Raw genomic sequence first — 144179 nt, forward strand, 5'->3', positions numbered from 1 at the left:
GTATTTAAAAATGTGATAGCACTACTTGCAGGTTGACTTACCTGCACTAATATATATTGTTGTGGCTACTATGAGTACTTTCAATATAAAAAGGTGGCAGGCCAACATCTTTTCTTTTGTAAATAACTGCTTACCGATAGTATTTTCTACAGACAGTTTTAGTTTCCCTGAAACTGTTCGCTTCTTTTAAATCTTCATAGTAACTGTTGACAATACAAGCAGAGAACATGCACAGAATTTCTATCTACAGCACTGTAGTTTACATAGCCCAATCAGGAAGTGTAGACCTGCCGGTATGTGTCTTATAATTTATTTTTGCTGTAAAGAATAGGCCTATTCTTTTAACTATAAAAATATACCTTAAATTATTTTCAAACGTTAAAAAATATATTTATGGATGGACGAATGGAACAAGCACATACACAGTGTGGCACTCATATTGGCCTATTGTGCCACCTCCAGAATTGAATTTTCACGTAAGGAAAAAGGCCGATCAATTTTGTCTGAAGCCCTATAATTCGGATCATGGTTGCTGGAAATCTAAGACACTGGTCTCCAGTTTTACTTCCCTTTCGAAGGAAACTATGCTAGGATTTTTATTAACTTTATGCTCGACCATGCAGAAATGTAGTAATTATACACCAGGTAGCAGCCCTTTAATGGACCTCATTAAAGTACACCTATTCATTAAAGTGCAGGTGTTCCACCAATCAGAAAATACCATTTTAGCAATATGAAAGCGCAAGTATCGATTATTCTCGGATATGCAATCGAAAGACAACTAGCGAGATATTAGACAATACTAAACTCAGTCGAAAAAAACAACACACAAATTAACATCAATTCACCGTCATCTTCCAGCCTTTCACAAAGCATATTCCCGCAAATTTATTTCACCCATTGCCGGAAAAAAACAATATGGTCGAGCATAAAAAATCGTATGAAACTTGACTATAATGGTAATTAAGACGATCGTATGAAAATTATGAAACTCTCTTGCGCTCCTTTCATAAACATACTCGCGTCTTAATTACTACCATTATAGGCTCGTTGCATAATGTACTATTAAAAATTCAATGGCATTTTTAAAGGTAATTAATTATTATTCACTTATTTATTTATTTACTTACTGATTTATATATATATATATATTTATTTATTTATTTACTGGGTTGTTTATTTTTTGTTATTTATTTATTTACTGATTTATTTATTTACTTTTTATTTATTTATTTACTTATTTATTTATTTATTTATTGATTTATTTATTTATTTACTTACTGATTTATTTATTCACTGATTTGTTTATTTATTTACTGCTCTATTTAATTATCTATTTACTGATTTATTTATTTATTTATTTATTTATTTATTTCAGTGTTTTAATATGCCTAATCATTTTGCCGTTCCCAGTGCCATAATAGTATGCTGATATTTGCTTTTAGGGAAGTAAATGAATTTTATCCGCGCTGGTTTGATAATGGATACTTATCCATCGTCATATCACCATGGTAATGGCATTCATTACCGCACTGAGTGCGGTAATCATTTACATATCGCACTCAGTCAACGATCGTATCATGAACGCATTGTTAAATAAACGTGGATAAAATATTGCATGCAACTAGTGGGATAAGCATAATTACCACTCTCATGTAATTACAGAACTCGGCTTACGCCTCGTTCTTGCAAAACACACTGGAGCGGCAATCATGCACATATCCCACTAGTTGCATAACGCATAAATAACTTGCCATGATATTGTTAGTTGCTATTGACGACGGGACGTAAGCCACATTAAAAATGATGTTGGATTGTCAGATATAAATGAAATGTTTATTTCACAGAATGAAATAATATCTGAAGAGACCATTATTTCACATATGAAATATCGGTAATGAACTATTTCTGACAGTTGCTGACAGTTTAATAAACAGTACAGTTCTACAGTATGTCACAAAGATAAGATAATATATTTATTTATGTAGGTGTATAAAGGGATGTACGTAGTTTTTTGCTTGGTTATTTAACGGCGCTGTATCAACTACAAGGTTATTTAGTGTTGAAGGTGTTGGTGTTAGTGAGATGGTATTTAGGGAGATGAGACCGAGGATTCGCCATACCGTAGATTACCTGACATTCGTCTTACGGTTGGGGTAAACTTCGGAAAAAAAAACTCAGCCAATTAATCATCCCAGGCGGGAATCGGACCCAAGCCCGAGCGCAACTCCGGATCGGCAGGCAATCGCCTCAGACGACTGAGCTACGCCGGTAGCGTAGTCGAAAACGAGAGGGCTACAATTAAGTAGTCCAGACTATCAAATTCTACTTAACTCTCGAATTGCATATAATCTTTTTCCACTCCCATAAAATATATTTCCTTTATTTTACATGATTTAATATCAGAACTGTTGGGAGGGTCGTAGAGTTTTGAGTTCTTCTTTCGTTTGTTGCTATGCGACTTTGAACGAAACATATTTTGTGCGAGATCGTGCGTATTTGCTTGGTTTCCGCACAAAACCAATCCGCGGAAAGTCTAAAATTCCACATTCAGTATTCCCAACCTAACACACATAACAATTTCCCTCTTCTTACCGCTTAAGTGACATATTGATTTTACTGCTTTAGGCTTTTAACATATTATTTTTAGAGACGTTCAATATAGTAGGCTAATAATTATAAATTGGAAACACTGCAATTTCACCTAAATTGCACTGTTAATTATTGTTTTTAAATATTTGCAAAAATTAAGTAAACTCTACAACTCCACTAAAGTTACTGCATTCGTGATGCAAGTAACATTAAGGAAGCCGTGAAAAAATCAACAAGATTCCAGACTCATCATAGACTGGGGGGGGGGAAGACAGACGTATACCACGGCCTGCTGGAGTATAGTAAACACAGAAAACATTTTAAAGCAACAATGTTGAAGATAGATATTTTTGTTTTGCAAATTTGGCGTCATTGAACAGAAACCAAGATGGAGATTTCATTGCAACTAATTAGAAATTCCTCTTTCAGGTATGTAATAAACGATATTCGCACAAAATAATGTACGATACACGAGCGGTATGTTTTCTTTCAATTCTCGGAAATTAAAAAAGCTCAACTACGTTTCGCTTTTTCAAACTTTTCCTCGAACACGAAAACTTCAACATACCGCTCTTGTAACGGATATTACTTTTCACTTACTTTCCTAGGGAAGTAGGCCTAATGTGACTTACGTCCCGTCGTCAATAGCAACTAACAATATTACGGTAAAATCCATTTAGCTTATTTCCCCGAAAAACAAACTAATAACATATTTACGGCAGTGGGATTGGAAAAAATCATTTTATTCACAATCGCTTAATAATGCCTTCTTATCCATAGTTTACTTATTGCCTTGATGCCAAAGTTCGTAGCGTTTTTTCTCTGTGATAAAAGATTTTCTTTGAGATAAATAAAAGACAGAAATCAGTCAGTAATATATTCTTCTACATTATATATGCCGTTGTCAACGCTGAGATAGGTTTCTGATCCCGCGTCTGAAGAAATATGTTGGCTTGGAGTTAAATAATCGTCAAGCCAAGTTTTTGAAACCATCTTCGTTATCAAAGGAGTTCCCTGGAAGAGTGTTGAACAAAGAACGGGAAGGTGAAAATCTAGGTGCGCAAGATAGAAAGAATATGGAGGATGTGGAATCACCTCCCAACCAAGCTCCTGGATAGCTGCTTTCGTCATGATAGCGGAGTGCGGGCGTGCATTATCGTGTTGCAGCAGCACTTGATGCAGTCTTCCCAGTCGTTTTTCTTCCCCGTCTGAGTTGTTGGCAGTAAATATCAGCAGTTATGCTTACATTTCTGGGAAGCAATTCGTAGTACAGGACACCTTCTTCACACGCATAACATCTTCTGTGGATGTATACTAATTTTTCTAACGAGGTGTTGTGTGTTGATAGGGCAGAACCATTTTCTTGCAGTGCTTTCTCCGATGGCATTCTCCCTGTACACGGTACAAATGTTTCGAGCCGCCACCTCTGTCTTTGCTCATCTATTAAACTCAAACAGTAGAATATGTCGAAAGTGTTCGTTTATTTCCGTTGACATTCCTCTTCTTTAGCCCACAAACAGCACAAACTTTCTACGAATCCGCAAAATTCAAGGCGTATTTACAGGCACAACACTCCAAATAACAAATGAAAAATGCCACACGATAAACAATCTCCAAACAATGCAGTGTTGTGATGACGAACAAAAACGCTAGGAACTTATCCCTCAACCTAATAATTCACCGTAACAACACTGGTTATCACACTGAATGCAGAAATCAACTCATTACAACAGTTAGTGCGGCAATCAACTTGCAATGTATTGCTTCTTCAAAATGATATTTGAAGAAATTATTATTATTATTATTATTATTATTATTATTATTATTATTATTATTATTATTATTTATTTTCAGCTAGGCCTATATAAATAATTGAATAGCCGTGCAGAACAAAGTTGTAACCAGTAAATACAAAATTCTTTTAAAAAAAATGGGGAAAAACACATCGTGCTGTAGGCTGGCTACATACTTTTAGATCAAGGGTTACAATCAGACATGTGTGCTGATTTTAATACGAGTACAAGCATTACACATAGCGCATCATTAACAACCATTATTAACGACAAAGTCAACTTATGAGAAATGGATGGGATGGAAATTTCAGCACAAAAATCAAAAGTAATGGCATTTTTAGGACAAGACCCAGTCAGAAGTAAGATAATACACAATAACCAATGCCTCGAACAAGTGCAAAATTTCAATTATCTGGGTTGTGAAATATCTTATCAAAATGAAAAAGATGTGAACAAGAAAATTACCAAATTTACACAAATTCTAGGAATAATAAACAATACATTGAAAGCTAAATTAGTACAAAAATCTACAAGAATAAAAATATATAATACACTAGCATTACCCTCCCTTTTATACGGAAGCGAGATTTGGACATTGAAGAAAAAAGACATGAACAGAATCAAAGCAACAGAAAAGAAATTTTTCAGGAGGACAGCAGGATATACTCTTTTAGACCGAAAAAGGAATGAAGAAATTTTAGAACAATTAGAAGTAGAGTCAGTAGAAGAAAAAAATCAGCAGATACAAATTCAATTGGCTAGATCATATAAGAAGAATGGAAAATTCAAGAATCCCAAAAATTATGATGCAGTATAAACCTAGAGGACATCGTCGACCAGGAAGACCTTTAAGAAGACTGCTAGATGGGGCCGAAACAGGTCTACAGAGGCCTAATTCGCGAAGGATGATGATGATGATGATGATGATGATGATGATGATGATGATGATGAGAAAAGGGGGTTACAACCTTCTTCCGGGCGGCTATTCAATTGTTAAATACCAAGTGTAAAAGATATAAACTGTCAAAATTATATAGGCAGTACATATCGGTCTACTGAACAAAATGTCTAGTGAAATTTAATTATTTCTTATAATTTTAATTTCATTTTATGAAATCCATGGTTTAAAATTAATAGCAATCTAATAATTTGTTTACATTTCGACTGAACGTAAATGCCATTGCCGCTTGCGCCCAACACACACCAATACACAACAGAGTAAAAGTATGAACAGGCGACTGCTTCAGCATACGTATTGCGCAACTTAAATTATGACTGTCTATAACCATTTTCAAAAAAGTCAGACTCACAAAACACATTTTTTCTGGGAAATCCTTGCCAGTTAGGTCTTCAGAAAAACATTATTTAACTCTTTTCTTCAGGTACTTATGTTCTACCACCAGTATTTTTAGGCAGTTTATATCGTTTACACCCTGTATAATAAACCTTATTAGATTGCCATAACAATCAATGACTTACTATGATCTAGGTTCCAAGGTATCATTTATATTAAATTATGGTACTTTATGTAAAAGACAGTAAATCCATGCTCTACAGCCCATGAAGGGCCAAGACCGACCAGCCGGCTGCTGGCTTCACGTCCACATGCCGAAGCAGATGTGGACGTTCATCCAACCAGAATGGAGATATCGTATGGTTAGCACGATGATCCGCCCAGTCGTTATGGCTGGTTTGCGAAACCGGATTTTCGCTACCTATCGTAGCTCCCCAAGTGCATCACGATGCTAGATGGGCACCGGTCCCATAAACTGGCCGAAATTTAATGAGAAAATTTCTTCTCCCATGAGGATTTGAACCAGCGCGCATTCCGTAACGCGAGTCCTAGGCAGGATGCCTTAGACCACGACACCACGGCGCGAGACACTTTTATGTAAAGGTAATAATTATTATAAATGAGTGTTTAAAAAATAACCATTATTGAACGATCGTGGATAAAATATTGTGTGCAAGTAGTGGGATGTGCATCATTATCGCTCTCGTATGTAATAATTAAAGCGCTCGAGTGATAACAATGCACTTATCCCGCTAGATACAGTATTTATACAACTATTATGTTTATTAAACAGTTCTTGATTTGGTTTTTTTTATATATCTTTTGTGTCGTTAATTTCAGGAGCTGTCCTCCCAGATTTACTTCCCTTTCGAAAAACGCGATGCTAAGGACTTTCATCGCCTTTAATTTCCTTTGGTTAACTGCATCTATTAATGACTGAGAACTATGATTTAACTTATTTATATTTGTTTATTCAGGTCTTCGGAACACATTTTTTTTGTTCACTAAAAAAATGATAGTCTGTCATTTCTATATTTTCCTCTATTTTAAGGCCACATTTTTATTGCTTAAATTAAGTATTTATTTTCGAACATAATTCGAATTCGAATAGACGTACTTACTGAACAAAATGAATTCGCTTCTTTACATTTGAGAAGAAACTATAGGAGAAGCTCGCACGTTCGTATGGAAAATGCGTTGCGAACTACAATCCATCACAGGCACTACTAAACGTCCTGGTGCTGGAATGAAAACGCCTGGAGTACTGCGCAGTACAAACTTCGCCCATAAAAAGAAAAATAATCCATAAAAGCCTATGGCGTGGGGAATAACCGTAATATTGATGTTAACGCTAGACAGAATACTCAAGGTTGAAGTGTGCATAAGTGAAAGGCCAAACCACTATTGTCTGTTTCAGTGTCATGTGGAATACGCTATTGCGGGGATATCAAGGTTAGCTACAGGTGGCTGAGACATGCCTCGCGCTAACGTGGCTGCTATTACGCCATCAGCGCTCCCCTTCGTCTGAAACTGAAGTAAATACTCCGCGCTCAATATTATTTTGTACACGTATTCGTACAACAATGGCTTGTGCATAAGGCGCTATTAAATATTTTGATCCTGACTGGGGAAAGCTGTTCTATGTGAGAATTTTATTTATTTCTTTAACCTGGTAGAGATAAGGACATCAGGCCTTCTCTTCCCATCTACTAGGGGATTACAACTACAATATTAAGAATACAATTACAATTATAATTACAATTAATATTAAATTTACAAATGCAATAAAAATCAAAGTACTAGTTAACTCCCTTAATAACAGTAATCTTTCAGTTGTTACCCTTAACAACACGCTAATCCCTTATTCATCTGTCGTAAAAAATCTTGACTTCTTTTTTGATAATAATCTAAGTTGGAATTTTCAAGTTAAAGAAACTATAAAAAAAATCTGTTCCTCCATTCACTATTTGAGTCGCTTGAGAAACTTCTTGCCCCAGCAACTAAAACTTACCCTAGTACATACCCTAGTAATGCCGCACTTCCATTATTGTGACGTTTTATTAAGTGACCTAAGTTCTGAACTGTCATTCAAGTTACAGCGAGCTCAGAATATGTGCGTCAGATACGTGTGCAACATCCGACGATATGATCACATATCACCGTCCTTCGCAAGTCTTTCGTGGCTCCGACTTAAAGAACGCAGAACTTTACACTCTTTGTCTTTACTCTTTCGAATTCTGCACACCTCAACACCAAATTACCTTTCGTCTCGGTTCTCTTATCTATACTCCAATCACGACGTAAATACCAGATCACTTATCTGTGGCACGCTAAGTATACCTCTTCATAGAACATCTTATTATTCATCATCTTTTACAGTATCCACCTCGCGTCAATGGAATTCCTTGTCACAAAGTATTAGGGGCTGCAAGACAATAAACACCTTTAAAAACAGCTTAAAAGATAACCTTATTAGCATTTCACTCCAATCATACTGATTTCAACTATCACTGACTACATTGTTACTTCTTTCTTTAGACATCATCCTGATAGTGCTGTATTTTCAAAATTGTCTCATAATAATCTCTTTCTATTATCTGATATTATTTGAAATATATTAACATTCTATGTATTTTAGCTTAATTCTGCTACACAATTTATCTCAGTGTTTAATTAATAGTTCATAGTATTTTGTTGTTTAATTCGTAAATAACTCTTGTATACATGTAACTCTCACTTAATCAAATTGTTGAATTGTTGAATGATACACTTTTTCCTGGTTGAGTGGAAGAGAAGGCCTTACGGCCTTAACTCTGCCAGCTAAAATAAATTATTATTATTATTATTATTATTATTATTATTATTATTAAAGATTAACTGATTAATACAAGCTAGACAGTTTATTGTAAAAGTTAAGAAGAGAGAAGCATTTCTTTTATTGATTAAGTAAAAATTAAACCTACTCTACGCAGTAAGAAAATGCTTAATAAGTTTGCTTTTGAACGCTACTAAATTCCGACATTCTCTGATGTCACTGGGTAGGGTATTTCACAAGCGCGAGAGCGAGATTGTGTATGATGATGAATACGATGATGTCTTATGTGTTGGTATGGCTAGTATGCGGCTATTTTGCGTGCGTATGAAGAGATTATGATATGATGACAGGTAACTGAAACGGGAAGTGTAGAAATGTGAAGGACTTGGAAAAGGAGAACAGGAGAATGAAAATTTCTACGTTCGTTAAGCCGTAGCCAGTTTAGAGTTTGGAAGGATGGGGTAATGTGGTCAGCGCGACGGACATCGCAGATGAAGCGAACACAAGAATTATGAACACGTTGTAATTTTTGCGACTGGTTGACATTGAGGTCAGTCAGTAGAAAATCACAATAATCGAAGTGGGGCATAACTAGTGTTTCCACTAGTATTTTCTTGAGTGATAGCGGAAGGAATTTTCGAATGCTGTTTAAGTAATGTAGTATGAAAAGCACTTTTTTGGTAATATGGGTTACTTGGTTATTACAGTTTAAATGCGTATCAAAGTAAACTCCAAGGTTTTTAACACAGGAAGCAAAAGGGATTATTGTGTAGTTTAACTTGACTGGAAGAGCAGGAGTAATGTTGCATAATAGACGTTGATGTCCCACTAGGATTGCTTGTGATTTTCTTGCATTGAGAGTCAAACCAAACTTTCTGGCCCATGCAGATATAGATTCAAGGTCCTCGTTAAGATTTTGTATTGCGTCATTGAGTGAGTCAGGGGTTGTATGGATATAGATTTGTAAATAGTCTGCGTAGAGGTGACGCTTACAGTGCTGTAGAGTCGAGGGGATGTCATTTACGTAAATAGTGAATAGTAGTGGTGATAGAACAGATCCCTGTGGGATTCCAGAATCAACGATACGCCATGAATTTTGGCCAATGAATTAAGTTTCTGCTGTGTAATCAAATAGGCCTAGGTACTACAAGTATTTAAATATAATCTATACTACAGTAGTACTAATAATTAAACTGTAACCTAAATGTTTCTGGTAATTTTCGCCTTTACAAACATAATTGGTGTTAGTATGTATAATGAACGGTCCTGAGACCGAAAATCGCATTTTTTACATTTTTTTTGTATATCTGCATGTTTGTTACCTTTTCACGCGATAATGACTAAACAGATTTCTATGAAAATTTGTATGTAAAATAAGTTAGGTCCCACTTAGATTTTAGGCTATATGGCATTCAAAATACTTTCTTTAAAAAAGAGGGCTTATAAGGGGGACCGAAGTAAATAAATCGAAATATCTCGCTTATTATTGATTTTCATAATAAAAGGCTATTACATAACAAAAGTTGCTTTAATGTTTCCAACAAGTTATATCCTTAAGCAAAATTTTTATACGACTGATATTTAACGAAATATATGATTTTTAAAAACAATGCGCTTTATATCCTTGCCGTCTCAATCAGGCTGATATATTAAATGAAAACAAATGACTCTGCGATTATTTAATTAAGGCGGATTTGTACAAGCGAAAGATATTTATTTAACTCTTGTTTTTCAATTTATCGAGTAGGCCTATGCCCGAACGAATAAAACTGATACTTAGGGGCTATACAAGAACAGATATATAATATGTTGTACGCCATAACAACAACAAATCATAACGCAACTGTCTGTGAAAAACAAGGAACATGACAAGAATTAAAGAAAGAAAATAATTAAGAACAGTAAGATATCAATGAAGTTTTAGGAATAAAGAAGAAAAAGTTTTAAACCATCAAATAAATAAAGTAACCGATAATTAAAATAAAAAAAAATCTTCCCAAAAAGTTTTTTCAACATTTCTTAAAACATAAGGGATATGGCAAAACTTTATACTCTAATGGAAGTTCATTTTAATTTATTAAAAATGCTTAATCCCTTTCGTACCATAAGTTACTGTCGACCTGGGTGGCACAGTCTGTAGAGTGCTGGCCTTCTGTGCCCGAGGTTGCGGGTTCGATCATGGCCCAGGTCGATGGAATTTAAGTGTGTTTAAATGCTACAGGCTCATGTCAGTAGATTTACTGGCATGTAAAGGAACTCCTGCGGGACAAAATTCCGGCACACCAGCGACGCCGATATAACCTCAGCAGTTGCGACCGTCGTTAAATAAAACATAATTTATCATAAGTTACTGAGTCATTCTGAGAAAAAAAATTACATTTGTTTGTAGCATGTGCAGCGAAGCGCATGGATATGGCTGGTATAACACAGAGAGTCTTACTGAAAGTCATGAGAAGAGACAGGATTTTCATGCACTATCAAATCGTAAAATAAGCATGCATCCATCACTATCAAATGACCAAATATGCACAATGAAGGAAAAAAGAACACTGAAAATATGCACTATCAAAATTGAAACTTACATTTTATTTTCGAATGGCACAATGTACTACTAACAGTCTTTCCAAAATTTTAACATTTTTTCCTCTTTATCCACTGTGTCACAAGATCTCGTCTCAAACATTTAATCAGGGGCATTACAACACGTCACAGATCACCACAGAACACAAATACAGTCACAAAACACCTGTACATGTAGGCTGCTATAGACCTTCTACCTATCTACCAAATTAAAGGCATGTTAGGGGAAGCATGTTAGTGCTATTGTCGCCAAACTACAAAGTACGGGCTATTCCATATGAAATCGATCAGTAAAAAACCTCGCATTTTTTAATACTCTAATTTTTTCCCTATTTATACAAGGTGCTGAGGACAGCGCATTTGCAAAAATATACTAACGAAAGTCAAACGGTTTTCGTATTATTGAGCGACAAATTTAGCGTATTTTATAAAAACAAGCCTCTTTCAGCGCTCAGAACTCTGGAACCGTTTACTGCAGAACATTGAACGGGAGCTCATTTTGAAGCTGATATTTGGTAGGTTATGTTAAGAAGTAATCCTTATTTTTATTGTATACAGAGAGACAGGTAATCTGATTTTACTTACTTTTAGGCTTTTTTGCCCATTTGTAAAAATGTAAAAAAAAAAAATATATATTGAGAAAAAAATTTGCATTATTAAGAGGGATTCGGCATTTTCTTCTTAGTGGCTCGGCAATAAGTTTCGAGGGTATTAAATAAATTATTTTCACACGCCTAGACTTGAACGACACAGTACCGCATGCACTGGCCGAGAGATGAAGATAAGCGAGCATTGGGCGTCATTTTACTCCTGTGTTTACGAAAACTTGTGATAAAGCTAGCACAGCCATGACTGCTAGACAACACATCACGTGTTTGTCTCCTGGTCTTGGTTGTCTCGGCTAGCTCCTGCCTCACAGTCAGCTGGTTACTTCACGCGCGTACTATTTATTTTCTTTATTTGATATTTTCAATACTTTTTTTATCAACGGTGCACCAGTAAATGTATGTACTTTCAATGCGGAATCTAACCATATATTTTAAAAATATTTTTTCGTGGGCAAAGGCGTCTTAATGAAGAAAAATCTAAATTTCTCCATTTCCATAAAAAGTAAGAAAAACTGTCTACGTGTCAATATAAACTTTAATTTCTCAGCATCAAAATAAACCATGATTTTGATCATTGGGTGAAAGGGTTTCGGAGCCACAACAGTTTAAAGTTGCTAATTTTATGAAAATACGATAAATTTAAATATTTTTAATTTAAACACTATGAAGTTCTGATGCCTCAAACTTTGCACAAAGCATTGTATCACAGTTGTCATCGGACAGAAAAAGTTTCATTGTATTTAAAAATTGCATGGTCAATTTTCTCTATATTTCGGTCGATTTGAGATGGAATAGCCCGTATGGAAGGGAGCAGAAGAGGCATCCGTCTAATAACAATTTTAGCCTCAGGATAAGACTTGTATAGAACAGGAGTGTGAAATTCCAGTGTGACAATACAATAAGAGGATTAGCCGGTAAGGTTCAAAGTCCTCAGGTAGAAACCCTGCAAACCGTTAGCATTTCACTTATATTTTTCAGTACATAGGCCTATACTCAAATATTGTAAGCTCAGAAATACCAAACTCTACGGGGCAACATTTATAAAATGCAGTATCATGCGATATAATATAAAATATGCAATGAAACTATAAAAATGGGCGTAATATGCAACATAAACTTCAAAATATGCATTATTAAACCTAAAATACAAAAAAACATGCATTATGCATGAATTTACCACTAAAAAGACCAAAACATGCAAATATGCACGAAAAAAGTATACATTTTTCGAATCACTAAGCCATGAAACGGATATTTACAAGGTTTGAGGACTGTAGCAAGCTTATATAAAAACATGCATTTGCAAGGAAATCCTCTCTCTAGTCATGAGCAACCATTTGTTACAATTCCATTTCCAACAATGTAACAAAAACGACTGCATGATCGTGTGTTGACATATTGTGACGTCATTAGCTTCTAACACGTGATCACAGGCGATGTTTGCATAATGGTCGACAACGATGATTCGTTTCGACAGCGTGCTGTCATTGAATTCCTTATTAAAGAGAAAAAATCTTCTGCTGAAATTCACCTCAGGCTTCAGCATGCATACGGAGATGTGTGCATGGGCACCAGCAGTGTTAGGAGATGGGTGAAACATTTCAAAGACGGGAACAAGAGCATCCAAGATGAGCCTCGTAGCGGTTGCCCTCGAACTGCCTTCACGGAAAGCAACAAGGAAAGAGTTCATGAGTTCTGGGATGCGTGGTTAGACTTGGTAGAGCAGGTGGCATAGCACTGGCTTACCGTGACTGCTGACCCGGGTTCGAATCATATTGATAACAGAGTCGTATTTGTGGCGGACAAAGCGCCAAGATTCCTGAGGGTTTTTCTTGGGATTCTCTCGTTTCTGTCCATCATCCATAATCACTTTTCATGTCAATATTTATTACCATTTCAGTGCAGCGTTATACAGGGTGTTAAAAAAGTATCCAATATTTTAGAAGGTGATAGTATGCATTAAAACAAGAAAAAATGTCTAATAAACACGGGTCTTACAACACATACTTTCCGACATCTGAACACTTGTTCATAGGAGGTGCTCAATGTGACGTCCATTTATGACAACGCATTTTTCTGTCCTACAATGCAGCAGGCTACCAGATAATCATACCATAGTTGACACCCCTGGCATGGAATACTGATGTGTCGCGAGGAATACCGAAAACAAAAGTTTGTTTGCGGATATGAGCGGGGTTCAGCAGAGATGGTGTTGTGAATTTTCATAATCAGCATGTGTAGGCTGATGAAAATTCCATGCACTTGAAGAAACAAGGCATCAGCACCGATTCTCAATCAACGTATGGGCATTAGTTCTTGGGGATAGATTAAGGGCCATACGTGTTACCAGCAGTGGCGTAGCATGAAATTTTGAGCAGGGGAAGCTAATTCAAGTTGTCTTTCATGCAATATGAAAAAACATTACAAAAATATAGTCTTAAAATAAATAGTAGTCAATGTCAAGTCAGCAGTCGAAGATTGGTTGGAACCTCGTAACACCAATAAGGCATGACCTCAAATGGTACGTAGTAAAATATGATTTCACGGTTTACATATCAAATGGACACGTATAGTATAACACTAGCTCACTCCCTGTCATACTTAAAGAAATAACAATATTAACGGTCAATAGATACAGTATTAGTATCATTACGTAACTATGCGTCTGTCTTTTGGTTGTGTCCTTCTTTGACAGTAAAGCGTCGTAAAGTAACCTAATAAAATAAAATAAAAAATCATTGACAGCAACGGGGTCGGTCATTTGTTTTTTAGATCACATTTTTGTTCGTAAGTCAGTCTTGATAATAGAATTGTCCTAAAAAATTCAAGTAAATTGGTGTCAGGAACTGTTGTTTCACTCATTATTTATTATATCCGCCACAATGCACACTAACACTTCAACTGAACACAACTGACGAAAAGGGATAACTCGGAAACTACTTATTTTCAATGTCAAAGCTAGCTTCTTGAGAGCCTTGCGACCAGGTTAGTTTAGTTGGAAAATCTGAGGGGTGAGTTACACAGAAGAATGAGTGTAAGAAACCAGTCTGCTTGGAAGCTGGTATGTGCAGGCTTCTTGTTTACTGCTGCATCACAAATCATCCTGAGCTGCCGCATCACAATATTTAACGCGTAAATATAAATTCTATTAAAATTAATAAATAATTTTGTCCATAGACTGCAGGTTTATTATGCAATTATTAACTGGGGAAGCTGAGCTTTTTAGCTTACATTGACCTTACGCCACTGGTTACCAGAGATTAACTGGGGCTCGTTATCTGGCCTTTCTTATTAACGTATTGCCTACCTTGCTGAAGTCTGTGCCATGTCAGCAAAGACTACAGATGTGGTTCATGCATGATGGCACACCAGCACATTTTTTCCGCAATGAGCGTGAACACCTAACGATGACATTTCAGGACCGCTGGATTGATTGGGGAGGCCCCATACTTTGGCCTGCTCGTTCCTCAAATCTAAATCCCCCAGACTTTTGGTTATCAAGAACAACCAGGTCAATTTCAAAGAGTGCGTGATTCCTTACGCCGAAGGGCAGAGAAATGCATTGCCATGAATGGATGTCACATTGAGCACCTTCTATGAACAAGTGTTCAGATCTCAGAAAGTATGTGTTGTAGAACCCATGTTTATTAGACATTTTCCCCTTGTTTTGATGCATACTAGCACCTTCTAAAATACTGGATACTTTTTTAACACCCTGTATAGATAGTATTGTGTCTTACTACAGACGGCATCAGTCTGGGGCTGCAAAGTAAGCTTTCGAGAGGGGAGGAGGAAAGGTACTCTAGTAAGACCATTGGAATCAAGCCTAACGGCCGAATCGAAAGACGACACTACATAGGCGAGCTACTCTATCTACAAAAATGCAGCTGTCCGGTAACCCGGACTGAGACAAGTGACCAACAGGCTTGGAGCTCACATACTCAGTTTTTTTCAGCCCCGAAACCTTTGCGAGGACGCGTTTTGCATAGCTTTTAAAGAAAAACTTCAAAAATAATTTCTAATAGAACTAACTATAAGAGAGTAATGCATAACAGAGGATGCAAAGCTAGCCTTCGGACGCCTCTTCTGTACGAAAAGGAGAAAAAAATGAATATGGAAAAGGGAGAGATTAAAGAAGCTGCTAGTCGAGTAAACGACTTAAAGTATGCATTCATATGAATTACAGGGTTAACACACGTTACAACAAAAAAAACTGCCTTAATGAAATAAATATCCATAATGGGATCAGAAAGATAATATCATTTAACTGATTTTTCTCATCAGAAGTAATTGCTAAATTACTATAATTTGGTTTAAGAGACCATTACTTGCTTTCAGACATATGATGATTCATCTGTTTTTAACATGCAATTGATGAAGCTATTTTTGAAATTCTATCAATTATACGATGAACAGGTACACGTGCGAGTAATTTGTCTGGCATGAGAACCTTGACACGCATAGAGCTACCAGACACCGGTATAATATAAAATCAATACCTGTTGCCACAACAACATGAAGCATGTAGTAATGTGAAACGCAAAATGCATTATTAATTTATACCTTTTACTTAGTAGCTGTTGGATAATGAATTTACGGAAAATCTTACAAAAGAAGCTCAATCTTAGCAAGTGCAAGAATGCTCTAAAGGTACTGGTAACCTGCTAGTTCAAATCACTTTGAGTTTTCATTTTGGAAAGAACATGACAAATTGATTTCAGATTGTATGCTGTCAATGCACTAATGAGTCATAAGTAGATACTTACAATAATTTAATGTTAATCAAAATTTGTACTTTTTCTTGCATTTCGTAGAGACTGTTTCCCCCAATTTCCCTACTTATCTTTCTGATACAGTAAAACTCCGTTTATCCGAACTTACAGGGGGCGGAGCTGTTTCGGATAACGTATTTTTTAATGATCAATGAGTACTATTTTCGGTAGATTTTAAATGATCCATGGGTACTATTTTCGGTACATTTTTAATGATCCATGGGTACTATTTTCGGTAGATTTTTAATGATCCATGGATACTATTTTCAGTAGTTATTTAATGTTCCATGGGTACTATTTTCGGTAGTTTTTAAATGATCCATGGGTACTATTTTCGGCAGACTTTTAATGATCCATGGATACTATTTTCAGTAGTTATTTAATGTTCATGGGTACTATTTTCGGTAGTTTTTAAATGATCCATGGGTACTATTTTCGGCAGACTTTTAATGATTCATGGATACTATTTTCGGTAGTTATTTAATTATCCATGCGTACTATTTTCGATAGTTTTTAAATGATCCATGACATTATTTTCGGTAGTATTTTAATGATCTATGGATACTATTTTCGGTATTTTTAATGATCCATTGATATTATTATTTTCTGTAGTTTTTTAATAATCCATGGGTAGGCCTACATACTATTTTCGGTACCGGTAGTTTTTAATGATCCATAGATACTATTTTCGGTAGTTTTTAAAATGATCTATTGGCACTATTTTCGGTAGTTTTTAATGATGCATGAGTACGTATTATTTTCGGTAGTTTTTAAAGATCCATGGGTACTATTTTGAGTAGTTTCCTAATGATCCATGGGTACTATTTTCGGTAGTCTTCAATAATCCATGGGTACGTACTATTTTCGGTAGTTCTTAATGATCCATAGGTACCATTTTCGGTAGTCTTTAAAATAATACATGGGCACTATTTTCGGTAGTTCTTAATGATCCATGGGTACTATTTTCTGTAGTTTTAATGGTAAATGGTACGTACCATTTCGGTAGTTTTTAATAATCCATGGGTACTATTTTCTGTAGTTTTAAAAAAGATACATGGGTACTATATTCGGTAGTTTTTTAATGATCCATGGGTACTATCTTCGGTAGTTTTTTAATGATCCATGGGTACTATCTTCGGTAGTTTTTAATGATCCATGGGTACTATTTTCGGTAGTTTTAAGTGATCTATGGGTACTATTTTCGGTAGTTTTTAAATGATCCATGGCACTATTTTCTGTAGTTTTTAATGATCCATAAATACTATTTTCGGTAGTTTTTAATGATGCATGGGTACTATTTTCTGTAGTTTTAATGATCTATGGTTACTATTTTCGGTAGTTTTTTAATGATCCATGGGTAGGGCCTACTATCTTTGGTATTTCTTTAATCATCCAGGTGTACTATTTCAGTAGTTTTTTAATAATCCATGGGTACTATTTTCGGTAGTTTTTAATGATCCATGGGTATTATTTTCGGCAGTGAAAGATGCTACCGGTACAGTATTAATACCGGTACGTATAACAGCGCAAATCAAAAGCATGCACTTTGTTATACTCGTAATAGGACGTACATATGTTGTACTCTACATAAGTTTTATTGACATCGTAAAAGCGCACACTTGATAAAATTATTTAACACAATAATGCACCAGCGCCACCTTAACACTTACAGCATCACAGAAGCGAATAAAAGGACTCAGTCGTCACCTCTTATTCAGTTGTAACTGGTTCCACAGTTCTTGGAGTAGAGGGGGATGGTACGATGATACACCATTTTGACACGGAAAATGGTCGCTTTCCTGTAGCGTGAATTTTTCCAAGTGTCGTTCGGATTAACGCGAGATTCACACGGGGAAATATTAAGCCTCGAGATTCGAGGATGAAGTCAAGTCGTAGCAGCGACGTAACTCTACGTCACGAAACGACATATTCCCTACGAACTTACAAAGCCTTTATGCCTTAGCGATAGAGCTCTTTTCCCTCGTTACCGAGACAGGGCTCGAATCTCTTTACGTAAAACGCACGCGTGTGAACAGCGTACAAGACAAAAACGCAGTATCACAACATTCTGAAAATGTCATACAATACATATAAATGGTACTGAGAAGGTCAAAATATTTATATTTAAACAAAGAAAATAGCCAAAAAATAGTATTGAAATTATACTTTTATTTATCAAACGAATCACGCATGGATAAAGCAATCATATATATTTTTTTTTACAAATATTACAGAACTCTGAGCAAGGAAACTTCACCAATTCTGAAACTGGTAACTATAACATCTTCGAAACTGCAAGAAAATATTGACGGCATAACATTTCTGTATTTCTTTGCACATATTATGTAATTGGTAACAATGACTGAACATATAAAAGCATGTTTGAACTGTGTAGTACAGCTGTATATAATACAAAGTAACGTTTATGAAGCATCATTAACAAAATCTTTATCTGAAAGTGGTGTAGTTTCATTCGTATTATTTTCATCACTTAGCGAAGAACATCAAATCGTTGCTGGATTGTGCTCAGTTAGCAGGTTTTCTTCCTCTATAACTTGTATGGCATTTGGATGGTTACCGTTTTAACCTCAAGGTATTCTTTCAGAGAAACTTCTCCCCTGAAATCAAAAGAAGTTAGCTTTGAAACCACTTACTGCTGTTCCTAGATTATATTCGGAAACTTTACCGTTACCTTCCCTCTATGTGTTTATAGTCTTGTACAACTTTTGCGATTGTGAGCAACAAGTTTTATCCAATAAGTCGTTAAATATTGATACAAGGATTACAGATGGAGAATGACACAAACTCGACCTTACTGAGGCCACTAATTATGCTACTCACAAATTTTGATTGGTTTGTAAATTTTGCCAGCAGCCCTCTTATTCAGGAACAGTTCTTTTGGATGTCTTACAATCTACGATAGTGGTCTCCCAGATTTAGAGCAAAAAATTTTATAGCCCTTACAAATCACTGTCAATGAATGGATATAAACCTGTTAATTTCTGATATGACATACATGAAAACCATTTTATTAATAGGTATCATATCGGTACTTCAAATACAATGTTAAATCTAATGTATTCATGGTTTAGTGCAAATAAACTAGTATTTAATGCTGATAAATATAGTTTTATCAACAGCAATCTCACTAGAGGTTTTGATTTATCTAGAGAAAATCAAAACTCGAGTGGGATTTAATTGACTATTACACGATTAGAAGAAAGACGAGGAATCTATTTGCCGCACCGTTAAACATTATCATGTCGTAGCTCCTATGTTAATAAATCAAACTCACTGTAATTGAGCAAATAATTCAGTGGCAAATAACGTCTTCGTGTGCTTTCTGCGAACGCCAACGAAAGAACAAAAATGGCGGGCGATTATATTAAATATGTATCGAGCCTTAGGAAATGCATAACGTCATCAAGAGCGAATCACAAGACGCACACGTTTAAATGTAGCTGACCTGCAACGTGATTGGCTGCCGGAAATAAAAGCGACGGGACTTCAGTAGAGTCAGAAAGTACCGGAACTTCGGTTGGAAACGCCATGCTCTATAGGTAACTTCTCTGCCTTGTTCGTGTGGTATGTGACCTACTCTCCAGGCGTATATACTCAGTGCGAACGTGCGTAGATACCTGTGTTGCAGATGGCAATATAACCATTTACACAATACCGCCTTCAAAGTACGCCCCCTGGGCAGACACATTTCTGCCAGCGCCCATACCACTTACCTTTGGAAATAAGTATAAATCTGCTGAACCAAGATCTGGAGAATATGGTGGCTGTTGAAGGACAGGTATTTTGTGTTGTGCGAGGAATTCGCCCACCAAGAGTGACCGATGTGCTGGGGCATTGTCATGATGGAGAACCTAATTCTGTTCTTGTCACAAGTTGGATCTTCGTCGAACTGCATCACGAAGACGCTGAAGAATTGCAACATACGCCTCCTTATTAACAGTTCGACCCTCAGGAATAAACTCGAAATGTACGAGGCCCTGGATATCGAAGAACACTTCAAGCATTACTTTCCCCTTTGATCGGTCGGCACAAAATCTCTTTGCCGTGGTGAGCCGGGAGATTTCCACGTTGAAGACTGCCGCTTTGACAGCGGGTCGTAAAGGAAGCGCCATGTTTCGTCACCTGTGATCACTCTGTGCAAGAGAGTTGGATCCTGGTCCACCCTGTCAATCAGGTCTCCACTAACCAGTTGCCGCTCTTCCCGCTGTTCATCTGTTAGGCTTATTGGAACAACGTGCTTACACACACGTTGCATTTTCAAATCATTGTGGAGAATGGACTGCACAGAACCATGCAAAATGCCTAACAAAGTAGCTACATCATCTATTGACTGTCTGCGCTATCGTCTCATTTCTTGTGCAACTCGAGCTATCATTTCTTCCGTTCTTGACGATCTGGGTCTTCCTGAACGTGGATCATCATCCGTTGAAAGACGGCATTTGTGAAGCGCTTGTGCCACTTATACATTCGGGTCTTAGACATTGCTTCTTCTCCATACGCTTGGCGCATGAGTGCCAAAAACATATGCTTGGCGCATGAGTGCCAAAGTCTCAGTAAAGGTTTTACCGAGTTTAACACAAAATTTAATGTTACCTCTCTCTCTTTCAAGCTAATTTAATACATATACCTACATGTCTTCACTAAACGAAGCAGATAGCTGTACTGTATTTCGATTGGTTTCCGGCTACGTTAGTCTTTCCCATTCTCATGCGTAGCCGTACTGAGTCTATACGCCTGGAGAGTAGGTCATATACCACACGGACAAGGCAGAGAAGTTGCCTATAGAGCATGGCGTTGCCAAGAGGCGTTCCGGGACTTTCTGACTCTAATAGTATGTGGAACATGGAGTAAGACCACAAAGGAAAGAACACTGGAGGAGGAGGATTCGATCCGGTGCTGTGGATTGAACTTTGGAGTAGCTCAGTGGTTAGAGCGCTTGGTACATAGAACCAAGGACGCGGGTTTGATCCCAGGCGCCAGAGTGAATTCTTCTCCTCTAATAACCAATCTATAAATACTTTCTTCCTACATTGTTTCTATACCGATACTTCTTATAATAGAAGAGAAAAGAAATAACGCTACTGCCTTTTTAACCCTTTCCGCTCGAATGAGTCCATTTGGATCACTAACATTTCTATCATTTCTGGCTCATATGAGGATTCTATTCTTGTATCCTCAGAAGTAGTTTCGTTCTTTACCGATAGAGTGCAACACCCGTAGTTCCTTGGCCAGCTGTTATTAGGAAGAGGATTTTTTTGTTTTTGTTTTTCTATGGTCTTAGGTCAAAATGCAAGACAGATGCAAAGAAAAAATTGTTTCATTCACGAAAAACAATTCAAATCAGAAAGGGTTAATTGGTTATTTTATGACGCTGTGTCAACTGCTAAGGTTATCTAGCGTCTCAACGAGGTGAAGATGCTAATGCTAGTGAACTGAGTCCAGAATCCAGCGCCGAAAGTTACCCAGCATTTGCTAGTTGAGGGAAAACCCTGGACAAAACCTCAACCAGGTAACATGTTCCAACTAGAATTTGAATCTGGGCCCACTCGTTTCACGGTAAGGCATGCTAATCGTTACTCCACAGCAGTGGGCTAATGCTACTGTTCTCAACACTAATATTATTCAAGGAATTTAACAATTACATAAAATTAAATCTAAGAAGTTCTTCTTGCAACTGAATGGATGTTACATCCCTCAAGGAAAGTAGCAGACTACAATTTATTGTACCGTATGCAAGGTTAGGAGATGAAGAGATACAGAAAAATAAAATATTATAAACAAAATCTAAAGATTACCCTTGTTCTCATACTCACATTTCTCTGCCAATTCCAGATTCTTTGAAGCCTCCGAATGGAGTCTGGGGGGTTACATGATTATAGCAGTTCACCCTGGAACAATGATAATATTAATAGTATATTACGATACAAGGTTGGGAAGTGCTTTCTACAAAGTCGAGGAAAAGTTTGAAAAACTAGCAGAACGATCATTTTTTGAAATTGCAAATACTGGTAAAATATATTTTCCATTGGGAATTCGGAACAATATTATTTCAAAGCCTTCGCAAAACTGTACTGTAATGGTAACTAAGTAACAATAAGTGCACTGTAATGGGTGTATATCAGTATAGTTTTATGTTATGAAGGATGGTTTCCCTAGCAACAAGTTTCTGTGTGGAAATTCTAATTTTCAAGGCCTAACAACAATAGCTGTACACTTAGCGGCAAAAAGAATGGGCCGGCCGACAATTTCTAAGTTCCAGAGACATATATTGCACATACTCGTCTCGTCAAAGCCGTAGTTCACTAGATAACACATAATTAAACCATTTAAATTTGCTGTATTTTGTTTAAGAGTCTAAAATATGTAATAAAATCGAATGGCGGGTTGATTCTAGATACACCAGGGCCCTTGAAGAGTGAAATAATAATAAAATTGATAAATACAAAATCAACTGGAGCGAATATGAACAGGAAAACCAAGTATTATGCCGAACTGATATTAACAGTCACAGTAGCGTAAGTCGTTACGTCATTGGTCTATTGAACAAGTTGATACTAGTAGCTCAAGGTTCCAATCTCCCCCAATCTTCTTTTTTTAATTACAAATTTGCCATCACATGTCTCGCAAAGCTATAATTATGTGGCGATATCTCTTAGAATATGCCCAAACTCTAATAAATAATATACCCCCTCTCTCTTTCAAGCAATACTGCTATCTGTTAATACAACGTTCTGTCTCGTCATTACACTTGAAGATGGCACAGAAACAATAACTCATTGCCCTGGTTCGCATACATTATTCTGCGTATGCTACTCTCCGACAGGACTTCGATTGGAGAAATGTCATTTCGCTTTGTGAGACGAATTATTAACAAATCGGGTTGCGTGAGGGGCAGGACTTCTGGAACGCATCCACGGGCGATTTACGGCAAAGTCTACGAACACATTTTGGCAAATGTAATGATCCCTTCCGCCCGAAAACGATATCCAGAAGGAACACTTTTCTTCCAGCAGGATAATCATCCGATACACACCACCAACAGGATTCAAAGATGGTTTACAAGGAGGCGTGATGTCGACCCAGTCGACTGGCCTCCAAATTCACCAGATATTAATCCGATTCAAAATTTGTGGGCTGCAGTCAAAAGGATCCTACACTCTAATTGGGCAGAACAACCACCTGTTCGGACACCTGAGGAATTGTGGGACAGAGTTCTAGATGCGTGAGAGGAGATGACCAAGAATTTAGACCTGTTCCATAATCTTGTGGACTCCATGCCGCGCAGAATGAGGGCAGTTGTTGACGCAGGTGGTTTGTGGACGAGATACTAGTCCCCACCACAGACCTTGTTTTGTTAATATATTAAAAAATTATTTGTTTTTGTTAATTTAATTATTTATTTGTTTGATATGCGTCCGGTTTTTTAGGATGTGAAACAAGTATTTTTGTTTATACAGGCCAGGTCTCACCTATTAACAGCCCACAGATGATGAGCAATAATAATTTTACAAGGCAGGCATAACGAAGTTTGTTAACAAATGTCATTTCACATTTAAACTAATAAATTAAGTAAAAGTTAAAATAAAAAAAATAATAATTTTACCATACCGGGAGGCAAACTCACAACCTCTGGTACAGATGTCAGAGTTCTTACCACTGGGCCACACACTGCTCGTAAGGTTTACTACGTTACAGACGGATGACTTTCAATGAAGAGATACCACAGCAATGCCTTGCACTGGGTTACATTTACACGAGTGAACCGTGTGATAGAACTTAGCATTTCTATCGACCAAGAGTCGGCCCATTCTTTTTGCCGCGAAGTGTACATACAACAAAAAACCCTCAGGAACCTTCGCTTTGTCCCACCAGCATTTGAAACTCGGCTCACAATCACCATAAGCCAGTGGCTCTGCATTTTAATTTTCCGTTTTCGAGAATTAAAGAACAAACCAATCGTGGAATTACCTTCAATGTAAAATATTAAATTTTTTTCCAGTACTCATCTACATTTCATGCAATGAAGTCAAATCCAATATCCTCTACAACAGAGAATTGTAGAAATTCTACGAACAACTTACCACACAAAGCCAGCCTCAACTGACTGGGCAAACACCAGTGCCGTGTTGAGGTCATTAGTAACAATTCCAGCTGCTAACCCATAACAAGTATTGTTAGCTCTCTCGATGACCTCTTCCAAGGTCTTGAATTTTATCAGACACTGCACAGGTCCAAAAATCTACAAAAGGAAACAACAAAACCAATATTTATTTATGGTCATCAAACAACTAAAGGCTGGTTCACAATAAACCGGAAACGAGAATCTGAACGAAAACAAAAACTGTAAAATTGTTAAAATGTGTACATTTAAATGTGAGCATTCACAATTAACGAAAAGCTTGCTGGAGCCCGGGATCAGGAACAGAGAGTTGGCCAAGTTTCAACTTTGGTGTTCACATTTCCGATCACAGCCCACTAGATTCATTCTATTGCCATCTAAAAGCTATTTTGTCGTCGTATATTTTGTAGCAAGAAGATCGTGACATAACCTATGCATTATTTTGTTCTGTGCTGTGCATCATGGAGCAACTTTTATTTGATGAGATTCTAATATTGAATGTTGAGGAAAATCCTCACGTGGCTTTCAATAGCTGCATCTTTGAACACCGATCGTAAGTGAATCATATTTTATTACTGTATTGGTTGTATTACACACTTCATATTCATGCTTCAATTCAGTAACTACTGTTATGTTCATTTTTGTTCTATTACAAATGTTTCTTCTCTAATTATTTTACGTTATGGTAGACTTAAAATACGTTGTGATAATAAAGATGCATGGGCATATTTATTGTACCGTACCTAATGAAATGTTTCACAACATGCTCATTGTTAATACAAAAATATTGAGAAGAAAATTCATTAGTTGTTTAGTAAATATCTTTGTAAATGGACCTGCTGAGCATTGCTTGTTTCAAGTAGGCCAATTACTACAGTGGACGTTGAATGTTGTTTTATTGTTCTGAAAACTGTATTATTTCACAAACAAAAAAAAAAAAAAAAAAACACTAAGTTATGTGCAACAAATGATAAACAGCATTAAAATAGCGAGTCTAGTATTTTCGTGATTTTCCTTTTGCAAATAATATTGCTGTTTAAAAATAGAAATGTCTTTTTCTACCTTTCAACTTGGGTACAAGATTGTCAGATATTGTAATAAAATTTCCTTAAGTTGTTATCTTAATACTGTATTTAAATTATACAACTTGAACATTCATTAAAATATTGGCGAGGGGAGAGGGCCCTCACAAATGTTTGCAGGGGAGGGGATACAATTCCTATGTGCGGCCCTGCCCAAAGATCAATTTGTTTCTAACACTTCTAGATGTAGTCGATTATGACATTTCTAAACTCGCATAGTGTAGCAGTATAAATATTCAGTTTGTTAATCAATACCGGTACATCTGAAAGATGATAGTGAGATGACTAGCAGAGTTGAATTCACACATAAGCAAAAAATTGCTCAGTAAATTTTTTTAGTGTCCTCTCATTCTGGGAAGAGTTCTAGACTTGGATCTCCCACTTTTATTTCACTTCCAAATGAAGCAATGTTAAAGATTATTAAAAATCTATCGTCCTCGTCTGGGTTTGAATATGCTAATCAAAAAGAAACTACAGTAACTATTCGACTACAAAAGATAGTATGTTCCTAAGGTACTCACCTCTTCTTTAGCAATTGTCATGTTGTCTGTGACACCTGAGAAAACAGTTGGCTTGATGAAGTAACCCACATCTCCAATGCGATCACCACCACATTCCAGTTTTGCTCCTTCTGATTTGCCTTTATTAATTAGGTTCAAAACTTTTTTGAACATTTCATCATCAACCTGAAATCAATAAGTTTCAATTCAATTATATTTAAGGCTAATCTAATCTACAAACATTCCAAACTCCGCATTTTCTACGTTTATGAGGTATACACGAAAATTCATTCGTTTTGAGATGTATCTCAGAAGAATTAAAATGCGATATTATTTGCATTGAAAATACATTTTAAATAACTGATGTACTTTTTCTCCTAATTAGAAGTTGTAGAATTTATTTAAAAATAGAATATATAGCGCATATTATTTATTTGTGCTGTATCTAAATAATTCTGCTCTGTTAGCCCATCAAAGAGAGAGAGTGTATGATTTGAGGCTTTCCCGGCATTTGATGTAGAACTCTTCTCGGGTTCTCAGCCAGGTGAGTTGGAGATTTGCTTCCAAGCTTTGGACGGCTAACACTGCCATCTTCTTCAGGGAATGAAGATGAAGAAGATGGAAGAGCTAGCCGTCGAAAGCTTGGAAGCAAATCTCCAACTCACCTGACTGAGAACCCGAGAAGAGTTATTCTACAAGAGACAGAGTGTTTATAAAAGAAATCAATCAATCTTCTCAATGTATCCAGCTGTTTGCTGACAACATAAGGTCCACTACAGTCCACTGTAGTCTTTTCAGTTGTTTTTCACGAGAAATAAGGGGTATTTTGATCGGTGTTCATTACAGATGACTGTTGCTAGTAGTCAGAGTTGGGGTGTGGTCAATATATACTGCAGGGCTGTGTCTTCTGCAACTGGTACCGGTACTTATGATTTTAATTTACTTCTTTTGTGGTTTATGGATGGACAGTATAGAAAAATGTGTTTCAGATCTTCATCATGATTATTACACCACATACAAGTAGAGATATCAGAAAGGTGAAATCAGTGTAGGTACAATTGTGTGACAATGTGACTTATTCTGGCTCTTGTTAAAAATGTTTGAACATGTCTGGGCAAATTTTGTACATTTCCAGGTCATTTGGTTTCTTTTGTATGAACTGTAAAATTTTTCCTTTGTCAGAAGAGAGCCAATTGTTGATCCATAGGTTTGTAAAATAAGACTTTACTGAAGCAAAGGCACTGGATAGAGATATCACTTGAAGAGGTGTTGGTTGCAAATATGTTGCCTGTTTTGCAATATTATCGACTTTCTCGTTTCCAGGTATGCCACATTGAAATGTGATTTTCTTTTGGAGTTTTTTTTAGTTCACTTAGTTGTTTCTGAATGGGAATAATTATATGCACATATAGGTTTGGTACATATTTCATTATATTAAATATAACCCCCTTAGAGTCGGTAAGTATGCAAATAGATTTTTCAGAAATTTGAGTAACACACTGAAGAGCAGCATCAATAGCTAGCAATTCAGTGTCAAGACTGGAGGAACTTGGTATGAAATAACTTTCTTGATATTTTGGAATATACAAGGGAGATCCAGGAAATAACGACCGTTTTGTTGTAATAATTAAAAAAAATATTTATTTGAAAAAACAAAGTCTGTTACATAACTGAAGCTTCCTTTACTTCTCTACATAATCACCACCTACATTTAAACATTTGTCGTATCTGTTCACTAGCTTTAGGATTCCCGTGTTATACTCCTTTGCCGCCAGTTCATTAAGCCAGGTGTTCACTGTCTTCTTCAACTCTTCATCACTTCCAAAACGTGTACCACCCAGAAAGTCTTTCAGCTTAGTGAAAAGGTGAAAATCGCTAGGAGCAAGGTCTGGACTATAGGGCGGATGATCAAAGATTTCCCAACCGAACTGATCCAGAAATTCTCTAGTTGAAGCAGCAGTGTGCGGGTGGGCACAGATTTTGTGGTATCCAAGATGTTGCGACACAATTTCACCAAGCAAAGAACGAGAAATGTCAGGAAAGGCAATATGCAATTCATTGAGTGATGTGCGCCTGTCTTGCAAGATTCTGTCGTTCACTTTAGTCTTCAGGTCTTCTGTGATGAGTGATGGGTGTCCGGGTCGAGTTTCATCGTGGACATTTGTTCGCCCATTGTTGAACATTTCGCACCATTTTCTCACATTTCTTTCATTCATTACAGTATCACCATACACTTCTTTCAATTGCCGGTAAATTTCTGCAGGTTTCAAATGTCGGGCATTCAAAAATCGAATCCGGGATTATCAATCACGTCGTTCATTTTGAAGTAACACAAAATGCACAATGGCGACTTGTTGCAACCAGTACTCACAACATTATGAGAACACATGTTAAGGAAGCCAGTTGACCTTCAAACAAGGAAGGGGAGTCAGCTGCGCGGCGGGTATGCGCGAACGGTCGTTATTTCCTGGATTCCCCTCGTAATACCCTGCTCCTGATGTACCATCATCAGGGTTTAGAGATCCATCTGTATAAATTTAAAGGTGATCCTTATATGTGCTGCAGATTAATTGCACGGCATCTAACTTAAGAATGTATGGAGGATCATTTTTGGAATGATTTCCTGAAATTTTTATGCTATGTTCTGGAATTATCCATTTCCATGGAGGAATTTCATTCACAACTGAAGTTTTAGCAATGAGTGTGTCTGTGATATAGATTGCCATCAAGTTAGGGTATGTAACTTTAAACTTGTGTTATTTACAATTTTTGTGTACTCTGAAGAGTGACTATTTTTTTTAAATATACAGTACCTGAGGTCCTTGTTCAGTTGTTTCAGTGAAAGGATCTCCAACTGACCTCTTCTGCGCCCTTTCTGTGGCCTTCTTTACAAACTCATCATAGATAGCTTCATGAACGAAAGTTCTGGATCCTGCGCAGCAGACCTGGCCTTGATTGAAGAACACTGCGCTGTGGGCAAGTTCTACAGCTTTGTCCACTGAAATAAAAAGTAACTCATCACGTCGTCACATACGAATCAACAAAAAGTAATATACATCTTGATTACACAACTTTTAACACTGTATCACTTCGGAATATGCATGATAAGAACTTTCTTGTGTTAAATTTTAACGTACCTTGTTAACATGTTTCGACCTATTTTCGGTCATCTTCGGAACTGGTCGTTGTTGGTCTTGGCACCTCTTGTTTCCTGTGTGGGTGCGTTCGTAGTGTAGAGTCAAAGAGTATGTGTTTTGAAATTGAGTTGTGTGTTGAAAATATCGTTGGGGTGTGTTTTCATGTGTCTGTATATTTTATATTGTTCTAGTGTGTTGAGTTTTTGGCTTTTTGGTTGGATGTGCAGTATTTCCATGTCTGTGTTGATGTTTCTGTAGGTGTGGTTGGTATTTGTGATGTGTTCTGCATATGTGGAGGTGTTTTGTAATTTTGTTATGGCTGTGATGTGTACATAGGACAGACAGGCAGATCATTTCAAACACATTACAAAGAACACATCACAGCCATAACAAAATTACAAAACACCTCCACATATGCAGAACACATCAACACAGACATGGAAATACTGCACATCCAACCAAAAAGCCAGAAACTCAACACACTAGAACAATATGAAATATACAGACACACAAAAACATACCCCAACGATATTCTCAACACGCAACTCAACTTCAAAACACATACACTCTTTGACTCTACACTACGAACGCACCCACACAGGAAACGAGGCGCTAAGACCAACAACGACCAGTTCCGAAGATAACCGAAAATAGGTCGAAACATGTTAACAAAGTACGTTAAAATTTAACACAAGAAAGTTCTTATCATACATATTCCGAAAAAGTAATAATTTTTCACTTCTTTCAACTTCATCTGTGGACATGAAATTATTGAAGTTCTGTCACTGCTTAATGAAAGCGAAAATGTTCTGGTGTTTCGTTTTGAAAGTATCCTTCAGTCACTGTGTAATCAACTGGCAGTTTTCCATTTAAAACACCGAATTTAGATCCCTTATTATGTATGTGATTAAAAGCAATATTTTGTCGTTACTTCATATTCACATTGTAACAGTGCTAATTAACTTCCTACTTCTTTTCACACACTTTGAAAATCATCTCTACTTTAAAAGAGAGAAGAGTTAAAAAAAATCTGCACTGTATCAGGGATACAACAGCACGCAAAACGAGTTCTAGCAACCATTCCTATGTTTCTGTTGGTTGACCAGTGACGATCCCCCAAGCTCTGATCACTTCTTGCATCCGCAAACTCATGACGCTTTGCCAGATTAAGACTTACATACTGGTACAATGGTTGTGAACTGAAATTCCAGGGGCGGCCGGTACTTATGTGCTCATGTGCTACAGCACATAGTAAAAGTAAGAGAGAAAAATATGTTTTGTTTCAAAAATCTCAAAAATATTTGTTTAATTTAAATAGTTACCATATGTTTCCATTCTGTATTCTTAAAGCATTTGAATCGTCCGCCTTGTCACGTTTCATCATTTACCCTCCACTGTAGTGCGAGATGTGCTAAGCACAGGAAAGCTGTCAACATGGAGAAATGCGCGTGCTTCAGTTGCCCTTTTCACTTACCCGCAAGCACCGAAAACCTCTTCAAACTGCTGTCCCTTCTGTGCTCACCAAAGAGTAGCCAGAACAGAATAGCCAACTTATGTATTTAGTAACTAAAACGTCATTTATTAAAAATGTACTTAAATATGAAACATTTATTTTTTGTATTAGAAATGTGGTTTTTAGCCATCGTTTTCTTCTAGTTCATAAACTTAGACATATATCCAGAGTGATGGCATTTAAGTGTGCTTAAATGCGACAGGCTCATGTTAGTAGATTTACTGGCATGTAAAACAACTCCTGCGGGACAAAATTCTGGCATACCGGCGACACTGATATAACCTCGGCAGTTGCGTCTTTAAATAAAACATAACTTTTTCAATACTAAGGTGATAGACAAGTTCGCCAACAGGAAGGAGAATGGACTTTAATTTTAGTTATTAGGATGAGTGCTATTATTATTATTATTATTATTATTATTATTGCAGTAGCACATACGTTTAAAAAGTCACGAGCCGCCACTGTGAAATTCATTCCATATTTTAAATATGGAAGCAAGAATGGTATATTTTGCAAATTTTAAAGGCATAGTTATACAAAAGGTGGAGAAGATTTTAAACTGCTAACTTCCAAACTCTAATTGATATACATTAATGTGATTATGATTATCTGACAATGCATTTTGATGATACATTTTATCAAAAACTTTCCAATGTGAAAAACAAATTCCGTTCATAATAACGTATGGTATGTAGGTAATTAATTACTTCTTCATCTGAAGTAAATAAGAAAATGAACATCTTTGCAAGTCAAGGTCTCTCGTAAACCAAATACCGGTATACAAAGTGAACAATAAGTATGGAATATTGCTAATAACTTCTTAAATTTTAATTTTACAAAAAAAGTTTTATACAAAGCTGTTGGAGATAAACCGTACAACATGATACCAGTGTCCGAAAAAAGTTAGTTATTTAGGCATACTGGATGTGACAGTAACCTTTATTAAAATTTATGTATTCCTAATCTCCATTAAATTTTATGAATATGTAGAGATGTTACCCACTCAACCATTTCACGTTTTTTAATCGTTTATTAAACTTGTTTCGTGGACTTCAAACTTGAGACAAATAATATGTAAAATCATGTTGAGTGGGCCATAAGACTAAACAAAACACTATTACTACCAAAGTTTACCACAGATGCTCAAAATGAGAATCTTTCACAGCCACACAATGTTCCAGTCTATCACGGAAACAGTCCATTGCCTTTCTCAGTTACATGACACATCTGTTCCACCTCATGTTTACAATAGACTGTTTTCGTGATAGACCGAGACATTGTTTGGCTGTGAATGGTTCTCATTTTGAGCATCTGTGGTAAAGTTTGGTTAGTCATCGCAGGGGCGTATTTTGCGGGCTACCGGGGCTACCGGCGGTAGCCCAAGGAAATTACAAAAGAAAAAGTTTATAATATAACATAATGTAATAATTTTGTATTATTAGTTTTACCATAGTAATTAAAATTAAAGTAATTGTTAGATATATTTTGTGTAATAATAGGGTCAGCGATAGCCCAAACCCTTTAACCAGTATACGCCACTGAGTCATCGTGTTTTGTTTACTTTTATGGCCTACTCGACATGGTTTTACATACTTATTCGTATCTGTCTCAAGTATGGAGTCCACAAAACAAGTTTAACAAAATAGTTAAAAGACATGAAACGAGTGAATGGGTAAAATTTCTACAAATTCATACGTAAAATGTAATGGAGATTCGGAATACCGGTATGTAAATTTTAATTAAAAAAAAAATAAAGTTTACTGTTATACCCTTTATGCCTGAATAACTTTTTTCGAACACTGGTATCATAAAGTATGGTTTATCTCCAACAGCTTTTGTATAAAACTTTTTTTGTAAAATTAAAATTTATGAAGTTATTAGCAATATTCCATACTTATTGTTCACTCCGTATTTCTCTAATTTATTAATACAAAATGAAGAAATTTGCTAAAATGGGACGTGTGAAATACCGTAGGCCTATATTAGTTCAAGTTTTGCACTCTAGGAAGAGTGAAACTACAGTTTCGGAAAAATTAATACAGTGAAACCTGTTCAAGACGGAAGTGACACGGTCCTAATTTATTTTCCGTTGTGGACAGGTTTCCGTGTTATTCAGGTGTGAATTTAAAATTAAATATTTCATCCTTTGTATAAATGAAAAACAAAATTGCATGCCGCAAATTATAGGAATTACAAAATATTCCGTTTATTAAATCAGCTTCATGTCGCTTATTTAATTGGTGAATGATCTTGATGAAAATCTCATCTCCTGTATAAATTGTGTCTTAACTCACTCATTAAGCATTATAAAGTTTATTAATTACACTAAATTTAATATCTAACACTATACTATAATACCGTACTGTATTGTATATCACAGCACATTATTTAATTGGATTAGGAGCCTACAAGTCTTGAATTCTGGATTATCTAATTTCTTTGCCAGTTCAAGGATTTGCTTTCCAGAATAGGTCCAGAAATTGGCATGATCTTTGAAAGGGCAAGAAGAATTCACTCCCACAACAGTTCATTTACTTCTATGTAATCAGTTGTTTTCTGTTTCCTTTTTATATCACCATTATTGACCACAAGCCACTCACTCATGATACGACCTTTATTTTTGAAAGTGTTCAGTTACACCTGAGTTTTCCATTCCTAAATTTCAACATTATTTTCCATACGCTTCGTTTCTCATTTTCCTCGATAACTTTTACTTCATCAGTTAATGCTAGTGAAACATTTTTACGCAATCTTTTTTTTTATCACGAAATCACTAATACACTTGCCTTCTACCCAGCTACGACAGTATACAGAAGTGAAGCATTGAACATCTTTGAAGGGACTCGTCTGTTTAGTCAATAGGGTAATAAAATTTATGATCACCAGGCCAACACACCCTCATACCCTCGAAAATTTTGCAAAGAAAACTTGTTTTTATCTTAGTGGCCTACGTATTTCGTACATTCCTTGAAAGCACATAATGTTTCAAAATATAGTTTACATTAAAGTAGTGTGTCCAAAATATTATTTCCGTTTTGAACAGTAGCAGACAGTTTCCGTTTTCGCATTGGACAGTTTCCGTTTTATTCAGAAAAAATTACACATAATACATATGAATTTCGCCGGGACCAATAAATTGTTCCGAAATAGACAGGATTCCGGATTATTCAGGTTCCGATTTGAACAGGTTTCACTGTAGCAACTCTGTTATTTTTTCCTCCGGATTAAGTTATATCATGTTTTAATGTGACAGGTGTTTGGAAAGTAATACAATCTATATATTTTCTGAAAGGTTGTTTTATTTCCTTTCTAGTGGTACGGTATGTAACAACTTCATTTATGGCTGCTCACATGGCAGTCTGTACATCATTTGTTAATTGAAAGCACAAGACCAAAATTTTACATTTTACGGGTTAGTGTGTATTGTGCTGCCAGATTGCAGTAAATGCTTCTGCTCTTTTTAGTCATTGTCCACACATGTCTCTGAAGAGCATACAGTTATTGATTCCTAGTTTCTGTTTCTTCTTGTCTGTTAATAATTCCTGTGGATTTTCATAGGAATTTTTTGTTAGTACCGGTACCTGTGGTGTTTATGTGATTGAAAGAGTTTGATTGACAATTCTATTTAAAAAATGGTAGAAAATGTGATATAACATCAAGAAAGTCTACACAGATTGTGACATTAAGTGAATGTGGAAAAACTAATAGTGAAATAGTTCAAATTGTGGGAGTGCATAAAAGTACAATTGAGAGAAGTTGGCTAAGTTTCGAGGCAGGGGTGCTGTTATGTGTAGTAGAATGGGAAAGTGTAGTAGAAAACTGAAAACTTCATCCAGATCTGACAATTCTTTGCGTCGTTTATGTTTGAAGACAGATTTGCTACCTCGGAAGAGCTTATGGAAAAATGGAAAGTAACTTTTGGGTTTAATGTTTGTTCTAGAACTGTAAAGAACAGATTGCGAAAATTTGTTTGCTAGCCAACAAGCCAGTGAAGAAACCAATGCTCACCAAACAATAAAGTATGAAATATCCCATAAATGAAGTTGTTATATACCATTACAAAGGAAATAAAACAAGCTTTCAGAAAATATATAGATTGTATTACTTTATAAGCATCTGTCACATTAAAACATGATATAACTTAATCCAGTGTTTCTCAAACTTTTTTGAAGTGGAGATCACTTTCTTAAGTCATAACAGTTCCGTGGACCACCTTACTCTTGTTCCCTTCGAAAGTAAATTTATCATTTTTGTAGCATTTTTTAATACCAGTATACTTATATTTTAAATTAGAATTAATTCAAATTAATTTAATTCAATTAACTTTATATTAGTATTAGCTAATTAAGTTAATGTTAATACAAGAAAATTTATTTTCGTTTTTTTTTTTAATAATTCAAAGCTGTTAGAGTTTGGATAATCTTTAACTTATTAACTAAAAAAAAAAAATAAATGTTGGTACCCACATTAGTGAGATGGATGAGCCTGTCGTTTCTTACACAGTTGTTCTAGACCTACATTTGAATGACTAGATATTTCTTTAATGGCACTAGAATCATTGATATTAATATCTTCACACACAGCTTCTGAACTATTAGCAGAGCCTAAATGAAGCATATCATCACGTTCCTTTCTTTTCGAAGATCCTGATTGAAGCCAGTTTTTCAGTATGTATAATGGGCGCTATTTAACAGAGACATAGACAACTACTAGCGTGTACCACATAAGAAAAATTTAAAGTCATAAATGCATGAAAAGGTTCGGTACTTTGGTCCTCTGTAATGAATTCGGGTGGTCCCTGGTTGGGTTACAGGTGCAGCACCAGAAGTGCAGGGAAAAAATGGCGAGAAACACCACGTTCCTAGTGCTTTAAATCCCTCTTTTGTTGCTGAGAGTAGTGTGAGAAGTCTATAGACGGGTAGGGTAATAAATTTCATAAAATGTCAGTGCTGGGAGAAAAAGTGAAAACAATTGCCATGTGTAATTTCTAATCTCAGATTTTCAGCTATAATGTAACACGCAATTCGTTTGAATTATATTTTTTCTTCTGTCTTTTTTGAAGGACCACAAGGGCAGACCTCGAGGACCACAGGTGGTCCGCGGACCATAGTTTGAGAAATGCTGACTTAATCCGAAGGAAAAAATAACCGAGTTGCTATTAATTTTTGAGGCACTGTATGTAAATACTGGTACCTATTCTGCAGCACTTATCGAAACAATGGTAAGAACTTAAAAGATACAAAGTGAAAGCAAACCTACCTGCTCATAACATTACTGAACCAAAATGAAAAATACAAACCATCAGCATCTGCAAATATAATGAGGGGGCTCTTTCCTCCCAGCTCCAAAGACACTTTCTTCAAGTTCGATTTTGCAGCAGCTGCCATAATAATACGCCCAACCTACAAAGAGAAAATCACTGAAGTCCACTAAGAAAATCACTGTGTGTAGTTACGACTTAACTGGATGAAACTTCGTCATTTTTACAAACAGAAGATAATTTTTCACCACAGTAATCATAATAAGAGTTTACTTGAGACTGATCAGAATCCTATATTTGGTGTATATCCAATAATTTCCCTGTTATGTGCTTGCTTTTAACGAAGTTTAATTTGAAGAATAATTAACAAGATTTTATTACATAAATTTTCATAAGTAACAGCCGATGTAAAAGATCATAATATATTCACACACTTTTCACTGTTACATGCATTCACTTATTTCCAATTTCAAGAATCATATCTAGCAGCAGGCCTAGGCCTACTTCAGATACTTGGGTGTTAAGTAGTAACATGAGGTGCTGCCAGGAAGTTAAAAGGAGCAAAAAGATGCGTTTTAATTTAGATAAGTAAATATGTTTTAATTTAAAATTACCTCTGTGGAACCTGTGAAAGCCACTTTGGTGATGTCTGGATGGGCGGTAATGGCTCCCCCTGCAGTTGGTCCATATCCTGGAATTACGTTCACTACACCATCAGGGAAACCAGCCTGTAAAGGGAAAATGCAAACTGAATCAAGACTACAAGACTCTTATGGACGGCCCACCCCTGATAAAAGATCTTTTGTAGGTATGAAAATTTTGATACAATGCAGATATTCTTTACATTATTTTACAGCATTTTTATAAAATTTTAGGACAATTTTACTCCATATTTTGAAAATTTTTAGCCCATATGTATGTAACCATTTTTATTACATATAAATCCTAGTCCTGGTGATAACAAGCACAACATACTGAAGTCGCAGTCCAGATGGACGGTCTGCCTCTTCCGTCAATATTAAAAATTACATAGGTACCTCCTTGGTTAGAGCAGCGATGTGGAGGGCAGTGAGTGGAGTCTGTTCGGCCGGCTTCAGGACCACAGTGCAGCCAGTCGCAAGGGCAGGAGCCAGCTTCCAAATAGCCATCACTGCTGGAAAGTTCCATGGAATGATCTGTCCAACAATGCCCACCGGCTGCAGCAGAGTGAATGAGAATACTTCGCCATCTGCACAAATCATCACCAAGTGCATTCATTAGTCAAAGGACACAAATTCCAAATGACAATAATGCTGCTGTAAACACTGTAACGACACGTCTTACTGTCACACAAATAATATATTCACAGGTTTCCAATTAGAAGACTATCTATCCACGTTTCTTACGATCCACAGACGGGAGTGGAATTGAGCTCATAACAATATTCAGTTACAATGCAAGTTGCAGTACTTTCATAAGACAGTACTTTTTATAAAGTGTTGAGAAATGTACGCTTAAGTGAAAAGTACGAGGCTGTTTTGAAAAATTTTGCCTCCTAATTTTTTACTTGAAAATGGCTATAGTTATCTGAGTAGAACAAAAAGTGGTACCGGTAACTTCCTACAACTTTACTGTTGATGCCATATAATTATTTCTCCACATAGTCGCCCTGGCAACAACACATCTCTTCCAACGAAGACCAGTTTCTTGGCACCAGTCACTTTGACAACAGAATCACAGCCTCACTTTTATCTCACTGCATCGTCAGAATCAAAGGATGGTTCCCTTAGGTGTTCTTTAAGTTTTGGGAACAGATGAAAATCTGATGGCACCAGATCGAGACTGTATGGAGAATGATCAAAGACAGTGAAACCCATCGTGCACAAAGTTTTCGGAATCACAGTTCTGTGACTGTCGCCTGTACACACTCCGTCCTTTGTCACACAAGTTGAAAGTCGCACCAGGTTCATTACAAGCACGAACAGACCAATGTCGCCCAGTACTGATGTCTGTAATTCATCTCCATAAACAGCCTTCATTCTCCCGATGAATGTCAGTAAGGGACACATTTTCTGCTGACAGAAACTTTATTACAGCACGCTGCTTCAGATGCACTGACATAGCGTTGTTATATGTTGCTATCTTTCAGACTATAATTCAGAGCTCTCTAGCGGCACTGATACGAAAATCGTTCAGAGAAATGGGAAAATTAACTGAGTAGAATGTATGACAGCTAGTACTCCTAAATATAACAATCAATCAATCAATATTCCTGTCATTCCTACGTCGAACACAGGGCTCTCAGAAAGCTTCTCCATCTGACTCTATTCCTGGGCTAACTCCTTGATCTCACTCCATGTCTTTCCCATCGTTTTTGCTTCTGTGAGAACAGTTCGTTTCCAGGTTATCTTGGGTCTGCCAATTCCTCTGCTGTCCTGCGGATTCCAATCCAATGCCTTCCTGGCGGGGTCATCTGGAGGTCGGCGAAGTATATTTTTTTTCATTTCATTTATTTATTTTATTCCATAGATCTTACATGAGCAATGAAGCTTTAAGATGTGGAACAAGTCAACATTTTACAATATTACAATTACAATTTTTACAAATTTTTATAATTTTACAATTTAGTAATTTTCTACAATTTTTACAATTTTGTGCAATTTTTTTTTTTGGCGAGATGTAATGAGATGAGATGAGGTCCGAGGATTCGCCAAAATATTACCCGGCATTTGCCTTTTGGTGGGGGAAACCTCGGAAAAACCCAACCAGGTAATCAAATCAAAGGGGGGTAATCAAATCAAAGGGGTTGATGCCAAGGACTCGCCATAGACCATCCGGCTTCAGTCCCACGGCTGGGGAAAACCTCGGAAGAAACCAAAGACCAAAGGGGGATCCAACCCAAGCCCAAACACAGCTCCGGATCAGCAGCCCAGCGAGTCTGCCGACTGAGCTACATCGATGGCTCTACTAAAAGTATACAATACATAGCCAATCAGATTATTAAATTTACAAACGCAAACGATCATTCATAAGTTGAGCTATATGTATAATACAAAACAAGTTAATTAAATTTAAGGCATAAACAATTAAACCAGTTGTGATATACAGAAATTGATAATACATATCATGCAAACTACTTCAAATTACAAACACAAACAATTTATCAGTAGAGCTATATAGATTACTATTCAATTTAAAGCATATACAATTCATCGGCCAAAACTATACAAATATATACAATACAAAGTAGCATACTTTCATTAAGCTATACAAATTTGTGCAATTAATATCAAGTAGATTAATTCAATTTATAATCATGAACAATTCATCAGTTGAGCTATACATATTACCATTCAATTTACAGTAGGTCTATATACAATTCATCAGTAGAGCTACACAGACTAGTAATCATTTTAAGAACATATACAATTCATCAGCCAAACTATACAAACATATACAATCAAATTAGTTCAATTTACAAACTTATTTTCGTTAAGCTATACAATTCATATGAAATAGATTAATTCAATTTATAAGCTTAAACAATTCATCAGTTGATCTATACAGTATACTATTCAATTTACAGTACATGCAATTCATCAGTTATGCTAAACAAAAAAATACAATACATAGTAAACAGATTAAGTCAATATAAAAACATATTTTAGTTGAGCTATATAAAATGGTACATGTCATTTAAGTAGAATAATTCAATTCACAAGCATAAACAATTCATCAATTGTGTAGAAGGTATGAGTATGTAGAAATTTGGTTAATTCTTTTCTGAACCTTTTCTCGTGGTTCTTCAAATCTTTAAGATAATTAGGCAGTGCATTGAAAACTGTTATACATGAATAGCGAACTCCTTTTTTAAAACAGCTTAGACTAACAGAGGGTAGATGAAGATCTGATTCATGTCTTGTATTAAAATGATGAATGTCTTGATTAGTACTGAATTTATCTTGGTTCTTAATATACAGCATCATTAGGGAAAGAATGTATTCACAAGGTAAAGTCAAGATTTCTAAGTTTCGGAAAATATTTTTACATGAGGTCCTTTTATGCACACCGGCCATTATTCTTATAGCTTTCTTTTGTAAAATAAAAACGTGTTTAGTTTCAGACGAGTTACCCCAGAATATTAATCCATATTTCATTACAGAGTGAAAATATGCAAAGTATGACATTTTAAGTAAGTTTATATCACCAATAGTAGATAAGGATCTTAATGCATAACAGGCAGAGCTCAATTTACGAGTAATACATTCTATATGCATTTTCCAGTTCAAGTGATTATCCAATTCTAAACCAAGAAACTTTGTGCTTATAGATTCTTTGAGATGAGTTCCATTTAATCGAATACTGTAGGAAACCTGAGCACTATTGCGTGTACTAAATTTGACTGCACTGGTTTTATCAACATTAAGTGCTAGTTTATTTGCAGGGAACCATTCATTCATTAGATTCAGCACTGTATTATAAGTGTTTATAAAATGATCGTATTGTTTGCTTGAAATAATTACACTTGTATCATCTGCAAATAAAATTACATGGGATGAATTGTTTATGGTCAAGGCTAAATCATTAATATAAACTAGAAACAACAATGGACCTAAAATTGACCCCTGCGGAACACCATGTTTAATATTTCTAAATTCTGAATAAGTAACTTTATGACTATTTGGTACATTTATTTCTACTTTTTGTTTTCTATTTGATAACTACGATGTAAACCAAACCAACATCTCATCTTTAATACCATAAAACTTCAATTTTTTTACTAATATACTATGGTCTACACAATCAAATGCTTTAGCCAAGTCACAAAAAATCCCACCTACATGTAGTTTCGAATTTAATGAATTTAGTATTTCATCCACCAAACTAAAAGCAGCATTCTCTGTCGATTTTTGTTTTCTAAATCCAAACTGTTCTAAAACTAATATATTGTTGGACTCCAGGTAATGATATAATCTATTATACATAACTTTCTCAAACACTTTTGAAAATGTTGTTAATAATGATATGGGTCTATAATTAGCAATAGTACATTTATCTCCCTATTGAATATTTGAGTCTTTCTGGAAAAATACCAAATTGCATAGATAGCTTAACGGAGGGGATAATATTTCAGAACAAGCTTTGAGAACTTTACTTGGAATTTCATCATATCCAGAGGAATATTTTGTTTTTAGTTGTTTTATCACATGCATGATTTCTGCTGCGGTAGTGGGAATAAATTTGAGACCTAAAAACTCAGTGTTAAATGCATCAGTTAGGTAACCAAGTGCAGCATCTTCTGCACAATCTTGAATGTTTAAGTTCTGAATAATATTTATATAGAAGTCGTTAAAATGATTTGCAATTGATTTTGGGTTATCTATTTTACTATCATTGATTTTAATGCAAGTAATATTTTCACTCTTTGAATATAGATTAGTTTCATTTTTAATAATGTCCCAAATAGTTTTAATCTTATTATCTGAATTTTGTATTTTTTCATTCAGATACATTTTCTTTGCATCTTTTATAACTTTTGTCAAAGTTTTACAGTAATTCTTGTAGTAATTAAGAACATGAGGATCATCACTATTCCTACTCATTAAATATAGATTCCTTTTTCTAGCACATGATATTTTAATTCCCTGACTTATCCACATGTTTTTACTTTTAGATTTTTTCACCACCTTGACTGGAAAACATTCATTGAAATAATTCGTAAATGTAGTGAAAAATGCATTAAATTTAGTATTAATATCAATGGTGTCGGTACTATATACATTTTTCCAAGATTCATTTTGTAGACATGTATTTAAATGATGAAGAGATTCAGCATTTATAATCCTTTTTTTTATTTTTAGATTAACACTTTGGAATTTTTCACTCATATTGAAAACACTTAGAATTTATGCATCATGATCAGACAGGCCATTGACTAATGGTACTGTTGAATAGGAATTCAATCTACTTTTATCTATAAATATATTATCAATGGCAGTACTACTTCCAGCTTGTGTTCTGGTTGGAAAACTTACTGTGTGACTAAGATTATAAGTTTCAAGAAGTGAGTTTAATTTTCTTTTACGTGAGCTTTCTGATAGATAATCTATGTTTATGTCACCACAGATTACAAATTCGGTATGTGGTTTATAAAGTCTTTTCAATAATGAATCTAAGTTAGTTGTAAATTTCTTATAATCTCCCATTGGCGCCCTATAAACACATAAGATAATTAAATTTGATATCTCATAACCAATTTGTATGTCCCAGCTATCCCCACTTCCTATGCCGAATTTCAAATTCAACTGGTTTTTGTTTAGTTTTTAACCAAAGGTTTTCATTAGATATCTGGACCGGCCAGAATATTTTTAATATGTTTCTCAAATATCTATTAATAAAAACTTGTAGTTGATTGATAATAGTTTTGGTTATTTTCCAGGTTTCACAGCCATATAAAAGCACGGATTTGACATTTGTGTTAAAAAATTCTCAGTTTAGTATTTGTTGTGTAGGTTTAGCAGAAATATAACAATAACACAAAAAATTAAGAGGCATTATTTTTCGAAACTACCTCGTATTAATTTATAGTTAAATCCGTTTCGAGCATATTTTCACAAAGTGCAATAAAGTATTAAGTTTAATAATATAATAATAAAATTTATCACTCATGATAAAAAGAGATATGTACTTAGAGCTATGTTCCAATACAGAAAGTAATGAAACAATACCAATACAATTATTGATCCACTGATGATTCATTGTGGTGTCAGAAGTCTGAATGTCATGTGTTCCTATTTTTCCTTATAGTAATATGGAAAGCCTAATTTCATATGATCAGTTACTAGAGAGGAACTATTTATAAACCAATCTAAATCTAGATCTGAATATTATGTTTGACAAACATCAGCTAGTCTTATATGGCTATTTTTAATCTAATACATTAACCATGCGAGTAACTACATCTGCGTTGCTAATTAGCGTTCAATATAGTCTACCTGTACGGTAGTTGTCATCATACCTGCAGGTATTGTGTGTCCCTGAACCTTATCGCACCAGCCTGCAAAATAACGCAGCGTCTTCACACTCGACATAATGTCAAAATATGCGAATTTAAATGGCTTGCCATTGTCCAAAGTCTCCAGACTTGCCAGAGTTTTCATGTCACGTTCAACTAAATCTGCAAACTAAAGAGAAAGGAATTAAGAAAGTAAATAAACAAATTAGTAACTTTACACCTATATATCAGTCTTATTACACTTATTTGAATATACAATATCTTGAACCCTATTTTACTCGAAAGTACTTTAGGGTTATAGTCATAGCCTGAGTTTATATTATTATAATGAGAATTCATTTGACGTGGGTAACCCAGTCTTGCCACTTAAAATTAACACATATCTACTACAATAATTTGAATTATTTACAAGTTCTTAAAAATATTACATATAAAATTACATTGACGTGGGTAACCCAGCCTTGCTACTTGAAATTAACACTTATATCGACTACAATAATTTGAATTATTTACAAGTTCTTAAATATATTACATATAAAATTACATTGACGTGGGTAACCCAGTCTTGCTACTTAAAATTAACACTTATATCGACTACAATAATTTGAATTATTTACAAGTTCTTAAAAATATTACATATAAAATTACATTGACGTGGGTAACCCAGCCTTGCTACTTGAAATTAACACTTATATCGACTACAATAATTTGAATTATTTACAAGTTCTTAAATATATTACATATAAAATTACATTGACGTGGGTAACCCAGTCTTGCTACTTAAAATTAACACTTATATCGACTACAATAATTTGAATTATTTACAAGTTCTTAAAAATATTACATATAAAATTACATTGACGTGGGTAACCCAGCCTTGCTACTTGAAATTAACACTTATATCTACTACAATAATTTGAATTATTTACAAGTTCTTAAATATATTACATATAAAATTACAAAACTCTTTATAACAGCACGTTTTTGTGAACAAATTGAATAGTGGTTTGTCATACATTATATTACAAAAATGTAAATGTCCGACCAAAACAAATCTTTTGTTTTCGAACACTGGACAATGAAACAAAAGGTGATGCACAGTTTGCTCTTCCTCACAGATACATAAATAGCCATTGTCCTTATGTAATTTAAATCGTCTTATTACACTTACAAGTCTGTAAAACTTGAAAAAAGATAATTATAACAGTAACATATACTACAGTACCATTACTACAGCTATAATTATAATAACTTTAAAACAATGATACTGTTAACACAACAAATAATAATAATAATAATAATAATAATAATAATAATAATAATAATAATAATAATAATAACAATAACAATAACAATAATAATAATAATAATAATAATAATAATAATAATAATAATAATAATAATAATAATAATAATAATAATAATCCGGTAACTACAGCAGACTACCAGTATGTTTGCCCTCCGGTTCCTAGTTGTCAACTCCTCCTGTCCGTCCAATATCCATCCCAAAGATATGGCACTCAAATTCCTTGTATCCAGTTATCCCACGGAAGTTCTCTCATTCTTCAATCTGATGGGTTCCATTTTATCATTCTCTTAGATAGTCTTCTCCATTCATTCTCTGAGCATTCTCATACCAATTCAGCTGTCTTTTTTTTCTCTATATCTTCCAATACTGTAGTCTCTTTATGTACCGGTACTAGGCGTCTGATTTCTTCATTTCTGACTTTCGCCAATCTTAACTTAATAGCTGACCTTCGGAGGAAGTCCATTTCTGTTGATAATTTATTTATTTTTTTTTTTTTTCCACTAATTTGCCAAACTTCACACCCATAGAGCATGGTACTTTTAACAACTGTATCATACATCCTAATTTTATTTTTCATTCTGATATATATTTTTTTGTCATAAGATGGAATTTAATGTACGCCCTACCTAAAATTTTTCTAGTATTATTTATTCTTGTATTTATCATAATATCAGAAGTGCCTGTGTTACTAAATTTAGCTCCCAAATAAGTAAATTAAGTACAAGCGCTTTTATTCTATTTCTGTCCAAATTTAAATCTTTAATATCACCTCCTATGCATATATATTGTTTTATCTCAATTTATTATCAGGCCCCATTATAAATAATAATAATAATAATAATAATAATAATAATAATAATAATAATAATAATAATAATAATAATAAATAAATAAAAGTTCAATAAGTCATACATTATGAATTATGATATACTATCACAAGTCCAATGCAAACCTCATCCACAGAATCTTTGAAGTGTGGTCGGGCATGATGTCATTTGGGAGTGGGCAAAGCCCGACAGTGCCTGCTCCCTTACTTACAGATGTTTTATTTTATCTCTGCAAATGATTGATCGTTAAATTTCAAGTAGTTTATTCTAGTCGTAGGCGTCAGAGTACTAAAAAGTATTACAACCTTTCGTTATCTCTCTTGCCCCTCACCACAAGCTGTGACATTGCACAGAGACAGAGATATAATAAAAGATGTGTACGTGTTATGTTCACTCTCCCGCGCAATTCCTTTCGCGCCCTGAGTATTCACTGGATCAGCCATCTATGACGCTACATGCGCAGAAGGCTTTTTGACCGTCACTTCACATATTCCACTGACGGGGTTTACCATTTGTAAATGAAAAAAAAAAGGCAAGATTCTTTATCGATGCTCGAGTACAATCTGACTCTCAATATTGAAAAAGAACAATGTAACATGAGAAATTAAACAAACATTCATCTTGTGTAAAGTTATTCCTATTACAAGACAGAGACCCACATGATAGCCGGAGGTTAAGGTTCCCACATTTTCTTGCTGTTTTTATCCCTAGGAAAACTTTCTCGTTGATTAAACTGATCCTAGGGCCATAGTGCAACCGGAATTAAGGCTTTGTATTAATAGGTATCACTAGAGTGCAAAATTTACATGCATGAATTAATAATACACAACAGTTTAAAAATGACTATTAATGAATATTCAGAAATAAGAATGTTCAGGGCTCCAACAAATGACCTTTCCAGCTTCGAACATATAAACATATAGGCCTCACTTATGTTTAATAAAACTCAGATATATAAAACTGGTACCAAGAGAAAGAGAAAAAGAGAAACTCGAAACGTTTTAATACCTTACTTCAAAGTTGTTTAATGTGAGTTCCCCTGGTAACACAGCACACATCAAGCCTGTAGTTGAGTTCCTCATAGCTACGTTCAAGCGTATCATTATCTATGTGATGGCTTCTGCGATGCATGCTCGTAGATCAAGCAGGGTGGTACGTAGGTCTGGAGAACGTGGAGGTCAACGAATAAGTTCACCGTCGTTGCGACCAGCACGCTCAATCCACCTGATGTTCAGCGCAAAATCTTCCACACAGTCGTCTTCGGTATTTGCAGCTCTCTGCTGGACTACGTGAGAAACTTTCACGGACACACTCAACTGTTTTCTTGCTTAATGGCGGGCATCTGGTTGATTTCCTTTTACAAATGCATCCCCTTGTCTTAAAATAGCAGTACCACATGCGAATTGTAGGCCCACAGGATGGTTCTGCACCAAACCTTGTTCGGAAATGTCATTAGACATTAATAACAGACTAGTTAACATGAAAATCAAGTTTACAAACAGCTTCTCTGTCCTCCATAGTCATTTTGCCTCAACAATGAACAAATGTCATTGGTTATTATGCAGTAGTCTTACTAAATGTTTTGATGTACTAAAACAAAACTTCCCGAGTTTCTTTTTCTATTGGTACCAGTTTGATACATCTGAGTTTCATTAAACGTAAGTTACATATGATCGACACTGGAAAAGTCATTTGTGGAAGCTCTGGATATTTAGATCACAAAAATTTTTCTCATGTTTTTCGTTACTCTCTTATTAAATCTATTAATTCTGTTTGAGAATAGGTATATAACGTCAGTCATTAAGAGAACTTAGGATAATTACTTTATTGAGTAGTTTGCCTCTTGCAGAAGCATCTAACTTCCTCCATGGTGATCCAATCTTGAAGGCTGCTTTGGCAGCAGCCACAGCCAGGTCGACATCAGCCTACAGAAACAACAACAATTAACTATTAAGATTTGCAAAGAAAAAATCAAATTTAACAGTATAACCTCCATGTCAGTAATTTCACTTCAAAAACAGCTGTAGATACTAAGAGTCAGCCCTGATCACATGTAACAGGCTAAACAGCCTAATGGAGTTTCAAGGCAACCACTTTTATCAATTTCACCATGCTGTCATCTAGCGACTGCAAATGAAGTCACGCCACAAACCTTATGGAATTGCATGGAGAAACTGTACTTCCATCTTACAAAAAAATGCCTTTTCGACAGTAGAAGCTTTGGTGGTTGTTCTCATTTTATGTTGCATTTCATAACATGGAAATGGCCAATCTGATATATATGTGATCAGGGGTGTCAAGTTGCGGAATTAAAGCTCGAACATTATCGAATAATTGAGCAACTCCTGGCCTTGAGTAGTGGTTCTCAAACTGCTAGTAAAACGTGACTTCATCTCGCATATCACGTTACCAATACAGAATAGGCATTCACGGAAAATGTCAACTCAACCACTCTCTCCAAGTACCTGCCGTTGTTTCTTAATGCAACATTCCAATCAAGTTTACAAGCCAACAATTCATACAGAGTTGTTATTGGTTTGGTTTACAGACCTACGGCATATGGACCTACTGGCACTAGTCTAAGTTTGCTGCCAGATTCCCTTTCACGTTGAACGCGCCTATGCGTGTCGTGCAATTGGGCGATTGTTGTGAGTGCAGTTCTGCGTGCGATACCGTAGAGAATGGCTAGTAGTTATTTGACGCTAGAAGAAAGACTGCAAGACATAACGTACAGTAGGTACGACTCGGCTTGCCAGGCCTGTACGGAATTTATTGCGAAATTTACGAATACTCGACTGCCGAAGAGGTACGCAGTACACAAGTTAGTGAATAAATTTCAGAACACGAAGTCGGTATTTTAAAAAAGCCTTAGAAAAAGGCCAGTTTTAATAGAATCTAGATTAGATGATGTTAAAGCTATTCAGACATCCGTCACAAAATTGCTAAAAAAATATCTCAGCAGACTGGAGTGTTTAAATCATCTGCAAGAAACGCGATACGTTTATTACATCTTAAATCTTATCACTATATCCCAGTACATGCTCCACGTTTGTGAGTGAATTACTGCAATTGATTTCAGGACTGAAAGGTAACATTGAGTTAGTAATTACAAGAATTTTAGTGGAAGAATTGGGGAGAGTAAACGAGAAAATATTTACGCGATATTCCACTTATATGCGACAAGAGGTCGCATCAATTATAACGTAAGTGTACTGTAGTCTAATAGCGCTGTTACGGTATTAATTCTGGCGGCCACAACTGCAGTCCTCACCGAGGACCCACGCGCCGGTACATCGGTAAACCAAACTGGTAACAACTCTGCAAAAGTAGATAATTTTTATACTTTTGTAACTGCTGTGGCGATCTGTATGCGCAGATTGTGAGGGAAGTTTCAACGTGAGATCGTTTACAGTCCCTTATGAGATACAGTTGGCCAATATCAGATTGATAATCAGACAATAGTAACTGCATTTCCTTTATCTGCGTCGCTTCTTCAGTAAGATTCAATTAACAATTATCCCTTCCCCCCCTTAATCTGTATGCAGCTGAAATAGCTTGTCACTTAGAATACCCTTTCTGTATACATATAGTAATAGAAGGATGCAGTGTTGGCTGGCAAGGTCAAGATGTAGCTCTAACGAGATAATTGAGAAGTAGTGGTATGATGACATCAGAAAGGTCAACATTCCAAAGAACCTTCACCAACATGATCTACATCTATCACAGCTTTCAAAAGAATATGATCGGCATTAGGTTCAGAAAGGTATCACTTAATACATTTAGGTCTACCACTTTTTGTCTTTATAATTCTATCTGGATTGCTAACTTTCTTTGCACTTGTCATGCAGACTTCGAAAAACAATTTACAATCGCAAAAAATGCACCGAACCGTTCAGCAACAAATGCTCAACTACTGGACTGAACAGCCGAAATGTGCTAGATAATTTGACAACGTTTTTGCGTCTGCTTTCTGAATACCCGCCTATTATATGAGCTATAATAAAGGTAATTTAACTTTAAGCTACCTATACGATTTCTAAATATATATTTTTAACAAAGAGCACAACGTGAAGTGTTATAAAAACACTAACCATTTAACTGTACTATATTTCTACATTTTTATTTCATTTATTTTACACACGGATTTAGAAAACCTCCAGCAAGATTCAATACATGATGTCACATGATTATTAAAGTCCTTAGAAACAGCGTGCTTCTCAGGCCCTCGTTCGTCAGTTTGGCCGTTGGCAATGGTAACCCCTCTTCCACCATCTTTGCTGGATGGAAGTGTCAATAATTTTCTCTTGTTGCGTATACTACATACGTAGTGGGCTGCAATGGAGGCGACCTTGGACTGGGCGAGAGTTGTCGCACCTGTCAGATACTGTCCACTCTACTTCTAGACGCACTGTATAATGATTAACTTTCCTACATTTTCTAGCAAAAGGTTACATTTTTCGTAAATTAAATTTATTTTTTACAATCAAAAATATTGTAAAAAGAGGAGAGATTAAGCAGACAGCATAATTTTATTGATAGTTTAAACCCGTGTTCTCTTGCTCTTGGGAATCTCGGAATGTTGGTGGAATGTGTGACTTGGGTTTTTGAAAGCATCTCTATTGCCTCTTTATATGTGGAAAGTGTTACAGAAATACGAATGGAAAGGGAAAATAGTGAAATATGTGAAAAAAAAAAGACCTTTTAATTAAATATGAAAATTTTACCAAAACATTGTGAAATATGGAAATTTTTAGCGTGAATTACCTTCTACACATCGGGAATCTTGAAAAATCTTGTTCCTATACCGCAGGAATTTTTTATAATATGAAATTTCATACATTGCCTGTCGCTGCTTATCACACTGCACGATGAATGCAACTACGGAAATGAACTGCAACGTACATGTACATTACGTGGCCTTGAGGTGGCGTGACATCAACCGACTATGATTCAGCCCTCTTTCTCGGCCCAGATCCGAAACAAACGCTCGTATTACAAACATACTGATTTAAACTACATAGTTATAGTGCAAATTCTGGAACATTTTAACTTACTAGAATTTGATTTTCTGCATTTATTATTAATAAATATATTCGAGATCTAGACAGGTTACACTTACTGGACCCTGGCGAATGTCTGTATCAAGTGACAGTATTTTCTTACTCGTGAAAGTAGCATTTATATTTACCAACAGTATATGACTATTTGCCTACCTTATCTCCCTCAGCAATGTCTATGATCTTCTTTCCTGTAGTTGGGTTCACTGTTGGGAAAGTTTTTCCAGATACAGAGTCCACAAATTTATTGTTGATGAACAACTGAAAAGAAACAAAATTGTTCAACATAAATAAACAGCAACAAATGAATTCATGTTTACTATTACCGTACCAACTATAGACACCCATTGCCACAGTCTTTCACTTGAAATTACAAGAGGATACAAAATACACGTCTTTTTGCAAAATATTTGCGCCTTACATTACTGTAGGACATAATACATATATTACACTATTGTACAATATGTACAGTCTTAGAAAAAAGTTATGTAAGTCTCTGAATAGTCCACCGCTGTCGAGTAATGGTTAGCACGTTTGACCGTGAAACGAGCGGCCCCGAGTTCAAATCCTGGTTGGGGTTTTTCTCCGGAACTTTTCTTCAACCAATTGAAACATAATTGCTGGGTAACTTTCGGCGTTGGACCTAGGACTCATTTCGCCATCATTAATTCACCCATCATCATCATCATCATCATCATCATCATCATCATCATCATCATCAGCATCAGCATCATTATCCATACAATAGCCCGGGTTAAGTTCACTGTACGGCGTGCTATATTTGTACAAGAGCGCGGCCGTTCGGCTACCCAATCATTCACAGAATAGGAGTGGTAAGCACAATAAGCCTCAAGCTACAGTTAAAGCCTTCGGGTCCCTCCTCCGTACAAGATAAAAAAGTCTCTGAATTGTTACACGGCAACTCATCTTCTCTGAAAGCAAAACAACACCTACTGTATGCTACCACTGACAATTTAATGATTAAATACCTGAAATTTAAGAATTCCGTTTGGTTAGAAAAATGTAATTACTGGTCTTTATAGTTACGAACTTATTTATGTTCAATATTTTTCTTCTTGCATTGTTGATATCCTATTCTATACTGTACTGTCAAAACTTTTCCATTGTTGGTTGACTTTCTGAACTAACAACAGTTTCCAGCATTTGCATAATTAGGCTATTAGGGCTGAAGAAAAGTATTGGTATCAGGGTACTAAATAATTTCTATATACATTTTTTACAAAATGCGTCCCGATGCCGGGTGTGTCTACTGTCTGTAAGGAGCAGAGAGAGTGAACATCCGACTCTCCTCAACAGTAGACCTGCTTAAGTTAGGTTGTATCAGAATGCCGAAACAAAAATCCAACAAAGAACAGACAATAAGGCGACTGAATTCAGAATATGGGGAAAATGTGTTTGACTTAATTGATGAAAATTATATTTTTTGTAAATGTAATATTTGTTCCGAGCTTATTAATTTGAAACATAAGTAATCCTACTATGAGTTCATTCATACCGAGCGGACTGTACAAACAGCAGCTACCGTAACTATGGTTCGTCCCAGGATCTGTGGAGTATAAAGACGAAATAAGACATCTGAGCAAGTGGTATGTGGGAGGGCTAGGGCCAATGAGACTGCTCTGGGGGAGGACATTGTTTGAACGAAGCGAGCAATCGCTTGCAGGAGGGGATAATTTCTATCTGAACTCTAGTCTGCCTTCTACCATGAGCATCTTACCCCTTAGCGGACTCGAGCTGATGCTGCCCGCAATACACTCCGGCACAGATAGACTTCGCTCTCATATGCGCAAAATTACTCCACAGATTCCTGAGACGGACCATAGCCAAGCGTGCACACAAGTATTTTGTAAACACAGAGTTCTACGTACGATGCAGCTTACTTTTTTCAGCCCTAATAATTCTATTTGGCCCCAGAAGTACTGAGGTGCCCGAACATCAGTCCAATGACGTTCATAACGAAAAATGCGTTATCTACGAACCTACAACTCCATACTTCTTAGACAACCATCTATCGTCAATTGACGTAATTGGTCTAATGACTGGAGCGAAAGGAACAACTAATTACGATAATGGAAATGAAATTAATACCACTATCGATCAGTGTACACTTAATGAAAGTAAGGTTAGCGATGATCCTACATTCTGGTAAATAAACGAAGCAACGAGAGATTATTTCACTAGTTCGAGGGTGAAAAATTGGGAGATTTCAGATCCATAAAAAAAAAGCAGGACGGAGATCGCTGGAGGCACTGTACGACATCATTAGCGACATTTAAAGTTATATCAGGGGGTTAGAAGCAAAGGGGTACAAGTGATATTTCTTTAAAAAAATGCATCCTGGGTAAATTATAGCATGTAACATTCTAATGGCAAAGGGATATACATACATTTTAACCACACATATTAACAATAATTAAAATTAAAACTTCACGAAATTTTATTATTATTATTATTATTATTATTATTATTATTATTATTATTATTACAAACAGGTTTACAATGTAATATCACATCTTCCTGTGATCAATGTCCTACGTTCTTATTTTTTTCTCCAATTCTCTCTATCTTCCCAATCCCGTTCTTCCAATCCTTCCTCTCCCAACGCTTTATTTATGTCTTGCAACCAGGTGTTTTGCGGTCTAACTTAACCTTGCAAGTTCCATAAAATCTCCTACTACCGGTAGTAGTTAATTTGCCATTTTAACTTGGAAATTGTTTTTACGTAATTCTGTGACATAGCAGCTTTCATAAATTGAGCAACCCATTGAATTGAAAAAAATTGTCGCTAGATGGCAGCTCCTAATGGTCAGTGAAGTCACTTGTGAATATAGGCATAATATACTGTATAAGGTCAAGTTACATGTTTTTGATCACTGAATGAGCAGGCAGTATAAGCACCATCGGATGCATGGATACATTCAAGTAGGCGGTGTTAATAGATTTTTCGGTTCTGTAATGAAAAATAGAACAAAAAGGTGCCAGAACGGCACGTTCCGCCAGGAAAAAAAAAACCACTGGTTAAAACTAACAATTTACCTCATATCATCATCATCATCATCATCATCATCATCATCATCATCATCATCATCATCATCATCATCATCATCATCTAATTCAAAGTGGACTGATTCCGGTCCGTAAGGGTAACAGGGCAGGATACTCCGTTAGGAGTGAGCCTGTCCCAGGATGTGGCCACCCTTAACCTTTTGTGAGCCCCAGGTTCCACTGGCCCGGTGAGTAGTACCTGGTAGAGATGAACAAAACTGCCGCTCTCGCTCGCTGTGTTCGCTGCATTTGTCTTTCGAGTCTCGTCTCGTCATTCTCGTGCGCTTCGAGTCTCGCTCATCATTCTCGAAATAGCATTTGGTCGGCGTGGAAAGATTTCGTAACTTTGAATAACATATATCATTGAAATAAATAACATCATAAATGTTTAAATGAGACAACAAGATAAAAAGACAAAACATAACAGTATCTTAGTTATCAAAATGTTCTGGTTCTATTATATGATATCACCTATGGTAATATAAATAGAAAAAAAAAAAAAAACAATTCTCAAATAAATCTGCATTTCTAAGAAACATAAAACATAACGTTAATATCTTTTTACTTGAGATTGCACACTTTATCTCAAACATATGAAAAGAAAAATTCTTAGTCTTTTAATAAGGGCCTAGTAATTAAATAAAGACTGGGGAACGGATTATTATACACTGAAAGCTAGAGGATGTTTCAAGTAGGCTACTTGATTTTTATACATATATAACAGTTGTCAAAGTACAGTAGATAAAAGTACAGTCAGGTAGCCTATAAACAACTGTGGCGATTCAAGGCTGCTTGACATGTTCGGGACTTCGGGAGTGATCAATCTCGACGTCTTGAAACACTCACAAGCAGTCTTTACGTGAACGACGCGATGTACTCAATATTGTCGTGCGGGATTTCGGCTTTGCGGGCGCTGCTTTCTCGATCGTTGTTCATCTCTAGTACCTGGTCAGGACCCCTCCCAGGGTTACGAGGTGGACAGGGTTCATTAGCTGCAGAGAAGGCAACCTGTCTAGGGGAAGGACAACCCCGAAATCAAACTCTGGTCCTCCAAGTTGGGGGTTGTGTGACAGGTTGGTTCCCTCCCACGTAAAAAATTCTTACTCATACGGCAGAAGAGCAGCAATTTACCTTATAAAATATTGAACATAAGCATCATATCACGCGTTACGTTCTCACATCCTACTTTTTTTACTTTTCCAGATAAAATGTCCTGTTTTTATTATTTTTCAAAATCTGGTTAACAGTAACTGTATTTCTTTAATACTGAAGTTTGGACAGACATCTTTTAAGCCTAGCCATGTTACTAAATAACGGATGACGATGCATTTAGAATAGCTGTTATAATAATAGTACATTATGCAACGAGCCTATAATGATAGTAATTAAGAAGCGAGTATGGATGTTTATGAAACGAGCGCAAGAGAGTTTCATAATTTTCATACGAGCTTCTTAATTACCATTATAGGCGAGTTTCATACGACTTTTTATGCTCGACCATATTTCTAACTTGAAATTATTCAGATGTATACATTTTATTTGTATCTGACAAGATCGGAAGTGACCTTGTTCTAGGTCGTGAATTGTGAGATGTGCGCAGACGCGAAAGTATTGATTTTTTCCGAGGAACAATAATGTCATTGACCTTGATGTAATCCCGTTAAACTTGATATCACCTTGATTATTGAATTCGACATTGAAAAACGAGATGACAAATTGAATTTATTTGAATATTATTTACAATTAACGCTAAATATTATAGTAACAGAACATAACCTTCTGCGACAGTATTGGATTTCCAGCCTCTGTGACTTTTCGCTAATTCTCTTTCGATTGCATATCCGAGAATAATCGATACTTGCGGTTTTATAACGGTACAAAGCTGACTTGTCATTGGCTGAACACCTGTAAGCTGAGTTGTCATTGGCTGAACACCTGTACTTTAATGAGTAGGTGTACTTTAATGACATGCATTAAAGGACTGCTACCAGGTGTATAATTACTACATTTCGGCATGGTCGAGAATAAAAATATTATTAATTCTTCTCAAAAAGAAATTCAAATTTCTTCGAGATTTACTATTAGGTACAAAGCTCGGTTAAGTAATGATTATTTTTAATTGATCTTCTGAACTGGCTCTTCGCTCTGATGAGAAGGGTGTGGCCCCCAGACGTTACGCAACATCTTCATAAACAAATTCCTCCCATCGTCATCGTCCCGATAAGCCGTCAAGGTCAGACTGTTGCTGTGCAAGAAATTGTAATGAATGAGAGGGAGTGCAAATTGCTACATCAGCACACAAACTACCGTTGACCGTCTCTCTCTTAGCTCAACAGGGCAATGAACCCCAGTGTTGGTAGCCAATATTATAGGTAATAAAATAAGTCAATTATTATATACTTAGTTGTTTTGCTTTCCTTTTAAAAACTGACTAAGAAGTAGGATTACCATCCGTCCGGAAAAAGGAGGACATGTCCTCTTTTTTAATCATTTTATCCTGTCCGGCAGGCATTTAAAAAAAATTGAAATGTCCGGCATTTAGCATTTCAACTAGAATTAATATTAATATTGAATAATGTGTGATATTATGCATAGAATATCTGAACAAATTATGAAAACCTATGAAAGAATTTAACTGCTTTCAATGGTTGAAGCTGGAGCACATAAAAAAAAACAAAATATGATGACCTATTGACATGCATTGAATTTTTACACTCTAAAAATGTCACTATTCATGATTCTAAGTTATTTCATCAATTTTATTCTGCAATGTACAAAAATATGCCAATCAAGTTAATTTGGACAAAGATTTAACTTTAGATAAAAATGGTGCAAATTCTTCAATTGCAGTAGTTCTGTAAGCATTGAAACTTTCTCAGAACTCTTAAAAATATGTCAATTCTATTTATTTATCCCAAGTCACAATGGAAGTGCTGAGAGAGTATTTTCCCTAATATCTGCTCAATGGACAAAGGAACGAAATCGCATGCTAACGGAGACAGTCAGAGGTATCATCATGATGAAATATAATTTCAAGGACATGTCCTGTGAACAGTTCCATAGTTATATGTTACAAAATATAAGTTTGTCCCTTCAGGCTCTTGTGCACAAAGTGGGCTCCACCGATAAGTAGGGTACAGATGTAATACTGATCCAGCAACTAGTGAGAAAACTAAGGTGAGCCATTGTTTTTATCTTTAATTTTGTTCATACCAATTTTTAAAAAGTCCTCCTTTTTTAGCAGTGTCCTCTTATTTTAGATTCCATGTCCTCCTATAGAATTTCTTCTCATGGTAACCCTACTAAGAAGTAGCTATTAACATTTCTCTTAATGCATGTTCTTATGTAACAATAGTTAAGTGCTTGAGAAAAACTGCTTGGCAGAAAATCGTAAACTGAGCCCTCCAGGGACTAATAATTGAAGGGCTCCCTGCAAAAGGGGAGGACTCCACTTTTAGGTGAAATTAATGTTTTGCTCCTTTCATACGTTACAAAATATGCCCGTCCTTTTAGTGCAGGAACGGTGTGATTTCGAGCATTTGGTAGTAATCTGCAGTGGAATTGAAGCTGAGCTCCCAATTGTTTCGTTACAAAAAGGAGATATCTCCAGGAGCTATAAACAGAATGGACCGTAAGAGTCAGTAATTTCAGGGGGTTATTCTTTGACATATTTCAAACAAGAAAATTCAATAAAATATTGCGGGAGCGTACGCAATGTGGGGGTTACCGGGTTTGAACCTCCCCTCCTTGAACTTTTTTGAAAAAATGACATATTTAGATTTGAATATATATATATATATATATATATATATATATATTCCATAATCGTTTCCCCTTCTCAAAATTTTCACTGTCAGAGTATGTCCTAACAAAATAACATCGACATAAGGCATAGTCGTCCTACTCCTCCTTCAATATAATCCTTATGCTTGGTGCTGCGGTACGTTCGAATAACAATAATAATAATAATAATAATAATAATAATAATAATAATAATAATAATAATTACTTACAAATGGCTTTTAAGGAACCCGAAGGTTCATTGCCGCCCTCACATAAGCCCGCCATCGGTCCCTATCCTGTGCAAGATTAATCCACTCTCTATCATACCCCACCTCCCTCAAATCCATTTTAATATTATCCTCCCATCTACGTCTCGGCCTCCCTAAAGATCTTTTTCCCTCCGGTCTCCCAACTAACACACTATATGCATTTCTGGATTCGCCCATACGTGCTACATGCCCTGCCCATCTCAAACGTCTGGATTTTAAGTTCCTAATTATGTCAGGTGAAGAATACAATGCGTGCAGTTAATAATAATAATAATAATAATAATAATAATAATAATAATAATAATAATAATCATCATCATCCGTGGCCCCACAGCCCTTGAAGGGCTCACACTGACCAGCCTGCTGCTGGCCTCACGTTCACATGCCGAAGCAGACGTGGACGATCATCCGAAGGTATCGTGTGGTTAGCACGATGATCCTCCCAGCCGTTATAGCTAGTTTTCGCAATCGGATTTCGGTACCTATCATAGCTCCCCAAGTGTATCACGATGCTGGGTGGGCACCGGTCCCATACACCAGCCGAAATTTCATGATAAAATTTCTTCCCCCATGAGGACTCGAACCAGCGCGTATTCCGTAACGCGAGTCCTAGGCAGGATGCCTTAGACCACAACGCCTCGGCGCGGGACGAATTATAACAATGCTATCTTTATTTTAGAGAGACCTCCGCCTAGTACAGACCTTGTAATAAAATGAAGCCGACACAATATGAAATTAATTTAATTTGTGAAACATATCGAAAAAGTTGTTTTGACAGTCCTGCAGTGCAGATGTTAAATATTACGCATAGTCGATTTTGAACTCATTTTAAGAGTGGTATTCCCCCGTTCGTTAGTTCGAGTTCTGACTTTGTTATGAAACGCCAGTTTAACGTTTTGTGCATTTGACAGTTCATATTTTAACATAAACGTCACATTATCGTTCCGAGTTCTCTGATATGTCTAACGTTCTTCCCGGAACTAGCTTCACACCCCCCTGTTAAAACTCAGCTGATAATAATAATAATAATAATAATAATAATAATAATAATAATAATAATAATGATGATAATAATGATACACAAAATATTAAATATCGATAATTTATAATGTAAACAGTTTTAATAATTACCTCCCCCTTGACAAAATTCTGCGTAGGCCCACGCCACTGAATCTGTGTAACGGAGACTAAGAGAAACACGGAAAATTGTGAAAATTGGAGAATGGTTTGCAGTGAAAACCCTGCCCTTAGACCGATAACCATGAATAAGTACTGTAAATCAACATAATCAACAACGATAACGACGTTACGAATGGTGTCAATATCATAATACATACTTTCAAGTTTCACCTTCTCTAACAAATAAAGCATCGTGAAAGGTATGTTTTGATTATTTTGCACATTATTTTTACTTGTGTAGCGGAACGTAACGGAATTTTGTCAAGGCCGTGGCGACATTTCAACTTTGTGTCGGCAGCACTGCTCATAGGCCTTTTCTCCCCATTAGTGTTTTTTATTGGTTATTTCACGACGCTTTATCAACTACTATGGTTATCTAGCGTCTGATTGAAATGATAATTCCAGCGAAATAAGTCCAAGGTTCAGCGCCGAATGCTCTTAATGGATTGAGGAAAAACCCCCGGAAGAAAACCTCAACTAGGTAGTCCCAACCAGAATTTGAACCCGGGTCCGTTCGTTTCACGGTCAGGCATGCTACCGTTACTCCACAGCGATGGACCCATCAGTGTTGCCAATTTAGCGACAAAAATCTGGCGATTTTTAACCGTTCTTTGCGACAATTTTTGTTTTAACTTTTCCGTTGCTTAAATAAGAATTTAGCGCCATTTTCACCACTCTATAGCGACAAAAGTAAAACTTTCTCTATTGATATAATACGGAATACAGCGACTTTTGAACTACTTTTTGGCGACTGTGCGTACATTACAGTTGGCAACACTGTTCTCCATATCGTAGTCTGTTCACGAAATGTGGACAGTACATCACCAGTGTTTATAGTGTCGACGCATGAAGTAAAACAGCGGCCTTGAGATGAGCGACAAAATGACGCCCATGTGCGAAATGAGATTCAAGGTCAGGGTTACACTAGGAGGGAACATTGCCAAGTCTAGCTGAAGAAGTGTATATGGATTCTATTCGATGTTTTAATCACTTTCTTTTTCAAAGTAGCTCGTTTTCATGAATTTCCCCTCATCCACGAGATTATGACAAACTAACTTTACCGTTATACAAAAATTATGCAACATGTCACGTCAGTCAAGAGCTTCAATCACATTAATGGTTCTGAAAAAGCCATTCAATGTAGCTGCACTCGTACCTACAGAAGATTAAAAATGGAACAAAATGTGTAGGTACACGGAAAATTGTTAATTCAGTACTTTATCAATTTTAAATAGAGTCTAAAATTTTATTCGTCTTCATTATTTTTCTCTTTAGCTTCTCTTTGTTTCACTTCCTCATATTCTCTTTTCAAAACTTTATCATCACCATCATCAAAATTTCTCTTGTGACACAACTGAAATTCATGATAAACAGGCAATGATAACATAAATAAGATAAACTCATTAGGATTATAAGTGCAACTATTGCTTTTGCTAAACGAATCCTATCAGTGAATTATATGACGAAATTATTTTTAATGTGTAACTCTATTGTGGTGATGTGAGGAGAAACATTTTCCGTAGTTCTCTGAATTGGAACAATTTTCCGCCTGATCAAATTGTTGCTTTCTATGTATTGTTCACTCTACAACCTCATAGTAGACCGCGGATTTTTAGGTCCTAAAAATGTTTTAGGTGCCTAAAATAAGCTTTCTTTCATTATTTCATTTAGGTTTTATAAAACATAAAATAGGCTCTATAAGTATTGGAAAGGAAAAGACTATAGATATTTAAAAAATAAGTACAATGTTAACAAATCAGCAAATGTATTGATAAAGAAGACAAAGAAACCAACATTAGGCCTATACATAAAGTTGTAAACTATAGGAAATAGTACATGAGAGAGAGAGAGATAGAGTGTGTCAAATGCCTACCCACTTCACTTGCGTGATTCGGGTTCGGCATATTGCGGATAGATGTCGGGACTGTTACCCATTTTCAAGTTACACACCACTTCGGTGGGCCACGCTATGCATAATATGTATCTGTGGAGAGTTACGTTGTATATTAAGGTGACTATGTGTAAGTGTGTCCCGCGCCGTGGCGTCGTGGTCTAAGGCATCCTGCCTAGAACTTGCGTTACGGAATGCGCGCTGGTTCGAGTCCTCATGGGGGAAGAAATTTTCTCATGAAATTTCGGCCAGTGTATGGGGCCGGTGCTCACCCAGCATCGTGAATGCACTTGGGGAGCTACGATACGTTTAGGCGATTGAAGAATTTTCTACCCTTTTCCATGAAAAAAAAAAAAATGTTAGTGCAAACACTCGTGATGCCCCACTTCGATTACTGTGATATTCTGCTTACTGACCTAAGCGTTACTTCGGCGCAGAGACTACAACGTGTTCATAATATGTGCGTCCGTTTCGTCTGCAATATTCGCCGGGCTGATCACAACACCATCCCTCGAAATGTTGTCCTGGCTCCGTCTAGAAGATCGTAGGAAAATCCACTGTCTTTCCCTTCTCTTTCACATATTGCATTTCTCCAATCCTGTCGATCTTGCGTCTCGTTTTCAAAATTTATCCACCCTTCATAACCTAGACACACGATCACAACACTCCTCAATATTATCCATTCCCTCCCACCGAACATCCTCATATTCATCTTCTTTCACTGTGGCTGTTCCTCGGCTTTTGAATTCCCTACCAAGTAATGTCAGGGACTGTGAGACATCAAACCAATTTAAGAATAGACTAACGAAATATTTTTCTAACAATTCTTGTTAACAATAATAGCTGTTTCAGGTTTCTCAATCTTTAATGCTTATATATATATATATATTATATATATATATATACATATATATATCACAAAATAAATATTTAAATTATTCATTATTATTATTATTATTATTATTATTATTATTATCATTATTTCTTACCAATGTTTATTATTGTCACACTAACATTACTTATCCAACTTTCATTATTTACTTCCATGTTGTTTTACGGTCTAGATATTAATGAAATAACTATGTAACCAATTGTATTCAATTAGAATTAGAGTCTGGCTGGGCGGAAGAGAAGGCCTACTGGCCTTAGCTCTGCCAGATTAAATAAATAAATAAATAAATAAATAAATAAATAAATATATAAATAAATATATTATTACTTATTATATGTAGCGGAAAATCCGGTTTCGAAAACCAGCTACAACAGCTGGGGGGATCATCGTGCTTACCACACGATACCTCCATTCTGGTTGGATGATCGTCCATCTCTGCTTCGGCATGTGGACGTGAGGTCCTTCATGGGCTATAGCGCCACGGATTTACTTTACTTTTTCATGCGTAAGTGTATTTCAAACATCTTATTATACTTTCCGTGTTTTACATTTTATTATATAATATAGTAGGCCTATATACTATACTTTCATACATACGATCCTCTCTATCACATACTGGTCGTACTGCATCATTGGAAGTGACTCTACAATTAATATTTTCACGATAAAATTAGAAGTGTCTGGATCAACAACAAAATGCAAATCATTGTGCTGATAACCACTATCAGCACTACAGCTGCTGTATCACAGCTAGTAAACAACGTTATTACACACGCTTAATAAGAAGAGTGTTCCTAGGACACTTGAAGATGACTTGTGAGTTACACACGTTTCTTTATCTCCCACGGTTCATCGATAAAAATGATAACATCTTTCCAGCTGTCCCTAATTTTTAAGTGGAACTCGTTGCAAGAATTTAGAGTAAAATTCGCTTCGTAATCAGAGCCCAGATTTAATGACAGGCTTGTCATCTAACATGTAAATCCTGAATACGGTTACAAATAGGCCTATACACTATCCTTCAGTGAGCCACTGTATTTTCGTAAATCCCGGGACGAAAAATACAACACAAACAGATTAAAAAGTCTTATTTCTCTGTGGTTTAAAACATACATGGGCACAATTCTCGGTTACGTGAGGCACTCGATTTGAAATAGTTTGTTTACTAGGAGAGGAGACTGCAGAGTAGGATGGGAAATATAAACTACTGTAACCTGCGTCACCTTATCGTAATCGCTAAGGCGGTCAGTGGCGAATTAGTAGGAAAGCGCTTGGTTAACGTGAGAGACTCAAAAACTTTCTTTCAATTTGGCAAATTAATTCGGCAGCTTTAATCATAAACCTCTTTACTATTTCTCCACCACCATTGAATTGATTTAAATCACAGGCGAGAAATTGCCTAACTAGCCAATAATATTCCATCACGTTGTCTACGTTTATTTTCTTGAATATTCTGGTGTTTCTCAAGATTACTTAATAGATTTGCACGTTCTCGACCTAAAATAATTTCAGAAAATCATATTTCGTTTCCTACGCACATTTGATATTTTTTTATAAATTTCTTTTGGAAATAATACGTACAAACAACATTTAATTCCTCGTACCTCTTAATGCAGCGTGTTTAAGGTATAATATCGTATTTAGTATACTATGCAAATGTTAAGATCATACATTTTCTTCGGAATAGTACGAAAAATAACATTTAATTTGTCTTACCTTCTAATTCAGCATGTTCTTTATGACATAAGGAGTAATGTCGTTGTATATTAAATTTATTAATGCCTAATAGGATTTTCGAGCATAACATACATCGTATGTTCTCCCCTTCTAAACAGCAAAAAAACCTCTTCCATTTTTCATGAAATAATCGTTTTCTAACGCGTACACACTGCTTTGATAATGTCATTATGCCACCACTGATATTGCTTATGAAACTGATATAGAACCTGCCCACGCCTAGGAGCTACGTGAAGGAGGAACGGGGACTGTGAAGAAGATGTCACTCAGAGCAATAAGCTCTGTGAAGGTCAGTGAGCACAAATTCTCAAGTGAGGCACGATGCCCATCTGTGGTTTATAATAATAAAAATAGAGTATTTTCTCTCGAAACTTATGTTAAAACGGTTTAAGAACAAATTACTGAGGCTCACGGAAGCTGTTTCCCAATATAAAAAATACACATACACACACACTCACAGAGAAAGGATATTTCAGGATAAACAGTGAATATTTTTGAAGATGACAGTACAGACTATTCCGAGTAAAAAATGCATAATTATACATATTATAAACATGTCTTCAGTCTGGTTTATTGTTTGTTTAGCTTTCGAGTATGTAATTTTATTACATGGACAGGTTACCAGCCTGAAGCACAACCTCCATACTTGTCAGGGTTTTCCTTCCTGAGCTGAAAGTACCAGTTTTAGGGCACCGTAATCTAACTCTCCCTCATCCTTTCTCTTTTGTCTTAATCTAGGAGGCCGTCCACGCAGGAGATGGACAGACTAGTTTTTAGCTTCGGAACAGGTCTAAAGGGCCTAAACCTTATCTGGCAGAAGAAGAAGATAAACATGTGTTCAATTTTCAATGGATGTGGAGATATAGCTGTCGGAATGTTACGCATAAAAGCCTTACGAAAATCATGAATGGGAGACAGATGACATTGATTGTACTTCATTGACTGATTGTAAACGTTATAAAAGGTACCTATCCCATGCACATTGTAGCCCTTAGGTAACAGACACATCTAAATATAACATTCCCTGAATGATGGGTAGGCCACGGTTGTCACGTTCACTGGCCACCAAGATCCCCGGACCTTAGTCCTTAATTATATTCTCTCTATGGGTGGATGAAAAGCGAAGCTTACAGAGAAAAATAAATACAAGAGACGAATAATTGATCACTTGCATTATGAATAGTGCTGTCCTCATAAAAAGAACGCCAAGGCGACCTCAGAAGAGTTTCATGTACAGTAGTGGCAAAAAAAAACCGGACCGACCTTCCTTATTCAAATTTATTCCCAATACTTTTCGATTGCTGGTAAAATTCATGTTCTGGGAATAATAAGTTAATTAAGTAGTAAAATATCGCTGCAATCGAAAAGTATTGGGAATAAATTTGAATAAGGAACAAAAAAAAGTTTCCTTCCCAGGCAGGATTCGAACGACGAAAGTCTTAGTTACCAGCCTATTGTGCTCTGGAGTGAACAAGGCTCTGAAATCAGCTACAAGGGTCGGTCCGGTTTTTTTTTTGCCACTACTGTACTATATGCTAAGAGTGTTGTAAGGTGCAGTGAAGTCGGTCATAGTATGTTTGAACAATTACTTGAAGTGTTGCAAATTATTGATTTCATTTTAAATAATAAATAAATGCAATCAATAAATAATTTGACTTTCCTTCATATCTTTTGTAACGTTTCCAATCAATCAATAAATGCAACCAATGTTATTTGTCTCTCATATCTTTTGTAAGGTTTTTTTTTTTTATATTCGTATTCGTAACATCCTAACAGCTGTATATCCACACTCACTGAAAACTGTACACATGTTCATGTGAACTATTTTACTCTTAACAGTCCATACTACCACCTCCTAAATATTTACTATTCACCCTCAAACACCTTGTATACATATATAACTACATTACTTTACATGCATACTGTGTAATTGTTAATTGAATTTATTTATTTATTTATTTATTTATTTATTTATTTATTTATTTATTTATTTATTTATTTATTTATTTATTTATTTATTTATTTATTTATTTATTTATTTTAGGTTTAACATTACAACGAAGATTTTAATAGATAATAAGATATTGGAACAAACTAATTCCTTCAATTACCTGGGTTGCAACCTTTCATTTATAGAATCAAGTGATGCAGAGAATAAAATTCACTTAAAAAGGCTAGAGTGGACACGATATTAAAATTTTATAAAACATTAGCTGTACAAATTTTGTTGTATGGTGCGGAAACGTGGACCCTCACTAAAAGACAGGAAAGAAGACTAGAAGCCCCTGAGATGCGTATCCTTAGACCTTTAACAGGACACACACTATTAGATCATATCCGAAACGAAGATTCCGTAAACAATTAAACTTTGAATGCATAACAGACAAAATCAAGAATTATAGACTGAATTGGTTAAGACACGTTGAAGGAATGGACGACGGACGACTACCAATAAGCATGTGGACATACAAACCAGTAGGACGAAGAACACTTGGAAGACCGAGAAAACGATGGAGAGATCAGATAAGTCCTGGAGACGGAACGGGTCATTAGGCCCAAACCTTGACGTTTATGATGATGACGTTACAATTCTGAAATTTTATAATTTGTGGTCCACTTCGAATTTTCGTTGCATTACAGATTTCAGCGTACAATTGTCAGAAGTTTAGAACAAAGTAAAATGTGCTCCAACTATCCTCTAGCATAGGAGTTATTGCTTGGGATTGTATGTTGAACAAGTTAAGCTTTGAGTAACGCATTCCAACTTACAGCAAAGTCATCCCAGTGTCTTTCCATCTCTGGATAGCCTTTTTCCATAAGATGGGTTCTTTTTTTGTTCATATTCAGTATCCACGCGTAAATTTGTTGAGGGAGAATATGAAATACAATTTCATTTAAAATAAGATACTTTCTATACGCAGTCAAAAGCACGCACGCACGCACACACACACTTTTAGCGATCGATTTCAAATCTCATCTGAGATTTTCTTAGTGGTTTTATGTACTACGTACGAGAAAAGAACAAATAGGACTATACAATAATTTGTGTGGAAGTAAGGGTTTCCCCGAGATAAATTATTGCATACGTAACTACTTCAACATTTCGTTGCGATTTGTCTAAATTTTACCCCCTTCCAGGATTAACTGTCACTAGTTGGAGCCCTTCCCCCTGCTAAGCATGGGTGAATTAACAAATGTCTATCCCAGTAGTGTCAGAGTTGTAAGCTCCGAAACCGGTTGTGGTGCTAGAGACGTCCAATCGGAGCGTGAACTTGCTTATGTCTGTGGAAGCACCGGAGCACGCAACGAGTTATAGTGGAGCGCTCCGCTCCTTTAGGCTGTGTCTGTCAACGCTAAACCGTAAAATGTACAGCCCTACTTAAACCGCACAGTTTATAAATGTTTTCAAATATATCACTTCGTGGAATTACACAAAATGTCTTTTATGCAATCGTGAATACTAAATTATATTTTATCTTCTTGAACTGTCAACAGTTATATCGTCTAGGAATTAATGTCCTGGCTGGACAACCAATTGCTCATCCGCCTATTTTATTGCGACATGACCCTGAAAAGAAGTACAGGTACTTTCAGAAAAAAATGTTACAGGGCTTTTTAGTCTTGTTTTTAATTTTATACTACACTCATCCAGCATTTATACTCATTTACTAATCATAATCATACTGTGTACCGGGTGGCGCAGAAATCACTTTATATTTCACATTTGGTAGTTAGTTACAGGAACACTGGGACTGAGTTTTGAAACTTTTACAGTTTTTTATTAATTCCTTCCAAATTCGGCGGGTTTGCTGTGACTGTACATTTAAATAACAGTAAAAAATGTCATCAAGTTTCATCCATTAGTTCATTAGAAATTTTCACTTATTTTAATGATATTAAATTATGTGTTTTCTGTGAAGAACTCACATTTCATGATAAAGAAAATTGCAAATGGCTTTTTAAATTTGAGAATTGGTTCATGAGATAAAAATTTTCTTACAAATCATAATTTTTGCTTGATAATTTTCTTTAATTTTTAAAAGTTAAAAATTCATATCATGAAAAGTTTTCAGTGAAGAACCGATTCCTTTCACAGCTTTGTGTATTGCAGTATGCTGAGTAGATTGATGTAGATTTATGTTGTGTTATGGTGATAATGAAACAAAAATCAAATAACATAATTATATTACTTCACAGCGTAATATTGTGCAATATATCGCGCTCCGCATTTCAAGAACCGCAAGTCTGAAGTAGAGTGAAAATGTGACTCATCGCAAAAGTTTAGATAATACTTATTATCTTAATTGAACCGTCTCTTCTCGTATCTGAATCCGCAAGGGCACAGCAGCGTCGAAACAGATAACCCACATGTTATGAAACTACTGTACTTTAACAAGTTTTCCACAGATGTAAAAAATTTAAAATGCCTTTGAGTCTTTTATGCTTTCTATAGTTTCTATGATGTCTCACATACTGTATGCTCTAAAATGGAAACATTAATATGAAGCGATTACGAACATGACCGCATTTTTATTTATAAATTACCAAAGAAAAAGAACACTTAATTCACTGAAAATTAGTGTAATTAATACATATTCCAATTTAATGGAAACGTTGAGTTAGAACAAGATAAACTTAGTTTAATACGTGTAAAGACATCTTAATTGCATCCTTGATATCACTTTTCGCTAATTTAATATATCCTACATACCTATAGTCTAGCTTTAAACACACGACTTTTTCGTCACTGTTTTACAGATGGAGAAAAATAAGAACAAAGCGCATTTGCATTTGAATTTTCTATTGCTGGCATTATAAACTCAACTATACAAGGTGATTTGTAAGTGTAAGTACTTTATTTCAGAGTTACGCATTAAAGAAGCACGAAAAAACTCAACACAGCCTGAGTCATTTCTCCCAAAGAGTTTACAAACTTCAAAATGTTCATAAGTGTTCTGATTTCCCTGAACTAGCAGACAGAGACGAGTGGTTGTGTGAATGATACAGATATTTCATCATATTTCTAACTCTGTGCAATGTCAGTTTGCGGTGAGGAGAAAGAGAGAAAGCAAAAGGTTGTACTAATCTGTGCGAAAAAGCACTGGCTTTACACTCAAGCAACTTGTGATCAGAGCATTGGAATGAAAGCAGCCAGATATTTTTTTGTTTGGATTTTTAGCATTCTGACGCCCACGACCAAGATACGCCGCTTTAAATTCAACGGTCATTCACTAGCAGAGATATTATAATGTAACATATATATTTTAACATTGAACTTACACCCTCATGTATTAATTCTGCTGGAATTTGATAGAGAGACTTGTAACGTTTCAGGTTAGCAATTTCGACTTCAGAAAGCGTGTGTTCGGATATAAATGGCTCAGCAGTTTGTATTTTAATTTCATCCCGATCATTTCTATTTGACCTATGTACATTTAGTAGCTGCCCAAAAATAGTTCTTCCATCTGTTCAGGATTGAATGAAAATCTGCAAGCAGTCACCATTTTCATCCTTGACCACATTTACCCTTAACTGATATCCGTTCTTAAATTCCTTTTACCCTTATACAAATCTCTAATGTTTTTAGTCTTACTATGTGTTTCTACCTCATTCAGTTTTTCCTTCAAGTAATATCTCTTTTTATTCCTAAGTGTACCATTTACTTCCTGTCTTTCATTGAAATAATTAATCTCTATTCGCCTCAACTGGATCCTGTAAGAATTTCAATTTTCCTCGTTTCCTTCTTTCTACTACCGTGCAACAATCTTCATCAAAACACGGTTTCTTTTTCTTAGTTTTATAATTACCTATGCTCTGCTCGGCTGCAATTTTGATATTTACTTACTTACAAATGCTTTTAATGAACCCGAAGGTTCATTGCCGCCCTCACATAAGCCCGCCATCGGTTCCTATCCTGTGCAAGATTAATACATCATATCCCACCTCCCTCAAATCCATTTTAATATTATACAGGATATTTTCCCACGCGCCACTAACACCTAATTCTTTCTCAACTACGTCGGAACTTATTTGAAATTTCGATCTGATAACGTTGCTTACTTTCCTCGTCCTTTAATTTCAGAATATTGAACCTCCTAATATTAACTTGTTGCTCTACTCGCTTGGCTACTGATAGTATTATTATTTACCACCACCACCATACCTAATATTATTGTTGGAGTGAAGTAAGAAATTAATATAAAAATTAGATAAGTTATAGATGTTAAGAAATTTCAGAGATGATAATATGAATATTAAAATGGTTAGGACATCTGAAGAAGAAAAAAAGTGACAGAACACCAAAGATGATGATGTAGTGGGAAGCAGAGGGTAACAGAAGACGGGAAAGTCCTAAAGAACAATGGATGAAGTCCGAAAAAGTATGGATTATAGAAGATTGACCGAAGAAAACACGGTGGATAGGAACTTATGACGAAACAAAATAATTGCTAATATTCTGCAGGAAAACCACTTGCTATGCTGTAAATAGAATTATTATTATTATTATTATTATTATTATTATTATTATTATTATTATTATTATTATTATTCCCTAGCAGTAGTGTCGTGGTCTAAGGCATCATGCATAGGTCCAGCGTTACAGAATATATATGGTTTCTAAAAGTTTTCAAGTTTTACACATACAAGCGTTAGTTTTTATGACATCACCATGATATTACAAGTTTAAAAAATATTCTGAATACAAGTCATCTATGTTATTCACTCAGGGTCTAACATCCAACAACTAAGTTGTAAATCATGGCAAAGACAATAAGTACTCAAAGTCTCTTAGTTAAAATACAAAGTAAATAAAAATTGATAATTTCTTGTTAAAATGTGTTCCACATCACGCAATAACATGAAAGAGTTGATTCATTACAATTCGTAAAAAAAAAAAAAAAAAAAAAAAAAAAAGAGCGAACTACCCACGACTGCCAAGACGATTATGACGAAGCACTTATATTAGGCCTCTACATAAATTATATCAATGCTTGTCCGTTTAACATGACACAATGTAACTGTACAACTTGGAAACTGGTTTGTAGTATATATATATATATATATATATATATATATATATATATATGAGTGATAAAAAATAACTAACCTATATATTGGAACCTGAAGATGCCGTAAAAGCGAAAACGTTTGTCTCCATTCTCCGTCAAATGCATTGCACAATGTTATGAAATGTATTAACTTGTTATTAGACAATAAAAAGATAAGTTATAGACGGAACAGATAACAAATTTACTTACAATTATCAAAGTGACTTATCGGAACAATATGACAAGAAAATTTTAAGTTTTAAGATTCTTTTTAGATAAAAATGTATTTATTTTAAATGTTTAAAATTCTAAAATTTATTATTATTACATCTAAAATTTATTATTATTACATCTAAAATTTATTATTATTACAAACAGGTTTACAATGTAATATCACATCTTTCTGTGACCAATGCCCTACATTCTTTTGTTTTTCTCCAATTCTCTCTATCTTCCCAATGCCGTGCTTGCAGTCCTTTCTCTGCCAACGCTGTATTTATGTCTTCCAACCAGGTTTTTGTGGTCTACTTCTGCCTCTCCTTCCCTCTGGAATCCAATCTAAAACTCTTCTTGGTAGCCTTCTATCATCCATTCGCTTTACATGTCCATACTATTCTGTTTATATTTTACGAACTCTGTAATTGAATTTTCTTTATTCATCTGTTGCCTGATCACTTCATTTCTTATTTTTCAAGTTTAGAATGTCTGGCCGAATGTCGTAAAAATTCCATTTCTAATGCTAGTAATTTTGACCGCAACTTTTCATTTAGCTTCCATGTTTCCGCTCCATATGTTGTCAAACTTTGGACTATAGACAGATAAATATTTTTGTTTCCTTAAAAATAGTCTTGTTCCAAAATATTCCATTTAACATCGCTGTTGCTGATCTTCCTTTATTTATTCTATGTTTAATAACATCATCCTGTGTGGCATTTTTTTTATTAATTTTGACTCCTAAATATTCAAATTTATTGCACTCTTTGATGATGCCTAGTCCATCTTGGAAAACCAAATCTTTTGTATTTTCACCGCATTCCATATAAAATGTACTTTCAAAATGTATGTTTAATCCCCATTTGTCATACTCTTCAATCAATTTTCTAAACATATATTCTGGATCATCATAAACATTTCCTTGAATAAAAAATTAATTACATTAATTTTAAAGAGCTGTTTAATCGACATGTAGAGTAAAATTTTAGACTTTCTGCCTAAAAGTTTCATGAGAAAATGGTACTTAAATATGTAAAAACTGAGGTTATGGTTTCTTGAGTACCTGCTCCCTTTGGAACCAGCCTGCAAAAACATTTGGTCGAGTATGGAGATATTTTTATTTTAAAACCGTATAGAAAGGGTTGCTTCATGCTTGGTGGAAGATTCATAAAGTTACCATAAGTGGAAGTTCATTAATCTTTATTCTGAAATATAGTGACTTTAGAACTATAGTTATATGGTTGTCACGTCCCAGTATTCTTTAAGGAAAATTGCTGTACAGAGGGTGAGCCCAATGCCATTTTTTGGTTATCAGAGATGCTAAAAACTAAAACATATATTGGAGCAACACGATACTTTCTGTATACGTAATATAGTGGAGACATAAAACAGGCAATAAATTACGCAGAGAACAGCAGAAAAAAGCCAATAACTTGGTTATCAAGTATTAGGCAATGGAAGCTAATCAAACTATAATGCAACCTTCTCATTGTTAAAGCGACCGACATTCCCAATATTGTATTGCACGACTCGTAAATGAAGGGCATTACGAACTATAATCTTATCTTACATTTTTGTGACTGTGAAATCAGCATGAGTTTCCTAAACAGGAATAGTCCAAGGCAGTAGTGGATACAATTTAGAATGCAGTTACATAGTTGCAACATTTATGTCAAACATATGCATGCTCGTTTCAAGCTATCCTAAATTATAGTGTGTATTTCAGAAAGACTTCACCAGAGTCAACCAGGGTCAAGGGTATAAGGCGTGTATCTTTCGCTTAAATTCTGCCTAAGGTATTCCGTGGTTTTCCTAAGGCGTAAGACAAATGTCGGGATGAGCCCTATAAGAAATGGGCCACGGACCTATATGCCCTTCCCCATATATATTCCCCTTTTCTTGTAAGGACGTATGCCCTAGTTCAGAACCTATAAATTGTCTATTAAATGTACGAGGTCACTCAATTAGTCGCAATTTGAAAAGACAGGGGCCTCTCAAATTGCAGATTTAGATTTCACTGCGCTTCTTCTGACGGTCTTCACTTGCCTTGTCATCGAACAGATGACAGAGTCTTCACGACTCCACTTGCACTGCGAAATGGCTAAGCCCCTTTCAATGTGCAAGATAACACATGCCATCCTAACGGCAAACACCAGCCATCTCCTCCTCGCCCCGTCCCGTGATCCCTTGATCACATTTCAGTCCCCCTCGCGTATGTGGCACCTAAGAGGTTACGTCCATTTTCGGTTATCCCCTTCAAAATTTTCTAGAGCTCCTTCAGTGGAGCAGCGTAACCCGGAGTGAGACTAGTGGCCAACAGGCTTGGAGCTCACATATTTAGTTTCGTACAGCCCCCAACCCCTTGCAAGGACGCGTTATGCGTACCTTTAAATTTTTCCTCCCAATTATCCCCTTTCGATTTTTCGATTTAAATTCTACAGAGTCGTTAAAATACGAGTACTATAGAGTGGATCGGGGGAAGATGCCTGACTTTTTCTTTGATTGAACATTTTAGATACTGTTCATTTAGTTTTGAATTTCATATTGAAATATCGAAGTCTGGAAGGTATTTTGAAAATATATTTTTGGTACAAAACAGAAAACATTAATTACCTTGTTTATATATACAAATTTTCTTCTTACCTGCACTGAAGGCATCTTTCCCCGATAGTCGGGTAAGATAGCACATTTACTGATATATGCATTTTACCTGAACTTGGTTCGATACATGTATATAACAAAACTGACTTAATCTAAAGCTCATGAACACTTTATCACTCGTTTATCACTGCTTAGGAACACAGTCAGTGCACATATTTTATTACCGTGTCCAAGACTCGTGAAATCATTTCTTGCACACAATGAATTCAATCCAGTACATTTTTTTGTCATCATTACTTTTTAGGAGGCGTTTAAGGGTACGGTAAGAAATCCCGTATGCTTGCGATGTTTTAAAACAGTTCATACCCTCTGTTATAACGTGTTCCATCGCAAGTTGAAGATTGTCCTCAATCCACTGACTTCTAGAGAACGTACTGACAGCAATTGTCTAAATATTTAGGGAACCGAAATTTTGATGAGTATCGTGAATCGAAAAATAAAAATGTGTTTTTTCCCCTTAGTTGGTTATTTAACGATGCTGTATCAACTACTGTCATTTAGCGTCGATGAGATTGGTGATAGCGATATGGCATTTGGCGAGATGAGGCCGAGGATTTGCCATAGATTACCTGACATTTGAACCTATAAAAAAACCCAAGCGCCTCAGCCGACTGAGCTACGCCGGCAGCTCAAAAACGTGTTTACTTAACTAGGTGGGAAGATGTATATAATTGGCTTCTGCCCACGCGGAACAACCCCACTGAAACGCACAATAAATCACAAAAGGTCAAACAACTGAAAAATCAGACCTGTAACTTTGTGCCAATTCAAAACTAGACTGTCAAGCTCTTTATAATGTAAAACATTATGTATCACTGTTAAGGGATGTTAAGATATCCAGAGAAATATAAACAATGAAAAACTGAAGTAAACTTGAAAATATTCTTTCTTTATTAAACGCAGGATTAAGTTCCATAAAAATTTAATTGTTTCAGTTAGTAGGACGTTAATTTTAAATTTAATAAACAGTGCGATAAATTTAAAATCTTTAAAATATCGGTTTCCTAAATTCTTGTTTACAAAATCAGGTATTTCCTTAATTTTTACTAATCCCATTTGGCAAACCCTATATACAAACTTAATCAGCCAGGTACAGAGCGTGTTTGGACATTATTTCGAATCTGACTAGGCAATTAGAACCAGGACTTGGTCACACTATGTTTCAAAAGGCAAATATCAGTTTTTCCTGCTGATATCCATAAATTACTACACAACATCAAATACCTTACGAAAATAAATTACTGGAAGTAGGTAGCTTATTTATCATCTAACAACCCTACATATAGGTCTCGCAAGCAGGGTAATAGCCTACCAACGAAAGGAATGCGAATGAAACACTACGATAAGGAAGAGCGGCGACAGGAAAGGTCACGAGATAGCTTGAATGATGTTCAAGAGTGCAGTCGGAAGAGAAATATTGTGATAGTTACATTACGACTTTAGTTGTTCCATTGCATGTGAATGCGTGCCTTGTATCGCACGGTATTATTTCATTCGTAAACATATGTTGCGCGTTTAATTAGCTTCGAATTTTTCTCTTGCTGCGTACTTTATTTCCACAGCGATGTCCTCATTATTTATTTATTTATTTAACCTGGTAGAGATAAGGCCATCAGGCCTTCTCTTCCCCTCTACCCTCTACCAGTTTATCTTCTTGGAAGAAACAGTACTCCTATCAGCCCGTATCTCTCGCCCCCTCGGCGAGTCTACATACACACGTCAAAACAGACAGTAACGCCATCATTGCTTTTCGGTAATCGTTCCTTGCGCGAGCTACACCTTATCTACAAACAAGAAAGTCACCTTGCAAAACAACGAGAAACTACCAGAAATATCCACGCTGCTGTTGCTGCAATTCTTAACGGAAACGGATATCCCGAAATTTAATATCACTAAATATGTACATCAAATTCCAAGACAAGTTCAGACTGTTAGAATGGCGTCATATCGTCGTCTTCATTAGCATTGGATAAACTGTCCTCCAAGCTTTATTCTTCTACAGAAGATTCAAACAAATTTGAACCACCTAGTCTTATTCAGTCATTCAAGCCCTGAATCCTCAATGGGACAATGCCTCCTGTGATCAAGGAAAGTTCCCGAGATACCGGTAGCACAAAATTGGGGAGACTCGGCTAATTCCGCAATATTAAGAAGTAAATCTATTATGTTTTTATAAAAATGTTTATTGAAAAATATTATCAAGATATGTAGACATGGACGAAACCTTTCATTACCAAATGAGATAAAGAGAGCTATTAAAAAGCAAATATATTTAGTTCTACATACATTAAAGTTGAAAAAAGAACTCTGGTAATTCCGCAATAGTGCCAAATGAAATTCTCAGCACACAACTCAATTTCAGAACACACACGCTTTGACTCCACATTACACTACACAAACACATCCCCAAAGGAAACAAAACAAAAGGCGCCAAGACCAGCAACAACAGTTCTGAAGAAGACCAATAACAGGCCGAAACATGTTAACCAGGTACGATAAAATCTAACACGAGAAAGACATATAATACATATTCCGAAGTGATATAGTGTTAAAAGTTGTGTAATCAAGATGTATATATGTAGAAAAATAAGAATTAGTACTAACCTCTAAGCCAAAAGAAAATGGAAAAAATGTCTAATTACGCGGAAGATACATACACTACCTGATAGAGAAGAAGATGAATATGATCTGTAACTGTGATTACCCGGTATTGAATTCTTATTGCAACACATTCTCAGATGAATATGATAGAAAAAAAAAGTCGTATTTGAAACTTTCATACAAACAGAACGGAATTAATACAGAGAAAACTTCCACCTTCACTACCCTTATCACTTATCGGTAAGAGATATCATGGAAGGAAAACCAGAAAAGTTGGTTAATAATGTCCTTCCTGCGACTCACAATCATGTTCGTGTACTGAATATCTATAGCTACAGACGACTTCGAAACGTATGGTGAAACCGAACACTTTATCCACTATTCAAGGATAGCAGCATGAAGTATCAGAACTGATAAGTTACCTTCTAGCAGTCCTCAGTAATGACAAGCCGGAAGACGACCCTAGTCCATCATCACCACATGTAATGCTTGTTACGATTTCTACCACAATTTGTCGTATTCCCTTGGACCGATAATTAAAAATTTGAATTATCTAATTATCTGTGTGCTTCAGAAGGGGTGAAATTTATATTTTTCCCGTATACTTGGATTCCTTTTGTTATCCAGTCTGGTATATCCTGCTTTTCTCAGGAATTTAATTTTATGAACCTATAGAATTTTCCTGTCGTTAGCACGAATGGTCCATGCTTCGCTGCAGTATGTCAGCATAATAATAAATAATAGGATAATAAGATCCCATAAAAGGCAATGACGTTCTCAAAGGAGGATAGCCTCTTTTGCACGCAGGCATATTCCACATCTGACAAGTGAGCTAAGTATGTGGCTTTCTTGACATACACTATCTACCAAAAAGTAATTGGGCATTGTTTTTGCCCCTTTAGAACCTCGTGATACCACCATTTGTTACTATAATAGCAGTCACCCTGTCAGGCATGCTCTCCACTAGTTTGTGTAGGATATCCACTGGAATGTGTCGCCATTTCTTTTACAACATGGCAATCAGTTGGAGAATGGAAGTTGGCCGCATCTCCCGAGACCTCAATCGCCGGTCCAATTCGTCCCAAAGGTGCTCAATAGGATTGAGATCAGGACTCTGTGCAGGCCAGTCCAACCGGTGAACATTATTGTATGCAGACCACTGCATAGTAGCCGCCGAAACATGGGGCAAACTTTCATTGTCCAACTGAGTGCCATGTTGCAAGAGGAATGGCGGCGCATTCCAGTGGGTATCCTACACAAACTAGTGGAGAACATGCCTGACAGGGTGGCTGCTGTTATAGCAATAAGAGGTGGTACCACGAGGTTCTAAAGGGGCAAAAACAGTGACCAATTACTTTTTGGTAGATAGTGTATTTCGGACATTAAACTAACTTAGCCTACATTTTACGCCACTTACATCAATATTTAGCTTATTGTTTCAAGTCTCTCTGTAAAGTTATTTCGCCTGTATTTACACTAATATTTGTCCCCTGCGTGGCTGAGTCACTTCTTTATCAAATGACAAACACAACTGCACAATATGAGCAGACGAGATGTAACCTTTGAATGGGCAAGAACTACGCCAAAAGCGAATGTGTGGTTAGGCATGACACAGAGACAATCTATGACCCCTTTATGTTTCAGGAAGAAACAAATACAAGCAACTAGTAGTATCTGGGTATGTTACAACTGTTTTTAGACCCTTTATTACAGCAAGATGGTGTTATTGACACAGTTATGTTTCAGCAAGATTGGACATCACCACATTTTGCGAAAACTGTTCGTGATTTCTTTACCTAAAATATTTCCAGAAAGATGGATAGGCAGAGGATTACAACGCATGTGGGCACCGCGTTCACCAGACTTAACTCGCTCGATTTCTTTGCGTGCGGCTACATCAAATCGCTGGTATAACAATTCGAGATCTTGTAGATTTGAAAGATTGAATTAGAAGAGCGATTAATACCATTACACCGCATAGCGCCCTGTTATGTAAAGAGTCCAAGTGATTTTTCTCTAAAAAAAAATTAAGTATACTAAAAATTATTAGTAAACTTTAAAATCTGAAAAATGTCTTGTTGGAATAAAGAATAGTCATTTTGTATTAGAGTAAGTTTGACAGTTCAATAGTCCATTTGCAATAAAGAGAGAAGTTCGGCTATTATACTTTTTTTTTGTACTGTAAAATTAATGATTTGTTGGTTGTCCCCATTTTACAAAAGAGGGACGATACGTTGGCGAACGTTTTTCGATCTACCTCACAACGTTGGCAGCTCTGTTTTTAAATAAAAGGGGGTCATGTTGAAGTGAGGTAATGTACTGTGTAGCAGTGTGTGTGTGTGTGTGTGTGTGTGTGTGTGTGTGTGTGTGTGTGTGTGTGGGTTTATTACCTCCATAACACTTTTTGTCATTTTCGGCCGTTTTCAGTAAAATGAATAAGGACTTCATAATCGCTTTATATTATAAATTTTGAGTTCCTAAATGTTTTAGAATTAATTACATTTTCAGTTCAAATACTCTTTTTCCCTTCTCTCTCTCTCTCTCTTTACTTGGTTATTTAAGAAAGCTGTATCAACTATTAGGTTATTTAGCGTCAGCGGGATGAGGTCAAGGATTCGCCATAAATTACCTGAAATTTTCCTTACGGTTGGGGAAAACCTCGAAAAAAAAAAACATCCAGGTAATCAGCCCAAGTGGGAATCGAACCCGCGCCTGAGCGCAACCAAGGATCGACAGTCAAGCACCTTGGCCGACTGAAATACGTCGGTGGCCAGCTTTAAATTACAATATACTTTTTTTTTAATTGACGCAGAAAGTTTGGTTTGACTCACATTCCAAGAAAATCACAAGTAATCCCAGTGGGACATCATCGTCTATTATGCAACATTACTCCTGCTCTTCCAGTCAAATTAAACGACACAATAATCCATTTTGCTTCCTGTGTTAAAAACCTTGGAATTTACTTCGATATCCATTTAAATTGGAATAACAAGTAACTCATATTATCAAAAATGTGCTCAATGTCAGTCAGTCGCAAAGATTACAACGTGTTCATAATTCTTGTGTTCGCTTCGTCTGCAATGTCCGTCGCGCTCACCACGTTACCCCATCCTTCCAGACTTTAAACTGGCTACGGCTTAACGAACGTAGAAATTTTGATTCCCTTGTTCTCCTTTTCCAAGTCCTTCACACCTCTACACCTACCTACCTACCTTGCCTCCCGCTTCAGTTATCTATCATCGTATCACAATCTCTTCACACGCACCAAAATAGCCATTCCAACACATGACACCATCGTATTCATCATCATACATCTCGCTATCGCGTTTGTGGAATACCCTACACAGTGACATCAGAGACTGTCGGAATTTAGCAGTATTAAAAAACAAACTTATCAAGCATTTTCTTACTGCGTAGAGTAGGTTTAATTTTTATTTAATTTACTTACTTACTGGCTTTTAAGGAACCCGGAGGTTCATTGCCGCCCTCACATAAGCCCGCCATCGGTCCCTATCCTGAGAAAGATTAATCCATTCCCTATCATCATATCCCACCTCCCTCAAATCCATTTTAATATTATTTAATATTAATATTATCTTCCCATCTACGTCTCGGCACCCTAAAGGTCTTTTTCCCTTCGGTTTCTAGATTCACCCATACGTGCTACATGCCCTGCCCATCTCAAACGTCTGGATTTAATGTTCCTAATTATGTCAGGTGAAGAATATAATGCGTGCAGTTCTGTGTTGTGTAACTTTCTCCATTCTCCTGTAACTTCATCCCTCTTAGCCCCAAATATTTTCCTAAGCACCTTATTCTCTAACACCCTTAACCTATGTTCCTTTCTTAAAGTAAGAGTCCAAGTTTCACAACCATAAAGAACAACCGGTAATAGAACTGTTTTATAAATTCTAACTTTCAGATTTTTTGACAGCAGACTGGATGATAAAAGCTTCTCAACCGAATAATAACAGGCATTTCCCATATTTATTCTGTGTTTAATTTCCTCCCGAGTATCATTTATATTTGTTACTGTTGCTCCAAGATATTTGAACTTCTCCACCTCTTCAAAAGATAAATTTCCAATATAAAAAAAAATTCTTTCTTCTTAACTTCTACAATTAACCGTCTAGCCTTTATTAATCAGTTAATCTTTTAGTACCGGTACTTTGATGTTTATTGCATTTGTAAATGTAATATTAATTGGAATAATTGTAATTGTATTCTTAATATTATAGTTGTAATTCCCTGACAGAGGGGAAGAGAAGCCCTGATGGCCTTATCTCTACCGGGTTAAATAAATAAATAAAATTTATGTTGTAATTTTTGTTACTCCATATAAAATATTTATTTTTCATTATCCGGAAACATTTAGCCAGTAGGTGTTGAATTCCACAACTGACTTCCCTCCTTTCCACATTGAATCAAAGCTCGATGCCAAACGTCTTACTGGTTGTTCTTGTGCTCGGGGAAGAAAGAGCAGTGGCGTATACTGGTTAAAGGGTTTGGGCTACCGCTGACCCTATTATTACACAAAATATATCTAACAATTACTTTAATTTTAATTACTATGGTAAAACTAATAATACAAAATTATTACATTATGTTATATTATAAACTTTTTCTTTTGTAATTTCCTTGGGCTACCGCCGGTAGCCCGCAAAATACGCCCCTGAGAAAGAGAATTTGTTGTTTACATCTTCCGACTATCAGTGCAATGAGACCTACAGACTGAAACTGCCGCTCCTACATTGGGGAAGGGATGTGGCAGGTACCACTTGTTTATCGTCCGACCATCAATGCACTCAAGTTTACACTCTCAAGTAAAATCGGTTATGTGTACCGCAAGAAAAGAATACTCCTATAACGGCAATGCAGAGTAAAAGGAAAGCGTGTAGTCTGTGACGTGAGCAAACCCGTGCGAGCTTGATTTATAGCACCGTGAGCTTTATTACCGCGTTATTTTGTGGAACTGCTACGTGACAAGTGTGACAAGCACAATGAAATGCATGTCCGCCTGTTGTGTAAGAATTAAATGCCGACTTCATCAAATGTACTAAATCTTATCCTTTTTATGGAATGGTCAACCCCTGGCAGTATTTAGGTGTTTTCTGTAAAACTAATATTAACCACAGCTTCAGGGCCTTGAGAACAAGCTAAAGAAACTTCCTTACAAATGGCTTTTAAGGCACCCGGCCTCCCCAAAGGTCTTTTTCCCTCCTGTCTCCCAACTAACACTCTATACGCATTTCTGGATTCGCCCATACGTGCTACATGCCCTGCCCATCTCAAACGTCTGGATTTAATGTTCCTAATTATGTCAGGTGAAGAATACAATGCGTGCAGTTCTGCGTTGTGTAACTTTCTCCATTCTCCTGTAACTTCATCCCTCTTAGCCCCAAATATTTTCCTAAGAACCTTATTCTCAAACACCCTTAATCTTTGTTCCTCTCTCAAGGTGAGAGTCCAAGTTTCACAACCATACAAAACCGGTAATATAACTGTTTTATAAATTCCAACTTTAAGATTTTTTGACAGCAGACTAGATGACAAAAGCTTCTCAACCGAATAATAACAGGCATTTCCCATATTTATTCTGCGTTTAATTTCCTCCCGAGTGCTAAAGAAACATGCAATAAAATTGATCTTCTGTCTACAATCTGATCTAGAACGATACACTAGAAGTATTAACAAAACCAACAAAATCTTTCAGGAGAAATCTCTTAATTTGTTCAAAAAAAACCAAAACAATTAAAAAGTTATGTATGGATTTTATAAAAAGTGAAAAATTGTAAATTTAAATTTATATACTATAATTGTATAGTAGACATAAGACAAATTGTATTGTATACTTATTAATTTCAATTCAGGAATCCGCCCCTGAGCACGAGTTCTCCTCTTTCAGGGGCGAGCTAAAGTTTTTTTTGTATATATTATATGTTATATTATAATTATTAGCAAAATAATAAATAAATAAATTCAGACCCTGCAATTCTACTTGCAAGAAAAAAGATACAGCTTCGAACAGTTTTAGGAATCAGCACTGTAACTTTGTGAATGTGGAGCGTACACTATCGAATAGAAGAAGGCCTACCCCCTTGATGACTGAACATTTCAGAATTTACGTTATCATCAGAACTATTAATTCACTTATTAGGAATTTAGGAAAAGGAAAGAGACTGATGAAACACTGACAAAATATTTTAACATTTTGTTAATGTTAGCATCCCCCGAGAGAGCAGTAAACAAAAATCTGGAGTTCGTGGCTTCTCTAGTCTTTCCTATTTTCTACCTTCCTCTTTGTTTCTTCATATGATCCATGTATTTTAATGTCGTCTATCATCTGATATCTTCTTCTACCCCGAACTCTTCTCCCGTTGACCATTTCATCCAGTAGGCAGTTTCTTCTCAGCCAGTGACTCAGCCAACTCCTTTTCCTCTTCCTGATCAGTTTCAGCATCATTCTTTCTTCACCCACTCTTTCCAACACAGCTTCATTTCTTATTCCGTCTGTCCACTTCACACGTTCCATTCTTCTTCATATTCACATTTCAAATGCTTCTATTCGCTTCTCTTTACTTCGTCGTAATGTCCATGTTTCTTCCCCATACAATGCTACACTTCATACAAAGCACTTCACTAGTCTCTTCCTTAGTCCCTTTTCCAGAGGTCCGCAGAAGATGCTTCTTTTTCTATTGAAAGCTTCCTTAGCCATTGCTATCCTCCTTTTGACTTCCTGGCAGCAGCTCATGTTACTGCTTGTAGTACACCGCAAGAATTTGAAGCTGTCCACATGCTCTACTGCCTCATTTAGAATTCGCAAGTTTATCTTCTGCATTTTTCTTCCTATGGCCTTGCTTTTCGTCTTATTTGCATTTATCTTCATCCCATACTGCTCACAGCTGTCATTTAGCTCCAGTAGCGTATCGTTTAGTATCATTTCCTCTTCTGCTAACACCACCACATCATCAGCAAATCTTATGCACTTTATTCTTCTTCCTTCTTTAACCCATCTTAAAGTTCTGTTATGGCATTTTCATGAGTAATGAAAATGTTAAGACTGTGAAATGACATTACCACGAGCTTATAAAGATAAGCAAACACCAGAAACTTTGTACTCTTATAGTTCTACTGGTAACGGCATTTTAAGTGCCAGCAGTTCACAATGTACACTAAAGGGAAGCAATTAACTTCTGAAAGAACAGGTAACGTATTCCAAATATGTATTTATTTCCAAGCATAAAACAAGAAAACGCTATACCTTTGAAACATCACTACGTGAAGGATGGAATGTACGTCTAGTAACATAAATATAGTAAAAAAAAAGTGGTACAATATCTTCTAATGATACACTTTCTCGTACATAATACGCAGGGGTTAAACATATCGTCGTCGTTCCTGCAATAACTCCTATGTGACATATTTATCGCTTTTCAGATTTTTGCACTATTAAATATCTTAAATAGTGATACAGCAAATAATAAAATCTCCTATATGTAATTATATTTCTTTGTTTCGAAAATGTAAGAATTCAGTCTCCTATGTACGGCTGCCATAGTATGAATACATGTTTTTTTTTTTCTTCCTACTGAAAAATGTTATATTTTGCACATAGGAATTATTGCAGGAACAACGACGATATAAACTGTTCAAGTCACACTGATTATATATATATATATATATATATATATATATATATATATATATATATACACATATTTATATACATACACAGTACATAAAGTCATAGCAGATTTTCTACTGCCAGAGTAGAATATCTAACTCCTACCACATTACACAGAGTGTATAAAAATATGTGAGAAAACAAGCAACAAGTTCATATAAACATATGATCAATTTCGCTTAGTTTTTTTTTAGTTAGTCATTTAGTTAGTAATTTTCTTGCGGCTAAGCTGTTCTAAACTTCAATGCACTCTACACACTGTCAAAGTATCTCTGACTTGTCACCATAATAAAATTAAATATTCTAATCTGCCACGTCGGCAAGTATAAAACAGAAAATTCCATTATAGTGTTTATATTGTTGTCGACAGGCGGCGAAATTCGAGTTTAGCTAGAGCATGGATGGGCATCGTGCCTCACTTGAGAAATAATGCCTCACTGACCTTCACAGAGCTTATCGCTCTGAGTGACATCTTCACAGTCCCCGTTCCTCCTAGGCGTGGGCAGGTTCTATATCAGTTTCATAAGCAATATCAGTGGTGGCATAATGACATTATCAAAGCAGTGTGTTGTACGCGTTAGAAAACGATTATTTCATGAGAAATGGGAGGAAGAGTTTTTTTTGCTGTTTAGAAGGGGAGAACATACGATGTATGTTATGCTCGAAAATCCTATTAGGCAGTAATAAATTTAATATACAACGACATTACTCTTTATGTCATAAAGAACATGCTGAATTTAAAGGTAAGACAAATTAAACGTTATTTTTCGTACTATTCCGAAAAAAAATTATGATCTTAATATTTGCATAGTATACTAAATACGACATTATACCTTAAACACGCTGCATTAAAAGGTACGAGGAATTAAATGTTGTTTGTACGTATTATTTCCAAAAGGAATTTATAAAAAAAATTAAATGTGCGTAGAAAACGAAATATGATTTTCTGAAATTATTTTAGGTCGAGACGTGCAAATCTATTAAGTAATCTTGATAAACGGCAGAATATTCAAGAAAATAAACGTAGACAACGTGATGGAATATTATTGGCTAGTTATGCAATTTCTCGCCTGTGATTTAAATCAATTCAATGATGGAGAAATAGTAAAGAGGTTTATGATTAAAGCTGCCGAATTAATTTGCCAAATTGAATAACAGTTTTCGAGTCTCTCACGTTAACCAAGCGCTTTCCTAATAATTCGCCACTGACCGCCTTAGCGATTACGATAAGGTGACGCAGGTCACAGCAGTTTATATTTCCCATCCTTCTCTGCAGTGTCCTCTCCTAGTAAACTATTTCAAATCGAGTGCCTCACGTAACCGAAAATTGTGCCCATGTATGAGCTAGAGCAAAGAAGTCTTAAAGGCTCGGTTTCTTCAACCTTTGTTAAATTATAACAGTGTGTTATTCAAATTTAACTGTAAACTTAGCAGTTGAAGCATTTCTTCAACTACTGTTAGTACTAACAGGCTGTTATAACCCATGTTAATTTAACTGCCCAATTTCATGCAGTTAAATCATTTAACTCTCTGTTAGCATAGAAATAGTCAATATGGCTGGTGCGTTAGATGCTGAATTTCTATATCTTGATTACTTAGAAAATTATATCCATGAATACATAAACAGAGCGGATGATTTCTGTGATTTGACAGAACAGAAGTTCATACAAAGATATAGGCTACTTTCTGCCAAGCCTCACTTTTCGCTTTCAACGTAGATCCGTTTGTTTATATTCTCAATAATTGGTTTATACCGCGAAATTGTTTCCAGCAGAAGAGACTAGTTCCATTGATTTATTTTTGTTCCAGTGTTTTCCATTTCACAACAGCAATACCAACACGGCAATACGCCGCTCCATGCTGCTGTGATACAGACGATGGAAAGAAGCATAAGTCAAACCTGAGAGAATAGAAAGACTTCTATCATCTCTGAATCAAAACAAGCGAGAATCGTAATTGTCAGAGTTCAGAAAACAGAATTGAGTCTATACTTGGTTATAGGTTATGGTTAAATTCTAGAATCTCTGGTCCTAACAGTGTGTTAACAAACAGAATGTTAAAATGTGAAATGTAAAGTTGAAGAAACGCAATATTTTTAACAGCAATTTATACTTTTAACTTACAGTTAATTAACGCTATGTTAGGTGCATTTTAACAAAGGTTGAAGAAACGGGGCCTTAATCTTGTTTTAAGCACCAGATTGCTAAAAAAAAAATAACGTATTCTTTTATATGCGCTGAAATCTGAAATATGCAGTAACCCCTTAAATATTGCATATACAGTAAATGCACTATAGAACCTTGACTTCTGGTTTAAAAAACTTGAAATTTATATAATGGTAGCATGTGATTTCCAATTAAGAAACAAAACATGCCAATATAGTAAAATCCACCCCCTAGTAAGAACTAGACTTCGAAGTTGAAGCACATTTACTCTGAAGTTAAGTAGGCCTACACACAATAATGCAGTGTTTACAAGCAGCTGACAAGGTAGTACGTAAAACTTGTGTTCGGGGGACAACTAAGCATATAGAGTACGAAAAATGATGATGATAATATTATACTTAAAATGATAATAACTCAAGCAGTGTATTTAGCAAGAATTTATTAGTAAGAAGTCAGAAAGGAAGTTCTGTAGGTTAACTTGATAACAAAATAGAGTAAATTGAAAGTCAAATGAATTAAAATTAAGTACCGGTATCACAAATTCACACGGTGCTTATTTAAAATATAAAGTATGTTAAATATTTACGTTAATTTAAATTACTTATTCAAAATACCTCCTGTTTCTAATTTAGATTTATACGTTATAATTTTTAATACAGATACCAGTACTTCAAAAACATGTCATTATAAATTTTTAGTCCATAATTCTGTATTTATCTGTGGAATCAAATTTTTTCGAACGAAACTGTGTCACGAATATTTTCGTCTACATTTTAATTCAGGACTTGTATTATGTAGTCAATGTGCGCAAATTTTTGACACTGTATATTCTTTTGGTTTTTGAATTGTATTGTACTTGAGAGAGAGACACTGCGATCCAGTAGATCTATTAAGGTACGTACACGTTGGAGCGACGATAAACGATAAAAGAAGCAGCAATGCTACATCAGAGAGAATTGAAGCATGCATTGTCATTGAGGTGTGCATACTGGAGTAACGATAAAAGCGAAGATACACGATAAAAGCGACGAAAAAGAAAAATTCCATTTTCTTCGCTCTTGTCGTTCCTATGATCTCTGATTAAGATAATATTAATCTGTATAATGACCGGTGGTTATCAATATATCCGAATATTAATCGATTTATTATTATTACGGAATATTAAGTTAATTATCACGGATATTGACAAATTGATCAGTTGTGTATTTATCGGTGATATGTTATGTGATCACAAGAACCAAACACATCACAATGAATTTATACTACCTTTGAGATGAGAAACGGGTTCAATTTTGTACGTATTTAAGTTATAGGCCTATTAACCGTGACCCTAGCAGCTGTTATTTTCTATCTATATCGTCGTTGTTCCTGCAATAACTCCTATGTGCAAAATATAAAATTTTTCAGCAGGAAGAGAAAACACATTTATTCATCCTATGGCAGCCGTACATAGGAGACTGTGAATTCTTACATTTTCGAAACAAAGAAATAATTACATACAGGAGATTTTATTATTTGCTCTGTCACTATTTAAGGTATTTAATAGAGCAGAAATCCGAAAGTCGATAAAAATGTGACATAGGAGTTATTGAAGGAACAACGGTGATATCTTCTTTCATTAAGTGGATGTATAGAATATCTTCTACTGATAAATCAAAATGTTCGCTTCCCGCGTCCTCGTTGCTCCGATATGAACACTTGATTCTTTGATAATACCCTAGATCATATACTGCGTGTTCAGTTCAAAGTATGTCATGGCTCGCTGTATGACGTCATGTGGCTAGCCGATGAGCCAAGGCAATTCAATCTTCCTACACTTCCGCAGAGGCGTATTACCTATGTGTCAGAGAAGTTGCCTAGCAAGTACGGCGTTCATTCTGAAGGGGACTTGCCGATACGTACGGTAACGCCTGTAGTGGCAGGAATGTGAACTGTTTGGAAACACGTACTGGGGTGAGTTTTTTTCTTACTGTCGGGATATGGGGAGAGGGTTAAGACGATTACTTAAGTACAGTATTTGTTGACATTAACTTCGACGGTCAACATGGACACGGAGCATTTGATTTGTGTTGTGGAATGTTGCCGTAAGCAACCGATGATAAATACCCTGCGTACGACTTGCCGAGCAAAACACAGTTCGAAAGAGGTTATGGTAGCACACAGACCGTACAGACCGCCATCTGTTGCTACGACGTTCAAGTCATACCGTACACGTTCTCAAGTTCAGATTGAACGCCTTGATTAATAAGCAACTTCTTTGACATAAAAGCTGAAACTCGCTCCAAATCGCTGACTCACAACAGTGACGTCATGACACACTTTGAAATGAACACCCAGTATACCCAGATTGCTCGGCGTTATAGGTTTTGACGGTAACAACTTTTGTCAGGTTTTCTATGCTGCGATCTAGTTGTTACATAAGGAGTCACGTCATAACTCCCATTTGAATTGCATTAGCGACTGTACTGCCATCTCGTGTTCGTCTACGGCGGACGGGTGGCGATCCTGGCGGTTGTTCTCCAGTGGCGTATACTGGTTAAAGGGTTTGGGCTACCACTGACCCTATTATTACACAAAATATATTTTAAAATCCCAATAATAAAATTCCTTACATATTTATGTGAATTCCAGACGTCTTGATTGGGACGAAAATACGTTGATGACTTCGTCCTTGAAATTACAGTTGGGCCACTTGCAAAGTTTCTGTAGAAATGACTTTTCAATGGATATTAGTGCCAAGCCGGATAAACGTTCTTGTGTATGAGTTGATCTACAGTAGGATTTTATTCTCTTCAACGCAGAAAATGTTCTTTCTACCGATGCTGACGTAGCTGGTATTGTCACAATTAATGTTGCCAATTTAAGGACTTCAGGAATAACTTGGTTCAGCTGGTTTTCATATATGGCAGATAATATTTCATGGATAGGTTTGTTCGAAAAATCAAAGACTTCTGCTGAATATATTACACTTAATTCATTTTTCAAACGTACTTGATCAAAGTGACTGTTATAGGACTGAAATAATTTGTTTAGTGCCTCATTCGGGAAGTTTTCTCTATAAGCAGAACATTTTTGAGAATCTAGAAGATGTGTGAACTGAAGCTTTCCATAATCAGAAAATCTGTCAGTAATTTCCATGTGCATACGATCTAGTATGCTGTAGTACAGCTGCCTGTATTTCAATTCATCATCTCCTTTTCTTCGCTTTAATGGTGGTTCCATTGTATTGTCTGAAGAATTTTCATTTTCCATATTACTCCATATGGACGGAAACCCACTACGTCTGAACTCGGATATAGTATTTTTTTTTAACTTTGATACCTCTTGCAAGTAGTATGCTATGTCTAGACTTTTTGTCTGAAGAATATTGTAGAGCACATCTGTATGTGCGAACACTCTAGCATAGACTTCAAGAAGAAATATATTCTGAAACTGTGTGAAAAAATTCAAATATTCTTAAGCCTGCACATTTACAGCATCATCCCAGTTTTCTTCAGAGTCATTACAAATGATATTTTTTAAGAAAGCAGTCCGTTTATCTCTGTATTCCTTTACTGTATTTACAAGCCGAGATGTAAAATTCAGTCTAGTTGGTGCTACTTTTGGGTGTTTCTTGTTCATAAATTCCTTGAGTTTCCTGATCTTTTAGGAGATGAGAAAAATGCAGCTAAACCCGACAGTGTTTTGAAAAAATGCGGCATTCTGGAATGGATGAAGTAGTTTGTTGCAAAACTAAATTGAGAACATGGCTGTAACAATGGACAAATAGTGCTTGAGGATACTTTCCTTGAACTTTTGTTTTTAAGCCATTAATATTTCCCTCCATAACTGAAGCACCATCGTATGTCTGTGCAATTAACTTATTGCCGACATTGTATTCTGCTATAACACCTTCCACATGCTGAAAAAAAGCAGCAGCAGTTTTGTCCGAACTGACATTTGTGAATCCTATAAACCGTTCTTGAACATTGGCAGTACTGTCGACGTATCTTAAAACAGTGGACAATTGACTCTGATTAGAGCAGTAACTTGTTTCATCAACAACAATGGCCACAAAAGGTTTTATGTTCTTTATCATAATCCCACTTATAGCAAATATTAAATCATTCTAAATTGCGAGACAAGTACCACGAAATACTGTTGAACTCTCAAGATGATTGGCCAGTAAATGGTCAAATTCACTTAAGGAACTTAAATATTCAATATAATTTCCTATATTGTCTGATTCCACACTCTCGTTATGACCCCGAAAACCAATTCTTGTTTTCCTAGAAAGCAGACTGCGTTAATAAGATGCAGTAAAACCTCCCGATTTTTTTTTCACAAGAGCATTGTGTTGGTTGATGTGTAGAGCTTTTTGCTTATCTAGCTGTAAATCAATTCTTGTCTTCCCAAAGTTTGCAAAGTTCATGCTACTACAAATATGAGCTTTTGATTTGTCGTATTCTAGGACTGCCGTTCGAAGGGAGTTCATATTAGAAAACCCCTCTTTTGACCACACATTAGTTTCGTGGCTAAATAACAAACATGGCCAGCAAAATAGTTTAGACAGTTTAGAACTACCACACAACCAATTCCACTTACCATATGATGTTGAAGTGAAATGGCGTGTGTACTCTCGCTGTTTTTCTTTTACGTCCATGGACAAATTTAAATCAGGAGTTGGTCTTTCCATTTTCACAATTTCAACTTTCTCGTTATGTACGACGGCTAAAAGGCACTTTTAATAAACCTTCTATTACACAGTCATTTTCAACACAAACCTCTCCAGAAACTTGTTCTGCCATATTTTTCACAACATCACTTAATTGGGAAATTAAAAACTTAATAATTCACAATTAATATAACTCTTAGACACTCGAACAAATCACAGATTTAAAATAATACACTGCAAGAACACAATCACATGCATGAGCTAGCGTACTAAGCGTATTGCTGCTTCGCGCCTGCGAAGAAACCGATCACGAGAGCGGCAACTCGCCCGGCCTATATTGCACGATGGAAACAGTAGGGAGGGGGGGGGGACGGGCAGTTGTGCGACAGGACAGTGTGCGCGGTACGGTCACAGGCTACCTCACGTAGCAAGCGATTTCTCCAGCGATGCCGCCTTGACAACTTGTTTCTTTTTGAGAGCAGAGAGCGCATATAAATCTAACAATTGCTATAATTTTAATTACTATGGTAAAACTAATAATACAAAATTATTACATTATGTTATATTATAAACTTTTTCTTTTGTAATTTCCTTGGGCTACCGCCGGTAGCCCCGGTAGTCCGCAAAATACGCCCCTGTTGTTCTCTTCAAAGTGCAACCGATTTTAACATAGGAAAGAGCAATCTATATATGATTTGGGATAATAACACAGTCTACTATATACAGTCACGAAGCTTGAGTTTTGAGGGTGCTAGAAACAATAGACTGTGACGGTTCTATTTTGCATTGCCTGTAATGAGGCAATATTAGCGATCCTAGTGGTGAGCAACTATCTAATATTTGCATATTTACTATGTATTGAGCTTCGCGACTGTATATACTAGACTGTGATAATACCAAAGCGTCGCTAGGTTGTTTCTTTTCAGGGGCGGCTTTTGGGGTAGTGCCAGTGTGCCATGGCTCCACCAATGAAAGAAACAAAAATAATATCCTATAAACCAGTTGTAATAGTTTATACATTTTATTCATATTTCATTTGAACGTGCGCGCGCACATATCCGGACGCACTCTTGCAGCGTTTTTCCGAACGTTGGAGCCACTTCGCTGAGGCACTACCTGCGTCCATATAACACTGTACAAAAGGCTACTGCTTCTAGTTTATATGCGTTTCTTATGGCAGACTTTGAGCCGAATTCAATTTGACTCAGTAGTTAATATTCCGACCGCTAGAGCACAGTAATGCAGAAATTTCGCTAGATGGCAGGGTTGTTGGAGACGTTATTTGTCTATGAGTTAGAGTTCCGCGCCAAATGTTAATGTAATGTTGCCAATTCAAAACTAATGCACATAACTTGGATTTAAATGTGTAAATTATTATCAATTTAGTTATATTGAACGCAGAGATAGTCATGGTTCTTTTTAGAAAGATAAATATTTTTCATATTATGTAAAACTGTTTGTTAATTTTGTGTAATAGTTGTTTTATTTTGCGGCAACTAAATATCGTTACAATGTTGCTATAGTATTGATGCTTCTGTTAACGATACATGAGATCTGTGCAGGACATGAACATGTGTTATTCAGGCCGCTGCCTTAGATTCATCGGCCTGTTAAATAAGGTGCAAACGTGTTTGTTTATTATCTATGCCATTGTTTATCTCGTGTGTTTTTGCCAGTAATTTTACTAGTTATAAAAGTTATTTGTATTTGACTAACAATACTGTGAAAGTTTTGATTATCTGTATCTGTAAATTTCGTTATTGGTTTCGGAAATGTTATTGTAACTGTTACTAGATACATTATTAACTGTACACCTGGTAAAATAGCTGGTTTAATTAATGTGTTTTATTTAATATAATGCAAACGTGAACTGCGATTATTAATTTCACTAGGGTAATTTGTGTACAACTTTTTTTCATTTTTGGCACCACCACCAGAATGTCTCACCGGCCGCCACTGTTTCTTTTATTATTTATCGTTGCTCCAACGTGTACGTGGCTGACTACTACAGGTTTGTCGCATATCCAGGTTTCGAGCAGACAACTCCATTAGGTCCTAGACCAGTCACTCCAGGGCGTTCCCAGTCGGTACGGCGTTCAGGGAATGTTACAGAAGTATAGAATGATAACGGAATGGAGATCGGACGGAATTATGCCGATGCCTAACGTGGGGAAAGAGGAGAACCCCTAGAAAAACACAAACTCCGACCTTGTCAGCCAGGTGTGTCACTACGAATTTTTCGAATGAAATATCCAGGCCTGATCGGGACTTGAATCCGGACTGCCTGTGTGGCAGGCTGATGATCTGATTATTCAATCATTGCAGGGAACTTGGTATTAAATTTGTGGTTGGTTTGGACAATAAATATCTGCGTACTTTAACAATAATAATTACCAGTGGCGGCCTGTGGGCAATGAATTCAGGGGGGGGGGGGCTGCAATACAAAAAAAATGCAACTTACATTATTTAAAGATTAGTTCCATGCGCCTTGTCTTGTAGGTTGCAAACTTTAGAATCATCTTCTTATTAAAATCCGATATGTCGTTTAACATAGTCTTTACAATGGAAAACATAGCTAATGCGGTCAGTCTCTCTTCTCTCATCGTATTTCTGAGATAGGAGTTTACTCTCTTCAAACATGAAAAGCAACGTTCTGGTTCGGAAGCTGTCATTGGTATGGTGATAGCTATGCGTAGTAATTTCACAACTTCTGAAAATGAGGCCTGCAAGTTCTCAGATAGAAAAAACTGCAAGAATTTGACTGCGTCACTGATATTTCTGAATTCTTGTCTCTAATATAACACAGTAAGTTCCGTTTTTAGTTTGTCTTTATCGAAGATTGGAAAAAGCTTCACACATACCTTCAGGTCATTTTCAGGAAATGAGCTTTTGTAGCATTCAAATTTTTCTTGACACAGAAGAGAAGCTAATATCAGATGATCTATGAACTGGAATCGGGTGTTAGCTTGTGTGATAATGAGGTCACACATTTCCTTGGCTGCCGCAACTCTTGTCTGAATCCCTTCAATCTTACGACGCTGTTTAGGATTTTCATTTTCACAGATCTCGCTGCTCAACTGTGCACTGTTCCGTATTGTCTGTATGGCATTAACAAAGCTTGATATGCAGAGTCGGCCTCGGTAGCATAGTCGGTTGCGAGTTCGATCCCGGCCCAGGTCGATGGCATTTAAGAGTGTTTAAATGAGACGGACTCATGTCAGTAGATTTACTGGCATTTAAAAGAATCCTGCGGGACAAAATTCTGGCACACGGGCGACGCTGATATAACCCCTGCAGTTGCGAGTGTGGTGAAATAAACCATAACTTAATTTTTTTTTATATGCAGATTTGAACCTTAGAAATATCTAACTGGCGATGTTGTATTGGTTGTATACTATATCTACATGATACATCAATAAATGAAAAATCTGAGCCAGAAATTGAATTCAGGATCTTCAAGAGTACGCACCAGGGCGCTTGCCTCATTTATTGTGGTGTTGTTAGATGTTTCAGATTCCATTATGGTTTGAAAACATTCTAGCAATGGCTCCTTCTTCTCATGAACAACATTTACTGTTCTTATTTTAAAACTCCATCTTGTTGCCCCACCTGATGGAATTGTCTTTGAAACACATTAATCTAATACAGACTGTGTGGAGATCGAGAGAAGAAAGCAGGGATACTGGATAAATCAGCAAAAAAATATGCGGCCTTTGTAGGCTATTTTGTTTAGCGGCTCTTTCCATTATGAGATTCAACTGATGGGCACTTAATTTCACATTTCTCCTGAATTGTTAAGGTACTGAACTGAATAGACTGTAAATATTGTACAGAATTAAACACTGTTGCACTTGTTATACTCACAACATTAAAGAAAATGTATTTAAAACTGCACGCTATTGACAAACTGCTGCAAATTTTGCAGCGCCTGGAAACTCTGGTTTCATGGCGAGGGACAGCAGGGGGAGGGGTAAAACTACGCGCAAAGCATCCGAGACGAGACTGGCAGCTCCAGGGGAGGAAGTGGCTTCACCAATCCGTCCTTGTCTCTCGTTTCGCTCTGGCAGCACTAGGGGAGGAAGTGACTTCACTAACGATTGCGTGCATGTCAATGAGAGCGAAATTTTTAAAAAAATTCGAGCCGCTAAATGAGAATGTATAATAAATGTATTTCACAACATAAAACGAGACAAGAGCCACAAATGTCTGGGGGTGCTGCAGCTCCGCAGCCCCCCTTCGAAAGCCGCCCCTGATAATTACTCGTCTGCCTTTCGCAAAGAGAGACTAAAATTACAATTTAAACTGTCGCTGGCATTTCGCACTGCAAACACGTCTTTAGTTAACACTGACAAGCTGATAAAAATAATAACTCTTCTACACAACTCTTATCTTCAGGATACTAACAGAGTAAGGCAAATAATTACCAGCATATTTGAATACACGCATATTCAGTTTGCAGAAACAAATGAAATGGGACAAATTAAAGTAACTTAAGAGTGGAAATGGCAGATCATGTCAAGGATCAAACATAATACTGCTTGATCATGACGCTTGAGATAAGAGAAAAACATTCAAGAGGAAGATAAAAAGTATTAAATTCTGAAAGAGTAAAAACCGAGGACATCTTATGCACAAGCTGTCAGTCTACTAACGAAAACGAATATTCCATCTCCTACCTACAGGGTTTAACGCCTTTACACATGGCTATTTTCTCCTCCCCTTTACAGCATGTGACATATTCAAAGTTGGATAGTAAATTCCATAACCAGGCTTGCCTTTTCGAGGCTCCAACTCCGAAATGCTTTGGTTGCGGACATATTTTCATATGGATTTTTTTTTTTTTTTTTTTTTTTTTTTTGCTACCTTCCAAAGCTGTTGGAGCATTTAGAAAAACCCTGTATGTATATACGAATATTATTTCATCAGAAATAGTCCTTTGGGTATTCAACCGGATCCTGGACTTACCATTTCTGACTTACATACAGGTTCAATCGCCTACACCAGAAGGATCGCCTACACTGTTGGGCGCGTTATGTCTGATGTTAGTTGTTTACATGACCAGACATTCCAAACGCAACAGAGTAAGTGATCCGCTTGGTCGTAACTATTTGCCTAAGTTATATGACGAGTCCAACAGAGTAGGTGACCCACATGGTCATAATTATTTGCCTAAGTTATATGACGAGTCCAACAGAGTAGGTGACCCACATGGTCATAATTATTTGCCTAAGTTATATGACGAGTCCAACAGAGTAGGTGACCCACATGGTCATAATTATTTGCCTTAGTTATATGACGAGTCCAACAGAGTAGGTGACCCACATGGTCATAATTATTTGCCTTAGTTATATGACGAGTCCAACAGAGTAGGTGACCCACATGGTCATAATTATTTGCCTAAGTTATATGACGAGTCCAACAGAGTAGGTGACCCGCATGGTCATAATTATTTGCTTAAGTTATATGACAAGTCCAACAGAGTAGGTGACCCGCATGGTCATAATTATTTGCCTAAGTTATATGACGAGTCCAACAGAGTAGGTGACCCACATGGGCATAATTATTTGCCTAAGTTATATGACGAGTCCAACAGAGTAGGTGACCCGCATGGTCATAATTATTTGCCTAAGTTATATGACGAGTCCAACAGAGTAGGTGACCCACATGGTCATAATTATTTGCCTAAGTTATATGACGAGTCCAACAGAGTAGGTGACCCACATGGTCATAATTATTTGCCTTAGTTATATGACGAGTCCAACACAGTAGGTAACCGCATGGTCATAATTATTTGCCTTGGTTATATGACGAGTCCAATAGAATAGGTGACCCACATGATCATAATTATTTGCCTTAGCTTAGTTATATAACGAGTCTAAAGGTACGGTCACACGTCGCTACTTTTGCAGCGCTGCAGTACAAAAAACTGCGCAACTCTTGTACTGCGACGTGTGAACAACGATCCAACCCGAAAAGTAGCGACTGCCGAACCTGCTTCCCGCTACTTTTGCATGCTGAGCGCAGCTTAAAAGTAGCGACGTGTGAACAGGGTTCTCAAGGTTGCAGCCGCAGCATTTTTGATATCGGTTTTGTTGAAACTTTTGCTGCGGTTTCAACCAGTGTTATAAGTCGTAGGCACCGATTTTGGCAGATGACCTCGATGACATTTCCAGTAGGCGAGCCATTATTGTTTGTGTAAGCTGCGAGAATGAGGTGCGATAACATTCTGAGTCGTTCATATTTTCATAACAGCAGCTCATATCAATTATCCTTATTATGAAACACACCACGGTACAGTCCTACTCAAAGAATACCTTTAATAAATGTAAATGATTTCCGTTCGCAATGATTTTACAATACGTCTCCTACATTTTCTAAATTAAATTAATTCTTAATTAAAAGGAAAACGCATTGCATTGCGCATATATATACTGTGTGTATATATGTATGTATGTGTATATATATATATATATATATATATATATATATATATATATATATATAATCCTACCCTTACCAGATCAATATACAATATTTATCCAGTAATAATCTAAGGATCGTCTACTGGTGGTGCGACAATTCAAGTTAATGAAATTACGATTCTTCTTAATAATCAAAATATAATTTGGTTAATTGGGTAAAATTGCATGCTGCGGAAGTTAGATTGATAAGAGTATAATAAATAGGATTGTAATGGATATTACAAGGGCAATAATTTCTTCACACGCACATTGTGAATAGAACAGAGAAGAAAGCATTTTAAAATATTCGAATTCGTACAAGATATCGGAGAAACCAATTTTTCCTGCACAAATTGCACCAATTGAAAAATATAATTACCATTCACAATAAATACTGTATTTTATGGATTCTAGAAAGTTGTTTATTAATCTAGAGGTATTGGCTGATGACCAGTGGCGATTTCTCTTAAGAAGCATAGGAGCAGTGCACCATCTCTTCAAATAACACATGTTTTTAAAGTTATATCAATGAGCTGCAATAGACTGTGTGAGCGACATAATTCTTTATTATCAGGGAAAGGATTTATATGTAAATACATATTTACTTATAAAGCTAATATAATTTATATTTTGCATTATCTTTATGTTTCACAATGTGTAGGGTTGAAAAATCCTACTTTTATTTTCCATATTTTTCCATATTTTAGAGTTTAGTACATATTTTCGTTAATTTCCATATATTTTCCATATTTCATATAAAACAGTCCATATTATATTAGGTTTAACAATAAAACAAAACAAAATTCCATTAACTTTTAAAAATACATTTCAACAATAGAGATTTAAACACATGTTCAGTAATCCCTTTAACATCAGAGTTATTTGAAAATTAGCAGTCCTATCAACAATGGGAAAGTAAGTTACAAAACTGTATTAATTTAATTTAAAATTTTTAACAGACTTCAGTTGTGCAGCTCAACAGTTAAATGCCAGTCAGAGTACACATAGGTTCAGTTTTGTAAATCATACTATAAAGACGGTAAATATGCCAAAAGTACGTCATTCAGTCAATTTAAAATCAAAACTAACAAGTTACATTTCAGAATTTAAAGAAGATGGTTTATCAACTGACAATAAAATATTATTTTGTAATTTGTGTCAGTGTGCAGTATCATCTACACAAAAGTTCCTGGTGCAACAACACATTACAACTAGTAAACATCAGGCCAACAAACAACTAAATTCCAAGCAGAGACAATTGTTTTTAACACAACCAACAACATCGAATGTAAGATCTGAGTTTAACATCGACCTGTGCCGTTCTCTCATCTCTGCTGATATTCCTCTCTACAAACTAAAGAATAAGGTCTTCAGGGAATTCCTTGAAAAATATACTCAACATACAATCCCGGATGAGTCAACACTTAGGAAGACGTATGCTCCATCCATCTACGATGAGACAATACAGAAGATAAGAGATGAAATTAAAAATAGTTCAATTTGGGTTTCCATTGATGAGACTCCCGACAAAGAAGGTAGACTTGTTGGTAATGTAGTTATCGGTTTGTTAAGTGAACAATATTCTGAACGAATTCTTTTACATTGTGATGTTCTAGAAAAGTGCAATAACAAAACTATAGTTAAACTGTTCAACGAAGCTATGGGTATCCTGTGGCCAAAGGGTATTATGTACGATAATGTGTTATTCTTTATTAGCGATGCTGCCCCTTATATGGTCAAAGCTGGACAAGCATTATCTGTTGTATATCCTAAATTGACTCATTTTACTTGTGTGGCGCATGCATTTCATCGTGTGGCAGAAGTGGTCAGAGACAATTTCCCTAAAGTAGATTTGTTGATTTCATCAGTGAAAAAAGTATTTCTCAAAGCTCCCAGTAGAGTTAACGTGTTGAAAGAAATGTACCCTGAAATTCCATTGCCACCAAAGCCAATTTTAACTAGATGGGGTACATGGCTAGAAGCAGTTGAATATTATGCCGAACATATAGACTCTATTAACAATGTCCTCCTTGCATTGGACTCTGAAGATGCAGTCTCAATTGATACTGCGAAAACAGTTACCTGTGACATAAGTGTGAAGAATGACTTAGCTCACATTCAGCATACATTTTCATGCATCATAAAAACGCTCAAAAGTCTCCAAAATAGGCACCTTTCACTATCTGAAAGTTTTGAAATTATAAATAGTACTGTGGAACAACTGAATCGTGGTAGAGGTAAAGTTGCAGATGCAGTAAGAGCTAAGGTGGACACTGTACTTTCAAAAAACCCTGGATATGAAGAAGTACAAAAGGTTGTTGCTGTGATGAGTGGTGAATCAACAGTGAAGATTAACTTGGACTTATCCCCAGCAGACATTGTGAAATTGAATTATGTACCAGTTACTTCTTGTGACGTCGAACGCTCTTTTAGTCAGTATAAATCTATCCTCAGAGACAATAGAAGAAGATTCACTTTTCAGCACTTGAAAGAAATGTTTGTAACCTATTGTTATGGTAACAGACAATAAAAATTGTGTTTTGTTGAAACTACATTGGAAGATAAGGTACGTCCATTATATTTTTTGTTTAGTTTGATTAAAATGTACCAATATTTAACGTACATAGTCATTTTTTTTATAATTTTAAGTCCATATTTAATTCCATATTTTGGTAAAAATCCATATTTAATTCCATATTTTGGTAAAAATAACTACATATATATTTACATATTTCATATATTTTTAGTCCATATAAATCCGTTCCCTGTTTATTATAATACTATGTAAAAATAACACTGCACGTGTACTGGTCTTGTTGACGCCTGGGACTTACGTTTACCGCTCGACACTTGCGGCACACTGTTCCATTGGAGCATGCGCAGTAGTACTGTTTCATTGGCAGGCTTTGGAGCATGGCATGATGGTAGGGAGGCAGTACAGTGTTCACTTTCAGATGTGTTCTCAAGCTGTCTGCAGTAGCTGTTGGCCCGTTCTATCATAATTATTGCAATGAATAGTGTACAAAATCTTTTAAATATGTAATTTTCTGTAAGAACTTTACACGAAAAGATAAAAAATAAAGAAGATGGGTAGATGTACACAGGAATTAAAATTATAAGTGACGAAGAACAGTAACAGAGAAGTGACAAGAAAATTCAACATTCGGACTTAACGAAAAATACAATATGTGGCTGCAATATAAAAGACGCTGTATTTTGTTTTCCTTGCCTATTGTTCGGCGGCGAACATTCATTGACAAAAACAAGTAGGCTACGTGTTATGAATTTTATTTATTGTTCTGTTTGAATTTAGGACTGTGCGTAGTAACTAAATAATTTTGATTATCGTTCTGTAGGTATGATTGATTTGAAGCAAATGAGTGAAAGAAATAAAAGCACGATTCTTCAGCTGCACACTCAAGAATAATGTTAAATTAGCAATTTTGGGTCAAACAAACATACAGACACAATTGGATTCAATGAGACTGTCGAACTTCACAATGATAAAGTTACCAAGAACAGATAAGTGCGTGCGGTTTTGTGGAGCTTCTGAGTTGGCTTTAAGAGGTCACGAAGACGGAAACTCATGTTGAAACGCTAGTATTTTTCTTGGCCTCGTCAATTTTAGTTCTGAATTAGACGCACTCTTAAGGAACATTTGGAAAGAGGAACAGTGTTTGAAAGCACATCAAACACTATACAGCACGAAATCCTTGAAGCCATTTTGGATGTATGCCATGATGAGAAAATTGAAAGAAATAAAGAATGCTCCTGACTTTTAGCAGTTAAGGCTGATGAGGCGACACACGTATAGAATGCTTGTGAACGCGTGAACTGTGTTATAAAACGTAATATAGCGAAAACAATATTATTTACGGTGTGCTGCATAGAAATTGAACACTTTACTTTGCTATTACTGGACCTACATAGGAAACTGATTAACTGCAATTTCTTGACTAACAAAATTATGTAAATCTATACCTATATAACATATATTAAGCCTAATAGTTATGCCGTAGTTAGTACCAATAATAATAATAATAATAATAATAATAATAATAATAATAATAATAATAATAATAATAGGGTGTAATAATAATATGATAATCATAATCATAATAAATATTTGTGCACCACCAGGATTATTTATCACCACACGCCACTGCTGATGACTATATTAAATTCCAGCACAACATTCATTCAGAATATGTAGAAATTACACTTTGGATTTTACTAAATGTATAGGCCTACTATCAGAAGGTCTTACATACCCCCTTAAATACTGTACATGTGTTACCTGTGCGATATCCGATGTTTAATTTTTTTAAATATAATTCATAGTACTGAAACTGCCATATTGAATTCGCACAAATTGTATTATTCGTAATTTTCGTCTCGAAAACCCCTAAGATATCTAATTTAATTTTTCACCCATTTTTGTCCCACTCCACCACTTTAGGGACAAAGTTGGACTAAATAATACCTTATTCGTATTCTGTGATCGCAAAGATCCCCAGATATCGACTTTCATCGAGATCGGATGACATGAGATTTCTCACTCCCTTCTGCCTTTTCATCAGTACCTTAGGATATGGTATTTAAAAAATCTAAGAATGTTTAACCAATATTGTAGGGAGTAACCTTCATTTTAAATTTTACGTCTCTAGTTAAATATAGTTTAGTGAATTTTTTAAATCGTCTACTTCTTTCTCTCTCCTTTCTGCTCGGAAGTAAAAAAAAAAAAACTGAAGTTATTTCAAGGGAGTAGCCTACATGAAATTGATTTTTTTTACTTTCCTTATACATTTTAGAAACAATTCTGAGAGATGAGATGAATAGTCTAACCCAATTTTATGAGTGAATCTTTGTTTTAAATTTAAAGGCTGCACGTCTGCTGGTTAAAAAAAATAAATCGGTATAATTATTTTGATCATTACTGCCTCCCATTTTCCATCCCTTAATGTTCGTATTTCGTAAAACTCAGTCTTATCTATTGACTAAGGATTAACATATTTCCATATACATATATATTTCCATATATATAACAGATTATATTTCCATTTCGTACAATATTCTGGTCACGAGACATAATCATATAATTTGTCTTTTCAGGATTTACTACCAAACCTATCGCTTTATTTGCTTCAAGTAAAATTTCCGTGTTTTCCCTAATCGATTGTGGAGTTTTTCCTAACATATTCATGTCATCCGCATAGACAAAAAGCTGATGTAACCCGTTCAATTCCAAACCCTCTCTGTTATCCTGAACTTTCCTAATGGCATATTCTAGAGCGAAGTTAAAAAGTAGAGGTGATAGTGCATCTCCTTGCTTTAGCCCGCAGTGAATTGGAAACGCATCAGATAGGAACTGGCCTATACGGACTCTGCTGTAAGTTTCATTGAGACACATTTTAATTAATCGAACAAGTTTCTTGGGAATACAAAGACACATATAGACTACTGTAATATTTGTTTAGTTTTTGGAGGTGACTGTCCAGAGTGCACAAATACTCGGGCGTGCATGTTTACTCTTATGTCCTACCCATTCCACTGCGACAGAGATAACAGCCGATCTTGCAGCGGTGAGGAACTCGCTCTCCAGTTCACGTTAAGAAAATCCATCTTCCAAAATCCCCACCACCCAAATATGCCAATGATACTTTTATTGTTTGGATATATTTTAATGTTAAATGTGATGAAAATAAATTATTTGTAACAGTTATTAAATACACAACACAGTCTGAGCATAATTGCTGACGATATAATTCATTTTTTAAATTTTCCGTAGCGTAGTTCCAAACAGGAGGGTTGCCAACACTGATTACGTGAATATACTGTTGGTTATCATTTAAGTATATAGGCGTTTTTAAAAGCTTTATAGTAAAAATAATGTCAATTTCTGAATACTAGATACGACAGAAAAGCAAATAATAGATAAGGAAGCTTTCGTATGAGTTTCTTAATAATGCGAACATAACCACAAAATGTATATTGAGAAGTAAACACGGAGATGGAAACCTGCAGCATGACTGCGGCTGGAAAAGTAGCGCCTTGTGTGTGACAGACTCGCAACCTCCAGTTGCAACTTTTGCAGCACTCGGGTTGCGCTGCAAAAGTAGCGATGTGTGACCGTACCTTAACAGGGTAGGTGACCCGCCTAATCATACCCATTTGGCTTAGTTATCTGACAAGCCCAACACCTAAAGAACATAACATAATGTAAATGATAACTTCAGTATTATTTATTTCGCTAAAGAATGATAACAGAATATAAATGATAACTTGAATATTATTTATATCGCTAAATAACAATAATAGAATATAAATGATAACTTGAATGTCATTTATATCACTAAAGAACGATAACAGAATATAAATAACTTGAATATTATTTACATTGCTAAAGAACGATAACAGAATATAAATGGTAACTTAGATATTATTTATATCGCTAAAGAAGCATAGCAGAATACAAATGATAACTTGAATATCTTTTATATCACTAAAGAACGATAACAGAATATAAATAACTTTAATATTATTTATAACGCTAAAGAATTGTAACATAATATACATAACTTGAATATTATTTATATCGCTAAAGAACGATAACAATATAAATTGTAACTTGAATATTATTTATATCGCTAATGAATGACAAAATAAAATGATAACTTAAACAAGGCTCGAACTCGCAACCTTCGAATCATTAAGCGAACACCCTACCGCTACTCGACGAGACGCAAATATCGAATGACTCCATAGTTCCGAAATTGCTTTCACAAGCGCGAGCATCGTATAACATCACCGTGATCCGAAGTGGACTTATGAAAATATTCACTGTTCACGAGTGCGGCCACTTTGACAGTTGTTTTAGCAGGTTATTTTACGACGCTTTATCAACATCTCAGGTTATTTAGCGTCTGAATGAGATGAAGGTGATAATGCCGGTGAAATGAGTCCGGGGTCCAGCACCGAAAGCTACCCAGCATTTGGTCATATTGAGTTGAGGGAAAACCCCGATAAAAACCTCAACCAGGTACCCTGCTCCGACCGGGAATCGAACACGGGCCACCTGGTTTCGCGGCCAGACACGCTTGACAGGTGTACATGGCAACTTGGCCACTCTATAATCTCGCTTCTAACTCGTTGATGGTGACAGCTAAATTTCAAGTGGCTTCTCTCTTCCCCTTCGCCGCAAACTGTGACGACGTTGCAGAGGCAGAGGTAGTACTGTATAATAAAAGATCTGTACGCCAGCTTGTATATTACGTAAGGCGTAAACAGTGCTCAATATCTGCAGATTGTGTTTGGTTATCGGTATACCTCCTGCTGATCACGAAGTAGCTTCACTGCAAATTCATGAAACTGCGTGGTCACTACCTACGTCATAGAACAATGTCAGCGTGTTTCTTTTTTTAGAAGCAATATTAGTGCGATACTTGGATGACGAGATAATTTCTTTATGACATTTTATTGAAGTTATTTACATATTTTTACTAATACTGTAAATTCATGCTCATGAACCGATAGCACACTACTTGTACGAAGTTCAAATAACATCCCTATTGTTATCTGACAGATAAGCAGGCCTACAGAACACACTTTCTTTCTCACTCTCTCTCAGAACCGAGATAAGCACATTTGGTCAGCTTGATATGACTCGAATGTTCTACTGTTACGAGAAGACTTGAGAGCTCCTTATGGGTTTTAGTTTGTTACGACAGCAACCTCACGAGGAAAGATTTTGACTCACGATTTACGTATCACGAACAGACATAATGATCATTAAACTCAACGTAATACAATGCATATGCAGCAGGCCAAAAGGAAAATAAAAAGACAAATTTTGGTATCTGAATTCTTATTAGTGTAATATGTAACTAGTCAGTGATGTAGGATAACAGGAACTGGCCACCCTACCCCATTGTCTCCTAGCTTATTTCCCTTATGAGTGATGCCTTTATGGCAGCCGTGGCGAAAATGTGATCGCACGCCGAGCCACTGTGTAACTGCAATGTGCACCTATGGAAGGAGGCGGACACCCGAAGAGGAAGTGAAGCAACTGTCTGACTTATTAACGGATTTCATGTTCCTTATGTCAAGCACTTAGATATAATTTTATACAGTATAAGGTTACAAACTAATTTTTAGTACGTGTAACGAAGAAAGAAATGAACAAGAAAACATAGGACACATTATCACAACCTGTTACCTAACGTCTCTGCGACAGAGTTTCAAAATCAGGAATTATGTCACTTACTGCCAGTCGTAGTTGATCACGAAGGTGTTTGTCTGTCAGTCGTGATCTAAATTTGGTTTTTATTATTTTCATTGTTGAAAATAATTTTTCACAAACGTAAGTTGTAGCGAACATGGCTTCAACAAAGCAAGCGAAAGAACGAAGCTTCGGATATTTATTTTTTGGCAAAGATTTGAAAAGTTCAACATTTGTCAAGTCCTTACATCTAGCTTTCATTTAACATCACTTTGTAAATCTGTGAGTTTAAATTGAAGAGCTAACCGTATTATTCGTATATCTGCTGAAAAAGGCTCGACGTACAGAGATGATGATGATGATGATGATGATGATGATGATGATGATGATGATACTTCATCTTTTAATGTTTCATGAGTGACATGTAGTATAATGCCGTTTTATGTTATACAACCGTTTTCCTCCTCATACTTGTGAACAAATCATACATTTGAACAAATCATACATTTAATATTCTCATCATATTGTCAGCAAAAAAATGCGTCCTCTCATCCTACTTGAAACTTTCGTTTTTGTAGAGGTACATGGTTTCGAGAGACACATGGACGATACGCCACTCGCAGGCCAGAGACAAATACAAATGGAACGGAGTTTGACTCCAGTGAGTGAGAGGGTGGGGATTGGGGAAGGTACGAAATAAGAGAAATGCACAGCTATCATTGCGAGCTACAATGTGCTCGTGAGTCACATTTTCGCCACGGCTGCTTTATGGAGTCACTTATGAGGTTCAGACCCGTCTTCGGACAGTTGACTAAAGAACAACAAAATTTGATGGAAACTTTGCATGTTAAGGTGGAACAATAAACTTTATCGCGCTGTTATTTGTTATCAACATTTTGAACATTCACCGTAATGCCTGCCGTAATTAAATGCATCATAAATTACCGTTTTTAATTTTATTATAATTATGAGACACAAAATGTTACGTAAAAAGGAGACTTTATCACTCACAAGTCATCTCAAAACATTCTTATACTTACCCCAAACATGCCTGTAAAATCTGTCAGTGGACTTAGAAAACATCATGCAAGTTATACTAGGACCCATAGTCAGATCGGACTGACCAATGTAGTTTATTTTCCCCTCAAGTAAACTATCAACACGTAGCATCCCTACCTAGACTAGAAATCTAAGGGATATCTTCACCTTATTTACTATGTGTCCACGGAGTATTCAAATCGTTACGTTTTCCGTACTGAATACGTTTCCCACTACCCCTGTTTTCATTCAGTTTTCGATATGTATTTGAATACGGAAGCTGAAGTTTCGAAAGTAAATGTGTTGGTTAACATATTACGTCATCAACATGTTAGCATGTTCGTCACTCTGAAGGCCTTAGTTATAAACAATATTGAGTTTTCTTAATGAGGTGCAGAAAACTTAATAGTAATGATGGCTTTTAAGAAAACAACATATGTATTACACACGACTTTTCAACATACAAAATTGCGCTCGTTCTTGGTAAATCAGATGACACGTCAAACAAATGGCGATAGTTCACGCGCTTAGTGTTTTGAAATCTTTTTGAATACGATATCTGTTTTCATGCAACCACAGTCTAGTACATACAGTCACGAAGCTTGAGTTGTTGAGATTGCTAGAAACAATAGACTGTGCAGTTACTATTTCGCATTGTCTATAATGAGATAGTAGCGATCGTAGTCGTTAGCAACTATCTATGGATGCATATTTATTACATATTGAACTTCGTGACTGTATATACTAGACTGTGATTCAACTCAATCCGTATTGAATACGATCCGATCTCACTTGTTAGGTGTATCGGCCTTGAGACAGATAGTTTTGAATCCCCGTTTGCATGAAAGTTAAGCGTACGTAAGTAAATGTGTCAGTTATGCCCTTATAAAACTCTCTTTGTCACAGACTATAGAGCTATTTGTCATGGACCTCGACCTACCTGTCACAGACTATTGGGACTACATATCGAGGGCATCATACCAGAAGGGCGTGGTATCAACAAATGCAGCGTTATTAAAATATTTTAATGGAACATAGTTACGTTTGAAAACAATGTTTGAGAATTACAATGAACATTAGGAAGAATCGAAGAAAATACCCCGTTAAGTAGGCAAGGATTGGAAAAATTATTCTATATTTAAATTACTCTAATGTATGCTTGCAGTTTCGTTAATACGCCTTTCTGGTATGATGCCCTCTGTATCGTGAGAAGCATGTTATAATTCCCATTTATTTGTATTAATCTTTAAAACACTCTTTTCGCTCTTCAGATTATCAGACATTGCCATTAATGTTACTGCAATTACAACGCGTCCTTGGAAAAAAGTTCGCAACTCATATCAAGCTATGCAAGTCAAATAAATGAGTGTGGCATAAGCAACTGTATGATAAAGATCATGAATAGCCTACACCATAATTTCAAGCTTTGTGTAATAGTCTAGCCTATAATATGACCCTTAGTTAATGATCATGGGCAAATTTATGATTTTGATTAGCGCTTTCTTTTCGATTTCGAGTGTGAGAAACTGTAATGAGATGAACGTTATTTTCCATTTAAACATCTGCATAAAGCGATTCTGCATTATAAACACGTGTCCAATAATCCGCTGGGTTCACGTTTAGACGATTAATTAATAACGTGTAATAGCATCTTATTAATGTAACTTACGTATGGACTGTGTTGTTAAAAGCGGACATATTTATCTTTAACTGTTTAAGCTCAAAACATTCTACCAATAAACATGATTCCTTCCTTTTCTCCTTAGATTGTTTAAGTAATTGCTATGTTTCTTAACATTATAGAGTCAATCTTCGGTATCTTCCCACACCATACACGGGACCGACATCTGATTTGCGTTTCGTTATGAGTTAGATGGTTAAATGGGGATAGAGAAGTGACGTGAGATCGAAGAATGTGAAAAGGTTTCAAAGGTTTTAGCAGTGTGGAAAATATCGAAGTTTCACTGAATCTAGAATTTCATAAATACCGGTACGTATATTTAGACATATGACTTAAAATAAATGTATGGTAATTTTGTTGCGTGCACTTATATTTTTGAAGTACCTAGGTTGTATAATCCGGTAATTGCAATGACTTCCTAACAACGCCGAACATAACCGACAATATCTGATACTCAGGTAGTCTGTAACGATTCTACTGCTTTTATATTTGAGCATATTAATAGCATTCGCCAAATGAAGTTAAATTGAATCTGGTCGAGTTCTAAAACAACCTTTACTTACTTACAAATGGCTTTTAAGGAACCCGGAGGTTCATTGCCGCCCTAACATAAGCCCGCCATCGGCCCCTATCCTGTACAAGATTAATTCAGACTCTATCATCGTATCCAACCTCCCTCAAATCCATTTGAATATCATCCTCCCCTCTACGTCTCGGCCTCCCCAAATATCTTTTTCCTACGGCCTCCCAACTAACACTATATGCATTTCTGGATTCGCCCATACGTGTTACAAGACCTGCCCATCTCAAACGTCTGGATTTAATGTTTCTAATTATGTCAGGTGAAGAAAACAATGCGTGCAGTTCTGCGTTGTGTAACTTTCTCCATTCTCCTGTAACTTCATCCCTCTTAGCCCCAAATATTTCCCTAAGAACCTTATTCTCAAATACCCTTAATCTCTGCTTCTCTCTCAAAGTGAGAGTCCAAGTTTCACAAACATACAGAACAACCGGTAATATAACTGTTTTATAAATTCTAACGTTCAAATTTTTGACAGCAGAGTGGATGACAAAAGCTTCTCAATCAAATAATAACAGGCATTTCCCATATTTATTCAGCGCTTAATTTCCTCCCGAGTGTCATTTATACATGGGTCATTCAATAAGTAGTGGCAACATTTGAATTAAAAACAAATATAACATTTTTGGAACAGTCACATTGTTGCAGTGCTCAGAAGTAATCTCCTCCAACATGAGGAACCCGCCTGCACACCTCAGGAAGACGACGGATGCCATCCACAGCGTCTTGTACTAATCTTCGAACAGACTGCTCTACTGCTGCTGTAATTGCCTGTCTGGTTCTAAAGCGAACTCCTCTGTATGGTAATTTCATTTTCGCGAAAAGATCAAAATCTCTCTACCACAAGCTTCCAGTAATGCTGTATGGCATTGTCGAGCATTCTTGCCTCTTGCAATCCGAATTTTAATGAAGCATCTTTGTTCGTATTTGCTAAACATTTTAGAACACTACAGATAACAGTCTACAAATTAAACTCACTACAGATATCTTACAAATGAGAGTGTCTTCCAACTCACAGATAACACACATCAGATGCTCTTTTTTCTCATTGTTACAAGCCTGCATCATAGCGTCACATACAAACATTGTTGCCACTAATTATTGAATGACCCATGTATTTGTTGCTGTTGTTCCAAGATACAGTAATCGAATTTGTCCATCTCTTCGAAGGATAAATGTCCAATTTTTATATTTTCTATTTCGGTCATTAAAACAATATTTAAATTGATAAAAGTGAAATTTCTGAATGACGAACATGAGACTTTCTTTTTTTGACAAGGAGAGAAAGAAAGAATCGTTAAAGTACTCATCACTGCTTCATTCAAATTATAATACACAATTTTGAATGAATCTCCTTGAATTTCCTTTTGCAGTTCCGTTTATCTCATTTTAATTATCATTACATTCTCACAAGGTCTGTAAGTCTGAATGTGCTGTCTCTATTTTGTAAACAGTCATCCATCAGATCAACAGTAAATTTTCACTAACAATGGAATGGTTGTTGGAGTTCAACAATGTTAATAGAAGTTAAATGAAATAAATTTGTAGGAAAAATCAAATCATCGTTGATTTTATGAAACCTAAGAGACAGTACAGAAAATAATTTTTCCGAAGAAAGAAAACGAAAGAAATTATCAATAGACCTACACTGATAATCAATGATGTAATTTATGTTTACCATATTCACCAACGTTTTCTACCGAATTACTTCACATTCTTATGTAGGCCCATTGATTTTTAATTAATTGTTTCTTCTTCCTGAAAAATTAAGTTGTGTACTGCCACATAGGAAGTTTCATAAAATCAACGATGAAATATTATTTAAATATGCAACATTCTCGAATGCCAAATTAGAAGCAAAAATAAAAACGCGAATTGAATGTATAATAAACATCTCGATTTAATATAGGCTGTGATAAAATTTGTACATCACATTCGTAACAATGTTATGTTTCCCAAACCGATGATATGGTTAAATCTGCAATAAAGAAGATTCATGTTAAATTACAATAAATAACTCTTACCTTCGTGTACTTAATCTCTGGGACTGCCATGATCTCACCGTCAGCCTGAACTATACACTAATCAAACAAACCGTCTGTCGACCGAAGCTGTCTATAGCGCGCGGAAAGCAGACGAGAACCTCCTATATATAGAATGCATCCATTGCAGCCAACCAAGAAAAGCAGATTATCGCTACAGTCCAACAAAAATTCCCCTATTCACTTCTTTGCGTATCTTAAAAACTTTATCTATTAGAACTGCGGAACATTTTTATACTCGTATATCGTGAGTCCAGTAATGGAACTTAATAGTTGCAAATTTAATGTTTTGTGATTAGTTAATAGTTTTTTGTGCTTTCAACTTATTGTTTCCCTGTATTGTAATGGTGTGTAATGGACTTCTTTTTAAATTATATTTAGTTTAATAGGCACAGGTCAATGGCAACCTCCGGACTTCACCAAAATTCACCACAGTGATTAAATGTCAGTTCTCTCAGAATTTTTGACCCCATCAGAGACCGGGAAATCCCAATTAACCTTATTATATAACATAAAACCGGAAAGAAATCGAGTTACCTTTTTATAATACTGGACCCACGATATTATGATAAATTAACCTTTAATACATGTTATTTTGTACGGAAATAAATTCTGCATTGCATAATACCCACTGATAAATTTGACTAAGATATAATTACAAAAATTTAAATTTACGCGTATACACTTCGCGTGCCTAAACGCTCCTTTTGTCCATACATACCGGTACTACAGTTCCCCAAAAAAGGAATGAGACGACTCTAGATGATGAGAAAGCCTTAGTTCTATAGCGCGGTTCACACGATATCGACGTAACCATGCAGGAAGATATCTGGCAGTGCATGCGTAATTTTCACCCTATTACAAAGTACACACCAGTCAAAATGTTATTAGTTGTCTGTCCTTTTCTGGTCAGGTCAGTGTGAGGTGTGGACTGTAGGGTGGATGATTCAAATTAACTACCTCTCTCTGCCAACTTTGAATGTCCAGACCAAAAAATATTCCGTAAAAAAATTGTGCGTTACTTTTCGATCCTCCCTCGTATGTATGTATGTATGTATGTATGTATGTACAGGCCCCCCCCCCCCCAAAAAAAAGGAATGAGCTGATGAAATATTCTAAGTTCCAGATACAAGATACTGCACATGATCAGAGGCCCGGAGCCCAGATACACAAGATAAAGTGTAATTCAGTTATTTAAATTAAGTCTATTTGGTTTGTTGTTGGAACTAATTCCGAAACTTACTTGAAAAACTGCAGAAAATGTAAATGTGTTGTAAAAATAGATAAATATAATATATAAAAATTGTGCAGTAATATCGAAATTTGGGCCTTCATGGCGAGATCGACATGCTCTGTAGAAAAGAAATCTTCTGTTTCTTCTCAATAGCTCAGTCAGTAAAGATTCTTCGTGTCATGAGGGAGGGAGCAAGTTCGAGCTCTATGCCTGAGAATTTTTTTTTTTTTATTTCCTTAATAACATTAAAACTGAGTTTTACAGAGCCCTGGGATTAAGTGACCAATAGCGAGCACAATGGGACTTGTTTTCGATAAGTGTTAATGGTCACAGTCAATACAAAATTATATTATAAAAAATTAATGAATGCGTTAATTATGAAAAATATATATTAAAAATGCGTGACTCTGCGACATATTTTAACAAATAATTATTATAATTTAGAACTTAAGATGTCATTGTAAATGGGGTAATTTTTTTAAATAATAACAAATTTAGAATGTTTTTAACAATAAGCATTAAGGGACTGATTTTAAATAGCAATAATAATTACATTTGAATACTAATCCTATGAGCCTCCGAGATGAGTGGCGATGTAAGTGCTTATCCAGCCGTTTGGTCTCACTGCAGGCAGTGTGCCATCCCAAAATACTGAAAAACAACGCTATAACACAAGGACCAAGAGAGCAGTCATGAAAAGGACCATGACAAGATAATGGTGCTTGTCGTGGTCCATGTCGCGATCCTTATAGTCTTTGTCCTTGTCCTTTTCATGGATCTTATAGTGGTTCTTGTCTTTGTACTCTTCCTTATCATGTTCCTTGTTTTCTTTGTCGTAGTCCTTATCATGGGTTTTTTTTTGTCATTTTAATGACTCTTGTCTTTGTCATAGCCCTTATCGTCTTTTTGATTCTTATCGCTATCTTTAACGTGGTCTTTTCTTCGTCCTTGTAATCCTTATCACGATCCATGTCGTAGTTCTTATTGTGATCACTGTGGTCCACGCCTTGATTGTTATCCTGGTCCTTGTAATACATCCCGTGGTCCTTAATGTGATCTTTATTTTTTTTATTTTAGTTCGTTATTTAACGATCCTGTATCAACTACTAGGTTTGTACTTGTACGGTACTTGTATTCCATGTCGTGTTCTTTATGGTGTCTTCGTTTTCTTTGTTCTTGTCCTTATTGTGGTCCTTATAATGGTTGTTGTTGTCTTTATCGTGATAATTATAGTGGTTCTTGTTGTCTTTCTCACAGTCCTTATCGTAGTCCTGATTCTTATAGTGATCCTTATTGTGGTCACTGTCATTGTCCTAGTAGTGGTCCATGTCGTGATACTAATCGTGGTCACTGCCATTGTCCTTGTAGTGGTCCTTATCATGGTCAGTATCATTGTCCTTGTGGTCCTTATCGTGATTCTTATTGCGATCACTGTCCTTGTCCTTGTAGCAGTCCATGTGATATTTATTGTGGTCATTGGCAGTGTCCTTGTCATGGTCAATGTTCATGTAGTGGTCCTTGTAGTGGTCACTGTCCTTGTCCTTATCGTGGTCAGTTATTGCCCTCATAGTGGTCCTTATCGTGGTCAGTCATTGTCCTTGTAGTGGTCCTTATCGGAATCTTTATCATTGTCATCGTCATTGTCCTTATCGTGATCATTTCATGGTCATCATTGTCCTCACAGGGTCCTTCTCGTGATCCTTATTGCGATCACTGTCATTGTCCTTGTAGTGATTCTTATCGTGATCATTTCGTGGTAATTTTCATTGTCCTTGTAGTGTTCCATGTCGTAATCCTTATTGTGGTCAATATCATTGTCCTTGTGGTCTCTGTCGTTATCTTCGTGGTTCTTGTCGTAACACATGTCGTGGTCCATTTCGTTGTCCTTATCCTACCATGCTCTTTGTTGTCTTTGTCATGGTCCATATCATGGTGCTTTCATGGTCCTCGTGGTCCTTATTGTAGTCCATGTCATGATTATTATCGTGATCCTTGTCGTGGTGCTTGTTGTCCATGTTGTAATCATTATAGTGGTCCTTGTCTTTATCCTTTTCGTGGTCCTTATCCTCTTAGTGGATCTTGTGTCTTTGTTATGTTCCTTATCGTGATCCTTGTCGTGGTTCTTATCATGGTCCTGTTTACTATAATGGTCCTTATCATTCTTGTTTTTTCATAGTCCTCATCGTGGTATTTGTTGTCTTTGTCATGGTTCTTATTATGGTATTTGTTGTCTTTGTTGTCATGGTCCTTATTATGGTATTTGTTATCTTTGCCATGGTCCTTATCGTGGTCTTGTTGACCAGTGTTATCAGTACTCATTATGTATATATATATATATATATATATATATATATAAAAAAAAAGTTCAATGGAAAACTAAACAACAGAACACATCCCATCAAATGCAGAAAAACGGACCAGAGATTGCAAGACAAAATTAAAAATCAGTTACTACAAGAAATTCTCACCAATCTATAATCTTGGAAAATACCACACACTATTTACGGTGGACATCATGTAATCAGCATGTATCCTATGTCTGAAAATCAGATCAAGGTGCCAAAATGCGTTGCTCGCAAACATTCATTCATCCATTCGTGAAATTTAAAAACTATGAATTAGATTTGAAGATCCAGTTTATTAAATAAATATATATTTGTACAAGCTTATGTGATATACTTCTTACCCATAAATAAGAAGTAGGTAATGCACACTGGTATAATTATACCTCCAATGTGAAAACTAAACATTATAAGAGTAAAATGAATTATATATACACACAACTGCAATCAACTTACTTAGTAAAATGGTAAAGGATAATGTTACTATACTATAATTACAAAACTAAAGTGTTCTGTGCCATCTAAAGTTCTGCTTTGCTATATAAATATTCAATGATTAAAAAAAATATAAAAGAAATATTTAATACTATATACATTTTTATGAAAGACAAATATCTCTTGCAGAAAAGAAAGGATCTGCTCAATTTTTTTCAGACTGGACAAACGAACAGAAGAGGATTTGTGAAGATCTAGCAAATAAAAGTGCATGAGATCATGATGGAAAAGGCATTTTTTTATAAATAATTACAAATTAAATATGTCTTATTATAGAATCCCGGGGGAGAAGGAAGAATGGAATACCTAATGTCAATGCATAGCATAACTATTGTAGATTATTTCCTTATATTTCACTTGTCTTTCACATATAGCTCCCAAGAATAAAAGTATAGTTAATGCATAACTAGTAAATATGACTCAACTGAATTACAGTATAGTCGAAATATTGTACATAATAATATAGCCTACTCTTAAAAGAAGAACTTTATAAATTTCTTCAAGAAGTTCCAGTAAATATAAGATGTCAGAATATGTGTATATGAAAGTACTGCAAAATTTAAAAAACGCTCGTTTAATATTATATCAATACAGTGATTCTTTACTATCAGCAGAAACTGAGGCTTTCATAAAAAAAAAAAAAGTGTCCGAGAATGTGTATTATCAATATCATCTATCTGTTCAACAATTCGGAAGCTGGCAGCAATATTCTTCGAAATTCATTTTAATTTATGTCCTAGAAGTAGTTCATCTACACAAAAACAATACAATAAACAACTAAATATAAGAAACAACTCATATATGAATGTAGAAACGTGGTTTCACTAAGTGGAGCATTTTGTAATAATATTTTAGGCAATTGCTTTCAGAATACTACTTCATACAAGTATAATAATATTCCCAGGATATTCGTTTAATATTAAAAAATCGCAAAACAAAATCTATGATAACTTCATAAAAATAAAACTTTATATTTCTTAGATATAATCATTACATGTTTCTATGCAATGTAACAAAAACAATTTACAAGCCTGTTGACTAATTTATGGGCCCCATACATGGAGAGACTTACTGGGAGGTAAGTCTGTAACTTACCGAGGTAAATCTGTACAAACCTAAACCCACAGGCAAATGTCGTGGGCAAAAGTACTGAGACTTTTGGCCTTGAGATAGCCTCCGGACTTTTGCGGCTGCTCTCCAAATTGGGAGAAAAATCAAACATAGAAACAAATGATACTGCAAGCATATGGTCGACATTTCATTTTTAAGTAATTATATGTAGCAAAATGGCAGCAAACTATGAAAGTACAGATTTGAGAATCACGCATTTCTGCACAGAGGAATGATTTCAATGACCTCTTTAGGCTGGGTGCACACAGAATCAGACGCGACGTGACACGACACGGCCAGGCGAGACGCGACGTTTTGCTTTACAACGCCTCACGACAGCTTAACACGGTCTGCTCGTGACAACTGATTTGCTGGCTGCGTGGGTTAGAAAACTGGCCTAGGCTAGAAAATGGCGTCAATGAAAGAGGACTTTCTAGGCCTATATGAGAAATTCCATTGTATTTTTGGTTATTATTTCCTAAGGATGCCTAATACGCCTAAAAATCTGTAGAACTGAAAGAATCTTAAAATTAAATACTACTAATGTAGTGCACAAACGTCATTTTGTATGTTTATGAGTACTTCACGACTCACAATAAAGAAAAATAGTATATTAAATCAATAATGCATGAAAGATAGAGCACAGAAGTAGGCTTACTACAAATTATTATTATCGATATTATTATTCACCTGGTGCTTTCACCTCATTTGCAATTTCTCACATATTTTTAGAAACACATTATTGTCGTGATATTGTTATAAAGATTTTATGGAACATATATTTTCTGTACTAAAACCAGTGGCGGCTGCTCCCTATGTGGTAACGTGCTGTAGCACGCCATAAAATTATCGTCGAAATAATATTGTTAAAGAAACGCACATAATACAAATTCTACTTATAATAGTTCCTATTTTCGTAATTTGGTGCTATAGACTCAATAGAATCCATCCTTACTCTACATGCTAATTCCCAATTTAGCCCGGCTAGCAATGTCTGCTCATGCGCAGAACAGCACTTAACCTCGCCCCTCCTTGATATTTTGTCCTGCTTTTTCACACAACACCGTGCTCACTATTGTGAAGTGCGGTACGCTCTTCTTCACTTTGTTTTGGTGAAACTTTCGCTCTTCCCTTCTATATTCTTTGGTTCGTAGCAGTCGACGGAACAGTGCTGCCTAGACACCACTAAAGAAATAACTTTGAAATAAAGAAAATACGTTTTATATATGTAGCTTATTTTTGCTTTTTGTGTTTTTCATTAATATAATCATATTGAAATACATTTTTGAACGTTTGTGTAAACAGGTTTACTTTTATATAATCTCAGCAGATAGTTTTGAGTTTATTATCTACATGTTACGGGGTCTATGTTGGCATACCATTTTGCGGGAGTCTGTTAAAATAGGGATTAATTTCCACTTTCAAAACAGTGTGTGGAGGTTTATGGGGTTCATTATCTTCTATACTGTGGTTATTTTAAATGTATATTCTGCTGTGTGTCTGTCTATATTTTGTGCCTAGTGTAATTCAAATATATAATATAAGTTTAATGCGTATGTTAATCCAGAGACAGGTTTTAATATTGGGATTATAAACAGTTTCAAAAATATACTATAGTTATATCATGATGAACTCCATCGATTCATTACTCAAAACTGCTTTCTCCAAGCAGCCATAGAAGATTAAATTAGAAATTAAAAATCTAGGGCGGCCAACACCAATATTGTGCAGAAAGTAAAGGATGGTAAAAACTATGTGTACATTAGGAAATGTAACAGAAGAGTTTATGACAACAGTGACTGGATATGTGGATGCGAAATACGAAATGTTCTGTTCTGCTTCCCTTGCCTCCAATTTAGTAGCGAGTATTTAAAGGCAATTCTAAGTCGATTCAAAATGTCGACGGATGGATTTCACCTTAAAAAATTAGGAGAGTCTAAAAATATTTTTAGCATGCTATTATTTTCAGGTACGAGCCCCCACTGACTAAAACAACTAATTTATCTGCATCGAGCTCCATTATGAATAATGTGCACTACACAACAACAATAGTGTCTGTAGATATAACGCATGAGCAGTACAATGCAGCTATCAGACAGTCTCCTCGCAACAAACTTCAAGCACCTTGTGTTTGCTCGTGACTGTCGTGCTGCGTCTGATTGTGTGCACCACATAATAAGACATCAATGGGAGACAAGTACCATGAGACAAAATGTCACGTCATTCGCATCGTGCCACACCTGATTGTGTGTGCACCCGGCCTTAGACTTCTTTGTGACTAGAGGTAAGTCCGAGAGTGTGTGGACAATCGTTCAATTCAAACATAACTCCCTGAGGTGAGTCTGTACAAAAAGTCTCCGGCAAGTCTCTGCAAATGTGAGGGGCCTTTAAGCTTTAAAATTTACAATTTAAAGAAAACACTCTGTGATTTGAATGATTAAAATTATTTTTGTAAATATTTTCAGATATTGATTTACATACTGTTTGTTTCTGCCAAGACAGAGAAATATAAGAACTCTACACGTCTGTCAGTTATGATACACTTAAAACTAGAGTACCAATGGAACGAAAATATATAGGAAGATAAGACATCACGAGTCTTGCAAAACTGATGTGGCCTGTCGCTTCTAAACTTGGTACTTTGTGATGTCTTTCTTACAATTCTCACAAAAAGACACAATGTTATGAAGTCTGGCTTGAATTTGCGACTAGTCTAGCAAGCATTAGGTCCACAGTTGCAACCGCGTCGTGCTCATCCAGTGCCTCCAGGAAACTACGGATGTCTTGTATGCTCACGTTCCTGTTCAGCTGTAATAGACAACAAAATTACATCATCATTTTAATTACAAACACACAGATCACAAGTTGTAGGCAAACTAAATTTATTCTAATTTAATAATGTATCTGAAACAATTCATTACAGTACATCACAATTAACTGTAAATTTATAGTTAGATGATTAGTTATTTTAATGCTCAGACACTTGGCAACAAAGTCATTCATCTTCGTACTTCCCAATAAAGTTCACTGAAGAAAAGTATTGATATCAGGGTCTGGCCTTCTATGCTCAAGGTTGCGGGTTCGATCCTGGCCCAGGTTGATGGCATTTAAGGCTCATGTCAGTAGATTTACTGGCGTGTAAAAGAACTCCTGCGGGACAAAATTATGGCACACCAGCGATGCTGATATAACCTCTGCAGTTGTAGTGTTGTTAAATAAGTCATAATTTAATTTTGTTGATATCAGGGTAGTAAATAATTTCTATATACATTGTTTACAAAATGCGTCACATTGTCAGGTATCTCTATTGTCTGTAAAGAGCAGAGAGAGTGGACATTCAATTCTCCTCAATAGTAGACCTGCTTAAGTGACGTGAGGTTATATCAGAATGACGAAACAAAAATCCAACAAAGAACAAATAATAGGAGGACTGAATCAGAACACGGGGAAATTGTGTTTGACTTAATTGATGAAGATATTTTTGTGTAAATTTAATATTTGTTCCGAGTTACTTAATTTGAAACATAAGTATCCTGTAAATGTAAATTCTATTATGAGTTCATTCATACGGAGTGGACTGTACAAGCAGCCACTACAGTAACTAGTCACGCATGCACACAAGCATTTTGTAGATACAGAGCTCTACATACGTTGCAGTGTAATCTATAATCAATACTTTTTTTCAGCCCTAATCATTAGATATAGTTGGCTGCTTGGTTTTCAATGTCTCTGTGTAATAAATAACATTTTATGGCAGAGATGAATTTTGGTGTGAATCATAAATAGCAGGTAAATTTTACCTGGAGTAATATTACTTACGGAGAATTCTTTAATATGCCATAAATGCATGATATGGGAGTTTCAGTTTTCAACCCTTTCACAAGAAACATACTGAGAATTTTTATATGTTATATAGTTATTCTGTTTGTTCATTTAAGGGGCTAGGTACAGCTTACAGCAGTAAAATTTTTGGAAATATTAAACATTATTTTTCCTCCATTACTGTATCTTGTACAATAATGAAAATTGGTATGTCTAAAGCACTGTCCTTCTGCTATATGAAAAAAATTGTTTATATTTTTTTTTTCAAAATTCAAAATGGTGGCAGTTTACTGTGCAGTGATGAAGCGTTTCCCTGATAACTCATAAACTTGTTAACTTTTTCATGTTCTCTCTCTTTTATTTTATTGCTGAAACTCATGTTTACAATATCGTATCTTTAAATTACATTCCTTAATAAATAATATTTTTTTTTATTTTCTGTTAGAAGAAAATCATTTTCTTAAATGAATTTATTTTTTATCAGACAATCTATCAAAGGTATAGAAGTGATCTTGCATCATATTGTAGATATGACATGCATAAATACACACAAAAAATTTCATCACAGAATGTTGAATAGTAAAGAAAACATTTTAAGCAGAGAAAACCCTCTACCTTCGAACCGATTAACATTCAACTAGATTTAGAAGAACCAGTTACAAAATCTGAAACTTCCAAACCTGTACTAAAAGCGCTGGCATTAGAAGCTGTGAACAATAGATACCCACCAGAAGAATGGTTACATATCTACACAGATGGGTCTACTATCGATAACAACTCAGGATCAGGAATTACATGTGCGTTATTCTCATTTTCTCAACCAGCAGGATATCATGCAACAAATTTTGATGCGGAAATAATGGCTATTCATATCTCACTCCAACACCTACTATACAGAATAGACAAATTTCAAAATGCAGTCATTCTCTCTGATTCTAAAGCAGCATTATATGCAATAAATTCATATAAAATGATGTCAATCCAAATTAAAGAATGTCACAAAATGATCCAACAACTTCAAAAACTACAGAAAAGAATTCAATTGCAATGGATACATGCACATTGCGGAATTGTTGGAAATGAAACTGCTGACTTTCTTGCCAAGAAAGGATCCAATTTACTTCAGAATACAAATACAAGCCTACCTTTTACATCCATCAAAAGACTAATTAAAAATATATATAAAATCAAGCAAAACCAAGCACTATGTACCAAAGCCAAAGATAAAAAATGGAGCATTTTAATAAAAAAAAACAGAAATTATTCCAGAAATTCCACGTAAATCTGCGGTAGCAAAATTCAGACTCCTTACAGAACACGATTATTTGGCCAAACACTTGAATAAAATAGGAATTTACACAAATCCAAATTGCAACAAAGAAGAAGAAATGACTGAAGATCATCTCATAACCTGTGAAGTTCTACCTGATGGATCCAACACAGAAAAATATTGGAGAGCAAGAACGCTAATGGCTTCGTTGCCAAAGCCCGGCATTAGATAACAACAACAACAACATGTTGAATAGTTTTTTAATTATGTGGGTAAAGCTTCATCACTACACAGTGGACTGAATTTTGAAAAAAAAAAAAAAAAAAAAAAAAAAATTTAAAACGTAAAAATATTTTTTTTCATATAGCAGAAGGACAGTGTTATAAACATACTAATTTTCATTACTGTACAAGATACAGTAATACTTACTTACTGGCTTTTAAGGAACCCAGAGGTTCATTGCTGCCCTCATACCATCATATCCCACCTCCCTCAAATCCATTTTAATATTATCTTCCCATCTACTTCTTGGCCTCTCTAAAGGTCTTTTTCCCGCCGGCCTCCCAACTAACACTCTATATGCATTTCTGGATTCGCCTATACGTGCTACATGCCCTGCGCATCTCAAACGTTTGGATTTAATGTTCCTAATTATGTCAGGTGAAGAATACAATGCGTGCAGCTCTGGGTTGTGTAATTTTCTCCATTCTCCTGTAACTTCATCCCCCTTAGCCCCAAATATTTTCCTAAGCACCTTATTCTCAACAGCCTTAACCTATGTTCCTCTCTCAAAGTGAAAGTCCAAGTTTCACAACCATAAAGAACAACTGGTAATATAATATTGTTTTATATATTCTAACTTTCAGATTTTTTGACAGCAGACTGGATGATAAAAGCTTGTCAACCGAATAATAACAGGCATTTCCCATATTTATTCTGCATTACAAGACATAGTAATGGAGGAAAAAAATGTTGAATATTTCCAAAATTTTACTGCTGTAAGCTGTACCTAACCTCTTAAGAATATATGGTGCTTTACACATACCTTCATTATTTTATTTTCTAGTCCAGAAATGGGTATCTTAATGTTGAAATATAAGGAGTTATCCAATGGCAAAGACAGTAAACTAAATGTCACTGGCAACTAAGTGTGGAAGTCAACAGTGACGCAACCTGTAATGAACATGTATAATGAAAGATACTCACATCTGCATAGTTGAAGAGTATCTTGCTTGGACTGGCAGTATCTCTGATGCTAGGTACCAAGAAACTATAGTCCAACAGCTCTGCCAGGTTTACCCAACCCTGAGACTTATCCAGAAGATTACACAGCTTTTCCAATGTATCAGCATCAAACAAACCATTTTTCACTGAAAAGAATTCAGAGAACGAAAAATTACATTAAAAACTATTGATTTAAACTTAAAAACATACATTTACATGTCGGCATGAGTATCTTTGTCGGTATAGCGACTGTGCTCGAGGTTGCGGGTTCAATCCCAGTCCAAGTCGATGGCATTTAAGTGTGCTTAAATGCGACAGGCTTATGTCAGTATATTTACTGGCATGTAAAAGATCTCGTGTGGGACAAAATTCAAGCACATCGGCGACGCTGATATAACTCGGCAGTTGCGAGCATCGTTAAATAAACCATAATTTAATAATTTTTTACATTTATATAAAATAACCGCAATGTTAAAATAATGTAACTATTGTTAATCTCTACTTTTCCTAATCCTATTACATAAAGGTGTAATATATCAAAATGACATATCTCAGTATTATTCATAGCACAAAAATATAACGTTTGATAAGCATTTCCTTCCTTTATTTATTTAAGCAATCTGACAGCATTTTAAACGTTCGACAATATACCATACATATGCGAATACTCCATGCATATTTTTTCTGGAATTAAGCGAATTACTTGAAATAATAGTACCGCTTCACCTCTAACACTGGATTCTCTATGGAAAGAAGACAACGGCAACAATGATTCTTCTGCTAGTGATGACAATGAAAGTGATGATGAATAGGGATAAGGGTGCATATAATTATTGACTTTAATATTTGGCTAATGGCTTCATTGCCAAATGCAAGGCACTAGACAACAACAACATATTTTATTGCACATATTAACATTGACACAAATTGTAATGCGCTATTTTTTTAATGATTATTGTAGGTAGAGTTTCGGATGCTTCTACAACAGCATGTGAAGATTACGACACGTTTCTTAAGGGGAAACTGTACTTCCTTATCTTACAATGTTAAATTTCTCAATTTTGAGTACACTCTTCTCAGAAGTTATAAAAGATACAAATGTAGAAAAATTAGGGCATATGTAACATACCTTTATGTATACAACCGGTTAAATAAGTTTAAAATTCCACTGAGCGGTTGGAAAAGCAATTCACTGATAACTTTTTTTGCATTAAGAATTAGTACAAATTATGTTTTATTTTTGCTGAAGATAGAAATAATCTTAATTTTTTTAACCTACTGTGTAAAATGCCATCACATTGATTTTGTATATTAATTTCAGCCTTCTGGGTACAATACTTTCTGAGAAAACTGCACCAATGTCACAAAAATAAGGAAATGCAGAAAAATGGTGTCAAAGTTTCCACATCATGCAATGTTAAATTCCTCAATTTTGGGAGCACTTTTCTCATAAGTGATGAAAGATACAAATGTAGGAAAAATACGGCATACGTAACATACTTTTATGTATAGAATCGACTAAATAAATTTATGCTCGACCATGCCGAAATGTAGTAATTATACACCTGGTAGCAGTCCTTTAATGCATGTCATTAAAGTACACCTATTCATTGAAGTTCAGGTTTTCGATTATTCTCGGATATGCAATCGAAAGACAACAAGGGAAACGTCACGGAGGCTGGAAATCCAATACTGTCGCAGAAGGTTATGTTCTGTTACTATAATAATTAGCGTTAATTGTAAATAATATTCAAATAAATTCAATTTGTCATCTCGTTTTTCAATTCTAAATCAATTTCCAGGTTATATCAAAATTAGTTCATGTTATTCTCAAGATTACATCAAGATCAATGACATTATTGTTCCTCGGAAAAAATCAATACTTTCGCGTCTGTGCACATCTCACAATTTACGAGCTATGCACAAGGTCACTTCCGATCTTCAGTCAGATACGAATAAAATGAATACTTCTGAATAATTTCAAGTTAGAAATATGGTCCAGCATAAAAAGTCGTATGAAACTTACCTATAATGGTAATTAAGACGCTCGTATGAAAATTATGAAATGAGCGCAAATATACTCGCGTCTTAATTACAACCATTATAGGCTCGTTGCATAATGTACTATTATAATTCCACTGAGTGGTTGCGAAAAAAAAAAATTTTTCATTGATAACATTTTTTACATTAAGAATTACTATAATATTTTTGCTGAAGATAGGGCTAAAAGCTGCCAATTTGAAGAAATAAAATCATATTATCATTTTACACGTATTAAACTATAGAAAAACGATAAAAACCAAAATTCCATTTTTTTTTGTCAAAATTCGGTGCCCCTTAAAACAAATTGATATTTTATTTAGTTTTGGAGTACTTCATTATGTAGGATTAATTTCTTGTAAATAAAACACAAATTACAACCAATTATCTTTCCTTTCTCTTTTCCCTTTTTCCTCTCCTAAAATTAGGGTGCGTGAATTATTCACGTATATATGGTAGGTGTTCAATGACAGTAACTTCACGGAGTATATCCTCAGGACCAAAGGAACAGAATTTTCTTTTGCCATTTTGCGTTATTTCCTTTTATTTTATGGGAAATCGACTTTCTTCTAGAAACAAATTCCAACATCACAGTAGACACAGTATCATCACGAACAGATGCTGAATTCAATGTGTACTTACTTTCACCTAGAACTCCTTCCAAAATTGGACTCTCAGGAGGCTCTTCCTTCACTTCTACCATCACTTCTTCATCTTCATTAACCATTGATTGTTCCACTTTGTGTAGAAGCTCCAAGATCTAGAATAAAAATTATTTATCACTTATTATTAAAATTCTCTTCCAGAAAAATTGTATAGTTATGTCTCAAAATGAAAGGGAGGGAAAAAAGGTATCATTTAGACACTATATTGTGAATAAATTAAGGGGTTCTCAAAAATAGGGGAACTAAGTTATATGAATATGTGGAATGCTTTCGTCAATACACTGTACAGTGAAATCTGATTTTATTTTATTTTTTTAACTAAACAGAAATATTTACACATAGAATAAAAAAATTTACAGGAGAAAGAGTTTGTCCAAAGGCTGGACTCGGGAAGAGTACCCAAAACGCTCATTGCATTTCCGCGTTGAATTGCAATACTTAAATGTTGACGCAAATAAGTAGTGCAACGACGATCACCAGTAATGGAGATCAAAATTTGGCCGATTTGAGATACCAAAACTTTAGCGTCATGACTCCAAGGATCGAAGGTCTCCACAGGAAAGGGGACAAAGATATAATTGTCTAAAAGATGAGCATATTTATTGACCTTCTTCTTCACGGCTAATTCAGCAGCAGATGCTGCGCATCTGGAGGTATTTGGCAAGTGAGATGGAGCTAGAATGTCAATGCAAGTGGAGTCCCAAATTAAAGATTTTCCTCTAGATTAACCCACAATTTGGTGAAGAATACGGAATCCACATAAAGAAACAAACAGGTCGGAATACTGTACTTCTTATTAAAGAATTATTGATGTCAAATTTAAATGTAACACTATTTTGCATTGTATTGTCATTTTTTAAACAGCTGGGCTGAAAATGTCAATTACTTCATTTTAGATGTAATTGTACAACTTTTGAAAAAGAACTTTAACAAAATATGGCTTATCTATACTAATAATAAATCTGTAGCCGAAATTTTTCTGGTAATTTTCGATTTTCCAAAAATAATTGGTCCTAACATATATAATTAACCACCCCGAAACCGAAAATCGCTTTTTTGAAATTTTTGTTTGTATATCTGTCTGTATGTTTGTTACCTTTTCATACGATAATGACTGAACGGATTTCGATGAAAATTGGAATATAAAGTAAGTTCGTTGTAACGTAGATTTTAGGCTATATGGCATTCAAAATACATTATTTAAAAGGGGGGTTATAAGGGGGCCTGAATTAAATAAATCAAAATATCTCGCTTATTATTGATTTTTGTGAAAAATGTTACATAACAAAAGTTTCTTTAAACATGATTTCTGATAAGTTGTATTCTTTGAAAAATTTTGATAGGACTGATATTTAATGAGATAAATGAGTTTTAAAATTAAAATAACTGCCATCTAAGGCGTGTATTGAAATAAAAAACAAATGACTTCGTCTATAAGGGACCTTGGGCACAACAATCGAAAGCTATGAAAGATAGCCTACAGACAATGTTTCTGTGTTTTATGAAGTAATATCGGAAGCTAAATTAACCGATTTGTATAATTAATTATTATTTCATCATTGGAAAGTGTAGTTTCTCTGGATGGACATAATGCTATAATGTTATTACAGTAACTTGTGAGTGAATTGAGGACAAGTAAGATTAAAATAGCTTCTTATGCACAGAAAACTTGATAGGTTATTCTGTATATTCATTTCCTGTATTTCTGAAAATAATGTTTATGAACATATTCATTTTTATCTCAGAGAATTAACGAACGAGAGTGTGTTGATTTAGTATGCAGTAATAGTACGTTAGCTTAGCAATCCATTATTTTATAATTCAAATTTTAACTATGCTCAATTGAATCGTGTTAAAATACATAAAATATATATGCAATAAAGGCAATGCAAAAAAATTGGGTAATGAGCCAAGCAGATTATGTTGCGCTGTTGTAAAAGCTGTTCCTCCTGAGATTCAAGAGCTCCCACAACAAATTAAAAACTTTCTAATTCGAGTACATCCATTATCAACACACTTTTTACATAATATAATATAATATAATATAATATAATATAATATAATATAATATAATATAATATAATATAATATAATATAATATAGTATAAACATAACAATAAATCTGTAGCCAAAATTTTTCTGTTAATTTTCGCTTTTCCAAAAATAATTGGTAATAACAATTAAGAAACATGTTAAAGGAATTGTCATTGCACCAAATGAGTGGTCTCTGGATCAAAATGATCGCATTTTAATATTTCAGATACAATTTAAATTAAGTAACATATTAAACGATTTATCCTTCTATCAAACACGAATGTTCCCTGGATCAAATGTCCTATTTTAATTATGTAATTACTTTATATTTATTTCTAACGGGTGCAGCGGAGCGCACGGGTACGGCTAGTACATAATAATATAACAGGTTTTATTTCCAACATCTTTCAATTGCTTCCATAGATATGCAAGGGTGACAGTATTTAATAATTTTATCCATGACCATAACGAAAAACATGCCTTTACTAAATATTTCTACGTTTGTAAAGTAGGCTTTTATTCAACATTACTTTATTTCACTAGTGAGATAAAGACTTTACCTCACAGTTTGAACTTCATCTCACAGTTCATTAGTATTTTCCTAGTACCCGGGTACACACGTATACTTTTCTATTCAACTATTACTCAAGAAGTTAATATATTAGTTACTAGATGTCACTTTCTCTACTTCTTTATTACCATTTCTTAAATAAATCTCCTTCTCTTTTCTCTATCTGCTACGTCGTAATTTGTACATTACATCCATATCTAATATGCATCTTTTTAAAATTTTGTAATAATTTACCTTTTGGGATGCGAGGAGACTTGAACCTGCGAAGTTGGGTTTATAGGATTTTAAAACAACACGTGTTAGCCAACTGAGCTAAACAGACACGATGATTAATTAAGTTTTAATATTCCTCTTAAGTTTACAGAAGTAAAATGTGAAATTATTTTAATCACATTAGTCCCGTGAAACACTTCTAAATAATCCCTGAAACTTCAAAAAGACGAAAATACATGTTTAAAGTGAAAAAATGTATATTAAAATTTTATAATTAATTATAATTTGTTATTTATCCAACGCCTTAGATACCATTCTTCACTAATCATGGCCTCCTACATCATGACCTACCTAGTACACGTATTGATTCTAAAATCCATGCCATGGGTATGTGATTACATGAGGACTTATTTTCAACATATTTTCTTTTATAAAACATAATTTTTCGTTATGGTCATGGATAAAATTACATATGGTACTTGTAAGCGTGATCTTTCCACTCGTGCAATAAAGATGCACTTACCTCACAAGTACCATAAATAACTATTTTATATTCCTATTTTCTTGGAAATCAATATCAATTGCAATCAGTGAGGGAAGTGGGGAAAAAAACCAGAGGCGGTATGCTACCCCAAAATTTTCCTCTGGCATACCTCGATTTAAAAAAAGACATACCCCCTCTCTTACAACATAGACATAAATGATGTATATAATAAATTGTTTAGAGCAGTCAGTAACGTGACTCTTTGAAGCTTATGCAACCAAGTTACTTCAGTTATTTATTAGATCATATTTTTACAATGTCCTTTGAGACTTATCATTTAAAATAATGTTAAAGCTTCAAAGTGCCTTACTTAATTATTAATAGAAAGTGCAACAAAAAATGACACAGTCACTAAATTGGCAACAATGGCCACCACAAGCCACAGACCACAGCCTTTTATACTTCAAATACTATCGTTGTAAGCATTCCAGCTTATCAAATAAGCGTGTCTAAATGCACACTGAATACAATTCCAGAAGGCTGTTTTTTAGATTTACGAAGCAAACAGATAGTACTCTTTGCTGTGAAGAAAACAAATTTTTACGATCACATTTTTGCAGTGACGGTATGTCATTTTTCACTAATGATATGTTTTCTGGCCATAGAAACCAGTGGTGGTATTCCATACCGTCACATACCATCTCACTTCCCTCATTGATTGCAATCAATCTCAAAATTAACATATTAGTGTCTTAAAAAGTTGTCAATCATTGTAGTTTGTCTCTTGCCATTGGACACAAGAGCCATTTACTTATCAACATATTCTTAAGAAATTTATAATTCTGTAAGACAATATTACACGCGACTTTACCTAAAGATCTGGTCATATTTGTATACTTACTTACTTACTACTTACTTATTGGCTTTTAAGGAACCCGGAGGTTCATTGCCGCCCTCACATAAGCCAGCTATTGATCCCTATCCTGAGCAAGATTAATCCAGTCTCTATCATCATATCCCACCTCCCTCAAATCCATTTTAATACTATCTTCCCATCTACGTCTCGGCCTCCCCAAAGGTCTTTTTCCCTCCGGCCTCCCAACTAACACTCTATGTGCATTTCTGGATTCGCCCATACGTGCTACATGCCCTGCCCATCTCAAACGTCTGGATTTAATGTTCCTAATTATGTCAGGTGAAGAATACAATACGTGCAGCTCTGTGTTGTGTAACTTTCTCCATTCTCCTGTAACTTCATCCCTCTTAGCCCCAAATATTTTCCTAAGAACTTTATTCTCAAACACCCTTAATCTCTGTTCCTCTCTCAAAGTGAGAGTCAAAGTTTCACAACCATACAGAACAACCGGTAATATAACTGTTTTATAAATTCTAACTTTTAGATTTTTTGACAGCAGACTAGATGACAAAAGCTTCTCAACCGAATAATAACATACTTGTATAACATGGATAATAAATAAGATACACAAATACCACCTTTTTAATATAAATATTAACAATTCATCAAATACTTACATCCTTCTTATTTGATGCCAAATCAAAAGATGTTTGACCATGTGACTTTTGGGCAACATTTTCACCATTCTCATCCTCAGAATCATCAATCTTCAGTTCATATTCGTCATCATCATCATCGCCACTATCTGGCTCATCCTTGATTTCCACATTGACGCCGGAATTTTTGCTTTTATCCATCACATAGTTTTCACGGCGAGGATCAGCCTAGATGCCAACACAAAAGCATATCGTAAACAAAAGGGACATTATACTGCAAAAATTTTAATTACGATTACTCCTATTGTTAATCTTATTACTTCTTCATTCCTGGAAATAAATTCTCAAACTGTAACAAGTTATTTAAATCCTCCAGCCTCTGAAAAGGCTTAAACTGTGTACTGCGTCATAATTCGACAGGTGGTGTTCTACAGGTGTGAGACATGGACACTTACCGAACAAGCCAAAAATAGGCTTAGAGTGTTTGTTGTGCATATAATTTCTGAACTACAAGGTATATTTCAAATGAAATAAACGGCAATTGACAGTCGAAGGATCAATGACCTTGATTTGGAGCAGGTGACGTCATTTAGTGTTATGCGGGAAGGAGAAGTTGAGCCACAAATTGGCAAGTCGTGGGGCAGCGTAATTCGAAAATGTGAAGCAATATAACATTCCCAGTAGTGCCAAATGATTCGTAACGAACCAGACTACAATCTCGATTGAAGTTGAGTGAAGAGACAAAATTCAAAATGTCGAGACACAAGCAGCGCAAATGGCAGCAGGTATATAAGCAACAGGTAGCAAGCTATAGAGGACGACAGTTACTATAGCAACTGATATATTTACTCTCAATACCAGGGGCGGGCCTTATGTGCTGCAGTGCTAGAGCATAATCATAATTTTTGCTCAAATAATGTATCTGCAATACCATAGTATCTGATCTATCATTTGACAATTTCCCGTGCTTATGTTCATGACGCGTTATAGAGTGTTTAGTCTTCGCTCTTTGGTGCCTCAGGGGGTATGTTGTGCTACTCAGAACTCTACATGAGAATATAGACAATTAATGCGCATGTGCGAAGCTGAAATCACTGCTCTGATTGGCTATTTTTACGCGGGAAAATGCTGTAGTCAGCTTCAGCACAACATAGCTTAGAGATTGCAAAAGCAAAACGTAAAGGAAGAATGCTTGTTTGTGGAAGAACTCGGAACTATGTACAATGTATTTGGTAATTCAAATGTCCGACTGCTGCTGCCATCTACCAGTTTTTTTAGGTTCCTCCTGGATCAGTCAGCAAGCGACGGAAAATGGAATCCCAGAAAATTGCAGCCAAGGAAGTATGTGACCGTATAATTCAGGAAACTACTCATTGTTTCCAGTCTTTAAGCTACCTAGACGCAACAAAATTGTTAAACAGCATATTTTTTTGACAATTTTTCCCATAATTTTCCTGAACGCAAACTTGAAGTTGCTGTCAACAGCTATACTGAACAAAAGAGTGGAAAGACACAACTAGGAGTTCTATATGGAAGACCTGACTTTCGAAATATAGATGGAGCTGTTCAATTGTTACAATACATAGCTTCCAACAATTCACAGGATCAATTCTGTGAAGTAACGAAGTTGTTAAATATTTTGGTTACAACACCAATGACCAATGCTGAGCCAGAAAGATATTTTTCTTGCTTGAATCGCATCACCTCACTGCCCTTGCAATACTGTCAATAGAAAAGAGTATGATGTCCAAGATGGAGGGGTTTAACGTTTAACACCAGGATAACTGAAAAGTTCTGCAGTAGGAAGGAATGTCGTATGGATTTCATATTTCGTCACTAGGCGAGTCTCAAATTAAGATAAATACATATAAGTGTATACAGTAAGTCGAAATAGAGATTGTTGCACACTCGTTATTTTGACCACCAGCCGGTACTGCTCAATACATTCAATATGGCGACTCGATATAAATAAAATTATACTTGACTACTAAATGTGAATGCATGTCTTTATTCTTATATCTTACATTCAACATCCTATCCAGAAAGATGTATTTATGCATAAAACTTGTGACTGTCTCTCCGATATAGACTACCCCGATCTTTTTCTGTCACGAAAATTCAATCAAAATAAAATTGATCATTATTAGACTGAGTTATGAAGTTCCTTGTGTACAGTATATTTCTTTAATATTCCCGTAAGGTAGAAGATTGTCTTTCTGAAATGGGGTGCTAAACACGTTATAATTTTTATACTCGACCATGCCGAAATGTAGTAATTATACACCTGGTAGCAATCCTTTAATGCATGTCATTAAAGTACACTTATTCATTAAAGTTCAGGTTTTCGATTATTCTCAGATATGCAATCGAAAGACAACGAGGGAAAAGTCACGGAGGCTGGAAATCCAATACTGTCGCAGAAGGTTATGTTCTGTTACTATAATAATTAGCGTTAATTGTAAATAATATTCAAATAAATTCAATCTGTCATCTCGTTTTTCAATTCTAAATCAATTTCCGGGTTATATCAAAATTAGTTCATGTTATTCTGCTGATTATAACAAGGTCAATGACATTATTGTTCCTCGGAAAAAATCAATACTTTCGCGTCTGCGCACATCTCACAATTTACGAGCGATGCACAAGGTCACTTTCACTCTTCAGTTAGATACGAATAAAATGAATACTTCTGAATAATTTCAAGTTAGAAATATGGTCGAGCATAAAAAGTCGTATGAAACTTGCCTATAATGGTAATTAAGACGCTCGTATGAAAATTATGAAACTCGCTTGCGCTCGTTTCATATTGTACTAAACTACTACCACCGACATAGGCATTGATCACCAGAAATGTGATGCATGTGGGAACAGCAAGTTTTACCTTATGTTTGAGAAGCAACGAGCAAAGCTCAGAGGCCTGGTCACCATCAAATGTAACAGCATAATGAAGAGCAGTGTTTCCAGGCATATTGGCAGCATTGACATCTATGTTGGTCTGGAAATAATAATGATGATAATGATAATGTATTGTATTTAACTCAACATTCTGAAGCCGGAACACTGTACTCCCTAATGGGTGTTTCAGTACCTACAAGGAATTTAGTTACATTTGCGCAGAGAGACAAGTGGATAATAATGATGATAATAATGATAATAATAATAATAATAATAATAATAATAATAATAATAATAATAATAATAATAATAATAATAATAATAATAATAATACCACCACCAATCTAAAATGTACGCATAAGTACTTATACTTACATGTTGCAGAAGGTATCTAGCAATGTCCACGCTTCCTTCTTCAACTGCAATATGCAGTGCAGTGCGTTCTAATGACGTATCCTTCTTGTTTACATCTGCATTAGCTTGCACAAGTTTCTTAACTGCCGACAGACTTTTTGTTCTCGCTGCTATATGTAGAGGTGTACAGCCTAAGATGTACAAAAAGAAAATAAAGTCAAATATTCTATCATCTGTAAAACTCAATTTTCATCAACTTTCAAAATGTTCTTATTCCTTCTGTAACATCGACTAAATTCATGATAATCAGATCTGTGAGCACATTACAGTGACTGTACTTCGTCTCATTATTTTATTTGGTTGGTTGTTTTCTAATGCTAGGCGTTTGACAATAAAGTCATTTGACTTCTTGCATTCCAATATTTTTCAAAGATATTATCATGGTCAGCCACTGAAGCACAGATTTTGAGGTGTTCCGAATCCATTTCTTGGTTTGAGTTGCACAATGGGCAGTTAGGGGACTGATATATTCCAATTCTATGCAGGTGTTTGGCCAAACAATCATGGCCTGTTGCCATCTAAATGCAGCTACAGACGATTTTCGTGGTAAATTGGGAATTAACTGTGGATTATGATGCAGAGAGTTCCATTTTATATTTTATTTTATGGACAATAGCAGATGGAGGAATGGTGAAATTTTAATAATAATAATAATAATAATAATAATAATAATAATAATAATAATAATAATAATAATAATAATAATAATAATAATAATAATTCTTTATTTATACTGGCAGAGTTAAGGCCATAGGGCCTTCTCTTACACTCTACCAGGTCACAAAGTATACAAGCAGTTCAAATTTAACAAAATTCTTCTTGAGAAGCAACGAACGGGAAACAGGAGTCCTCAGAGGAAATATGACCATAGTCTTTGTCCACCACATATTTCACCTGGACTTGCCAGAATTTTAACCAGGATCTCTGAAGCGGAAAATATAATTAATGTTATTGCAATATGGCATATGGCTCATCTATAAAATGCTGGGAAACGAGAATGCGGATGCTTTAGCAAAGAAGGGCAGCACTGCTACTTACAGACCTGTTACTAAATCTACCTATTACTCTGTGAAAAGATTAATTAAATCTACATACTTAGACTTCAACGAACAAAATTTGATAACACAATCTCAAGGGAAAAAATGGAGCTCTCTGCATCATAATCACAATTAATCGTCTGTAGCCGCATTTAGATTGGCAACAGATCATGACTGTTTAGCCAAACACCTGCATAGAATTATTGGAATACATCAGTCCCCTAACTGCCCACTGTGCAACTCAAACCAAGAAATGGATTCGGAATACCTCAAAATCTGTGCTTCAATGGCTGACCATGATAATATCTTTGAAAAATATTGGAGTGCAAGAGGTCAAATGACTTTATTGTTAAACGCCTGGCATTAGAAAACAACAACAAAATGCTGCCAAAAATATCCGAGAATTTGAATATCCTGTGCAAACCAGTAGCGGTATACGAAGCTATACTGCTAGATGTCTCTTGTTGTATTCTTCAACAACTAGTCTGTCAACTGGCGTCTTTAAAAGTGCACATGTTTTCGATTGCCTGTGTTCTTGTGTTTCTGCGATTTTCGAAAATTTCTCTTTTCTTCTATACTGTCCATTCATAAACCACAAAAGAAGTAAATTAAAATCATCAGTACCAGTTGCAGAAGACACAGCTCTGCAGTATATATTGACTACAGCCCATCTCTGGCTACTAGCAACGGGCATCTATAATGAACACCGATCAAAATACCCCTCATTTCTCGTTAAGGATGGCAACTGAATGGACTACAGTGGACTGTAATGGACTTTATGTTGTCAGCAAACAGCTGGATACATTAAGAAGATTGATTGAAATTTGTCTCACCTGGTTAGGCTGCTGACGGGAAGTTTTACTGCAGTGTTTTGAGATGTCTGAGGGAAAATGTGAAGTTTCATTGCAGTGTTTTGAGATGTCTGAGGTAAAATGTGAAGTTTTACTGCAGATTTGAGATGTCTCAGGAAAAATGTGAAGTTCTGATGTCTGAAGGAAAATGTGAAGTTTTACTGCAGTGTTTTGAGATGTCTGAGGGAAAATGTGAAGTTTCATTGCAGTGTTTTGAGATGTCTGAGGTAAAATGTGAAGTTTTACTGCAGATTGAGATGTCTGAGGAAAAATGTGAAGTTCTGATGTCTGAAGGAAAATGTGAAGTTTTACTGCAGTGTTTTGAGATGTCTGAGGGAAAATGTGAAGTTTCATTGCAGTGTTTTGAGATGTCTGAGGTAAAATGTGAAGTTTTACTGCAGTTTTTTGAGATGTCTGAGGGAAAATATGTCTGAGGTAAAATGTGAAGTTTTACTGCAGTGTTTTGAGATGTCTGAGGGAAAATGTGAAGTGTAAACAGCCTGAGAAGTAGAAGAACAGAGACAATGTGCTGCACGTACTTGACTTACTATAAGGAACTTCCTGGAAAAAATTAATATGACCACTGTCCCTCCTCACCCACCTGCCTACTAGCCTAACCTGGCCCTTGTGATTCCACCTCTTCCCTAAAATGAAACTCAAAAGGAAAGGAAGGCGTTTTGACTCTACTGAAAAGATCAGAACAGAATAGCAAAAAGTGCTGAACATGCTAATGCTAGCAATCTTTAATGAATGCTTCCAAAAACGAGAAAATCGCTGAAACCGTTGAATACAAGCCCAAGATGACTGTGGAAATTAAGACAAAGTACTGGTAAGTTTCAATGTTTTTATGAGCAAATCTCTGGTATTTTGGGTAACACCTCGTATTCAGAAATCTGGTTCTACCAGTATAAATTACAAAAAGATGTTATCTTGTCACAGAATAAATCCTACAGTGCTCATGGGCTATGTTAGATGTTTAAAAGACCAGATTTTGAGCCATATTGGAATCTATTTCTTCGCTAGTTTAATCTCCACAGTAGTCAACCCCTGAATATATGTGTTCTCATGCTAGGATAACGGAATTAAACAGAGAATAAAAGAAAAAAATAGGCAGAAAAGGAGAGAAAGAAGAAGGAAGGGGAGAAGAAGGGAGAGAAAAATAAATGATCATTTCTCGATGAAATTAATCTCTGCTAGGCTCCTAGAGAGTATTGAATACCGCTTAAGTTGCCCAAAATTTAGAAATGATATTCGTAAACTTTTCCAGGTTAGCATGATTCAGGAAGGTCTGGAGATATAGTATAACTATCAACCAAGCAATCACAAGGAAGTTGTCAGAATATTTAATCATTCTAATATATTATAGCTCGCACTTGAAGTGCATGAGATTTTTTGGCACACTTACCTTCATAGTTGATGAGATCACAGTCAATGTTGTTGCTGTAACGGGAGTAGTTCTCTTTGCAAAGAAGTTCAGAAATGCATTCATCTCGATCTGATGATACAGCTACATGGAGGGGTGAATTCCCTTCCTTGTTCACACTGTTTGGGTTTGCACCGATGGCAAGTAATGTTTTCACAGTGTCTGGCTGATTCTGTATAACTGCCAGGTGAAGAGGAGTCTGTCAAAATACAAAATTATACGTACAGTAGTCTCTTCTGATGTGTACAGATATACAACCATTAACACTCAGTTACTGACTGCGCGCGCACACGCACACGCACACGCACACACAAATATACAGAGTGTTACTTACTTACTTACTTACAAATGGCTTTGAAGGAACCCGCAGGTTCATTGCCGCCCTCACATAAGCCGCCATAGGTCCCTATCCTGTGCAAGATTAAGCCACTCTCTATCATCATATCCCACCTCCCACAAATCCATTTTAATATTATCCTCTCATTTACATCTCGGCCTCCCCAAAGGTCTTTTTCCCTCTGGTCTCCTAACTAACACTCTATATGCATTTCTGGGTTCGCCCATACGTGCTACATGCCCTGCTCATCTCAAACGTCTGGATTTAATGTTCCTAATTATGTCAGGTGAAGAAAACAATGCGTGCAGTTCTGTGTTGTGTAACTTTCTCCATTCTCCTGTAACTTCATCCCTCTTAGCCCCAAATATTTTCGTATGAACCTTATTCTAGTTCTTTTGCTACTAATGTTACCCCTTCTGTTCTATAAAGAATAGTTACGTTCCACGTACCAAATCTCATAATCTTATTCCTTTGCTGTGGTCGTGCCAGAGAAACAGTCCCATTCCAAGGCTTATTGCATGGATTCGTAACAAGCTGTTTTTTTACGGTGATGGGTTGTTAGCCCTTCGTCCAACCCCCAAGCTGGAGGACCGCCCCTCATCAGCTATCCACAACTGCTTATTCAATATATTCGGAGCTACCCTCCATATCTGGAGGTCGTCTCCTCTATCCGCAACCTGAGGACGTGCCATGCCGTGGTGATAGGGACCCACAATACATGGAATATACAGTGTTTTAAAAAAAAAATATATATATATATATATATATATATATATATATATTCCATATATTGAGAGGAGGTACTGTCTGACTGAATGGTTATGCTGCAGCATCGTCGAAACAGGAGAAATCACGTGACAGTTACTTACGTAACAGGCCTTTTTCTTCAAATTATTTTAAGGAGATATATAATATTACGCACACTTCTAATTCCGTACAGCGAATATTTTCAGCAAAATCCTAACAGCTCAGTTACTAGCTTCACAAAGGGACCAGCAGAAATGGGTGGGGGAGGGGGGGACTGAGATGCGATGTAACCACTTGGTCTGACAGTAGTATAGTGTGTTAAAAAAAAGCAATCCATATTTTGTGAGAAGGTAGTATGCACCAAAACAAGACAGGCAATTCGTTTGCTATGAAATAATGATATCTTGCACCATTTGTGTGCCTGATATGGAGGAGTGAGTATTGCAATGCTGGCCCCCATCAATGATGTGCAAGCACTACAGAAGAACATCATCAATGCTTGCCAGCACATTTGAGACCAACCAGGAGTGTTTCTAAGAGTGCATGTTTCTTTAAGACGTACGGCAGAAGGATGCATTACTATGAACAGATATCACATTGAGCACCTCCTATAGCAATAGTGCTCATAGCTCTTAAGGTGTGAATTTTAGGACCCGTGTTAGAATTTTTTTCTCTTGTTTTGGTGCATACTACCTCCTCTCAAAATATGGAATACTTTTTTTTAAGACCCTGTATAAACCAAAAGATCATATGGAACTATTTCATATATTTCAAGTACTAATAAAAAGCAACGATAAAAATTTACAAAAATGTATACTGAAGTGAAAGGAAAAGAAAGAAATATTGCAGGAATTAATAAATTCTAGTTTATACTTCAGAATACTGACCTCATCCTTTCTGTTGTGTTCATTAATAATCATCCTGTACTGTCCTTTGCCAAGAACAGTGAACATCTGTTTCAGAAGATCCCGCATGCCAAACAAGATTGCACAATGGAGAGGACTGTAAGGAAAGATATTTCACAATATAAACGTGACAAGATACTCATCGAATCTGTGTAACTACATCAAACATTATGCTATTCATGATTGTTCTTGTGATAATGGTTTGGTTAGTAGGTTATTTTACGACGCTTTATCAACATCTGAGGTTATTTGGCATCTGAATGACATGAAGGTGATAATACCGGTGAAATGAGTCCGGAGTCCAGCACCTAAAGTTATCCAACATTTGCTCATAGTTGGGTTGAGGGAAAACCCCGGAAAAAACCTCAACCAAGTAACTTACCCCAACCGAGAATCGAACCCGGGCCAACTGGTTTTACGGCCAGACGTGCTAACAGTTACTCCACAGGTAATTTGGTTTGGAGTGTAAGTACGTCTTGAGTTGAAGTAAAATGTTGATATTTCTTTTCACTTCTGTTTTTATACTCCCCAAATTTAAATTTAAGAAGGCAGAGCCTTCTCTTTATTTACTTCGTAATTGCTTTCTAATTTCAAAAGACCTAGGCTCGAGACATCAATGCAATTGGTAGTTGAAACGACTGAAACATCAATATGATGCTAGAGATTTGTTTGATTGTCAACTGATCCCCTTCCTATAAATTCAATGTAATATTTTTACTTATCATTAAAATTAAAATTAATGAAACAGAATCAATCATGGTGGTGATGGTAATTATGATGATGATTTTTTTATTGGGTTATTTTACGACGCTGTATCAACATCTAGGTTATTTAGTGTCTGAATGATATGAAGGTGATAATGCCGGTGAAATGAGTCCAGGGTCCAGCACCGAAAGTTACCCAGCATTTACTCCTATTGGGTTGAGGGAAAACCCCGGAAAAAACCTCAACCAGGTAACTTGCCCCGACCGGGATTCAAACTTGGGCCATCTGGTTTCGCAGCCAGACACGCTGACCGTTACTCCACAGGTGTGGACATGATGATGATGATTATGAATTGTCATTAACTCATTAGAAAATGAATACCACAATTTATAATTAGACAATGGTTCTTACCTATCCCCATCTTCTTTTTTCCTTGAGAAAATTTCACGCACTTTTGATTCTAATACATTTGCAGATGGTTTCTCTAGCAGTATTTCATTCAGCCTAGCCACTGCCCACCTCGCCAGCTGATCACCTTCCTATAAATTTAATGTAATTATGTTAACATTTAAATTAAAATTAGTGTAACAACAACAACTGTAATGATGACGATAATGATGGTGATGATGATGATGATTATGATGATGATGATGATAATAATAATAATAATAATAATAATAATAATAATAATAATAATTTGACTCACGAACTTTAAAGTTAATTCATTGACACATCATTTACATTGTACCGTCTACTGGCACAATAATTTCATTCAGACACATTCTATTTGGTATACAAGCCTTGTTATGAGTAGACAGGTTGCCTTTTGTATCATACCGGTAAACCACAGCTTTTGATACTAATGCAATTACGGGGACATAGTGTACACACTGACAATAATAGACTTGTAAAAGAAAAACTCATTCCAGACAAAGAACTTAGTATCCAATTAACACGTTTTTTGTGTATGCAAAAATATTTAAAATTCTGTAGCAAATATGACTAAATAAATATTAATATTATGTAATGGTGTAGTTGTAGTTACCATATTTGTTTCCTTTCGAGTGCTAGTATTGATGCGGATATCTTTCTTTACTTCGTCTTCTATTGATACCCGACTCAGCTTGGCAGCAACGGAAGTATCTATTACCCGTTCCCGAAGCAATTGTGGAACTGCAAAAAGTTCAAATGAGAACATATTACATAAATACATAAAAAATAATCTTAATATGATAGAATCTAATTTGGCTTTGACATATCCAACTGATCAAGTTTCACTCAAACATAAATTTCTGACAAAAGAACAAATATAGTATAAGCTGTAATTTCATCATCTGAATACCAAAAGTTTTATTACATAAACAGAAACTTAAAATCTTTTAGCTTCACTTCCTTCAATCATAACTATCTTGCTATAACGTAAATGTTAAAGGGGTAGTGAAAAAAAAAAAAAAAAAAAAAAAAAAAAAATATATATATATATATATATATATATATTTTTGCATATGTTGTAGACAACATCGAGCTGTTGACAGCCCTGACAACTGTAATTCAAAATATCAAATGGTTCTCAAAATACGAGAAAAGGAATTTTGTCCGCCACTGCTGCTGACGTCACATTGCTGCTGCACCCATGGCTTGCGTTGAAAATCATTTCATAAAAATGTCTACAGTAAAACTTTGATGAAATAATCTACATCACAGATCAGTTACCTCGTTTCTTTGCTTTAATTCTGCTGCCGCCATCTGTACTAATGTCCATTGACGTCACATCTCTTGGGAATGGTCCATCTCTTTGGAAAACTTCATTCTCAAATGTTTCTGCATATGTAGAACCCAAACCTTAAACATCAATGACAAAGGTATAGAAAAAGACGGCATATGTAAGGTGTCCTATCCTTCATAGTTTAGAATAAATGAAATTACAATAATTCTAAGCTCGTGAGAACTAAAAATAATTAGTGAAGTAATGAGTTAAAGTGAAGTAAAATAAGAAAAATCATAAATGAAAACTGTTGTGAATAAGAAGATAATCTAATAAAGAGGCAGTTTTTATTAACTATGAAACTTAGGAAGAAGAAAATTAACATTCTATGCACAGCTAAAAATCACAAAAGGAAACTATACTCGATCTTACTTGAATAGGACAGATTTTTGATGAAGTCTTTAAATTCACTTGAGTTCATCCCATTAGGTGTAGTATCCTCAGCTAGCACTGCTTCAAACAGGTCGGGTGGTGTCTCAATGTTGCTCAAATCGAAATCGGAATCGGTATTGGCCAAAGGATGATGTGTATTTACCGCTGATTGCCCAAGCAGTGGATTATTGAAAATCTGACCTTGAACCACAGCCACGGGAATGTCGTCTGTCTGTGAAGTCCTCTGACGTTTCCTGGCTCGACCTATAACAAACAATGCTTCCTAAGTCGATATTTCACTGCCAATTCAATTGTACAGAAAATCAAAATTCCTTTTGAATGTTATGCATTAATGGAGGCTTTTTTTTTTTTACGAAAGAATTATCTCTTAGTACGCACATCTTTCATAAAATGAAGAGAATCCGCATAAAAAGAAATTTGGTAATAAGTTGTGTCTTTTTATTGGGTTGTTGTTGTTGTTGTTATTGTTATTGTTATTGTTATTGTTATTGTTATTATTATTATTATTATTATTATTATTATTATTATTATTATTATTATTATTATTATTAAAATCTCAGGTTATTTAGCGTCTGAATGAAATGAAAGTGATAATGCCAGTGAAATGAGTCTGGGGTCCAGTAACCGAAAGTTACCCAGCATTTGCTCGTATTGGGTTGAGGGAAAAACCCGGAAAAAATCTCAATCAACTAACTTGCCCCGAATGGGATTCGAACCCGGGCCATTTGGTTTCCTGGTCAGACGCGTTAGGTGTGGACTTTTGTCCTTGGCTTGAATAATTTCACTCTTCATGCTACAGAATAAATCAGCAGTTCTTAAAATATACCAGTTAAAAATAAATTTAATTTCCAACTTAACCTCAAAAAATTGGATTAATATAGAAATATTGCTGACAAACCCTTATTTTCATAGTATATCAATTATAGTATTACATAAAATCTTACACAAAAATTCATGGCTTTATCTTAACACAGAATTAAAGAAGTCATTAATAAACAAATCAATATACAGAGTGTTCCAGAGACTTTCTTAATAACTTAGAGGGGTGGCAGAGGTGATCAATATCAACAATTTTGATATAGGAACCCTTGTTCGGAAACATTTAATTTGGTAGTTTGATCTAAGTTACCGTGTGGGCGAGAAGTTACCATACTTCTCCACAACAATGCAATCAAATTTAATAATCCAATGCATACAACACAAAATACGAGCGAAACACTGAGTCAGAGGAGTGTAGCAGACAATTCAGTTGTGTTGTAGCAAGCAGTTACCGGTACTCCTTGAAGAGCTATTAATTATTGTTAAATGTACTGTTTGAAAACAATAAATTAGAGTGAATTTCTATATTCGAAATATTAAAATATATGGTCATCTCTACATTACTGTATTCTGTGGATATGATTGAATATTAAGAAATATTTCTATTGACTTTAAACACACAACAGAATCCTCTTATGAAATAACTAACTAGGCTACTTGACTTGACAAACTCATAATGTAACCACACACAACTTGTGCACAATGAAGAAAATGGAAAATAAATACTTCATCACCAATTACATTATTAATCGGAAAGAGTCCATAAGAGAATTGGTAATTAAATAAACAGACGTTTCAAAATGCCACCACAGAAATAAAGACCAAGCCGCACTTCTATTATACCTGTCTTTTCTGATGGTTTGTAGGCAAACTTAATAGGTTCACTACAGTCGCCATCTGTAGGACGGTACAGCTGCAAGAAAACGTCCACAGTCTTGTCAATTTCCGTGTCACGATATGGTGGCGTTCGGAACACTATGGCATATTGATGGTGCACGTCCAGTTCCGAAAACTTGCCGAAGTCACACCACACTTCATTGTCCTCGTCATCCAACTCAAAGAACTTTATCTTGATGTTTTCTAGATTGGAAAAGAATCAAAGCAAAGCTTTTATTCACACATGTAAGGAATCAAACATAGAATGAAACTGAATCCATTAAATATGGAGAAGCCGAAACTCATTTTATGTCATAGAAAGATATTAACATTTATAACAAAAATTATGTTAAAAAACTTAATCTTAGCAAAACCACAATTAGTGTACGTAAATATAATACTGAAGACTACAAATTTCAGGAAAATGACTGGTGACATATTTTCAATGAAATTAATATGCACTATACTTACTTTTTCCAACTTTTTCAACCAAAATGAAAACCTCTTCATTGCCTAAACAACTACTAACATGTTTGTCAATACGGCAGATTTTAAGCTCTCCAGTAAGGGCACTCTCTGAAACAGTAAACAACAATCACTACTGTGATGTTTTTTCTTTGGGGGAAGGGGGGGTTGAAAGTTGGCCTATAAATAAAAGCTTAGATACTGTTGGATTTTTAATGTTTGGCTCAATATTTTTGGGCAAAAAGGATAAAGGAACAAAGAAACGAACCTGTTAGGTTTCAAGAGACAATTTACCTAATAATGTAGCCTAATAATTTCGAAATGTCAGAGAAATTATATTCAGTACATAATAGAAACACATATATTCGTCACAAACCATGAAATCTTGAAATATCGAGAGTACACATTTTCGACAGAAGAAGGATGTACGGTAAATGTACTTATATTTGTTACTGTTGCTCCAATATATTTGAATTTTTCCACCTCTTCAAAGGATAAATTTCCAATTTTTATATTTCCACTTCGTACTATGTTCTAGTCCTCAGACGTAATCATAAACTTTGTATTTTCGATATTTACTTTCAAACATCTTTTAACTTGCTTCAAGTAAAATTCCCGTGTTTTCCCTAATAGTTTGTGGATTTTCTCCTAACTTTCACATCATCTGCATAAACAAGCAGTTGATGTAACCCATTCAATTCCAAACCCTCCCAGTTGTCCTGACTTTCCTAATAGCATATTCTAGAGCAAAGTTAAAAAGTAAAGATGATAATATAACTCCTTGCTTTAGTTCGCAGTGAATTGGAAAAACATCAGACAGAAACTAGCCCATATGGACTTTGCTATACGTTTTACTGAGACACATTTTAATTAATTTAACTAATTTCTTTGGGATATCAAATTCAATAAGAATATTATATAAAACTTGCCTCTTAACAGAGTCTTAGCCTATGCCTTTTTGAAATCTATGAATAATTGATGTACCGCGTTCTTATACTCCCATTTTTTCTCCAACATCTCTCGAATACAAAAATTTTCTCTAGTATTTATTAAATAAACGCTAAATAAACTGTCATTTGATACCGCTCCTATATTTTGTGAATAACAAGAAAATACTACGCACGAACAAATTTTGCTCAACACTTTTATATAATATTACATAAATATAAATCAGGTATATGGTATATTTTATATTATAATCGTATGTTTTGTGTTCTATACATATCCATTGTATCATGAATGAAACAATTAATTCAGAATTGTATGAGCACTACAAAATGTCACTTTTTACTAATGTCAGTGTACTTACTCATGTTATTGATAGACGAAGAGAATTCAGGCATGCAGATAGGCTGCATAACTCCATTCTCTCTGACAAATGCCTCAAAGCACAG

The 144179-nt window shown here is 35.6% G+C and overlaps 3 protein-coding genes across 6 annotated transcripts in view; all 3 read right to left on the reverse strand.

The window, feature by feature from the left end:
* The window catches only part of LOC138701755 (uncharacterized), a 20319-nt gene extending 13362 nt beyond the window's left edge, over positions 1–6957 (reverse strand). For both annotated transcript variants that reach the window (XM_069828982.1, XM_069828981.1), the window contains exons 1-2: positions 6801–6957; positions 42–203 (exon numbers count right to left, since the gene is read on the reverse strand). In XM_069828982.1, coding sequence (XP_069685083.1) covers positions 42–108 — 67 coding nt within the window. In that variant the 5' untranslated portion in view covers positions 109–203; positions 6801–6957. The remainder of the gene's footprint in view (positions 1–41; positions 204–6800) is intronic.
* An 11802-nt stretch (positions 6958–18759) lies between these two features.
* On the reverse strand, positions 18760–110261 carry LOC138701756 (aldehyde dehydrogenase X, mitochondrial-like). The gene is made up of 12 exons (XM_069828983.1): positions 110120–110261; positions 50430–50534; positions 47040–47141; positions 43084–43249; positions 37124–37314; positions 36701–36814; positions 36126–36228; positions 28990–29174; positions 26198–26362; positions 24557–24714; positions 22289–22363; positions 18760–19072 (listed from the first exon to the last, which is right to left on the reverse strand). The coding sequence occupies exons 1-12, from the start codon at positions 110147–110149 to the stop codon at positions 19003–19005; spliced, it is 1464 nt and encodes a 487-aa protein (XP_069685084.1). The 5' UTR covers positions 110150–110261; the 3' UTR covers positions 18760–19002.
* Positions 110262–113989: 3728 nt separating this feature from the next.
* LOC138701757 (nuclear factor NF-kappa-B p110 subunit-like) overlaps positions 113990–144179 on the reverse strand; it is a 116192-nt gene continuing 86002 nt past the window's right edge. For 2 of the 3 annotated variants that reach the window (XM_069828985.1, XM_069828984.1), the window contains exons 6-20: positions 144095–144179; positions 142792–142896; positions 142288–142524; positions 140605–140868; positions 140181–140309; positions 139513–139640; positions 138879–139006; positions 137745–137859; positions 135756–135972; positions 132424–132593; positions 132035–132148; positions 129175–129381; positions 124317–124434; positions 121617–121780; positions 113990–118126 (exon numbers count right to left, since the gene is read on the reverse strand). The exon at positions 144095–144179 is cut by the window's right edge and continues 54 nt beyond it. In XM_069828985.1, the coding sequence (XP_069685086.1) occupies positions 118001–118126; positions 121617–121780; positions 124317–124434; positions 129175–129381; positions 132035–132148; positions 132424–132593; positions 135756–135972; positions 137745–137859; positions 138879–139006; positions 139513–139640; positions 140181–140309; positions 140605–140868; positions 142288–142524; positions 142792–142896; positions 144095–144179 (2307 nt within the window). In that variant the 3' untranslated portion in view covers positions 113990–118000. The remainder of the gene's footprint in view (positions 118127–121616; positions 121781–124316; positions 124435–129174; positions 129382–132034; positions 132149–132423; positions 132594–135755; positions 135973–137744; positions 137860–138878; positions 139007–139512; positions 139641–140180; positions 140310–140604; positions 140869–142287; positions 142525–142791; positions 142897–144094) is intronic. The other variant, XR_011332682.1, reaches the window with a different exon arrangement.

The sequence above is a fragment of the Periplaneta americana genome, chromosome 6 (genome assembly GCF_040183065.1).
Source record: "Periplaneta americana isolate PAMFEO1 chromosome 6, P.americana_PAMFEO1_priV1, whole genome shotgun sequence".
NCBI classification, from domain to species: domain Eukaryota; kingdom Metazoa; phylum Arthropoda; class Insecta; order Blattodea; family Blattidae; genus Periplaneta; species Periplaneta americana.

Bases quoted from the DNA above. Each gene is read 5' to 3' on its own strand.
- LOC138701756 (XM_069828983.1), bottom strand. From the start codon at position 110,149: ATGGCAGTCCCAGAGATTAAGTACACGAAG. The intron at 24,715-26,197 runs GTGAGTACCTTA...TTCCTTTTGTAG, and splicing joins TGACAATTGCTAAAGAAGAG to ATTTTTGGACCTGTGCAGTG. The intron at 19,073-22,288 runs GTGAGTATGAGA...TTTTGATTTCAG, and splicing joins TCTGGAATTGGCAGAGAAAT to GGGAGAAGTTTCTCTGAAAG.